This window comes from Panthera leo, chromosome B1 (assembly GCF_018350215.1).
Source record: "Panthera leo isolate Ple1 chromosome B1, P.leo_Ple1_pat1.1, whole genome shotgun sequence".
Taxonomy (NCBI): domain Eukaryota; kingdom Metazoa; phylum Chordata; class Mammalia; order Carnivora; family Felidae; genus Panthera; species Panthera leo.
This window is the reverse complement of record NC_056682.1, coordinates 163313698-163457876: the sequence shown is the minus strand read 5'-3', so window position 1 is coordinate 163457876 and position 144179 is coordinate 163313698. Positions and strand designations below refer to the sequence as shown.

At 42.4% G+C, this 144179-nt stretch overlaps 3 protein-coding genes across 9 annotated transcripts; 1 reads left to right on the top strand and 2 right to left on the bottom strand.

The window, feature by feature from the left end:
* Nucleotides 1–26510: 26510 nt before the first annotated feature.
* Nucleotides 26511–50466, bottom strand: LRRC66 (leucine rich repeat containing 66). The gene is made up of 6 exons (XM_042936408.1): nt 50342–50466; nt 48612–48670; nt 47843–48343; nt 36089–36258; nt 30148–30337; nt 26511–28944 (listed from the first exon to the last, which is right to left on the bottom strand). The coding sequence occupies exons 3-6, from the start codon at nt 48336–48338 to the stop codon at nt 26708–26710; spliced, it is 3093 nt and encodes a 1030-aa protein (XP_042792342.1). The 5' UTR covers nt 48339–48343; nt 48612–48670; nt 50342–50466; the 3' UTR covers nt 26511–26707.
* A 283-nt stretch (nt 50467–50749) lies between these two features.
* SGCB (sarcoglycan beta) lies at nt 50750–81173 on the bottom strand. 4 transcript variants are annotated; one of them, XM_042936406.1, is made up of 8 exons: nt 80938–81173; nt 80724–80835; nt 72654–72884; nt 62607–62816; nt 58484–58669; nt 57643–57834; nt 57203–57334; nt 50750–53894 (listed from the first exon to the last, which is right to left on the bottom strand). In XM_042936406.1, the coding sequence occupies exons 4-8, from the start codon at nt 62784–62786 to the stop codon at nt 53691–53693; spliced, it is 894 nt and encodes a 297-aa protein (XP_042792340.1). In that variant the 5' UTR covers nt 62787–62816; nt 72654–72884; nt 80724–80835; nt 80938–81173; the 3' UTR covers nt 50750–53690. The 4 variants fall into 4 exon arrangements, with proteins under 4 accessions (XP_042792340.1, XP_042792339.1, XP_042792338.1 ...); XM_042936405.1 differs by having other exon boundaries at nt 80724–80806; XM_042936404.1 differs by lacking the exon at nt 80724–80835.
* A 107-nt stretch (nt 81174–81280) lies between these two features.
* Nucleotides 81281–117494, top strand: SPATA18 (spermatogenesis associated 18). Of its 4 annotated transcripts, XM_042936400.1 has the most exons (13): nt 81282–81634; nt 95970–96075; nt 96185–96300; nt 98171–98274; nt 100683–100778; nt 103949–104200; nt 105989–106253; nt 107687–107845; nt 108670–108845; nt 111846–111969; nt 113680–113763; nt 116974–117019; nt 117332–117494. In XM_042936400.1, the coding sequence occupies exons 1-13, from the start codon at nt 81548–81550 to the stop codon at nt 117337–117339; spliced, it is 1623 nt and encodes a 540-aa protein (XP_042792334.1). In that variant the 5' UTR covers nt 81282–81547; the 3' UTR covers nt 117340–117494. The 4 variants fall into 4 exon arrangements, 3 of the variants coding, with proteins under 3 accessions (XP_042792334.1, XP_042792335.1, XP_042792336.1); XR_006201957.1 differs by lacking the exon at nt 117332–117494 and having other exon boundaries at nt 81281–81634; nt 111846–112019; nt 116974–117018; XM_042936401.1 differs by lacking the exon at nt 100683–100778.
* Nucleotides 117495–144179: the final 26685 nt, after the last annotated feature.

Genomic DNA, 144179 nt, shown 5'->3' with positions numbered 1-144179 from the left:
CAACCATACTGCAGACGTATTCTGAATTATAGATTCTGTGAATGCGGAGTGAGGAGGACAGAAGATAGAAGTGAACAGGAGGGAAATCTAGAGTAAATGTAGCTGTAAAAACCTGCTTCACTATGTCAGAGATTAGTCTTTATTCCCGGTTCTTCCGCTAATTCTTTGCTGTCCTGGAACTGTGACATTGTCTACATCTCTCTGTTTATGCATCAAAACATGAGCAGCAGCACCTGTGTGTGCTTGAACAGAGGTGCACATATATGAGTGTGCGAGTGCGCGCACACACACACACACACACGCACCGCCACCCAGCGTGGGGAGGATTCTCAAGTTTAAACCTGATGGTGGTCAAAGCTGCTCCAATGGGAGGTGCTGCCTGCCATTTAATTCTTCTGGGATGTTCTCCAGGCCCTTTGCTGTCTATTCTTTTTCCTGTTTGGCTTCCAGCTTTCTTGTCTGTCAATGTCATCACCTCCCGGTGAAAGAAGGGAAAGGAGGTTACACTGAGACTGTGCCCACAAGATGCCAAAACACCATGGAGCCCGAATGTGTACAAAAACTCACTTTTTCCTGAACTAACCGGTTCTTTATTTGGTTTGCTGGCTTTAGAACATCTGCGTTGTGATTTGCTGCAAGCTCCACAAGAGTGGAGGCAGAAAGCTGAAACTATTAACTGTCTTTACTTTTAAGGTTTACAAGGTTAATTATTTATGCCAGGGCTCCCCACACATCCTTGCAAAGAGGGAAGGGAGAGGTGTTTTTCCACGCACTCTCTCCAACTTCTTTTTGCCCACATCCTTACCACAGCTTACCTGGCTCTTCCCTGATTTTCCAGGGGGCCAGCTGCTGACTCCCTCCTCCTGACTCCCCCCTACACCCATAAACCTGATCGAGATCACTTGGTTTTTCCTAACCAACTTGCTCCAGATACAGACAAATCTCCTCCCTCCTCAGAGTTTGGAAGATTTCAGAAAGAGCTTCATTAGGAACTTAAAGGGCAAGCCAGTATTGAGTTGGTGTTCACCAGTATGATTCTACTTGTCATGAAGATATTAAAATATTGTGCATGACATCATCTTATATAGAGAAAAATTCTAAAGATCCCCCCCAAACCTGTTAGATGTATTAAAATTCAGTAAAGTTGCAAATTATAAAACCAACATGCAAAAACCAGTAGCATTTCTATACAGTGATATCAAAATATCCAAAAAATAAATTAAGAAAACAACCCTATTTATAATAGCAAAGCTATAAAATACTTAGGAATAAATTTCAGGAAGGAGATTAAATATCTGTACACTGAGAACTATAAAACATCATGAAAGAAATGAAAGAGGACACAAAACAATAGAAAGGTATCTATCCTGTGTTCATGGACTGGAAGTTAATATTATTAAACTGTCCTACTCAAAGTGATCTACAGATTCGGTGCAATTCCTTCCAAAATTCCAATGGAAGTTTTGCTAGAAATAGAAACAAACAATTCTAAAATTCAGTAGAACTTCAAAAGACCGCAAATAGCCAAATCAATCTTGTACAAAAAGAACAAAGCTGGAGGCATCACACTTCCTGATATCAAAATTTACTACAAAGCTATAGTAATCCAAACAGTATGATGTTAGCATCAAAACAGACATATGGATCAGAATAGAGCCTGGAAATAAATCCATGTATTTACAGTCAGTTGATCTTTGACAAAGGTGCCAAGAATACACAATGGAGAAAGGAGAGTCTCTTCAATAAATGTGTTGGAAAACTGGACACCCATGTGCAAAAGAATGAAGCCATACCCTATCTCACACCATATACAAAAATCAACTCAAAATGGAGTAAAGACTCAAACATAATACCTAAAACATAATACCTGAAAACTACTTGAAGAAAACATAGGAGAAAAGCTTCTTGACATTGGTCTGAGCAATGATTTTTTTGGGTATGACCCCAAAAGCACAGACAACAAAAGCAGAAAGAGACAAATGGGACTGCATCAAACCAAAAAGCTTCTGCACAGTAAAGGAAACAGTCAACAGAATAAAGCAACAATCCATAGAGCAGGAGAATATATTTGCAAACTATATATCTGATAAGGAGTTAATATTCAAGATATATAAGGATCTCAAAGAATGCTACAGCAAGAAAATAGGTAACTCTATTAAAAAATAGTCAATGTACCTAAATAGACATTTCTCAAAAGAAGGCATTAAAAAAATACATTTGTCTTCTTTGGAAGATAAATTTTAAAATGCTCAACATTGGGGTGCCTGGGTGGCTCAGCTGGTTAAGCATACAGCTCTTTTTAAAAAATTTTTTTATGTTTATTTATTATTGAAAAAGTCAGAGACAGAGCATGAGCAGGGGAGGGGCAGAGGGAGAGGGAGACACAGAATGCGAAGCAGGATCCAGGCTCCGAGCTGTCAGCACAGAGCCCGATGCGGGTCTCAAACTCACAAACCGCGAGATCATGACCTGAGCCGAAGACTGACGCTTAACCTACTGAGCCACCCAGGCACCCCAGGTGTCTAGCTCTTGACTTCAGCTTGGGTCATGATCTCACGGTTCGTGGGTTCAAGTCCTGCATTGGGCTCTGCCCTGACAGTGAGGAGCATGCTTGGGATTCTCTCTTTCTCCCTCTCTACCTTTCCTTCCCCCACTTGTGCTCTCTTTGTCTCTCAAAATAAATAAAGAAATAAATAAACTTAAATAAATAAATAAATAAAATGCTCAATATTACTAGTCATCAAGAAATACAAAACAAAAGCACAATAAGATATCACCCCACACCTGTTAGAATGGCTATTATCCTTGCCGATCCACCCCAGCTAATACGCCAGATCCTCAGCACCACAAGCCTGGCAGTGTGCAAGTAGCCCAGATGGGACACGCCACCCGACAGTGAATCCCGCCCTTAGGAGAGGGGAAGAGAAGGCACACACCAGTCTGACTGTGGCCCCAGGGGGGGCTGGGGACAGACATCAGGTCTGACTGCGGCCCTGCCCACCAATGCAAGTCATTCAAGACAGCACAGGGGAAGTGCCCCGAAGTCCCACACCACTCCAGGGATGATCCAAAATGAAGAAATGGAAGAATTCCCCTCAGAAAAACGTCCAGGAAATAACAACAGCTAACGAACTGATCAAAAATGATTTAAACAATATAACAGAAAGTGAATTTAGAATAATAGTCATAAAATTAATCACTGGGCTTGAAAACAGTATAAAGGACAGCAGAGAATCTCTTGCTACAGAGATCAAGGGACTAAGGAACAGCCAGGAGGAGCTAAAACATGCTATCAACGAGTTGCAAAATAAAATGGAGACAACTATGGCTCGGATTGAAGAGGCAGAGGAGAGAATAGGTGAACTAGAAGATAAAATTATGGAAAAAGAAGAAGCTGAGAAAAAGAAAAAAATCCAGGATTATGAGGGGAAAATGAGAGAACTCAGTGATGCACTAAAGAGAAATAATCTACGCATAATTGGCATTCCAGAGGAGGAAGAGAGAGGGAAAGATGCTGAAGGTGTACTTGAAGAAATAATAGCTGAGAATTTCCCGGATCTGGGGAAGGAAAAAGGCATTGAAATCTAAGAGGCACAGAGAACTCCCTTTAGACATAACTTGAATCGATCTGCACAACATATCATAGTGAAACTGGCAAAATACAAGGATAAAGAGAAAATTCGGAAAGCAGCTAGAGATAAACGTGCTCTAACATATAAAGGGAGACCTATAAGACTCATGACCGATCTCTACTGAAACTTGGCAGGCCAGAAAGGAATGGCAGGAAATCTTCAATGTGATGAACAGAAAAAATATGCAGCCGAGAATCCTTTATCCAGCAAGTCTGTCATTTAGAATAGAAGGAGAGATAAAGGTCTTCCCAAACAAACAAAAACTGAAGGAATTCGTCACCACTTATCCAGCCCTACAAGAGATCCTAAGGGGGATCCTGTGAGACAAAGTACCAGAGACATCGCTATAAGCATGAAACTTACGGACATCACAATGACTCTAAACCCATATCTTTCTATAATAACACTGAATGTAAATGGACTAAATGTGCCAACCAAAAGACATAGGGTATCAGAATGGATAAAAAAACAAGACCCATCTATTTGCTGTCTACAAGAGACTCATTTTAGACCTGAGGACACCTTCAGATTGAGAGTGAGGGGATAGAGAACTATTTATCATGCCACTGGAAGTCAAAAGAAAGCTGGAGTAGCCATACTTCTATCAGACAAACTAGACTTTAAATTAAAGGCTGTAACAAGAGATGAAGAAGGGCATTATATAATAATCACAGGGTCTATCCATCAGGAAGAGCTAACAATTATAAATCTCTATGCGCCGAATACAGGAGCCCCCAAATATATAAAACAATTACTCACATACATAAGCAAACTTATTGATAAGAATGTGGTAATTGCAGGGGACTTTAACACTCCACTTACAGAAATGGATAGATCATCTAGACACACGGTCAATAAAGAAACAAGGGCCCTGAATGATACATTGGATCAGATGGACTTGACAGATATATTTAGAACTCTGCATCCCAAAGCAACAGAATATACTTTCTTCTCAAGTGCACATTGAACATTCTCCAAGATAGATCATATACTGGGTCACAAAACAGCCCTTCATAAGTATACAAGAATTGAAATCATACCATGCATAGTTTCAGACCACAATACTATGGAGCTTGAAATCAACCACAGGAAAAAGTCTGGAAAACCTCCAAAAGCATGGAGGTTAAAGAACACCCTACTAAAGAATGAATGGGTCAACCAGGCAATTAGAGAAGAAATTAAAAAATATATGGAAACAAATGAAAATGAAAATACAACAATCCAAATGCTTTGGGATGCAGCGAAGGCAGTCCTGAGAGGAAAATACATTGCAATCCAGGCCTATCTCAAGAAACAAGAAAAATCCCAAATACAAAATCTAACAGCACACCTAAAGGAAATAGAAGCAGAACAGCAAAGACAGCCTAAATCCAGCAGAAGAAGAGAAATAATAAAGACCAGAGCAGAAATAAACAATATAGAATCTTAAAAAACTGTAGAGCAGATCAACGAAACCAAGAGTTGGTTTTTTGAAAAAATAAACAAAATTGATAAACCTCTAGCCAGGCTTCTCAAAAAGAAAAAGGGGATGACCCAAATAGATAAAATCATGAATGAAAATGGAATTATTACAACCAATCCCTCAGAGATACAAGCAATTATCAGGGAATACTATGAAAAATTATATGCCAACAAACTGGACAACCTGGAAGAAATGGACAAATTTCTAAACACCCACACTCTTCCAAAACTCAATCAGGAGGAAATAGAAAGCTTGAACAGACCCATAACCAGCGAAGAAATTGAATCAGTTATCAAAAATCTCCCAACAAATAAGAGTCCAGGACCAGATGGCTTCCCAGGGGAGTTCTACCAGACGTTTAAAGTAGAGATAATACCTATCCTTCTCAAGCTATTCCAAAAAATAGAAAGGGAAGGAAAACTTCCAGACTCATTCTATGAAGCCAGTATTACTTTGATTCCTAAACCAGACAGAGACCCAGTAAAAAAAGAGAACTACAGGCCAATATCCCTGATGAATATAGATGCAAAAATTCTCAATAAGATACTAGCAAATCGAATTCAACAGCATATAAAAAGAATTATTCACCATTATCAAGTGGGATTCATTCCTGGGATGCAGGGCTGGTTCAACATTTGCAAATCAATCAATGTGATACATCACATTAATAAATGAAAAGAGAAGAACCATATGATCCTGTCAATCGATGCAGAAAAGGCCTTTGACAAAATTCAGCATCCTTTCTTAATAAAAACCCTCGAGAAAGTCGGGATAGAAGGAACATACTTAAAGATCATAAAAGCCATTTATGAAAAGCCCACAGCTAACATCATCCTCAACGGGGAAAAACTGAGAGCTTTTTCCCTGAGATCAGGAACACGACAGGGATGTCCACTCTCACCACTGTTGTTTAACATAGTGTTGGAAGTTCTAGCATCAGCAATCAGACAACAAAAGGAAATCAAAGGCATCAAAATTGGCAAAGATGAAGTTAAGCTTTCGCTTTTTTCAGATGACATGATATTATACATGGAAAATCCGATAGACTCCACCAGAAGTCTGCTAGAACTGATACATGAATTCAGCAAAGTTGCAGGATACAAAATCAATGTACAGAAATCAGTTGCATTCTTATACACTAATAATGAAGCAACAGAGAGACAAATAAAGAAACTGATCCCATTCACAATTGCACCAAGAAGCATAAAATTCCTAGGAATAAATCTAACCAAAGATGTAAAAGATCTGTATGCTGAAAACTATAGAAAGCTTATGAAGGAAATTGAAGAAGACATAAAGAAATGGAAAAACATTCCATGCTCATGGATTGGAAGAATAAATATTGTCAAAATGTCAATACTACCCAAAGCTATCTACACATTCAATGCAATCCCAATCAAAATTGCACCAGCATTCTTCTCAAAACTAGAACAAGCAATCCTAAAATTCATATGGAACCACAAAAGGCCCAAATAGCCAAAGTAATTTTGAAGAAGAAGACCAAAGCAGGAGGCATCACAATCCCAGACTTTAGCCTCTACTACAAAGCTGTCATCATCAAGACAGCATGGTATTGGCACAAAAACAGACACATAGACCAATGGAATAGAATAGAAACCCCAGAACTAGACCCACAAATGTATGACCAACTAATCTTTGACAAAGCAGGAAAGAACATCCAATGGAAAAAAGACAGTCTCTTTAACAAATGGTGCTGGGAGAATTGGACAGCAACATGCAGAAGATTGAAACTAGACCACTTTCTCACACCATTCACAAAAATAAACTCAAAATGGATAAAGGACCTGAATGTGAGACAGGAAACCATCAAAACCCTAGAGGAGAAAGCAGGAAAAGACCTCTCTGACCTCAGCCGTAGCAATTTCTTACTTGACACATCCCCAAAGGCAAGGGAATTAAAAGCAAAAATGAACTACTGGGACCTTATGAAGATAAAAAGCTTCTGCACAGCAAAGGAAACAACCGACAAAACTAAAAGGCAACCAACGGAATGGGAAAAGATATTTGCAAATGACATGTCGGACAAAGGGCTAGTACCAAAATCTATAAAGAGCTCACTAAACTCCACACCCGAAAAACAAATAACCCAGTGAAGAAATGGGCAGAAAACATGAATGGACACTTCTCTAAAGAAGACATCCGGATGGCCAACAGGCACATGAAAAGATGCTCAATGTCGCTCTTCATCAGGGAAATACAAATCAAAACCATACTCAGATATCACCTCATGCCAGTCAGAGTGGCCAAAATGAACAAATCAGGAGACTATAGATGCTGGCGAGGATGTGGAGAAACGGGAACCCTCTTGCACTGTTGATGGGAATGCAAATTGGTGCAGCCACTCTGGAAAACAGTGTGGAGGTTCCTCAAAAAATTAAAAATAGACCTACCCTATGACCCAGCAATAGCACTGCTAGGAATTTACCCAAGGGATACAGGAGTACTGATGCATAGGGGCACTTGTACCCCAATGTTTATAGCAGCACTCTCAACAATAGCCAAATTATGGAAAGAGCCTAAATGTCCATCAACTGATGAATGGATAAAGAAATTGTGGTTTATATACACAATGGAGTACTACGTGGCAATGAGAAAGAATGAAATATGGCCCTTTGTAGCAACATGGATGGAATTGGAGAGTGTGATGCTAAGTGAAATAAGCCATACAGAGAAAGACAGATACCATATGGTTTCACTCTTATGTGGATCCTGAGAAACTAACAGAAACCCATGGGGGAGGGGAAGGGAAAAAAAAAAAAAGAGGTTAGAGTGGGAGAGAGCCAAAGCATAAGAGACTCTTAAAAACTGAGAACAAACTGAGGGTTGATGGGGGGTGGGAGGGAGGGGAGGGTGGGTGATGGGTATTGAGGAGGGCACCTTTTGGGATGAGCACTGGGTGTTGTATGGAAACCAATTTGACAATAAACTTCATATATTGAAAAAAAAAAAGCATGGCTATTATCAAAAGGACAACCGATGAGGGCTGAGGTGTGCAGAAAGGGGAACCTTTGTATGCTGTTGGTGGGAACATAAATTCGTACCTCCATTATGGCAAACAGTATGGAGGTTCCTCAAAAATTAAAAACAGAACCATATATTACGATCTTTCAATCCTCCTCCTGGGTATATACCCAAAGGAAAGGAAATCAGGATCTCAAAGACATATCTGCCCTCCCATGTTCACTGCAGCATTATTCACAATAGCTAAGATATGGAATCAACTTAAATGTCTATCAACAGATGAACAAATAAAGAAAATGTGGTATACACACACACACGAATATTATTCAACCTTGGAAAATTAGGAAATCCTATTATTTGAGACAACATCAATAAACTTGAAGGACATTACGCTGAGCGAAATAAAACCAAATACTGCATGATCTCACTTATATGTGGAATCTAAAACAGTCAAACAGAAACAAAGAGTCGAATGGTGGTTGCCAGGGGATGAGGGGGCAGGAGGAGGTGACGTTGGGCAAAGGGCCCAAAGTTGCAGTTACGCGGAATGAATACATTCTGGAGATCTGATACACAGCATGGCGACTATAGGTAACGATGCTGTTTGGTACACTTGGACATTTGCTTAGAGAATAAGTCTTAAATGTTCTCTGCACACACACACACACACGCACGCACAAGTTAATTGTGTGACATGATGAACATGTTAACTAAGTTGATGATGGTCATTTTGCCACATGTACATATATTGAAACATCATGTTGTATGCTGTAAATACATTTAATTTCCATTTGTCAGTTGTGCCTCAATAAAGGTGGTGAGGGGAGAGACGGGAACACTTGTGTGCCGGCTGGTATTCAGGACCCCCCCCAAGTGCCATGGAAGCCCCCCAGCAAAGGCAGAGCAAGTAGTGAAGCAGGAAGAGAGCTCCAGATCCCTGCCCCACACTCAGCAAGCATCCATTTGACTGATTAGTTCTTATCTTTAAAATAGTTGAATATTACCCCGCGCTGAGAGGAATAAATAAGATTACATGTTCCAGACCTCAGATTCCTCCTCTGAAGTCAAGAGTGGCCAGAGACTGGCAGGCTTCCATGGGCTGGGGGACACATCTGCGCTCTGCAACCCCCCCACCCCCGCCCCCTAGGAGCTGCCCTGTCCTGGGTAAACTCCCTTGGGTGCTGAGGCCAGAGCCACTCTACTTCTCCTTTTCCGTCTCTCGCTTAGAACCTGAGCCCCCTCCTAGAAGCATGAGATTCCTGGCCCAGCGGTTCCCAAACAGCCCTGCGGATCGGGGCCCATCCTTGAAGAGGGTCTTTCGAGCCTGCTGAGATGCGACACATGCAAGAGATATGCTCTTGTGGAGTGGCTTGTGTTGTGTTGTGTTGTGTTTTATAGAGGAGAATGGTGGCTTCCTTTACTGTTTTATTTTTTATTGTGGCGAAATACACATAACACCATTTTCCATCTTAACCATTTTTTCAGTGTATAGGTCAATAGTGTTCCGTAGGCTCGCATTGCTCTGCAACCTATCTCCGGAACTTTTTTGGTCATGCAAAACTGGAACTCTGTGTCCATTAAACAACTCCCATTCTCCACTTCCCTTAGCCTCTGGCAACCACTATTGTGCTTTCGGTGTCTATGAGTCTGACTACTCTAGGGACCGTTTATCTGTCAGTGGACCTTTAGATTCCTTCCACCTTTTAGCTACTGTGAATGATGCCGCTATGGACATGAGTGTACAAATACCTGTTTAAGACCTCGCTTTCAGTTCTTTGGGGTATATATACCGGGTAGCTGGATCAGATAGTAATCTTATCTTTAATTGTTTCATTGTAGACCATTCAAGTTTCTGTCCCTTGTTCATAATTTGTGGCACTGGGGCATGGAGGGAATGATTGATTTCACAAGGCAGAATTTACAAGAGATAATATCGCAGCATCACTCGCAAAATCCAGCCTAGGGTAACATAAAGGAGATGAAGCCGTATATCAGTGGCTGGTTTTGGAACCAATAAGAACGTGAGGAGATGAATTGGTGTGTCCTTTCAAATGTTGTTATCCTGAAGGCTGTAAACCTATTTTAATGATTTTGAGAACACATTCTTGCGAACAATTCCCTGGGCAGTCAGTCGCCATGCATTCAGAATGGATGTGATTTCTGGAAATAGCTGAAAGTGATTCAGAGCCACATCTGGTGAAGATGATTGGAACCACGCAGGGAAATGCTGGTTTCATCAAAAAAGAAGCTATGGCTACAAAATAAGATAGCTGACTTGTAAACCTTTCTGAAGGCAATTCCAAGAGAGGAATTCAGAAATATTTTGAGCAATGGAAGCATTACTGCTACAAGTGGGTAGGTGCACAACTTGACTACGCTGAAGGAAAAGCTGTAAGTTTTCACTCTGCTATGAATATATGGTGGGGGTGGGGGGAAGCAAAAAGAAAAACACAGCTTTCCAAGGATACCCCATAACTTACTCTCTTGGGACACCAAACACAAGCTGGCAACTCACAAGCCCTATCTTGGCCCACACTCTGGTTTTCTTTGGCTTGCAGAGTATTTTTTTTTTTTTTAACACTTGAGTATTTAAATTGGGAGATTAATATTTTTTGGTCTTAATTTCCGACTAATGAAAAAGTCAGCAGAATTATGCCATATTAGCAGGCATGTTCTGCAGCCAGACTGCCTGCGTCTGAATCCCAGCTCTGCCCCTTTTGACTCGTTTGACCTTGGAGTCACTTAACCTCCCTGTGCCTCAGGACTCTAACTCAGTAAGGAGTTGTGTTTTTTTTTTTTTCCCTCGTCTGAAAAATAGGGATAATAATAGTGCTCCTCATTGGGTTATTGTGGGCTTAAAATGAGGCTATCTTTCTGCCTGGGTAATGAAAACTACTATCTGGGAGCATTGCACTGTCTTTTCCGTAGGGGGCAACAGTGACTGGGCTGTGGCTTACAGGGCTGTGTCCCCTGGACGCAGTTCTCAGACAGTCCACTTGGCCCATTTCCATTACCCGTCTGGCTCCTGTGGGCCTGTGCGGTCTGCAGCCGTGCCTTGGGATTACGGAGCCAGCGGAACAGCCACATTTCAAGGTAAGGAAAGAATTAATCTCCCCTTCACAAGGTCCATTGAGGGTGGATTCCAGTGCTCCCGGACCTGTAATCCTGGCCCACCGCAAAGGCTCTCACCAGTGCTCCGGCAAATTCTAGCAGGGCCGCAAAACAGCTCACAAGCACGCAGACTTGCAGAGCAAGGAGAATTTCTTTCACCTTTTATGGATATTCTTTCTGGGATAGCAGGGACCACTTAGACTTAGCGATGAAAAATATTTCTATTTCTTACGATCTCAATTGTCTTCTTTTTGTTTAAAATTTGAATCTGTCGAAAAGCAATGGAACTCTCCATCAGGAATGGTTGAAGCAGTCTTCTGGGGTGACTTCTTCTCTCTGTTCATTGCTTCCAGTTGGTATCTGGGTATATGAGGGCCGTCCTTGATCTCTGAGGCTTTGGGGAGAAAGGATTCTCAAATTAGGCTTTGCAGGAGGTGGTCCTGGACCGCCCAGTGGCTGCCTGTCTTGTTGTCATTCCCTGTCACTTGACTGGGCCCAGGAGCACGTGGCCAGAGGAGTGTAGGGAGGCACACAAGTTAGGTCCAGCACACCCCCTTCTGGGTCCCTGCGGGACCGTCTGGGTCTGAGCCACACCGCAATGGTACAAAGAGCAGCTCTGGAAAGCTACCGTCCAGCCCCCCATCTCCTGACCATGCTGCCTGGCTGAGTCTGCTTCTTGGCCGTGGTGGCCCCAGGTCTGTGGGGGAAGGGGTGGTGTCTGAGGTGACCCCCACCCAGAGTCTTGACTGATGCCCTCAGCATTTCCCCGGTCTCCTCTCACCCGTCCCGAGGGACCCTGGTCTCGACACCCCCCATATGGAGGTGGCACGTCTCCCTTCTGCCCTCCTACTCCTCTCTCATCGCCTCCTCTGGTCCCTCAGAACAGAAGAGGCAGGTTCCCAGGTTTCACTTCCACTATGTCATACCCTCCCGTCCCAAACGGCAAGCCCATTGCCGAGGCGTAATGGGCAGAAGAAGGATCTTCCCCATTCAGTGGAAGAACTCCCCGTGCCGGGTCCTCTGAGACTGGCTCTCGACCTTGTTGGGAGAGGCGATCCGCCATGTGGGTGCCTGCAAGTTCCTACTGGGTGTGCCAAGAATGCGAGCGAGGCTCTCACGCCTCCTCCTGGCCACTTCTCAGGGTTGAGTGTGTAGGGAGCAGCCCGAGGGATGAGGTAGCCTCTTCCCCCAAAGAGCGGGCTTGCTCTGTAAGAGGTGCTTCCCTGAACTCAGTGTTCCTTGGTTATGGCACACACCAGCCTCACCACCGTGCCCCCAGCCTGTCTTGTGAGCACCAAGCAAGTCCCGGTGAAGAATTTGGAGTGGGAAGGGGTGGCTTTTTGTAGCGTTTTCCTCTTTTCTTATTGTAGGCAGCTTGAATCCATGGCTGCTGTGGAGCCTGAACATGGACAAAGCCAGGTGGCTGTTTCCAGAAACAAGCAGCTGCCTATTGCCTTTCTGGCTCCAGATAATCTAATTTCTGATTTGATATGAGCTTCAACAGAGCAGCGGGAGGAACGCGAAACTATTAGCTGTCCTTAGTTTTAAAGTTTTCAAGATTATTCATGTATGCCAGTGTTGTGTGCAAAGTCTGTAAAATATTTTTTATGGTAACGAGAGAGAACAGACATCACCTAATTAGATGCAGGGAGGCCCTCCGTGTGTTGACTATACTCACCCTCCCTCTCCTGTAGACTGAGGTTGTACTGAGAGAATTCTATAAACCTGGTCCTCGCCCTTGAAGAGTGTTAAATCTCAAGATACACTTGCTGATGAGAACACAAAGGATTATGATAAAAGACTTCCATTGGTGACTGTCACTTAGGCATGTGGGACATACGGAAATCAAGGTGGTGTCCAAGCATGGGTGGGAAGCCAGGCCCAGTACAGGACTTTGGCTAACGTGCTGAAAGAGGCCGAGGAAGACGTCAAACTCAAGAGACCAAAGACTAGTATAGATACCACCACGGACCTAGACGCCATAGGAATCCTTGCCTAGTGTCTTTAAAGATACACTTAGAAGTGGGTTTCCTTTCTCCAAACCTACAAAGGTGGGGTAAAAGCAGCCATCTTTCAATGATGAAAATTGTCAGAGAGGCAGGGGTTTGGTAGGCCTCACTATTGAAATTAAAAAGAAAATTTTTATAATGTTTGTTTTTGAGAGAGAGAGAGACAGAATGTGAGTGGGGGAGGGGCAGAGAGAGAGAGGGAGACACAGAATTGGAAGCAGGCTCCAGGCTCCGAGCTGTCAGCACAGAGCCCGATGCGGGGCTTGAACTCATGACCATGAGATCATGACCTGAGCCAAAGTCGGACGCTTAACCGACTGAGCCACCCAGGCGCCCCCGAAATGTTTTAAGTGAAGAAAAAGACTGAAAGTCAGGAAGAGTAAACATTCTTCCTTTAATTTTAAAATTTTCTAGAGCACAAGAATTCTTCCCAATAAATCATACACGGTTGTTATTAGCGGAAACTGGATGCATTTTCCTTTGGACATTTCTGAAAGTGAAAAGTCTGGGGCCTGGTTCCCATCGTGAATGTGCGTGTCCTTTCTAACGTAAGTGCAACTCTCGGGAGTTGGAATTTATTTGTTCAATCGACAAATGTTTGTCGAGCACCTATTTTGTGCCAAGTACTGTCCTTGGCCCAAGGGATGCTATTGTGGCCAAGACAAGATTTTTGCCCTTATTGGAAGACAGACATTGAAATGATAGTTTGGCAGATAATTCTAGGAAGTATGAAGACGACGGTAAAATGTGATAAAGAATGCTTTGTATGGGGTATGCTACCTCAGACAGGATGAGATGGGAAAGCCCAGCTGTGAGGCTGAGCTATGAGCTGAGACCTTTATTACAATGAGCAACCATGGCAAGAACCACAGACAGAACACTCCGTGCCCAGGAAACAGCAAACAGGAAGGCCTTGCAATGGGACCACACTGGGCGCGTTCTGGGATAAGAGAGAAAAGCCAGTGTGGCTGAAGAGGTGAAATGAGAGTGGCAGGTAGTCGGCTTGTGGGGGAGGCAGGCAGGGAAGGTGGCACGGGGGTGCTGTGGGCCAAGGGGGGAGCTGAGCTGGAAGGTTTTACAGGACAGTGATACCGCCTGGTGGCTACATGGAAACTATCCCTGTATTTTCGTTGGAAAATAACAAGACGGCAGTTTGTACATTCGCTTCTGGGTCGGGATTCAGATGTTTGAAAAAGAAATATTTCATGTTTTGCTTAGTAGCAATCTTCTTCGTAGGCAAAGAGGTGTACGTTAGCATTTCCTGCAGTGTTTTGAGTTGTGCTCACACAGTTCATGACATTATGTACTCAAAGACAAAATTTCCGCATGCTTCCGTCTTTAGATTTAGACCATCCTAAATGGCCGGGCCTTGGTAACTAAAATGTAAATCGAATCAATTTATACATTGAGTTTTCCTCTACTGACAGAAGTAAGGCTGTAGCCCATTACATTTTCGTACTTTTGAATTCAGTTTAACATTATTTATTTGGATATGTGCTTTAAAATGTTTATTTATTTTTGAGAGAGAGAGAGAGAGGCACAAGCAGGGGAGGCTCAGAGAGAGGGGAAAACACAGAATCCAAAGCAGGCTCCAAGCTCTGAGCTGTCAGCACAGAGCCGAGTGTGGGGCTTGAACCCACAAACTGCAAGATCATGACCTGAGCCAAAGTCGGATGCTTAACTGACCGAGCCATCCAGGCGCCCCGCACATGTGCTTTAGACAATACATTGAGATTCTTCCTGCATGCATGCATACATCACTTTATAAAGTGGACAAGAGTCCAGCATGCATGTTTCCTACCTCCCTGGCTTCGCATTCCTACCCCCTTGTCTTCACCTCTTCCTTCCCAAATGTGGAACTGATTTTTCTGGACAGCACATGTTTGTACTTCTGGTGCAGGAAGCACGTCTTTGGGAGTCTTTCGCTCTGGATTCTGAGGTCTCTGAGGACAGGACTGTGTTGGTCCTGTCCCACCCCGTCCTCCGTCACACCCCACATCCCATCCTCCCTCACTGGCTTGCACAGTATTTTGCACATCAGAGGCCTTCCATTGAATTGTAGGATAAATACAAGACTGTTTCTGCGCATGAGTCAAAGTAGTCCTTACGGTATTTTAAGCGAGCCGCAAAGTTGACTGGAAGCAATTCGTTCCAGACTGCTGAGTCAGCCAAAGTCAAAGCTGATGCATTTTGAAGCCGGGAGGTGGGGGAGTAGGTGGAGAATGTATGTGTGGGTGTGGGTGTGTGTGTGACCACAAGCCGCAGCACCTCCAACACGGAAGGATCCCAGGAAGACTCTCCATTTGGAGATGGCAAGCTGTTACATAATCCACTCTCCCTGTTATCAGCGCTCTGCTTCTGTGCAAGGAAACACTTTTGCAATGATTCGGTTTTGTCACAGTTTGTTTCTCTTTTTCCTTGGTAACTGCAGGCAGGACTTGATGTTCCCCGCCCTCCCCGCCCCCCGCCCCCCCCCACCCCCCGGCTGGATTTGGGGGTGAGTGAATTTCCATTTTTACTGCTTTGTAAATCATTGCCCAGGCTTTGAAGGAGGCACTTTGGTAGGCACGGGTGGCATGTGCTTAATGCCTAATGCAGAACATACCAGACGTCTAATCACCTCTTTGCTGCGGCAAATGCATCGCAGCTGTACTTGCTTTCCTCCACCCTGGCTGCAACTGCAGACCCTGTGTTGCACGGGAAAATTTTCAGTTCATTTTGATGGAATGTTAAAATGGGGTTGCCAGGTAAACTGCAGGTCACCCCGGTGAATCTGAATTTCAGCCACAGAATAATATTTTAGTATAAGTAGGCCCCCAGTACTGCATGGGACATAGTTGAATAGTAAAAAAAAAAAAAAAAAAAAAGTATTTGTTTACCTGAAAGGCAAACGCAACCGGGCGTCCTGTATTTGTATTTCCTAAATCCGGCCGCCCTGATGAAAATCACGGTGGCTTGCCGGCCGGCAGATAGTCACCCTCGGTTAACAGGGATGGAACATTTCTTGTCAGTTCAAGGTCTTCTGCTGTGCTCGGTCTTTCCACGGGAGGGTAGCGAGGCCCTCAGTGTCCAGCCGCCATGTGGTGCTGGAAGGAGGCAGGGAGGCCGGTCTCAGAGCAGATGGGCCTCTGCCAGCTGGGTCAGGGCTGCTGTGGCAGGAACAGCTCCAGCGTTACTTAAATTAAAAAAAAAAAGGGGGGGGGGATGGGGATCCACGCAGGCAGTTTTAGCAGTTAGCATTCTATGGCTATAGCGTCCCTGCTGCCCGGCCCACGGAGGGAAAAGGCATTGTGGGCATAGGGAGGATGGGGAGAGGAGAAATGCAGCCCCACCGCCCCCCATGCGGGGTGATGGTGAGTGCGAACGTGGAAGGGCCCTGGAAGATGGTGCGTGGAGCCCAGATGGCAAGAAGAAGTTTAGGCGGGAAGGGTGGAAAGCACAGGGCTATACCCACCTGCAGGGGAGCACCCCTGTCCCAGGGAGTGTAGCCCTGAGGACACAGGCAGGCATTTGCTGCAGCAGGCGGATGGTTTTCTGGGGCGGGAGTGTCTGGAGATGCTGTGCCATCCTGGGAAGAATGTTCTAAATCTCCTGGGGAGCAGGGCTTCCATACCCAGCAGGAACCGCAGACCGAAGGTGAGGACTGTCCGCATGGATGCGGGATGTCCGAAGTAAGTTCCGGTTGGAAACGCGAACTAGCTAAGTGACCTTGGGCACATAAATTTACTTATCTGCTCTTCAGTTTCCTCGACAGAATCAGGCTGGAGAACCTGGTGGGCTCTTACAGCTCTGATCTCATTATTCACCCGGAAACTGCTTGAAACTGCTTCGAATTGGAACAATGCTTCCCCAGAGGCAGTTCAGTTACCTATGTCATCTGTAAGAAAGAATAGAATAACAAATTTGGGGGAAGGGGGAATGGAGGGGAAGTGACTTGCTGTTTTCTGCATAATTATCAACATTATTTCTCACCAGCCACCTGAATCAACAGTCCCTCCTCCTTGCTGAAGGGTGTGAGATATCATTCTGGGAATGTGATCAGCATAAATAAACTGTAGCTAAGGCAAAACAGAAGTGTACCTATAGTAATTTTGGTATTTGCAGGGTCCAGAGAGTCTGGAAACAGATATTACCATTTTCCTTTTTTTCAGATTGAAGATATTTGTAACAACAGGGCCCTTCTGGGTAGAGCATTAAGTATATTCACTATGTTTCTGGAATACACACACACACACACACACACACACACACACATACACACACCCCTATACATATATATGTATATTGCAAATGCATTCGAGACAGAGAAAGCAAATATTGCTTAGTGAATCTAAAAATAGTCAATGAAGATGTATGTAACTCTAGATTTTTCACAGCTGTATTCAGGTAGCTGCTCTTTAAACAAAGCATTGCACTTGAATGGAAAATGAGCTTTCAAATCAATGAGATATAAGAAATGACTGTAATATTTGCACTAGTTATTAAAGGCATTAAGTACAGAGAAAGACTTAATTTTATATGCGTGCAAAGAATTGATAGGCAATATCTAGTATTAATAAAACAGTCTCTCTTCCAAAAACAGACAGCGAGGGGTGATTTTTCATTTTTGTTCCTTTTGGAACTTTACATTTGATTTGAAAAGCATTTCTGATTTCTGCACCAGATCCCAGGTAAGAATTACCAGAACCCGTGGGCTCATGCTTTCCAGCACAACTGGTTAAAGCTGTGCTAATTCTCCTTTTTTTTATTAGCTACACCTAACCACTTTTCATTAAAACTGGAGAGTCAGCTCTATGTTCATTTTATTTTTATGAAATAATTCACCAAATAATTATTTGAAATCTGACTTTACCTTTAAAGTTCCATTCAATATTTGATCCTGGAATGTCGGGGGTGGGAGTTATGTATCAAACATGATACTTCCTCGATGAGCTGATGGTCCAGATGCTACAGGGCACGGGTTACTTCAGGACTGACATTCTGGTTCTCGGCCTGGAATCGGAGGCGGGTTCTTTTTTCTCTAAAGGAGTGGATCTTTATGCAGCCCCACGAGGTATGAGTAGAACCCCAGTGAGCTTCATTGCCGTCTCCAGCCCTTCTGGGTAGAGCACAGAGCATTGTTAGAGAGGGGAAGGAAGAAGGAGTTGCTCTGATAGTCCAGAGTCTCTAAGCTATACCCCGTGCACCTCCCAGTGAACATCCTGTTGCCTTTGACGACCTACAGAAAAAGTCAGAGGGCCCTCTCTTTTTATGGGGTCAGTGGTGTTGTTCTGACCCATATCAAGGCAGGCCAACTTTAAGGGCCTGGACTGTGCAGGTACAATAGCCTACAAATCCCATAAAAATAGATGGCAAAAAGTGAGACCTTCATTTTAAGCACAATATTGGGGCCTGAATTTAAGCTGCTATTTCGCAATCAAGCTTCCTCAGCCGGTTTTTGTCTTAATAGTTGGGAGGACAGTCCGATGACTCAAGAAAGCATGGTGTTTTAAGGAAGGGATAAGCTCCCAAAGGAGACTATCCAGGGGCTTCTTCCTAGACACAACTCTGTCAGAAAAACAATGTGGTTCAAAGCAGAACGAGGTATGGCGCCCGGGTGGCTCAGTCGGTTAAGCTCCGACTCTTGAGTGCTGCTCAGGTCATGATCTCACGGTGGTGGCGTGGAGCCCTGAGTTAGATCGGGGCTGAGCATGGAATCTGCTTGGGATGCCCTCTGCCCCTCCCCCACTGAGGAATGGGCTGTCTCTCAAACTCCAATTCAAGGGAATACGTGTATCTTGATGTTTACAGCAGCATTAGCTACAATAGCCAAATTCTGGAGGCAGCCCAAGTGTCCCTGACTGTTGAATGGATAAACAAGGTGTGTCGTATATTATTTGATTTTGAGTTATAAATAATTCTGTGGCGGGGCAAATTTATGAAAGAAAATCAAAGTGTAGAATTTCAGTAGGTATGTCATAGAGAAAATCTAAAAGAAAGCCGGAGAATTAATGTGAACTCTTGTACACAAAGGAGATCACTTCTAGCTCTGCCCGTAAATAGCCCGCCTGCAGTTACCCCAAAGCTACACTTGTTACCCTCTTGGGCCTTGGACTCACTAAACAACAGAAATTTAGGGGCCAAACGGGAGTTCCTGGTAAGGCTTTTCACAGGGGGTTATGCTCTAGCACAAGGGAGCTGGTACAGAAAGCTAAGGGTCCTTCGGGCTAACTCCCCATACAAAAGGGGGAAAAGCTTTTAAAGGGGCAGAGGCGGGGAAAGGAGTGACCGCTAAGACCTTTGGGGCAGGGAGAGATACAGGAAGTTGGTGAGCAAGCGCAGTGCCCAGAACATGCACGCGTGTTGTGGCATGTGAAATCTCCACTTCTGGGCATCATTTTTCGTATCATGATGAGGGAGAAAGTCAGTGAAAGGTCAGCGCTGGGGTCCATCTTGGCGCAGACAGGTTTGGCCAGGTCTTCAGTCTTGTCGTTGAGTCCCTCCTTGAGGCAAGCACCCTGCTTCTGCATTTCTGCAAGAAATGCTACTCATGGGGCATAGGGTTTCAGCTCTCCAGGAATGCTAGATTTTGTGGTTCGGGTTGAGGGGACCGACACCAGTTCCTGCCTCACACTCCATAGAAATAATCTAGTCTGCATTCCCATGCCTAATTTTTACACGCCAGTACAATGTATTCCTGTATTCCTCTATGTTCAGATAACAGCATGCAAACAAACCACTTTAAGACATAGTGGCATAAAACAGCATTTTACTATCATCTCTCTCAGTTCTGGAGGGTGGTGAGTTCAGCTGAGTTGTCAGTGCTGTGGATCTTATAGGGTTGCAATCAGGTCGTGGCTGTTGCTGAAGTCACTGGCTTTATTCATAATGTCTGGCATCCAGGCTAGGAGGTCTGGAACATTTGGGAGCTGGTTGGGCATCTGTCTCTCCACGTGGCTTCTCCACATGGCTAGCTTGGGCTTTCTTAGGCTACAGTGGTCTTAAGGTGATTGGACTTCCTCTGAGGGAGCTGGCTTCATCCAGAGCAAGCTTCCCAAACACCGGCGGCGGAAACTGTAAAACTCCTTATGACAGTCTCCGAAGTCCTTCAGTGCACTTACACTGTCTCCATTGGTTAAAGCAGTCACAAATCAGCTCTGATTCGAGGAGGGGGAAGGACAGCCCCCACCCCGCGATGTGCCCTGCATGTGCACAGAGGGAAGAGTCGATGGCTTCACGAAGCAGGTTTCTACCATGTGAATTAGTTCACATGCGATTAAAAATGATGTCCGTGTAACCTAGAACTCAAGTTCGATCATACCAGATTTTTTTTCTGTGCAAGGGGAGCTGGCAGAGCAAGAGTAGAATTAGAACCTTCAGCAAGAAAGAAAAAAAAAAAAATCCCACAAACTAAGCAAAGCAGGATTTCTTTAGTTGTGTTTTATGAAAATTAAAAATGAGCACGTGCACCAGGCTCCCCGGGGATGCCCAGATTGGTGCATCCCGGTCTTGAGTCACTCTTGGCCGCTCTGCCTGGGAAGCCCCTGGCTCAGATTTCGTTCAGCCGGCATTGTCCCAGCACCCCCCAGCTCTAACTAAACTGTGGCCAGCATTTCCACTCAAGAGGCCCTGTGAATTTTTCACAACCACCATTGTTAGCCTCTAGCTGTGCCTCCCTGCCTGCCTGGGAAGTCCAAGGTGACTATCAGGTACCAATGACTGTTTTCCTTAGCACCCTAGTTACAAGGTTGCCTGACTTTTGAGTGGTCTCCCGAGTTTGATGTCTCAAAGTCCCATGGTTTTTAATGTGACTCTACAGAATGTGAGGTTTTTCAGATACACAAATTTCATATCATAGCAGAAAAACCTGAACTATTTATCCTCTGCTGAGAGAAAGCAGGAATCTTTGGAGAGAAGCTGATTCCATTCTTGGGGTAACGTTGTAGCCTGGTGTGGAACATTTATTGCCAGAAAGCAATGATGCTTTAGGAATTCTGGAGAAAGACACAGAAACCAGGTTAAGGGTGGAGCCATTGGCCAGGTTACCACAAATTGAGTATCAAAACAAAAAAAATTATGGTTGATTAAATATGTTGAGTCATGGGGCATCTGGGTGGCTTAGTTGGTTAAGCGTCTGACTCTTTTTTTTTTTTTATTTAATTATTCCAAGAGAAAGAGAGAGAGAGAGGGAAAACAGAGGGTGGTAGAGAGGGAGGGGGAGAGAGAATTGCAAGCAGGTTCCGTGCTGTCAGTGGAGAGCCTGATGTGGGGCTTGAACCCATGAACTGCAAGATCATGACCTGAGCTGAAACTAAGAGTCGGATGCATAACCGACTGAGCCCCATGGGTGCCCTCGACTCTCGATTTAGGCTCGGTTCATCATCTCACAGTTCGTGAGATTGAGCCCCAAGCCTGCACATCAGTGTGGAGCCTGCTTGGGGTGCTCTCCCTCTCCCTCCGCCTCTCCCCTGCTCATTCTCTCTCTCCCTCCTTCTTTCCCTCTCTCTCTCAAGAATAAATAAATTTTCTTTAAAAAAGCAATTCACTTATGGCACTGGTTGCTCTTCAAGAAGAATAAGATATTTCCCCCCAATTGTATTGGGATTTAATTGATGTATAGCACTATGTAAGTTTAAGGTCTGTAGCATAGTGATTTAAGAAGACTAAGATTTTAATGTTTCATGTTTTGGGTTTACAGTCACTGGTCCGAGTTTTATGTAATAGGTTTAGAAGCATGTAAAAGTAAATTATACAAGGGATTTTTCAAATGTTTCTTAGATGAAAACGTGCTATTATGGAATTGTTAGGCTGATAAAAATTTGAGCTACTCTGCTAGAAAAATGCAAAAACGTTTATGTTAATGAAAAGTAAGACAAGTTTTAAAGACCATTTATGTAATCATAGAACTGGAGACATCATAAAAATAAGTGAAACTAAAACAGAAGGAAAATGGAGGTAGGAAGACCTATGGGGGGTGCCTGGCTGGCTCATTTGTTGGAGCATGTGACTCTTGATCTCAGGCTTGTGAGTTCGAGGTGTAGAGATTGCTTAAAAATCAAATCTTAAAAAAAAAAAAAAAAAAAAGATCTATGGAACTTAGGTGGTTTCAAGTTTGAGGCAGTTTGTGGGCAGAGCCCAAAGGTGAGCCATTTTGGAAATCTGGAATTCACAGGCCTCAGATCTCACTCACATCAAGTAATGTTAACCACGCTTACAGCAGGCACATTGAGAGGGGTTTTAAAAATTTGTATAAGCACTTGCTGAGAAACAGAGCTACTTACATAGAATGCCTGTGATGTTAATGCCACATTACCAGAAGCCTTTTCTTTTTTTTTGGAAGCATGAAAAAAAACAAACAAAAAGAGTCAAAACCGTGTCTACCTTTGCTCTATGCTGCTGGAATACAAAGTAATTTTTCACTTCATAAAAGAACTGTCCACCCTGAGATGATTTGCAGCTTCATAGACTTGAGTCAGAACTGAATGTCACCTAACAACTGGAAGTTGGCCCACAGATGTCTAGAACTCAATCACACCATGTGAAGCTTTGTTTCTTCCACAATACACAGCCGTGCCGTGGGGGCCCCAGGGAAGAAGGCAGTGGTCCACTCTACTTGGGTGGAATTGGGTGAGACAGACTCATGGAGGAGGTGATCCTTAAACTGTATCATGAAAGAAGGGTAGATGAGGCTGAGTTTAGTGGAAAGCTCATAGGTGCAGCCTGGAAAGGGGGAACAGTGTGGACTAAGGTGTGGTGGGGCGATATAGCCCAGTGTGTTTGTAACTTTGAGGTCAGGAATGAGGTAGAGCACAATGAAATAAATACGGGATGGAAAACTGCCTGGAAAGCAGGGCCAGATCATGGACATCCCTGTACATTGTACTAAAGGGTTTGTTTCCACTCATTTATTTAATACATTGTTGTATGGAAAACCTAAATGACAGACCTGGGGAGGCAAGACACATTTTGTTATTGTTGTTCTCCTGGAGGTTATAATATACAAGGGGCAGACAGACGTTAAATCAATAATCACAGATATACCTATTTAATTTTGCTTGCAATAAGCTCTTGTCTGTGAAGGACGATGCTTATGTAATGAGAGTTTGTAATGGAAAAATCTAACTTGCTCAGGGGGTCCAAGAAGCCTTCCCTGAGGAAGTGAACATGAATGTGAGAACAGAATAGGGGTTACTGAGCCAGAGGAGGGCTGGTTTGGGTGTGGTCGTTGGGTGGGGTTGGGAAGTACATTGAGGACAGTTGTGACAGGGGCAAAGACCTGGGGACAGGGAGTTATCTGGGGCTGAAGTGAAGCAGAAAAGCCTATCGATGGACTCCAATCAGGGGAGCCTCATGCTCATATTTGCATTTTAGGGACTGCCCCCTGGCTGTACTGTGGGAAATAATAACAGCATATAGGACTGGAGGTAAAGAAACCTGTTGGTGTGCTATTATCTTAGATCCAGTGGGAAGGTCAATGTGAGAGCAAAAGCTGGCAGTGTGGACAGAGAGGAGGGGCTAGATTTGGTAGATGTTTAGGGGCTAGACTTGGCTGTTCCTGCTGACTAATGAATTAGATGTGGGAAGTGAGGAGGAAGTCAAAAGAATGACTCCTGGGTTTCTGGATGGAGCGACCGAGTAGATGGCGAAAAGGGGCACAGAGGATCAGATATGGTGGGTGGAGAGGATTAGGCGGAGCTAATGAGCTTCATTTTGGACACACTTGGTTGGAGGTGCCTATGGAAATATCCAAATGGCAGCTGGATGCAAGTGTGAAGTTCCAGGAAGATTTCAGAGCTGGAGTTACAGAAACAAAAAACATCAGCAGTTAAGGTGGTGGTGGAATGGACAGTTCACACAGGGAAAGTGGATTGAGTGAGAAGACAGAAGACAGGTCCTGGAAAGGACCACACCCTAGGAAACATAGGTATTTAACAGGAGAGTGTAGAAAGAAGAAGTAGAAAGGAGCCCAAGGAAGAATGACCAGAGAGGTAGAAGAACCAGAGGTAAGGACATGCTGGATATTCTCCATTTGCCCCTCCAGATCTACTTTCTTCTCTTCTTTATCCTGCTTTGTGGCCTGGAAGGCTGACCTCTGTGGACTGCAGCTACCAGCTCTCTTGCTCTCTGGCTTCCAGAGGTCAGCTGCTGGGAGGCACTGACAGGAGAAGGGAAGGCCAGAAGACAGGGAAGCTGGGTGATCTTTCCCGCCACATTGTGGATTGTCAGCGGGTGTGCTCCTCAACCAAAGTCCACACTCCCGTTGTGCACACACAGCTACAGTTCTTTCGCCTCAGCAGGCCTCGGGGTGGGAAAGGCGCCCTCTGTTGCTTGTCTGTAGGACCCTCACCTTCCTTTGCTAGTCGCTCTTAATCCCGTCTAGATCTTTTCAAGTGGTTCCTTCATTGGACTGTCTCCAGTCTCCCTGTTTCTTGCCATCTGTGTCTTGCTGGGATCCTTGCCCTTGAAGAGAGCTAGCACAGACCACAGGATGAGTTTCAAGGTGGGGGTGGTCTACAGTGTCCAATGCTGCAGAGACCTTGTTTGAGGAAGACTGAGGAGTCTCTGGTATGTAGCAGCTGGAGGTTGTCGTGACCTATACTGGCACAGGTCAAGAGCATGGTGAGCTGAAGCCTGATGGCAGTGCACTGAGGAGTCAATGGAGAGCCACTGAAAACTCCTCTGAGGAATCTAGCTATGGAAAGAGAAGAAGGTGGTATTTTGAGGGAGCCATAGGTAGGGTTTTGTTTTTTTTTTTTTTTTTTTTTTTTTACTTTTACTTTACTTGGGCATGCTTTAGCCAATGGGAAGAAGCCATTAGATAAGGAAAGCTTGGAAGTGAAAGAATGGGAAGTATGAATGGATCCATGCCCAGGACTGTAGCAAGAGCTAAACCTTGACCACAGAATGCTCACTTCTTCGACGGGCCAAGGAGTGAGTGTGAATGTGGATAGTAAATGTGTACTGCTATGGGGTAAGGAATGAGGAAGTTTCTTCCTGACAGCCTAAATTTTCTCAGTGAAAGTTCAAGGACAGGGAAATTTCAAAATAGCAATTGTGAACAACAGGGGATAAATTGATCCAGGACCAATGAAGACCTCAAAAGTTTGCTAAGATAAATGAGTAAATGATTGGTCTAAATGATGTAAACCTGAATGCAGGATGAAGTTATAATGTCATCAGATAAAGTTGGAAAGTTAGGAGGTGTCTATGGAATTTGGTGTTTATATAGGCAGAAGGGAGCATGAGAAGTTCTTTGTTTTGTTTTAGTAATCTCTACACCTAACGTGGGGCTTGAACTCACAGCTCTGAGATCAAGAGTCTCATGCTGTACTGACTGAGCCAGCTAGGTGCCTTCATCAAAGATTTTTGAGTAATGGAGAGATGAAGAGAACATAAGACTTTTGGGGGAGTAAGTGGGGGCATGGAGAAGTACCAATGGTCACAAAAAGGCCTTAAAATAATCTACGTGATAGATAGGGATGTGCCTTATTTTGAGGGTAGAGATTACAAAATTAAGAGTCGCTGAGGAGCTAGATCCTATAAGACTAGTGGTGATGCCAACAGGTGAATTAAGGGATGGTTAGTTCCTTTCCCCAAACTCACTCACTTCCCATCCTAATCACCCTAAATATACACTCTAAGTTAAAACAGGGTGCTTTCTATGCAAATACTGGTTTGACATAAACTGCCTTGCCCTATCCGGACTTAAAACGCCACACTTAAACGTCTCCTTGTATAGACATACGCTGCATACACTCCCACTGCATAGAGCTTAGAGGCTACTCAGATCTAGGAAATAAAAGACAGAGAGTCTGAGATAAGTCAGAAATTTTAACTGGCTTTACTGGGTGGATGTCGTGATGCTATTGACCAAGAAAGAGAATGTGAGAGACCATGTTTGTGAAGGAAAATGATGAATTTTAGGTCCCAGGATGATCTATGTGGATTTGGGCCATTGGGGTTGAGAATGTGAGTCTGAAGCTTGGGAGGTGGGGCTGGGCCTCATTGTACAGATGCAGGCGCCATCTGTATGGATCTGTTGTGAAACAGCGGGGTCCCAGGAGAGTGGTGTGTAAGAAAAACTGGGAAGAGATCCTTGAGGAACGCTCTTTGAGAGGGCATGCAGAGGTGGGAAGGAGTGTCGGAAAGGAAAAGGAGAAAATGCCAGAGAAGTGGAGAATGAACAGAAGACCACAGCTCCTGACAGCCCAGATTGGACAGTCACACTAAGGAAGAAATAGTTGAAGATAATGGCAGAGGATCTTTTCCTTGTGCAAAACATATCACGTCTCTTCTTGAAGACTGATTTTTAATTTACTGTTTGGTCTTCAAAATGGTCCCTCTTTTAACATAACTTATGGGAAAAAAAAAACCAATTTAGAGTTACTCTGAATCCCCCCCAACTTTGTAGTTTCATGATCGACCTCTCAAAAGCTGTGATGTCTTTTGTGCAGAATTTGTTAAAATGGGTTCAGCCGTTCTGTCCGGTGCTTCGGTCTATACTAAAATGCTATTTGAGTTCCGTTTGACTTTCAAATGTCCTGGTCTCTGTCGTAGTAGAGCTGGTCCTCACACAGGGAGCCAACTCCCAACAGGTTGTTCTGGGTCTGCATTTGAGTAGAGACGTTACAGTGCTCCTTTTCTGACTGCGACACATTCTCCTGTGAATATGTACCCCAGTCTCTATCACCAAAGGGCTCCTGTGCTCCTACTGAACTGGTTTCATTTGGAGGCTCTTGTAACAACGGCCCCTGGCTCCTGGAAATGTTTTCAGTATAATCCCTCTCTTCTCTTTCACACTGAAGAGCTGGCTCGTCACCACAGGATTGTAACAATCGAGTTTGGCTTATAACCTTCCTGGAATCATAGTCCTCAAGAGGACGTATCAACCCCTCATTTGCATCAGTGTCTATCGAGTGGGAATTCATGTTGACCCCTTCAGGATTTTGTGGTGAGGGTCTTAAGTTTTCACCTGTAGTGACCTTGAGAGGAGTATCATTTTGAGCTGTGTTTCTCCCCTGAATGCAAGGTTCGTATTTGTAAATATCTGAGTCTCTTTCATGACAGTCACTCTTATCAGAATCTGAGGGAGCTTCAGGAGAACATGATGGTCTTTGTGGTAAGACATCTACACTGAAAAATTCTAAGTCTCTAAGTGAGCACTGCCACTCTACTGCCTCAGATTGGAGAGCTGTGGCATAATCATAAGTGACCTTGCCTGCGATCTCGTCCCTGAGGGGACTATTGCCTGGTGATCCAGGCAAGGTCAAGGCATCCTCAACTGTACGAGTGTTAGAGGCACTTTCCAGATGAGTCTCATATAAACCAGAGTCTGGTCCAAAAATGAGAGGTTTTTCAAAACGATCCTCCTGATTCTCACATTTCCCCAGAATCTTCTGGAAAGTGCTGTAGGCCTCAGGATCCTCTAATGATGTAACATTGTCCTTCCTCACCCCTGAGTCCTTGTCCTCTGGGGGCCCGCTGGCCCTGTGGCTCTCTTCGCCATGTGCCTCTTCTTCGGTCACATTTCTTTCATCATCTGAACTTGAACTGAGGGTAAATAAAGACCCTTCATCAGAATCGCAGTTGCTGTCCAGCTCGCACTGAGGGTCACAAGGAGCATGTTTCTGCTCTGGTTCCGTGTTAGCGGGCGTGACACGCAGGTCACGGCCCCATCCCGGAGGAAGGACTGGTGGGGATGGGTTCATCTCTCCTGGGTCACTGAGTGTGACCTCGCTGGAGCAGGCGGGAAGCCCCTCCTCAGCACTGGCCCTCGTGAGCCTCTGCTGCTGTGTGTCCAGCAGATTTGTGTAAATGCTCACTTGCATTTCCTCCGAAAACTCCGAAGGTAACCATTCGGTGTCCCCTCTTTTCTCGTTCTCTGCAGTCCTCTGTGCTTTCGTACATGCTTGCATTTTAGAGAGAGAAGCTGTCATTCCTTGTGAGAGTGGTGCGTTGAATTCATCCGAATCACTATGAATTGATCCAGAGACAGTTAGCAATCTGCCAGCTGCCGCAGGGACACCCACTGAGTGCTCGCTGAGAGAATCTTCCTGGGCCACCGTCGCATAATTTATTTCTCCAAAAACATCTTTCTGGTAGATGTGATCCTGTCCTGCAGGAGTTGGTTCCTTATGATCGGCATTTGTCTGTCCTCGGAGAGTGGAGCAGGCCTCGCTGTCACTCAGAAGTACGTCATCCTTTCCACTCCCAGGGCCACTGTGGTACCTGCACGGTCCCCTGCTCTGCCGGCTGCCAGAAAGAATTCCGTCGGGGAGGGCAGCAGCATCGGGGCCTGCAGGGGTCTGCTTCTCACGGAGGGGCAGGTCTGTCCTCAGGCCCTGGGTGTTGCCTGCAGCTTCGATGTCCATACAGAAGCCCTCGTTGGAGTATGCGTTATCCGAACGGGGCCTTTTGTGTCCGCACCTCTGTTGCCACAGTCTGTCCAGGAAAGGCCTGGCAAAAGCCCCCAGGCAGAAAGCCACGAAGAATGTGATGAACACCGCCAGGCACACCGCCAGGGTGAGGTCCTGGGAAGCCTCCTCCTTTACGGGGCTCCTGACCCATCTCGGCAGCCGGCTCCGCTTCTCACTGGGGTGGGTGCCGGCAGGGTCCTTGCTCCCCGGGGTGGAAAAGTGCTCGGATGGTCCCTCCTGGGGCCGCTCGGCTCTGCCTGCTATGAGGCTTTTCATATGATTCATAGTAACGAGAGGAAGGCGGGTGTCCCTGGAAATTCTTTGGGGAGTCCACCGGTAGGCCTCCTCGTTCCCTGCAAGTGGGGTAGGGGAAACGCACAGTGAGTGGACACTGAAGGAGAGCTCTGGTGGCTTCAGAAGCTTGCGTGAGTCCTCCTCAGTGCCCTAACTACATCTGAAGCGTATAAGCAGCCTTACTGATGGATCAGGCAACTGTCTAATGCCAATAGGATGTCTGCGGCTCCCTGCGCTTGTGCACGTGGCTGTCTGGCTTAGGTCTGCTACTCGTAGGCCCAGGAGGCTGGGTGTTTCTTAGACTTCTTGCCCGACTGCTGCCCAGGGGAGGAAAGAAGCCAGACTGGAGGGGACAGCTGCGTCGCTCCTCCTTCCTCCGCATCCTCCCCTGCCGCACATTTCCGAGAACGTTCCATCAGGGCCCTGCAAGGCCCGCCCTGGCTCTGCCCACGTGCACCATTATCTTTCCCACGGCTAACGTTAAGACTTCTCTGTGGTCTTCGTGGATTTCTTCTAAACCTGGTAAGCACGGCCTTGCTTGTCCTTTAGTGCAGCCGTGAACAGAACAGAGCCCAGGGCTCACTGAAAAACACTTCCCATCCCACAACCAGGAGGGGTTTGGGATCTTTAGCCAAGATAGTTAATGGCAAAAAAAGGTTTTCAGAATGCTCAACTCTAGTAATGTGGTCTAGCATTTGGGGAAAGTGTCAGGGAACAAATCAAAGTATATTTTTGAAATATGTATGTTTTGTTTATCTATAGGAATATCTTTTCAGAGGGTTAGGAAGTATTTTATTTTATTTTATTTTATTTTATTTTATTTTATTTTATTTTATTTTAATTCCGGTATAGTTAACATACAGTGTTATTTTCAGGGGCAAGCACTTTAAATAATCATGTTTCACATTTTAAAAGTTCGTTCTTTGATCAAATATTTGTTAAGAATTGGGATAAAAATGCGACATTTTGGGGCTTTCTCTTCTGGTGAAATTTCTGTTTTTGACCAAATCTAATTGTTTCTGAGCTATTTAAACTAGGTTTCTTTGACCCTGTGAAGAAAATTATTCATGAAGTGAGAGAAATAGGTAGCAGTGATGATTCTGTGACACAGTGTGTGGCTGACTTAATGCCATAATCAACATTTTTGCTTTAGGGAGACTGTCACCGTTTCAAATGAGACTAAATTTTTCATGGACTTTTTTTTTTTTTTTTTTTTCAGTTCGGCTGGAACATTTCAGGAAAAAGAGGCACCACTGACTTACCTACAGACTGGCTGCAAATTATATTCCATGTTTTCCTCCAGGATTCAGAAATGAAATTTTGGAAGGCTGCCACACTATGGTCACACTGCCATCGATTATCAGCCAAGTCCACCTCCAGATGGGGAAATTCTAGAGCAATGAGCATCATTGGCAGGATGGTGGTGAGAACATTGTTGCTGAGGTCTACAACCTGCTTGAGAAGGAACAAATTTAGGACAGTCTGTGAATAAAAGACATTTGGAGACAAAATAAACAATACAGATATTGCGTACATTGGTATGGAGACAATATGAATTTTGCACTGATGTGAGAGTTAGAGAATACTGGGTTTAAATTTCTGTTCTGCCCCTAGCAACTCTATCAGCCTCAGCAAACTGTTCACTTTTTAGGAACCTACCCCCTAGGGTTGTTGTAAGGATTAAATGAATGTGAAAGCTTTAAGTATTGTGCCTACCTATATTAGATGCCTAATCATATTCCCTTTCTTCTCTCCTATGATTTGAACTATTAGATAAAACTTAGACTTCCTGTTGTTATCAAGGTCTAGAATTAGATACTAGGTCTAGAATTTCTAGAAGCACTGTGATCTTGAAAGTGACAGAAGATGCTGGATGATGAGTGCATAGAACATAGAACTGTGGTTGACCAGAAGTAGCAGAGAGATCTTTTGCATCAACTATTATCTCAAGGGTAGTAGTACATTTCCCTGCATCCATGGATACCTAGTATACACAAGATGACTAATTTTTCTAGTTTGATCAGAAATGAAGGGGAGAGACGCCGGGGTGGCTCAGTTGGTTAAGCGTCTGACTCTTGATTTTGGCTCAGGCCGTGATGTCACAGTTTGTGAGACGGAGCCCCATGTCGGGCTCTGCGCTGTGAGCACAGAGCCTGCTTGGGATCCTCTCTCCCAATCTCTCTGCCCCTCCCCTGCTCCCACGTGTTCTCTCTCAAAATAAATAAACATTAAAAAAAAAAAAAAAAAAGAAAAGAAATGAAGGGGAACCTGGGAAACAAAAAGGATTCGGTGGCTCTAGAAACACAGAGCCAGATCTGCTGAAGTTGGATATGGCCGTGACACGATATGGCAGGAAGAGCAGTTGGGTGTAGCTCTAGCTACTATTGGCCGAGTGCTGCTGGGTACCAGGCCTTCCATCAGGCGCTTCACATGCATTATCTCCAATCCTCCCCAAAGCTTCCTCAGAGGAGGAAACTGGGCTAGGTCACACAGTACTTACCACCTAGCCCCTGCTACTAGGGCCTGGTACATGGCAGGTACTCAGTAATGGAGAAAGCAATGAATGAATGAAATGGCAGAGTTGAGAGCTGATCTAGCCCCACAGCCGTGCGCCTTCCACTCTGGAACATGCTCTCTCAGAGCCTGATCTCCCACTGCACTGGAGTGCAGGGCTGGGTGGGTGGGGGGAGGCAGCGGGAGGCAGAGGTGGGGCTTGAGGAGGGGCAGGTAGTCATTAGAAGAACAGAAAATCGTAAAAGAGAAAATGCAAACCTTGCTGGAAGGAAAAAAAAAAAAAAAAAGGAAAGTGGGCCATGGATGAAAGCCAGAGAGACTGAATGTTATCCAGGTCAATTGTTTTCTAAACATCAGGGGAAAAAAACAGCACTGATATCTTGGGCTATATAAATTCCTAAGACCACTACAGGTAGAATCGGAATTCTCCCTGAACTTAGGTAGTGAGGGCAACCTTTCCAGTGTTGAGTAACCAAGCAGTCTTGACTCCCAAGGGAAGGTTGCCAAAAATAGGAAGTAGGAGACCAGGAGGGGGATAGGGAGAAAATTAAACCACTTTGCTTGGCCCGGCCTGGCCTGGGACCAATAGCTTTCTTCTGTACCCCTCCTCAGCAACAGAGTGAAATCCTCTGATGGTTTTCAGCTGGTTACTTTCTTTTTAGTGCATTATCTACATTTTTGTCACCCTAGCATCTTATTATATTACAAATCATGGGACTGAAAACAAAACTGAAGCAAGGACAGAAAACGAATCAAACGATTCAGGAGGAGTAATTTCTGAGAAAAGATGAAAGCAGAACAGTCCAATTTGGCTAAAGAAAGAAGCCATCCACCAACATCTGAAAGGGGTGTACGTTACAGAAAGATTGGGAGGCACCTAATATAGCTCCACAAATCACTGCATCTAGGAAGAACGGGAAAGATACAGAATGCTAATCTGAAATGTCAGTTTACATAGATCTCATTCTATCTAAACACGATGATGACTGTATGCTTTGAAAAATCTAACTGGCTTCTGGAAAGATGCCCTCACGGGAAAACACATAGCATAGTGCAAGTATTAAATACATCTCCTGAAAAAGAAGAAAACATCTATTTTAATATTCAGCTTTCTGGTACCAAATATATCCATCGAGTTCCAAAACCAGTTTTTAGAGTTCTTGCCAAACACGGAGAAGGGATAATGGAGAAGGAGAAATTGTATGATTCTGGGCAGGTCAGGTGAAGCAAGAATTACAGAGGATTGAAAACATTCCTGGGGCTGGTTTTTAGTTGGCCTGTAGCATCTGTTGCATGCGAGCTACGGAACACTAATGAAGCACAGCAAAAATGCACAGGAGATAAAAACAGACATAGGGCAATTACATACACAAATACACTTATAATCAGTATCCAGTGTGTTAAACGAGGTTCCCAGGCAATCTGGCAACCTATTTGTGGTGAATCGGGGAGCACTTTCTCATCTGCTCTGATCAATACTGTGGCAAAGATGGTCCCCAGCGATCCTGCCTCCTGGTATTCACACCCTTGAGTGGTCTCCTCCCCTAGAGCGTGGGCAGGGCCTGTAACTTGGTTCTAAAGCAACAGAATATGGCAAAAGCAATGTAATGTCACTCCCATAATCACATTGTATTAGATTGTAATGTTTTTCTTGCTGGCAGGCTCTGTCCTTCAGGCTCTAAAGCAAGTTGTCATGCTGTGAACTGCTCTATGGAGAGGCCCCCATGGCATGGAACTGAGGGCAGGCTTCGGCTGATAGCCGGTAAGGAATTGTTCAACAGCTCACAGGAACTGAGTCTTGTCGACAACCACATGAGCTTGGAAGTGAATTCATCTCCAGCTGGACCTTCAGGTGAGCTTCCAACCCTGGCCAACACCTTGACTGCAGCCTCTTGAAGTAGCCTTAGCAAAGGACAAGGGACCCTGCCTGGCTTCCTGACCCCGCAAGTTATGAGATAATGTGGGGTTTGGGACTGCTAAATTGGTAGTAATTGTTACACAGCAATAGGTAACTAATACACCTGTTCATGATCATCTACTTATTCATTGCTTTGCTCGACAAGTGTTTTAAAATATGTGTTGTGAATTAGACATATGCAAAGCACTAGAAAACAAAATAGATTATGGCATATGTCCTCAAGGAGCATAAGGATTATGGGGAGGTAGGCATTAACAACTAACCATCCCTAAAACTAAATGATGATTTCTGTTGTGATGAATGCAATAAGGAAAAAGCATAGCATATTATAAGTGTATATAAATGGGCAACTAATTCAATCTGGAGGCCCCGGGAAGGCTTCCTTGAGGAAGTGACATTGGAGGGATTCATAAGAGTTAGCTCTTCCAAAGGATCAGCAAGTGGGGAGGCCTTAGTGTGAAGACAGAAGGAGTGCAGTGAGCAAGGGGAGAGTGGTTTGCAATGAGGCTGGAGAGGCAGGCGGGGGCCAAGCTCTTGTTGCGAAAGCTTAGGAGGGGTTCTAACAAGAAGTGGCACAAGCAGATTTGTATGTTAAACTAGTGGGATACCGTGGCCACTTTAGAATTTCTATATGTAGTCTACGATTATAAAGAGCTTGGGGCGCCTGGATGGCTCAGTCGGCCAAGCATCTGACTCTTGATTTTGGCTCAGGTCGCTATCTCGTGGTTCGTGAGATCAAGCCCCGCATCAGGCTCTGCACTGACAGTGCAGAGCCTGCTTGGGGTTTTCCCTCTCTCTCTCTCAAAATAAATAAATAAACATTAAAAAAAAGAGCTTGCTATATTCCAAATACTGTTCAAAGCACTTTATGTGCATTCAAACATTTAATTCTGACAACATTCTATGAGAAAGGAATGAAGTCATCTCTGTTTTTTCAAATGAGAAAACTGAGGCACGGAGACATTGGGTCACTTGCCCAAGATTGTGGGGCTGCAAAGTGGCAGAGCTTCGGTTTCAACTCAGGCAGCTGACCCCAGGGTCCCCTCACCTCACCACCACTTTACTGGTCTCCCTTCAATAGCGGAGGGACTTGGGGGACCCTGGTTGAAAGGGGGCAGTTGGAAATTTGTCTTGCAGCAATATTTGAATAACACTTCTCATAAAATTGGGAAAAATCAGCTATGGTGCTGCTGTCTAATCTGACGGCCACTAACCACCCATGTGGCTTTAGAGCACTGACCTGTGACTAGTTAAATTGGGATATGGGTGTGAATAATATACACCAGGGTTTAACAATGTGAAATAGCTCATTAATAATTTTTATATTGATTACATAACTTTATATTTGTAAAAAATAATATTTGGGTATACCGGGTTAAAAAATATTTTACCAGGGGCACCTGGGTGGCTCAGTTGGTTGAGCATCCGGCTTCGGCTCAGGTCATGATCTCGCGGTTCGGGGGTTCGAGCCCCGCGTCGGGTGCTGTGCTGACAGCTCAGAGCCTGGAGCCTGTTTTGGATTTTGTGTCTCCCTCTCTCTGCTCCTCCCCCACTCACGCTCTGTCTCTCTCTCAAAAATAAACATTAAAAAAATTTTTTTTAAATAATAAAAACATGTATTACTAAACGAAATTCACCTACTTATTTTTACTTTCTGAATCTAGTGACTAGAGCCTCTAAAAATGCATACCTGGCTCACAGTGTGTTTCTCTCGAACGATGCTGGCCTACATGAAGAGTGAGGGTGACAGAGGATACGGGGCACTAAGTCTCTTCCTGAGACATCGCTAGATGTCACACTGGAGGCCCCTCGGCCTCTCTAAAGGAGTACTGTGGGAGGATTTTACAATATCCCTCAGAGAAGAGGGAGGTGGAGGACAGTGCTTGGGGAAGGGATGGAAGCTGCTGGGCCCAGAGCAGGGCTTTGGGATGCTTCCCCCTCCCAGCTGTCAGTTCTTCAGTGAGATTCATTGCAAAGTGCCTGAGAGACAGGTGTTCTGGCTCCAAAATGTGACGTAGAGACTCCAGGATGGATGGGTCTAACGTGCAGAACAGTATGTGGCATGTGGTAAGTAATGTACAAGCATGAGCTGTTGTTACTATCATTTTTGTATTTAGTGCCCAGCTTGGGTTTGGAAGCAACAGTGTCACAGGCCTTCAGGGCCCCATGTCATCCTGGGTTGCTGACATCTCAGCATTGACCAGCGTGGCTCAGGGGAACCTCCCCAAGTGCTCCAGATTGCACAAGACCCCAGTGACCTTTGACCCACCTTGCAGCTCAGGGAGGGGGCCTCGATTATAACTCCAATTTAATTTCTTGCCAGCTGGTAAGTGGTAACTTGGAACTGGGTTTAGTTTGATTTAGAAAAATAATGTGCCAATTCTTGGTGCTGGGTAATATGTTTGAATAACACTCATGTCCATGACTGAGGCATTTGATTTTTTAAAAAAATTTTTTTAAATTATTTTTTTAATCTTTATTTTTGAGAGAGAGAGAGACAGAGTGAGAGCAGAGGAGGAACAGAGAGAGGGAGATGCAGAATCCGAAACAGGCTCCAGGCTCCAAGCTGTCAGCACAGAGCCCAACGTGGGGTTCGAACCCACAAACCGTGAGATCATGATCTGAGCCGAAGTCAGATGCTTAAATAGACTTATCCTTTTTGACTAACAGCCAGTACTCCTGGGTATGGGGAATATTTCAATAGAAATATTCTTCTAATGTAATTGCCCATATGGCTACATATTGGAATACTCTAAAAGTCATTTTATAACCTGTAACTTCTTGAGGTCCTTGAAGGCTCCTGGATGAATTCTGAATATTTTGTTGCTCTTTAAGTTGAGGTTCTCCAGCCGTAGGCAGTTACGAAAGTCAGACAAACCTATCTGTGATATCCCATTGAACGACAGGTCCAAACTCTGTAATGACTTCAGTTTCCACAGTCCTGTTAAAAATAAAAAGCAAATTAAAATATAAATGGGTGATATTTACTGTCGCATTGTTTATCATGGTGAAAAAGTGGAGTCACCCTACGTGGTTCTCAGTGGAGAGGTGGCTGGACAAAGCACGGTACAGCTGTACCCCAACATATTGTTCCGTCTGAAAGAGAAGGGGGGACCGAGGGAGCAGGAGGGGAAACGTCAAGTTGCAGAACAGCAGAGAGTAGGATTCCAACGTTCTTGGGGAAAAAGCCACATGCAAACCAGATACATATGTTCTGAGCAAGCAGAGAAAAAGCCCAGGAAGGAGATGAACCAAACGATCAGTACTAGGAACACTCCAGAGGTATTGTTGATACTATGAACATTACTAGGCATTCATGTATGTTTCATAGGTAGTAAGTTGTAGCTAGATTTTGTTTTCTGACAAAATAATCTAACTGGGTTTTGGTCTCTGTCTTTGTATTTCACTTGACTCCAGAGAGTAACCAGGAGGCCCATTTGGTCCAGAAAATAAAGGCGGAGAAGGAGGTGCCTGTCCTCGCAGACTTCCAAATTCGATTACTCGTCTGAGTCTCATAAGGCAGCCCTTCATTTTTACGTTTCCTTCCACTCTGTTCTCACATGTACTTTGAGTCTTTAACCAACTACTACCTAATAGAGCAGGTTGGTTCAATTCCAGAAGGGTTTGTTCCTCTGTACTGTCTGCAAGGACCTCGTAATCAGACTGACCATGCAGAGAGAGGATGACCTACTTCAAATAGCTGTCCATCCATGTTATCGTATGTTCACATCAGCCATACAGGTGAAATAAGAGATCAGGAGGACAGCTCAATCAAAACATTAAGAGCAAGGCACATAGTGCTGAGGACAAATAGAGCATAGAGCCCTTGTGTCTGAGTGATAAGACATACAAGAAAAAGTTACCAGTTATACAGGCAGCTACATCCTCACCATCCTACTATAAAAGTAACTGTTATTTGTCCGTCAGCCTCTCCATTAGGTGACCAGTCCCTTCAGGGCAGAATTCACATCTTTGTGAACTCCTGCCATGCCTGGAATATAATATGTATTCAATAAGCCAGAGATTACGGTGTTTGACCTTCTCAGAGATTTAAAAATTATTGAACTAACAATAAAGATGCAATACAAAAATTTGCATTTCTAGCTTCTCTTGAAAAAGCTGAAGTTCCAACTGGCACAAGACAGTGTTTGGTGAGAGCCAAATGAGGGCTGCCTGCTTTAGATGGGGCAGACACTTACAGAAGATGATTTCTTTGTACTCACGCCTCTATTAAAACCGGGAAAACAAAGGATAGGCCAAGAAGCTGCCTGTTTAAAAAAAAAAAAAACAAATGGGAGAGAACCAAGGCTGATATTCAGCTGGCAGATGCTACTAAGAAGTGCTTCCATATTGGTTTGTAAATAATGATTGCGGAGCTCTCCTGTGATGCCACATGACCCTAGGCACCTCAGTGAGTCCCCTCCCCCACAATGTCCACCCCCCACCAAAGCAGGACTCTGCTCCATCACGATGGCCAGGAGGCATGCAACTGGAAAGCCCAGGCTACAGTCCAGTTGTTAAGTATTTTGAATATAACCCCTGGAAAAAAATATGTTTCTTCGTGGAGTGAAGAATATTCCTACACATTTTCATTTACAAACATATGGGTCTGCGAGAAAAAAAAATGCAGCATAAGACACCAATATGAAAGCAACTATAGTTTCCTTAACATTGTCATGACGCCTACCTGGCCTATATATGGATGTGAGCCCATAGTTCCCTATAGTAACTCACTGCTTAACTGAATTGAACGTGTACCCTAGGAGTCCAGTGGAGGGAAGAAATCGTTGTAAAACTCCTATGTAATTGTACACTCTCTTTATGCCCTAAGCATGTCACAAACATGTCCTTTTGAGCCTCATAAAGCCCTGGGAGCTGTTACCGTCTTGTAAATGACAAAACCTAGGCGCAGTGAAGTTAGGAACTTGCCTAATGTCATAGTAGGTGGAGCTGTGGAGCTCGGATTGAAACTCAGATCTTGTAACCATTACTGTTTAACCATGGACACTTCATAAAAAAAAAAAAAAAAAAAAAAAAAAAAAAAAGACACGGGCAGGCCCATGTTTAAAGAAAAAATAGTATAACATATGTAGTGGCAAAATGAATGGCAATACTAGCACAAAGATCAGGGGAAATTAAATGAAAGAATACTGTTGTAAGTTTCTTGTGTTATAGGCAAGTGGTATAATACCACATAAAAAACAGACTGTGATGTTAGGATGTATATCAAAAACCCCAAAGCAACCCCTAAAACAGCACAGCAACAGCAAAGAATTATGGCTAGAAAGCAGATAAAGAGGATTAATTTCAAAAATACACCATTAATGCAAAATAGGCAAAGGGAAAAGGGGGAACTAAGAATAGAAGGAACAAATGGAAAAAAATATAAATATGATAGACATAAATAATAGTCTAAAAACACCAATTAAAAGGCGGAGATACTCCGTTTGGATAAAAATTCAAGGGTCAACTGTATGATTCCTACAAGAAACCCACTTTAACTATGAAAACATGAATAGGATACATGTTAAAGGATGGAAAAAATAGTCTTTCCTGCAAATGGCACTGGAATAATTGCATATCTTTAAAACTTCTATATGCTATTCATACTATGTACAAAAATTAACCCAGACTATTTTAAAACTATCATAAACCTAGCTGTGAAACCTATATTTAAACCTACATGTAAATAGATCATAAACTTAAAATGTAAAAAAGTAAAGTTATAAAACTTCTAGAAGAAAATATAGGGGAAATATCTTTGTGACTTTGGATTAGGCAAAGATATCTTAGATATGACACCGAAACACAATTTATATGCTAACAGATGAACTGTACTTCCCCCAAATTAAAAATTCTGCTCTTTGAAAGACATTGTTAAAATAATAAATACTCAAGCCACAGACTGGGAGAAAATATTTCCAAATCACATATCTGTGAAAAGTCTTATATCCAGTATATATAAAGAACACTAAAAGCTTAATAGTTAATTAGTATGGCTGAAATTAAAAAGATTGACCATACTTCGTGTGGGTAAGGATGTAGGACAACTGAAATTCTTACATAATGCTAGTGGGAATTTAAAATGACACTGTGACTTCATACAACACTGGCAATTTCTTCAAAAGTTAAACATCTACTTAACATACAAATCAGCCATTCTATGCCTAGGTTATTTTCCCAAGAGAAATGAAAGCATATATTGGCCACAAAGACTTTGTTTCATTATTCTTTTAACATCAATAGAAACAGTAGTGATGATCCCTCTTTTACGTCTGAGACTGGCCATTTGTGTCTTATTTTTTTTCTTGGTTAGCTTGGCTAGAGGATTATCAATTTTATTTATCTTTTCAAAGAAACACATTTTGGTTTTGTGGATTTTAACTGTTTTAAATTTCATTGATTTCTGCTGCAATTTCTATTATTTCTTTTCTTCTGCTTGCTTTAGGTTTACATTGATCTCATTTCTTTAATTTCCCTAGGTGGAAAGTTACATTATTGATTTTAGACTTTTCTTCCAATGGGTGGTTTTAATGCTATAAATTTCCCTCTAGCCACTGCTTTTGCCACATCCCACATATTTTGATAAGTGCATTTTCATTTCACTTAGCTTAAAATATTTTCAAATCCTTCTTGAGACTTCTTCTGTGATACATGTCTTATCTAGAAATGTGTTGTTTAGTTTCCAGAGATTTGAGGGTTTTGCAGCTTTCTGTTACTGATTTCTAGTTTAATTCCATTGTAATCTGAGAGTATATTTTGCAAAGTATACACATACACAAACACACTCTATATAGAGTAACACTATACACACACACACACACACATACACAATGGACAATTATTCAGACATCAAAAAGAATGAAATCTTGCCATTTTCAATGACATGGATGGAACTAGAGTGTATTATGCTAAGCAAAATAAGTCAGTCAGAGAAAGACAAATACCATATGATTTCACTTATATGTGGAGTTTAGGAAGCATGATTTCTGTTTATTCAAGTTTGTTACGATGGGTTTTATGGACCAGAATATGGTCTGTCTTGGTAAATGTTTCATAGAAGCTTGAAAAAAATGTGTATTTTACTGTTGTTGGAGGGAGTATTGTATACATGTCAATTAGATCAAGTTGATTGGTGGTGATATTCAAGTCCACTGCATCCTCATTGATTACTTGCCTGCTTAATCTATCAATTGACAGGCGAGTGTTGGAAGTCTCCAGCTACAGAAGATTTGTCTATTTTTCTTTTCAGTTGTCAGTTTTTTCCTCACATATTTGATTCTCTGTTAGGTGCATTCATGTTTAAAGTTATTATGTCTTCTTCAAAAATTGGCCCCTTTATCCCCTTTATGTAGTGCTTGATCCCTGATAATTTTCCTTATGCTCAAGTCTCCTTTGTCTAAAATTAATGTACCTCCTCTACTTCTCTTTTGACTAGTGTTTATCTAATGCTTTATCTTTCTCCAATCCTTTAGCTAGCATCTTTATTTATAATAGCTAACAAAGATAGCCTAAGTGTCCACTGACCGGTAAACGCATATCCACACAATGGAATTCTGTCACTGAAAAGGAATGAACTTTTAATACATACAACACCATGGATGAATCTCAAAATAATTATGCTGAATGCAAGAAGCTATACCCAAAATAAAAGTACATATCATAGGATTGCATTAATATAAAATTCTAGAAAATGTAAACAAATCTATAGTGTGAGAAAGGGGATCAGTGGCTACTTGGGCAGAGGAGAAAGGATGAGTAGGAAAGATAGATTATGAAGAGACACGAGGAAACTTTTGGGTGTGATGGATAATTCCTTATCTTGATAGTGGTGATGGTCTCGCAGATCAGGGTGGTTCAGAAAGTCAGAAGACGGATCAAAAGAGTGCTCAGAACATGGAGAAGCAGGAGGCTCCAACAATGTCTAGACTTACAGAAGCCTGAGCAGCGGGGACAAGATTGTTGATGAGTGCTCTGAACTTCACATAAACTCTGAACTTTTGCAGAAAGAGAAGGGAAATCACCCTCAGTTACCCATTGTGCCTCAAATCACAGAAGTGACCATCATAGCAAAGACTGGGATGGGAAATAGAGCTTCAAGGTGATCAAAAGGCACTAGAGGGGTACTGCCATTTTTGAGCACCTATTGTGTCCCAGGGACTGAGAAATGTTTTACATACACCATCACTCTGTGTGTTCAAGTATTTACAAACACCATCTCTAACCCTCGCATCCTCCCTGTATATGCCATTATCTTCAGTTAAAAATAAGAACCAAGCAGTTTTTCATAGCTTAAGTGACTTGTTTAAGGTCAATTAACAGAAGTCTAATACTTATGTTAATTAATACAAGAAGTATAGAAGCATAGAAGAGTATAAGAGTAAATAAGAAGGGTGGGACCAGAACATCCTAAGCATAAGGGGGGGGGGGGTGTGTGGGGATTTTGAAGGCAGAGAGTTACGAGGATACCCCCTTATTTGATTCCCTTCATAATATCAAGCTAAGATCCCCAAGAGGAAGGAAAACTTCTGTAGATGGGAATTAAGACTGTTGAGTTCAGTTATGCCTCCTACGTGAAGAATTTCCACCTCTTCCAATTTTAGAGAATTAAGGTTTAATTTTATGGAAAGAACTAGTGCGGGTCCTATAAATGACTTTGTTTGTTTAGGGTCTCCCAAGACAGAGTTGGGAAATTTGAGTAAACTCCAAGATACTTGGCTGTGAAATTATGGAAAGAGCCTAAAATGTCCATCAACTGATGAATGGATAAAGGTGTGGCTTATATATACAATTAAATACTACTTGGCAACAAGAAAGAATGAAATCATGCCATTTGCAGCAACATGGATGGAACTGGAGGGTATTATGCTGAGTGAAATAAGTCAGTCAGCAAAAGATAGATATCATATGTTTTCACTCATATGTGGATCTTGAGAAACTTGACAAAAGACCATGGGGGAAGGGAAGGGGGAAAAATAGTTACAAACAGAGAGGGAGGCAAACCATAAGAGACTCTTAAATACAGAAAGCAAACTGAGGGTTGATGGGGGGTGGGGAAGAGGGGAAAGTAGGTGATGGGCATTGAGGAGGGCATTTGTTGGGATGAGCACTAGGTGTTGTATGTAAGCCAATTTGACAATAAATTATATTAAAAAAATAAGATACTTGTCTGTGTTTCTTGATGGGGGAAAATATGTTCTTTTAAAAATTTAGCATGTGAATCAATGTTGAGGGGATGCTCAGGTGAATGAAAGAGGCTGAGAAGTACATTCATGGCTGGGGCTTGGACATCAGAGGGTAGATTCCATGTTTCAGGAGGCTAGAGTCAAACACTGGGAAGAAAATATGGAGGCACTTTTGTGGGGATGGAATTATTTATTGAACTGCTTTCTGATGATCACATAAGCCATGGGAGCCAGGAATCTGATTAGCCTTTGCATTTAAGAAGCCAGGGGTGTTTTATTATTTCCAAGAAATTATTTCAGTGTCTATTAGAAGCAAGACCACAGAAGGTATGCCCAGACATTAAATTGCCTTAGAAACATTCCTTTGGACTATCAACTTCTTAAATGCTCTCCTAAGAGTGATAACTTGATAATGTAAAACAATGATATTCAGGGGTTATTGCTTTGAGTTCAAAGAGTATTAAGAATTGGAAGAGTCTGGAATGGTCCTAGACAGGTATTGATTTATAAGGTCAGCCCTCAATGTGGTCTATTTTATATACATGAGCCAAAGACCTTGCCCTCTTAGCTTAATGAGATACATTTCATTTTGTTATTTTAGAACCCGACTTGGTTTTGAGAATACAGCTTGTTGGTATTTCCATAATCCAATAACAATCAGCAGGCAATATTCAATTCCCTAAAAATTAAAAGAGTACTAGGGTTGCTTGGGTGGCTCAGTAGGTTAAGCATCTGACTTCAGCTCAGGTTACAATCTCACGATTCATGAGTTTGAGCCCCTTGTCAGGATCTGTGCTGACAGCTCAGAGTCTGGAGCCTGCTTCGGATTCTGTGTCTTCCTCTCTCTCTGCCCTTCTCCCAGTCAGGCTCTCTCTGTCTCTCAAAACTAAACAAACATTTAAAAAAATTTAAAAGAATACAACATACTTTTGTTTTTACCAAACAAATTTTTAGTGTGTTAATGTCAGGCTGTCAAATCTGGTCAACCTAATTGGAATCCCAGTAAAATGTTGGCCCTTAGACATTTCCAGGCACTCCAGTCACGTGATGAAGGTGGGATAGTATAACTGGAGATTGATTCCACTGTTGTAAATGTTTTAAAACTGATTTTTCTGTTATTAATGCTGCATTCCAAAAATATAGGAGGAAGGTGGCATCATTAGTAAGGTTAAAGTCACGGCTAGCTACTGTTTTGTAAATTGCATTGGCTGGCACCTCCTCTGGGTGTTTTTCCCAACATGAAGCTTGTGGGTGACATCACATGTGATTCTGAAGATAGGCGATCAGTTGACACTGGGTTAGTCAGTGTCCAAAGGTGGGCTTTCCTGAAAGCAACTTTTCATTGGTTCTATAAACTGTCACCATTTTAAGTCGTGAGGCATGATTTATAAAAGTACGCATGTGTTACAGGCCAGTTGCTTGATTGCTACTTTCTGAGAACCTCTAATTTATTATTCTTTTAGATGAGTGCAAGCACTTATATAAATAGTTAAACACAAATGATTCTCTGCTTGTGAATTATAGTGGGCTAGGGGTTCCATCTACTACAATAGTTATTTAACATTTCAAAAGATAGCTTGAGATTTAGACAAAACGGAATTTATAATTACAATTTGTTTCTAAATAGACTGCTATTCTCAACTTGTGCCAAGAGAGTAAAAATAACTAATATTTGCAAAGCACTTTACAAGTATACAAAGGACTTTTCACACACTTTAATAGCTACCATTTATTATGCCAAATACCATGTTAAGTTAGGTTCTGGAAATACATTTTTTCCTTTACTAATCCTCACAACAATTCTATGAGTAAATTACATTATCCAGATGTTACCTTTAAAAAAAGTTGTTGTTTTTTTTTTTTTTTTTTTTTTTTTTTTTTTTAACGTAGGGCTCAAACTTACAACCCCAGGATCAAGAGCAGCATGCTCTACTGAGTCAGCCAGGCACCCCCAAATGTTACCTTTAAATAGGGTTAAACAAAGGAATAAAAAAAAGGGGAGGTCAGAAATAGAATGGTACTCTAGGAAGCACCTCTCATTTACCAGCTTTTTCTCCCCAAGATAGGATTTCAAAATCAGAGTCAGTAAACCACAGTTACAGAATCCCAGAACAGCAAAAGGATGTTACAGGGGACTCAACTGAAATGTATGATGATTATGGGAAAATAATTCAAATCACACAATGCTATGGATAAAAGAACTCTGAATTATATCCAGTTAGATTCAGGGCTTACATTGGTCTTCCATCATCTATTGGTTTCATTAATCTCTCTATGGTTGCATTTGCTAGACTTCTAATAGAAACTCAGACACAGGATTTGCTCATTTCACATTTTTCCCTCCTTTGCAAGTTTAATATTTTTCCTGGTATTTTGGGAGGCAGAAATTGAACTTGGAAAACAAAGATGGGCTGTATGTGCATCTTACAGGGGTGTTGGGTCCTAAATGGAATTGTATTCCCTCCAACCTCTAATTAGCTCTGGGGAATTTGTCTGCCTTAAGGAGATATGTTCAGTGGTGGGGTAATATTTTGAGATATTAATCTTTTATCTCTATTTCTCTCTTTCCATTTCTCCCCATTCAAGCAGAAGGTAGGTTCTGACCCCAGGGAGTCACAGTGGGGGGCAGAAAGTAGAGGAGTCTACAAGTCTTTCTGGTTTTCGTTTTCTAAAGGCCTAAACCTTTAGAGGAAAAGAATTTCTAGATCTAGATAGAGGTTGTTGAGTGTGTGTGTTTTTTTAAGTCTATTTATTTATTTATTTTGAGAGAGAGTGAGAGCGGGGGAGGGGCAGAGAGAGGGACAGAGAATCCCAAGCAGGCTCCGTGCTGTCAGTACAGAGCCTGATGCAGGGCTTGAACTCACAAACTGTGAGGTCATGACCTGAACTGAAATCAAGAGTTGGACGTTCAACCGACTGAGCCACCCAGGTGCCCCTAGACAGAGGGTTTAAAAAAAATAAAAAGTGGGAAGAATCTTCTCCAAACTGAAAAATTTTAATGTTCTCTGCCTGACAGGAGTAAGGGATACACACATACACACACACACACATACACACTCATGTACACACACACACACATATGCACAAACACACACACAGATACTTTGATGCCTTGTCTGAGTAGAAGATTCTAGATAGAGCTGTGGTACAAATTTGGAGAAAGGCAGAGGAAAGCCCATGAAAGACTGATGTCAAGTGCAAGTATCTCTATATCCCACCCTCAACTGAATGGGGGCTCAGAATCAGAAATTATGTTGACTTATAGACAATAGAAGGTTAGTACAATTGAATTTGTGGGGTTGAAATTCACATATACCATACTAGCTAAAAAATATGCTATATCATATGGATATATGTAGCTATAATGATGATCAAAGAGTTATAGCAAGCAAAATGGAAATAGTCTAAATATTGTTTGATCGATCCAATTATAACATATGTACATATAAAAGCTATTCAGTTATTTAAAATATTATTTTTGAGATTCCTTAATTATATAAAGATGTTCAAAATATACTGTGATATGAAAATATGAATTATTAAATATTATGCAAAGTATGATCCAACTTTGAAAGCAAAATATCTATATACACATAAAGAAAGACCTTAATATATACAGTTGGCCCTTGAACTATACAGGATTTAGGGGTATTGACCCCCAGCACAGTAAAAAGTTTATATATAACTTTGACTCCCCCCAAACTACTAAAAGCCTGTCATTGACTGGAAGCCTTACCCATAAAAGAAAGTCAAATAGGGGTGCCTGGGTGGCTCGTCGGTTAAGCATCAGACTTCAGCTCAGGTCATGATCTCACAGTTCGTGGGTTCAAGCACCGCGTCGGGCTCTGTGTTGACAGCTCAGAGCCTGGAGCCTGCTTCGGATTCTGTGTCTCCCTCTCTCTCTGCCCCTCCCCACTCACACTCTGTCTCTCTCTCGGTCTCAAAAATAAAACATTAAAAAAATTTTTTTTTAAAGTCAAATAATATTTTGTATGTTATATGTATTATATACTATATTCCTACAATAAAGTAATATTGAGAAAACGTTATTAAGAAAGCCATAAAAAAGAAAAGATATACAGTACTCTACTGTATTTATATATTTAAAAAACCCATGTATAGGTGGGCCTGCATACTTCAAACTGCATTGTTCAAGGATCAACTGTGTTACACGAGGGTCTTCAGTTTAAAAAATTTTTAATTCCTAATGCTCTACAAATAATAGGTTTTTTAAAAATAATAATACAAAAAATTATAAAATAAGTTGCAATTAGTTTATACTTTACACTGAAAATCCTGCAAATTGCTTTTATGGAAAAGCTTAGGGAAAGGAGACTCCTCCCCCTTCTTACACAATTCTGTTGATATGGTGCCTGGGATAATCATTCCTTCACTTGCCAGGCTATTATTTTCAAAATGATGCTTAAAACAGACCAGAAGCTGGAGAAAGAGCAAATCAATGAAAATATGAAAGAATTGAAAATAAGAAAAATTAAATATGCATAATTTGGGATGGAGGAAAAAAATGACAATATCCTTACACTTTCTTTTTTAGTATAGTGTCTCATATAAAGTAAGTACTTAGCAAACAGTGACCAAGCCTAAAAACAAACAAGGAAAGGAAATTGTTTTAGCACTCTTGAATATAAAAAATGGCAAAGGAAGCTAGGGATTATGAATCTGACACATTTTCTTATTAAAACATTGGTGATTCCTTAAAGAGCTCCAACGTGTAGACTACTGAATGTCAGAATGGATGAAAATTTATTATAACAGCAGGATATGTGGAGTATCCTGTTAGAAACCAGGATGAAGAATTCTGATTTTGATCTGAATCAGAAACTGTACATATTGATTATATAACATCAGCATATTTCTAGTCTACATTTGGAGGGCAACTAGACAAGCAGAAAATGTATTCTAAGAAAAGAAAAATTATAAATATGGCAACATACTTAATTTGAATTGTGCTAAATATTGAAAGTATATGAACTAGTTATTCCTTAGTGCTTTTCTATATTAAGTAACATGTATATGATAAAGTAATTTAAAAACCTGATTATTTAGCACTTAAATAGTTCCTAGTATCTCTCGACAAATCTACATCACATTAATGTAAGTTATAATAATGGGAGATTAAATTGCATTGACTATGAATTCCACATATTATAACTTGAAATTCCACTAAGGAACTCATTTATTTGTTCTGATAAAATTGGTTTACTGTCAGCTATTTCCTCAAATCTGAAAACCACCATGGAATTCCAATGGGCATAAAACATGAACTCTCCACATACTCATTGTTTCTTGGGCTAGTCCATCTTTTAAAATTGTACTTACCCTTGGGAATGTCACGGAGTTTGTTTCTTTGAAGAATTAACAGCTGTAGAAATGCAAGCCCACGTCTCAAGCTGCGTCTGCGGCGTTTCTGCCGTGGTGACTTAGGACTGGGTAGATCCAACCAGACGGAGCAGAGGGAACTGTTGCTGAGGTTTAGTATTTCCAAAGCATGGAAGTGTGCAAGGGGGCTTACGGTTATTTTTGAAAAGAGATTGTTACTGAGGTCCAGATGTTTTATATTGCAGTCTCCTTTTTTCATGGGGGACTGTAAGAGAGCCCTAAAGAAACGGGGACTTGTATCCCCTGTGGCTGCTGTCTGTGGTCTGTCCACAGGTGTATCATGCACTCCAGTAAAAGAACAATTTGTCAGAATATATCCCTTCCGTTGGCACTCAGAATTGAATGAAATACTGCTTTTCCTTGATGGGTTTGCCATTGTTCCAGTAAAATAAAGACCTATTAGCATTGTTATGGCTCTGAAATGCAGGTTTTTCATAATGCCTAGAGAAGGGAAAATGAATTGACTTATTCAAAATAACGTATGTAAAAATTAACAGTGAATAAACAGAAAATTCAATTTTCAATTTAAGATTTAGGAAAATTATCTTGCCTTGATTGCCAATTTAAGTGAAGGATTTCTTAGAAATTGGGGCATTAAAAAGACAGCTAAAAACATGTTATAGTTATAGTCTACAATTACATTTATGTGACATCTTAAAGTAAGAACTCCCCTGATTTTTCAGAAAATACATATTCACTTGGGCCTCACCTCTGTGTCTGCTTTTCCAGGAACATTCAGCCTGCGGTTTTCTTCGGAGTGAGGGAAACCTACCAAGATTAAAGACTTCTGTTTTCTTGTTGGTCATTAGTACTGAGCAAAGTCTATTACCTTATCTACAACCTGTAATCAGCTATGTGGTTTATTATGTGAGTAACAAGCCATCCGGTTACACTAAACTGTGAACTGTATGGATGGAAAGTTCAACTCACAAAGGAGACTCTTGATTTTTTATTTTTTTGATATGAAATTTATTGTCAAGCTGGTTTCCATACAACACCCAGTGTTCATCCCAACAGGTGCCTTCCTCAATACCCATCACCCACTTTCCCCTCCCTCCCACCTATCAACCCTCAGTTTATTCTCAGTTTTTAAGAGTCTCTTATGGTTTGCTTCCCTCCCCTTTTTTCCCCCTTCCCCTCCCCATGGTCTTCTGTTAAGTTTCTCAGGATCCACATAGACTCTTGATTTTTTAGCATTAAATTTTTTATAACTTTTCAAATTCTTTTGAAATTATTTAGATGCAACATAAACAAAATGGGTTATAAAAAGGATGTTCTGCATCAGAACCACGAAGATGTAATAAGATATAGAAACATACGTATCTTTTTCACCAAAGATTGAGAAGAAACTGAAAATTTCAAAATAAGCCTCTACAAATTACAATGGCCAAATGTATGCACAAAAATATTTTAAAGAAAATGGGATAGTAAACTCCTCAAAAGACTGTATGCTCCCAGAAGGGCCATGTTTCTTTCTCTCTCTCTCCCTCTCTCAATTCACAAAAGAAACTCTTGCTTGATTTTTTTAAGGACTAGAAGAACTACATATATAAATCTCTCCCTGCTGTCCCCCAAGTTTTATATTTTCAATAGTCTGTCATCTGTCACTATGTTGTTTGGATGAGTAAGTGCATGGAGTGAAATTTAACATGTAACTTTTAAACTTTAGTTTTATACAAGGTCAATTCTCCTACTTTTGAAGGGCACCTATATCCAGGTACACATGGCCACGAAGCGTAAAGGTGCCCTACAGCATGGAGGAGTGATTTATTTTTATAACGTGCCTCTCAGACAATACCAGAACTTGAATTAATCTGTACAGCCAGAAAGATATTTGTTTCTGTATTCAAAGCTGCAGTCATTGTAAATACAATTGTATACCAAGTTAATGTAACAATATGAACAATAAAAAAAATTTAGTCATTATTCACAGGCACATTACTTGAGAAACATGTGATTGAAAAATACTTATGGGGGCGTAAGTTAGATTTTCATTGACCTGGTTCCTTCAAAGTTGAAGAGATTTATATACTAATAGATTTGAATTCAAAAAAAAGCTAGATAAGGATAATTTTAGGTCTTAAAGTGAAAGATGCTAATTTATAAAGAAAAATTATATATACTACAAACTTCTATGTATTAGGTAAGGAACCACAGTGAACTCCAGAAAAACTTTCCCACGAAACTGGACACAATTAGGTAAAATGTCAGTCTTTAAATGGACACATTCAAGGCTAAGTATGAGGAAGCAGTTAGAGATACCGGGTGTGTCAGAGGGTGAGAGAGGGAGAAGACAGTAGAAGAAACAAAGTACAACAGAAACCAAAGAGGCAATTCTTAAAAAAAGAAGTGAAAACAATTAAAAGACAAAAGCAGAAGGTAGTTGTAGGAGGAAGGTGTAGGAGGAAGGCAACAACGGTAACAGTTTCTAAGGCATACCTTATGGTTCTTAGGTAGTGTGCCAACAGTCTTCTTTCTGGATCTAGCCAGGTGGGGATTTAGACCTGAGCCTTTGAGGCTCCACCCATCTGCCTTTGGAGCCTGTCTGCCCACCCCGTGGCAAACCTTCGCCCTTTCATCCTTCAGGCTCTGGCCTCTTGCCACAGTGACAGGGCACATATTCCCCTGGAACACTGAGGGAGGAGCCACTCGAGAGACATTCTGCAATGCACAGAGGGTAGGACTGTCCAGACAGGAACTGGACAGCTTCGAACTGTAAGCTCCGGGATTCCAGAGAGATTATACAAATACCAATGTATTTAAGTATTATCAAGCTATAATTAAATCCATCATGTTTGAACGATTAAGTAGGAACCTTAATTTAAACCATTAAAAAAATCAACAGCAAACAATTTAGAGTCTTTATTGTAAACAGAGATCATTAATAGTTATTACAAACTGAATTGACTGAAACTCAGGTTAGCAATCCAAAACAGAGTTACAGGGTTATCTTTGTATGGCATAATTTGTCTTTGCCCCCTCAACACTTCTTAAAAGACTACTAAAATTATCAGCATTTCAATGGTTTCTTTTCTGTCAAGTTTAGCACTGTAACATTCTCATCCTTTAAAAAAAAAATTCACTCAAAACTAGGCAGAACTTCCACCTTTCATCAAAACTATCGCACAAAATTTGTTTTCTCATAATGCAAAAACAATACAAATATTTTTAAATCTTGCAGCCCATAAATAGGCAGTCCCTCCTTGTGTTGTTTTACATTTTCCTAACTGCCCTTTGGACGGTTTCTGAAGTACTCTGCTTTCGTTTCATCTGTCCCTGTTGTCACTGTAACCTACCTCCGGTTAGGTTAAACAAGCATGTATCCACGCCCCTTCTCCTGGGGTCCTGTCTCCGTCTACCTTGCCGGAGTCTGCTGCTTGTCATGTCCGTGCTCAATGCAGGGGAGGTACAACCAGCAGAAATAGGCAAAGCTAACGTTTCAGTTTATAGGAAAATACCATCTGGTGGTGAGAATGCGTAGCTAAAGCTTTGCCATTGTGCAAAACAGATCACAGGTAAAATGGACGGTTTGTTCTTAATCTCCTTTCCGGTGAATTTTCCAGGACTACATCTCAAGGAAAAGGCAAGGGTTACCTGCAAAATGTCCTAAAAAATATGTTACCTGTTACCTTAACAATCACTTCTATAAAAACATCAAAATATCCTCTCATTAAAAGCACTTAATGGAGATGTATCAAAAACACAAGTATTTCTCAAAGAGGAATAAAAATAGATTGTTTCATGAATTATATTCAATAAATAATACTCTGTAACATAGTGTTTTGCAGTTTTTGTAAAAATATTTAAAGAAACCTTCAAAACCTAAATAAAGCAGACAAATAAAGAATGTAAAATTAAAAATATACTGAGCATCTGAATGAAAATTCCAATGGATTTTTCTGAGTATCACTCAAATATTAAATGACACTGAATATATTCAAATAGGATTTGAATATCGTAACACTCAGAGGTCACAAAGTTCAATTTTTTCCCCTTCCTTTAAAAACTGCACTCAGTATTACATAGTAAGTCAATCTATTTTAAATACTTTAATGACTGTTCATAATCTCTAAGGCATTTGGTTGTCCTATCAGAGGGAACTGTGATTGTAGTGAATGCAAATTGCTTTTTGTATTGATTTTCTTATCTGCATAGTTCAAAGACCATGACAGAATACTGTTGTACTTGAATGCAGAGTGGGGCTTACAATTCATCTCTACTGCTTATTTTACAGTAAACTGTTTTTGAAAACTCCATCCCTGGTGTTGTGTGCATGATGAATACCAGAGAGTCCCTTTTAAGTCAAATATAAAACACCTTAAAAATCAACTGGCTTGAGGGTTGATCATTATGATGGGATTGTAATATGAGGAGCAGAGATCAAGTCTCATACTTACTCAAAAATTACTTAAAAATTATTTCCTGTATCAACACCCTTAACTCCAGCGCTTCCCAACTTTGTTCAAGGCATGGCGCACACTGCAAAGGGGACTATTTGTAGGGCTTGTGGCTGTGGCAACCTTCCCAGCCATCCCCAGCCACCAGGACTTGCCTGGGGCCACGTCCTCTCCCTTCTCACTGAGCTCCCCTGAGGGCTGAGTGTATAAGTTAGCAATCCTTTTAGCCAATTCAGGTTCTCCAAAGTGCCAAGGCCCATCAGTTAGGAAACTGGGGTAACCCACCCCTACACTAATTTGACTTCTCTAAATTATAATTTTGGAATTGGCTTAAGCTAGTTTAAAACCTGATAGCTGTTGGCCATTTTATTTATTTATTTTTAAACCTGAGTAAGCATAACTGTTTTGTTTGATTCTTATCTACTTAGGTAAGTTTGAGTTACTCTTCATTCATTTTTCTGGAGTTTTAAATAAGTAAGACTTCAGTGCAGATAGTGAACAGAACATGGGAGTTGGAAGCAGGTACATTTTCATTTGAATCCCATGTGAATTCCAATCTCAACCCTGCTCTTTTCCATGTGACATCAGGCAAGCTTCTTAACTGTTCTGATCCTCAGTTTCCTAATGGGTAAAACTGGAATAGTAACACCTACACGCAGAGCTGTGGTGAGAATTAGAGATTGCACACACAAGATGCCTGGGACAGTGCCTCGGGTGTGTAAGATGCACAGATGACCGCTATCATCGTTTGCTATTTAAAGCTGAGATGGTGTTTCAATTTCTACCACACTGTGAACACGACTTATCAGTATTTAACAAGTAAACATTCTATTACAGAGTATTTTCATCCTGGTGCAAAACTAAGGAACCATAGTTTCATGCCAGCTCACATATGTGAAGTTCTTTAATGACTTCACTTGCATTGAGAATATAGCTGAAAATTAATGCATCAAAAATCTGTCTTTTCTCTCGGAAGCCAAAAGACAGAGCATGTGACATTTATTAATGGTGGCCCTTTCAACCATCTTAAGTGGGTATATCCCCGTTAGTTACCAAAAGCTTTCTTATAGTGAGTGGCCTAAAGAGTTATCCTTTAGACCAGGAAGAGTGGAGTTTTAAAAACACTTCTTTAGAGATTAATTTTGCTTCTATTCACTTCTGGTAATTATTTTAGAGAATTGCCATTTGAAGATCAGTGCAACTTAATGAAATGTGCTAAAATTTAGGCTCTCTGAGAATCTTTTCAATATGGAGGTCATATAATAGATACAATAGTGCTCTGTGGATAAAATAAGAGTTATTGCAAACTCTCTAAAAACATGATTTGCATGCACACTCTTAAAAAAAGGTCAAGTCAAGATATGAACATATTGGTGGCCTCGCGGGTTCTTCTAATGAGTGTTTCCACAGGGATTGTCTGAGATCTGGCAGCCCATGTTCTGGCCTGTTACTTGTACTTTGAAGAGAGTTCCATCTGCACACATACAGAGCTTGTAGCGTACCCAGTCACCGGTACCAAACTGGTCCCCACTGGAGGAACTAGGTAGGCGAGTTGTGCTAACCATCACGGTTCCATTTAGGATGATGCTGTTCTCCTAGGAGAAGAATAGTAATACAATTTGTTTACCTCCACAAGTGGTGACAGAACAAAGCTAATAAACAAAACTTAGAATATTAACAAGAAAAATATGTAGTAAGAAACAGTAAAGTCATGACCAAATCAACAACAAAGAAAAAAAAACCAATGTCAAGATTCAACTAGTGACCTCTTAGTAATAGTTCACAATGTAGATCAAATACAGTTATAACACTCTTAAAATTATATCAAAATTCCTAAGTATATGGGACTGATACTGATAAAGTCTCAGATCATTTTCATTTGTTACTTCCTAAGAGAGTTTTTACAAAGTTACTAATGATTGGTAAGTTTCTGATGATAAGAAAAAAGGCTTGTTTTTCTCTCACAGAAAATTAATTTTGATTTCTAATATTTATGCAATGCCACAAATGAAGTTTCAAACCAAATAATTCTGAAGACCAGGCATTCAAAGAAAACTGCCTGGAGGTTCTCCAGGCTGTTTCAGGAACGTTTAGGTCTTTTCTTTTTGGGAACTCCTAAGCCTCTCCCTTCTTTCTTTCTTCTTTTCATTCATCCAGCACATAATTATTAAATGTCTACCATGTGTTAGACACCATTCTAGGTGCTGTCTACACCAGTCAAGAGACAGGTGAGCCCAAGTTCTCACACAGTTGACATTTTAATGGGGGAGGGGCAGACAATAAATACATGAACAGGTAAAACAAATAAAACATCAGTGGAGAAAAATAACTCAAGGTAAGCAGAGAGAGAGAGTGACCAGTCAGGAGCTGTGTTTACACAGGATGGTCAGGAAAGGCCTCTCTGATAAGGTCACAGTGCAGTGCAAACTGGGTGATATGAAGGAGAAAGCCATATGGGAAACTGGGGAAGGGCACTGCAGGCAGAGGAAACAACCCATGCAAAGGCCCCGATGTGAAGATGTGCTTGGTGTTCTAGAGCAGGTGGAAGCCAGTGGGGCTAAAGCAGAGAGCAGGCGGGAGTCGACTGGTAGGAGATGAGTCAAAGAAATAACTAGGGGCCAGACATGTTAGGAAAGGGAATGGACTTTTGGGTTTTATCCTGAATTCTATGGGAAGCTGCTTGGAGGGATCTGAATATGGAAGTGACGTGATCTCTGAGAAAGGGTCATTCTGGCTGCCATACAGGGAACGGACTATAGGGGCGAAAGTGGAAGCAGCCAACAGTGCAGCAGGAAGCGGTGGGTTTATACCATGAGGGGTGTTGTTGCTGGTGGTGGTGGAGGCAGTGAGAAGCGGCCAGACTCTATCTTTCGAAGGCAGAGCCAGGAGGCTTTGCTGATGGGCTGACGGGCGCCATTTCACAAGAGGGGGACACCGAAAAAAGAAAGGCATGTTTGGGGAAGGAGGGAGGATACGAAGATTTTAGACTTGTTGAATCTGAGATGTGTATTATGTCCTCGAGTGGAGAGGTAAGAAGGCAGCTGGTGGGTGTGCGAATCTTAGTTCAGAGGAGAGATTAGAGTAGGAGTTCCAAATGTGAGAGTTATCAGGTTACAGAAGGTATTTAAAGCAATAAGACAAAGTTGGTTATGAAGTCACGGAAGCGGCTATGGACTAGTGATAGTTATGCACAGGATATAAATACAATCCATATGTGATGAATTTTGAAATTTTGTTCCAATGTTGCCATCTTGTGGTCATTTAATTTTCCTTTCTTCTAACTGCTAAAGCAGTTACTTCTTTAAAAGCAGTTTGATATTCTTTTTTTTTGATAAAATTTTTTCTTTTTTATAATTAGCTATACACTTAAAAACTAACCACTGATGTTAACTGAATTATAAAGCTAATTATCTTTTTAATACTGGATTTTTTTTTCTAACTGTGGAGAAACTGGTATGTGTTTATGTGCATTTCAAAGTATTTTAATATTTCTCATACTAACAACAGTTAGAATTTTCAGATAGGAAACAAGGAGTTAGCTGGCTTGCTAATGGTTATATACATATCTCTCACACCTCTTGCTTCTTTGAGTTTCATAGCCCCCTGTGACCATTCTTCACCATTACTCTCTTAGAGGAATAGCTTCTTACTACAATATGTGCAAAAAATACTCAGTATTGCTATTGAGTTTCTAGCAAGAAACACATTTTATGTTCATCTTTCTTTCTTTTTTTTTTTTTTTTTTAGAAATTGGAATATGTGCTTTCAGGGAGAAAAGCTATTTATGAAAATGGAAGAACTTAATTTTTCAAAGCTTATTTTTTCTAGAACTATGAAATTAAACTTAAATAAAAGGAAAGAATTATTTTATAAGTCCTGGGGTTCAAGCTCACTTTTGCCATATTTTATGCTTGGTAAAATAAATTTAATTAGTTTCAGTTAAGTTGCATATAGCAGGTGGCCAAAGACATTTTGAAGAAATACGCTTTGATCAGAACTATAAGCAGGTAAGCCATTTTTTTTTAATGTTTATTTATTTTTGAGACAGAGAGAGAGCATGAACAGGGGAGGGTCAGAGAGAGGGAGACACAGAATCCGAAACAGGCTCCAGGCTCTGAGCTGTCAGCACAGAGCCCGACGTGGGGCTCGAACTCACAGACTGTGAGATCACGACCTGAGCCGAAGTCAGCCGCTTAATTGACTGAGCCACCCAGGCGCCCCAGCAGGTAAGCCATTTTTGGACTTCTGGCTCCCTTATATGAGATTTGTTACTTACTGAAGTTCAGATATAATCTGTGAAGTACAAAATTTCACTTTTCAATAGCTATAATAAAGGCAAAATCTTTTTCCTTTCTAGTTAATAATAGATGGGTGAATAAAATACATTTTGTACACTTGCTAATTGATTTTCACATCATTAGATACAAAACTCATGAAAGGATATGAACAACCTTTAACTAAAAAGTAAAACCCCAACAACTTCAGAGAACGGATACTTCGAGAATTCCCACTTGGAGAATTCTTTCAGAATTTTAAAAGATTACTTTTGTCTTTTAAAATAATAGAGGAATCATTATGTAAAAATTTTTTTTTTTTAGAAAACAGCAGGTAGGCAGAAAGATAAATAAAATTAAAATTAGCTGTTAGCCTGCTACCCATAGCCAGCCACTGTTGACATTCTGGCATAGTTTTCCAGGTTTTTATAAATGCATATATGTTTTGCAAAATAAAAATGAGATATTTCACAAACTGTAACTTTCTTTCACCTCAAAGTCCATTTTGAACATCTTTCCATATCAAAAAATATACAACTACATTATTGTTTTTAATAATGGTATACTGTTCCACATATGGATTTATGTACCCAAGAATCTAATAATTCTCTAAAACTCTTAATACTCACTGCCTTTAACTCCATATTACCACCCATGTGAAATTCAATGGTTTTGCCCATAATGAATACACCTTCATTTCCACGCACAATAGCACGCCCGTCAACTTTTATGTTTAAATCACTAGTAGCATTGCTGGTAATCTGAAAATTAAAAAAAGAAAGCAATAAACAGCGTTTCTAAATTAAAGTGAGAATTATTATCAGAGACAGAGGAACAGGAGTTTCAACCATGGAATATGAAAGGCAAGTATTTTTGGTCACGTTTTATAGGTGTTGAGATAGACGTGACTTGATAATGATCAGGTGACAAATCTAGAACAAATCAACCCTTCCCATTGTTCCAGAATTTATCCTTTCACATCACTATAAAACAGCAAAACTCCCCTCCCGCTTTGTAAATTCAGACAGTAATTCTCTTCCATTAAGAAAGCAAACAAAATAAATCATACCCTTTCAGTAGATGCTTTTTGAACATTCAAACTTTTCACTCCACTTGGCAAATGAAACTCATGAGTTTCATAGTCTGTGCTGAATAAGATATTCTGAGTCCTCGGGTCAAAAAACTGCATACCAATGTCACTTGTAATAGAAGTTTTGTTCTTTTCTACACTGAGCTTTGTTGTCCCTTGCTGAAAAACAATCTTCAGAAAAACACTTTATCATAAATATGTTTTCAAAGGAGACTGCATCCAAAACTCATCAAGAACATTATCAAAAACACTTTATCATAACAGCCTAACTTCAAGTAATTTTAACTGCATCTGTCTGTCCCCTCTCTATCCACTTGGGAAAAGAGGGCTTTAGAATGAGGGCTTATGTGCTTGTTTGCTTACGCTGCTCTGCACAAATCCATGGGTCACAGGGCATATAGACCTAGGCCTAAGATGGGCGGGGGGTGGTAAGAATACCTCCTTGAGGTTCTATTCCATCAAAAACCTATGTTATAGCAGCCACTTGGCATGGGCTGCCACAGACTAGACTGGCATATTCTCTTCCAGCCTCCAGAAAGTAGAGGGTATTCCAACCTGGGAAGGTGCTTCGTGTGCTGGTTACCTCGTGTGGAGGAGAGAGAGTACGTTCTGTATTCTCCTAGTAATTAATCTACCACAAAAAAGGATACCACATTCAGATATTAAGAAAGCATGTTACATTAATAGATTGTAAGACCAACAATATTATTAAATAGGCTTATGGACAGTCTCTCAAGGAAAATACCCATTTCCAAAAATCAACACTGGGTTTTTACTAAGAATTTTTCTCTAATGTCCCTCAACCAATGTGGTAACTTACAGGCTGGTTGTTGCCCGTGATGACCAAGTTTTCATTCCGCCTTCCTCCTACTGTGCTCTTATAAAGAGGATGTATGACTCCCATGTCAGATACTTGCTTAAACCGAAGCAGGCCACTTTCGTGGAACTCCATGCTGTCACAGCCGTTTGGTCCGATGCGGATCACAGCCCAGATAACAAGTGTTATCTAAAAAAGGAAACAAGCCCCTTGTTGATAGGTCACGTACATTTAACATAACTGGAAGAAAACAGAAAAGATCATTGCCAAAATGTCTCATCAGTGGTACGAACACATCAATTGGTTTTCCACCTATCAACGAAACCAACTTCATTTTTATCAAGGCAAATAGCCAAGAGTCAAAAAAAAAAATGTGCTAAAAGAACAGTTTCTTATTTCTTCTGCTCCCTCCACATCTCGTCCAGGGACAACCACTTTCAGCAATTTTAGGTATTTCATCTAGAATTTATTTCGTATTTTTAAGTAATATGAGTATATTATTTCTTCACTCATCATTTTTAGGTTTTATCTATTCATTTCCTACTTTACCAGATGAGAATTTATCTCATTTTTTCTCCCCCAATCTCAAGTCTTGGCTGGATCCATGTTCAGAATTGTCAGTATTACGAACATGTAAGTATTTTTCAATCCTAAACCAAATACTGTAACTAAGAGAGCAGTTCGTTTCTTGTACTCTGTGTCTCCTGGAGTTTCATATTTCTCTTTCTTTAGCATCAGACCAAGGTTGGTGAGTTTCTTTGGAAGCCTGACTGAATCTTTTCAAAACCTCTGATGTTTCTGTAAAATGTCACTCAGTAAAATGTTCTGAAAGCCCAAACCTCTCAGATAGTTTATTCTACTGGCTCTAGTTTTCTGTCTCAGGAAATCTTGCCGGAACTCTTATATTCTTGGTCCAGTCTGTTAGCCCTGGGTCTGTTACACAACTGTAACCATGAATTTTTCCTTCACTTTCATGCTGGAACTTCCTTGTCTTTCTCCAGTGCTAGATACCCAGTTTGCTGTGTCCTTTCCTTCAGCTTTCTGGGAGTTAATGACTTCTTTTGGTGAGCACCTCCTCCAGTGGCCTCCTTAGAAAGAATCTATGTGAAGGAAATTTTGAGAGTGTGCATGGTTAAAAAATGTCTCTGTAAGCCCTCAACATTTGGTGGATAGTCTAGCTTGATATATACATTCCTAGGTTTGGTGTTATTTTCTCTCTAAATTTTGAAGGCCCCTGCTTTCTGGTTTCCAGGGCTGCATTTGAGGGGTCCGATGCCTGTGATTTTGTATTCTTCATGCATAACCTGTTTTTACTTTTCCTGTGGAATATTTTAGGATCTTCTCTTTATCCCTGTTTTCTTAAATTTTACAGTAATTGCCTTGGTGTGCATCTTTTTTATGCATGACACTGCACCCAGAATGGTAGTTTTCGATCTGTTTTAGGAAATTTTCTTGATTTGTTTGGTAACATTCTCCCCAGTGTTCTTTCTTCTCTCTTTCTGAAACTCCTATTAACAGAATGTTACACTTCCTCGATTGATTCTTTAATTTTGTTGAACTTTCTGGAAGGGTTCCTTTTATCTTCCAATCTTTCTCTCTCTCCATCCACCCATCCATCCATCCCTGTGTATTTCTACAAGTTCTTCCTTATTCTTTAATCACTCCTTTTTAATGGCATGCTATTCTTGTTCCATGGATGTAATATACTCTTATTTCTCTGAAGATACTGATTTTAATTTTTTGTTTTCTGCCATTCATCACATTTTCTCTCTCTGAATTCTATTTCCCTACGGCTTGGGTGTTTTTGGTCTCCATCATTTTCTCAGTTCTGGGAGCTTTCCAAAAAATCTATTGATCCCTGGTGGCTCAGTGTTCATATTTAACACTGAGGCTTAAAAAAGCGCATAGAAAGTTCTCTGTGTGGGGTGGGCTTGTGGTAGACAGGCTTCAGAGTACGAGATTAGGTGGCTTTTTCACTGCGACCTGCCAAGCGTCAATATCTACAGGTCTTTCCTCCACAGAAGGCTATTTCATGTCTTGCCTGGGGTACATGTGCCTGGTGCCGGGGAGCTGGAGACAGAGGACAGAGACAGCAGACAGATGGAGCTGGAAACAGTCTCAGCGCTTCCAGGATTCAGACTTCCCTGCTTCCGGAATGGAAAACCATCCCTACCCTCTTCTGCACAACAGTATCCTCAGGCAGGAAGAATCCCCTCCCTTCTGTAACACACTGTGTGGGGTTAGGAGGCATAGTGGCCTCACTGCTGGCTGGAAGGGTGAGGAAGGCTAGGGATCTCATGGCTCCTCCTATAGGTTTTTCAAACAAGCTGTTTTCAGTTCCTGCCTCACTCCTGCTTTTCAAAATACTTGTATTTCCAATTCCTGAGGCAATCCCGATGATTCTGCAAGGCACTTTCATGAACACACCCTGCAGCCCCCTCCTCAACACACACAAGCAGTTTCTCTTCTCTGATAAGTTATTTGCCGTTTCTCACCCTGCTTTTTGGTCTTCATGTATTATGGTTTAGGATTTCAGTTGCCTCTTGCTCTCTTTCCAGATATTTCTGTTTGTTGACATTGCCATCTTAGGATGAGCTTTTTAAACGGGATGGGAATAAAAAAAGTCTTCATTCTGCCATCTTAACCAGGAGTTTCCAATAAAATAAATTTCTAAAATAAGATAATTTCAGAATATGTGCTCCCAGTATTTATAATACCAGCTCTTTTCAATGTAAGGGAAGAATTCGACACAAATGTTTTGGATGTATATAACGGGCTGGCTTGAAAGTACTGGAAGTCAAAAATAAAGTAAACGGAGTGACTTTAGAACTGCTGCAGCCCATGCTCACGACCAGTCTTAGTTATACCAAAAACTACCCTCTGAAAATGTCATCTACACACATGCCAGAGGGTTTCAAGTTTAACCCTCAGAGAGTTACAACCTTGGATTAAGTCTTCTTTCAAAAAGCAAGTATCTTAGGAAAAGGCAACATAGTAGGTCCTCAGCACCTTAGTGTAAACTGGCCTGCCACATCCTTTCATTCTTTGACAACAGAGACTTAAGACTATAAAATATAACCCTTTGCTGTCAAACAAGGGTTTACAATTTTAAAACCTAGTTGAGGAGGTAAGACTTCATGTAGGAAAAGCTGAATGAAAACAGAAAGGATTATTATTTTTTAGGACAGATGAAGGCAGTAAAGTCATGGTGCAAAGGTCTCTTCTGCTGAGTTGACTTTACCCTTGCAAAATTTAAGCCATTTAAAATACTCCATGAACATTTTCTTCTACATAAAATTAATACATGGCAATATGAGCGTACTAGGTAACATTTACGACAACTCAATAAGAGGTGCAAACTTACTGTTATAAAATAAGTCACAGAGATGAAAAGTACAGCACAAGGAATACAGTCGATAACACTGTAATAATGTTGTAATGTGACAGATGGTGACCACACTTACGGTGAGCACTGAGTGCTATACAGAACTGTCGACTCCCCATGTTATACATCTGATACTAATAAAATACTGTATGTTAACTACACTTCCATAATAAATAAAAAAAGAAAAGGCTAGTGGGTCTTTCCTAAAAGTATTTAAAAGATGGAATCTCCTGTTGTCTTTCAAAGTATATATCAGAAGAAGGAACATCTGATAAAACGCACTCTTGGTTGTGAAATTAGGAAGACAGGATTCTGTCATATAATATTTTGGAGAGTAAGCAAATCAGGGGCTCTTTATACAAACTGTAAAGGGTAACTGTGCATCTAAAAAAAAACCTTAAGAGATAAAACACGTATAGAAAAGCAGAAAGAGGGCTTCAACAAGAAATTATAGAAAGTCCATGATTTCACTGAAAAATTCCCCATGGTAATTAAAACAAGAAAATTCTGGGGCGCCTGGGTGGCTCAGTCAGTTAAGTGTCTGACCTCAGTTCAAGTCATGATCTCACGGTCAGTGAGTTCAAGCTCCACATTGGGCTCTGTGCTGACAGCTCAGAGCCTGTCTCCCTCTCTCTCTCTGCCCCTTCCCTGCTCATGCTCTGTCTCTGTCTCTCAAAAATGAATAAACATTAAAAAAAAATTAAAAAAAAAAAACAAGAAAATTCTGTGGCAGATACTTACGATTAAATTGATGACAGCCAGGATAAACAAGAGGATAATCACACAGATGGCTAAATTGCCCTTTCTCCCTCTCAACCCCGTTTTATGGAGGCGATCTTCATCAATTGGAATATATCCGGCTTTAAAATTACTATTGTGCTCCTTATTGACATTCCTCCTCTCGACAGCCTTCTCACGCATGGACTTCTTTACGGGACCATTGGAACTTTGCTGAAAACAAAATACAGCACAATGGAACAGCCATACCCACTCCTTTCGACGCATTTATTTATGAAGTGCAAATTCCTACCTAAAGAAAGCTGAACTGGTTAGTGATATATTTGCCATAAATAAACTTTAAGGTGTTGAGTTGCAAGCTCCAACTCAAGACATTATTTTGCTTGGAGGAATAGTAGAGAAGAACCGTTAGTGAGACTATTTGATAACATATCTCCACTCTCTGCTCTGAATAGTCCCATTGTCACTAAAGTGCACAGCTAGCTCATTTGGGTTAAGAGTTGACACAGACATTCCACAGTCGGTAATCTTTTTTTTTTTTTTTTAAGTTAATGACTTACAATGATTTGTTTCATTATATATATTTTTTCATTTATAGGAAAAGAATTTGGAAATTCTGACACACTTTGCTGTTTATGACCCCAATTGGCTAAAGATAATATTATCTTAGATCAGTAGTTTTCAAAGTATGGGCAGGGGGGCCCCGGAGGAGCCCTTTGAACTCTTTCAGGAGACTGGAGGGTAAAAACTATCTTCAAAACAACACCAAGATGTTATTTACTTTTTTTACTCTCCTTCTTTCGTGAATGTTCAGTGATTTCCAGAGGCTAAATATGTGATGACATCACTGCTCTAACAACTAATGGAATGTGTGCTTGTGTATTCCTGTGTTTCAAATTTTCACAGGTTTAATTTCTAATATAATAGGCATCAATGGATATAGCCCACATAAACAAAAGTTCTTTGGGATCCTCAGTAACTTTTAAGGGCATAAAAGTAACCTGAGACCAGAAAGTTTGAGAGCCTCTAACTTAGACTATGGTTGAATGATATTTTTGGTAATACATCAGAAACACAAAATGGGTAGAAATGGATACTGCCCAACTTACATATATGTTAGAGCTCTGAGACAATTTATTTTTTGAATAGGCATTTATTAAACACTTTATGCTTAAACACTAGTAGGAATACAAAAATAATATAGGACAGGATCCTTATCCTCTAGATGTTACACGTTATTAAAACAGTTAGCGATGCAATAAATTATTCTGTATGTTCAGGTGCCAAAATCAATAGTCTGGGCAACACATGCTGTGGAGTCCAATGAGAGGAGAAACAGGATGGCTTGGAGTATTTTTTCAAGGAAACAGGAAGTAGGTGGTCAGAGCCGGCAATGTAGGGAGAAGAAAGCTGCAAAGTAGGGCTGGTTGGGAAAATTCCTGGCCTGCTGGGTACAAATTCCAGTCTTCCTCTCTGTTTAACTTGGAGTCACTGGAGGTTTATGAACATAAATGACATATATTTCAGGATCCTAAACATGCGGGTGTTTGTAGGAGAGATCGGAACAGGAATACCAGTTAAGTAGGTTGTTGGGCGACGTTGTCATAATGGAGGTTAGAGGTAATGAGGTAATGAGGGCCTGAACTAAGGTGGGATGGAAAAAGACAGATTGAAAAGATACAAAAAAATAAAAATAAAATAAAAAATAAAAACATACTTCAAGAGAAGAGTTAACTGAATCTGCAGCCAGCTTCAAACAATCCCGTGTTTACTGAATGGTGACTAGTGAAGTATGGAGAATGAAGGAGGGAGAAGATTCTACATATGCTGCACTTAAACTGAATGAGAAATAACCTCGTGACTCAAAGGCAAGGGGAAGGCAGGGATGGGGTATTAGGTCAGTCTGGGCTAGAGACAGAGATTTGAGATCCTTAGCCTTGAGGTAAATTAAATCCACGAGTGCATCTTCTTACTGTGCAAAACAGTATACAGGAAAGAGAACAAAGAGCCAAGGACATGGTCTGGGGAAAATTTAAATGTGCAGCTATAGTGGGAAATGAGGACTACAATGAATGGTAAGAGAACCAAGCATGTGCATTGTTGTTGAACTTGCTTTGTTAAGAAGTGCTTCTGTGACTTTCAAAGACGAACTCTAAGTAGCAAATGGGTAAGCAGGAAACAGCCTGAAAAGATGCCACATGTGTGTATCTATTTTTGAGTCCAGAAAGAGAAAAGAGGAAAGAGAGGACTGTAGCTAGAGAATTACGTACACTCAGAAGAAAACTGTGTTTTCAGTTTTGCTGTGTCTTCCTCTCCTCTCCGTGCAATTTGGGGGAAGACTCGCCTATTTGACCGCAGAGGGAAAGATGCCAAGCGGGGCAAAGGCCAAAGGTCTCAGAGCGGGGCAGGATAATGGAGGAAATGAGATCCTTCAGGAGGCAGGAAAGAAGCTGACACAGAGTACATGAGAAAAGATAATCTTTAAGGATAGGCTTCGCTGAAACAGTTCACACCCAGAAGAGAAAACATCTTCTTCTGGGATGGAAAAGGCAAGGTCATCTGCCAAGGAAGAGTGGAGACGGCTACTGGAATCTTATCACGGCGGCCGAGGCAGCAGGCTGGTTAAGGGATTGTGGAAAATGGAAAAGGACAGGAATAATCATTGTGAGTAATGCAGCAGGTAAAAATTTTTTTTTAATTCCACAAAGTGGTAAGGAAGGCAATATAGAAGACGCCTCAATCTACTACCAGATTTTTTTTCACAAGACAGGTTGCTGAGTATCATGTAAGTTGTGTGTCTGCATGAGGTGCAACATCTAGGAGGGTACACTGACATTGCAGACCTCTTAGAGCTGAATGTTCATTTTGAAAGTATTTGGGCTGAAGGTATTGAATACCTTAAGGAAGGTGTGCTTTCTTCTAATTTTCACAGACACAGTAGGGGCAACTTAAAAGTCAGGGCTTGAATACAGGTCTACATAGGAGAGGGGGCAAAACTGATCCCTCCTGGGAGGCATTCTTTACTCTTCTCTGCCAATTCATGTACATCATTATATTCAATTTGATGCATTTATAATTCACTGAAGAGTTACTATATGCCAGAGGCTCCAGATCACCAAGACAAGCAAGCCATAGCACTGCTCTCAGTGAACTTCCTCACAGGCCAGGACAGTAGACAGACAGGTCACTAACAATGCCAGTTCAACATGGCAAGTGCAGGAGTAGCAAATACACTACTGACACGGTACAAAAGAGGAACGTAACTCTACTTAGCAAGCAGGGGCATCAGGTGAAGGTTTTTAAGAAAGGCTGAGATCTCACTCGAATTTTGGGAGGATAAATGGGAGTTAGCCAGGCAAAAGTGCAGAGAAAGGTATTCCAGGCAAAGGGAACAGCATAGAAACTGTGACTACAAGTCACATCAGTATGAATTGATTTTGGTAGTTTCTGTGGACCGTGAAAAGGAGGAGTACAGAAATGGGGCAAAGAATAAGGTGCGAGATGTGGGTAGGTGCCAGTAAATGAATGGACGTAAGTTACCATGTCAAGAACAACGGACTTTATCCTGAAGGTTATGGGGAACCACTGAAGATTTAAAATAGGTTAGTGATACAATCAGATCTGCGTCACAGCAAAATCAAATTCATGTGCCAAAAAGAGATCAAGTGCAACAGAAGAGTTCAGAGATGAAGATGTCAACAGCAGGTTTATCTAACAGTCCAAAGAAGAGCTTGACTGAGCTTTAGATGAAGAGATGACGGGGAGAGGCATTAAGAGGAAGATTCTCTCTCTCTGTCTCTCTCTGCCCTTCCCCACTCATGATCTTCGTCTGTCAAAATAAATAAGAAACATTAAAAAAAGATGATGAACTACAGAACCTGGTGACTGACTGGCTGTATGTGACACAGACGATCTAAGGCGACTCCCAGGTAGGGCCTGCTACATAATGTGTGGAATCCAGGGACAGCAGAGCGTTAAACCAAGTGTGGGTCCTTTCTGAGCTCCCTTAAACTGGCCCTGCTCTCAAGTTTCTAGCTCGGTTAACCAAGTGAATGGATGGTTGTAGCCCTTTTTTAAAATTATTATTTACTTTTTTTTGAAAGAGACACTATGAGCGGGGAAGGGACAGAGACAAAGCAGAAAATCCCAAGCAGGCTCTACACTGTCAGCACAGAGCCCGATGCAGGGGCTCAAACTCATGAACCGTGAGATCATGACCTGAGCTGAAACCAAGAGTTGGATGCTTAACCAACTGAGCCACCCAGGCGCCCCTGGAGCCCTTTTAATGGTAAATATGATGAGATCCAATTTTGTACATTTTTCAGTTTGGGGTGCATGTGGAAAATTCAGTTCACGGTGGAGACATAAATGCTTTACTCTGAAGTGACACTAAGGAATGGGCCGCTCTGCCCAGTTTCTGTGTAAAGCGAGAATAGAACCTTGGTGGAAACTCCAGAGCATTCATAAGTGATGTGGATGAAAAAAAAGAACAGGCTGAAACAAGAGCTGATAAATCAGGAGGGAAATGTGGAAAGCCAAGGAACAATTTTAGTCTCAACAACTCCCAGAAGCTGTGTCTCTGTTCACTTTCACTCATTCCTTTAGGTTTTATACTGTTAGATCTGTAGCTTGCCCCTGTGGCTGACTTTTCTGCACTTAATCTGACTTGAAGCTCCTTGAAGGCAGATTTCATGTCTTCTGCTTTCTATGTCCCTTGGAATGACTGTTCCGGTTATATATCTCTATTAGGTCCCTAAAAGCAGTCAATTAGTTAAGAAGGTCTTTTCTGGGAACAGAATGCTGGCAACTTGACTCCAATTTATTCTTCCAACGATGTTGAAGAATGAGACTTTTTCAAAGGAAACTACCATATCATAGTTTTGTAAAGGGAATAACAGTTAAGGAGAAAGTGACTATGAAAACTATTTTTATTTTAACAAAGACCCTAGCAACGACAGGTATGTATATGTAACAGATGCATGCATATATGCGTATACATACGTAGAGCTCGCTTTGGGGAGGAATAACAGCCTTTTAAACTACTCTACGTTACAAGTTTACCATGCAGATCAGGAAATACTTGATAAAGATTTAGTAAATAATTTTAAACCAACTGGACAGGAGGCAGTTTTAAACTGGTGACTAAATCTCTAAAACCAAAACGGGAGGAGAAACCTGATGTCTGCATATCGGGGATGGCAGACACAAGAAGTGGCCGCAAGCTGGCACCCAGGCAACAGCTGACTGTTTCTTGGCGGGTGTCAGGGAAGCCTCCCCGCTCACAGGCTGAGGCTATTTTTACCCGAATCTTCGCTGGCCACCGTGCCGGGCACGTCTCCGGCACGTCCTGGCGCAGGCTCCCGCCTGCCACGGCCGCCTCCCCGCCCCTCAGGCGGCGACCCCTCCTCAGCCCGGCCGGGGGGCAGCGGGCCTGGCCGAGGGCCGCGGCTTGCTCCCCCTCCTCCGCCCGGAGCCCCGGCCCGCGGTCCCAGGCGGCCCTCGCCAGCATCCCGGGCTGCGGACAGCTCCTCCCGCCCGCTCCGCCCCCCTGGAGCCCGGCCCCCGGCCCCGGCGCGCCCTCGCGTCCTGGCTGCCTCCCCCGGCAGCCAGCCCCGCGGAGGGCCCCACCGGCAGGACCCGGGCCTCCCCTGTCTCTCCTGCCCCCGGCCGCGGCGGGGCTCCCAGACCTGCTCGGCCGCCGCCGCCGCCGCCGCTGCCGCCATCTTCCCGCGCCTGGCGCCGCCGCTCTCAGCGCCGCGGCCGCACCCCTCGCGCCTGCGCCTGCGCCTTGGCGTGGGGTGGGGGTTGGGGGGAGCGCCGCTCGCCGGCTTCGAGCCCCGCCCCTCGGGGGGAGGTTTGGAGTCCCGGGCGCCCCTGCATCCAGGGCTGTGGCTTCGGGGCGCGTCTTCCGGGGCACAGGTATTCACGCCACCTCGGGCCGCTTCTGGGTTCTACCCAAGAGGCGCTTCAAAAGAGGAGGGCGCCGCTCCCTTCCCCCTACGTTGCCGTCACGGAGAGCTGGTGCCGTCCTCCTTGGTTGATGGGCCGGGGTCTCCCTGGCCAGGGTGGGAAGGGGCGTCTTGGAAAGGACCCGGGGACGGGCGGTAGTGACAATATACACGGACGTTGACAAGTTGCCAATTAGCTAAAATCTTGGAAACTGAGCGTCTTCAAGGAGGACAGAAAATCGCTTTAGGGATGCTTCTTAACTTCAGAGGGCCTATGAAGTCTGGCGCTTTCTTCTGTGGTACTGGGGGTGGATTTTCCATGTAGTAATGGAGACACTGTTGTCCGGGGCGCTACGTCTGGGGAACCTAATTTAACAGATATTCTCTGCACACCCGGAACGTGCCATCCAAAATGCACAAGTACTTTGAGTTTACATTCCTTGTTCCTTGTCAGTGTAATCCAACACTCCTCTTAGTTTGCTGTTACTTGTTTTTTTGTTTGGTTGCCTTTTTAAAATGCAGTGAGGGCAGTAGCAACCAAGGTTGCTGTTCCTCAGGTAGCTGAAACAGACTTCTAGAAAGCATCTTTGGGCCCCAGGGCTGTCTAAGTCAGCAGGAAACACAAAGAGACCAGCTGGCAATAGCTTTCTTTCTCTAGGAACTAGGTCAGTTTTGCTTTTTGATGACTGGAGCTGTTATTTCGCTGCTCTGCTTGCTATACATCAGAAATTGCTGTGAAGTTTAAATTAGGTAATCTGTCGCATAATAAATCCCTCACAAACTTTTCCCGTCTCTCCTGATTTTGGCTGATGCCAGTAGCACACTGGTCATCAATCTCTGTGCATCTTCTTTCCTGAATGCTAGAACCACTGACTCACATCTCTCTGCTCAGTCCTGCTGGGATCTCTAGGATAAACCTGCATCTTAACCAGGACTGTAAATTACAGCCCAAAGCTCTTGGAGTCAGCAGTAAGTCTTCAACACTCTGGCTCTGGTCCCAGAGCTGAGTTATCAACTCAGATAACTGGGCTTTTGACTGATCCTCAGCTCCTGTCTCCAGCTCTGGTACCACAGTCCTTACATCCTATATGTTTTGCCCCTTTTTCCTCTGCTTGGAGAGAGCTTCTCTTTCTCTCTCTGGCAAGCGCACTCTTATTCATCCTCCAAGAATCCGTTCAAATGTCACATTCCCTCTAAAGCCTCCCCAGGCTTCCACAGGCAGTTTTTAGCTGGTCCATCCCCTAATTAACTGTGCTGTCTTTTGTAGCACTTTATGTGACATTGTATTTTATCTTGTTTACCTGTCTGATGTCACCTGAAAGATGGGGAGCTCTATCTGGAAGGCTCATGTCTTACATATCCTTTTACTTGCAATGCCCAGCATAGCGAAGAAACTTCGTAAATGTTTTAGAAATCTGCCTGACACCCCACTTTCTAAGACCAGAAGCCCTGCCTTTATTTTGCCAACTTCTCTTCCACTTAGGTGGTGAAATACCTGACAACTAATTTTCTTGATGCCAAATGCCCCCTGACTCTCTGAAAAATCACCTTTTCTTGGAGTCCTTATTGCTGATCTCCAGCTGACAGGACACTTCACAATTCTTCTTGATGTCAATTGCTGTAGTCTTTAAAGAGATTCAGTATACTCACATGACCCCATAGTTAATGTGGGTCATTCCCAAATGTGTTATCTTCAAGCTTTTTTGGATCTTGTTTTGTAAATAACATGTAGAGTCTACACATACCTGGGAATGTCTCTCTAATTACCCTGACAATCTCATGTTTAGGTCATGTTATCCCCATTTTACAAATGAAGAAATCAAGACTCATAGAGGTTAAAAGCCTACCAAGTTTTCAACCAATACAGAGCCTGGATTGAATTTAGGTCTATCTGACCTACAGCCTTTGCTCTTTCTGCCACATAACACAGTCTTTAATTTTGCATTTCCTTTTGCCTGTGGGCATGCAAACCAAGGCTAGAGTTCTGGTCAGATTATGAAGACAGTTATCCCTTCATTCACTTTATAATGCGTTGAATAGTGTCCCCCTATGAAGATATCCAAGTCTTAATCCCCAGTACCTGCAATTGTGATGTTATTTGGAAATAGGATCTTTACAGATATAATTAATTTAAGGATCACCCTGGATTTAGGTTGGGTTTTAAGTCTCATGACCGGTGTCCTTAAAAGAAGAGGAGAGGACAAAGACACAGAGGAGAAGATGATGTGAAGACAGAGGCAGAAATTGGAGGGGTAATGTTTCTACAAAGCAGGTCATGCAAAGACTTGTCACCAGAAGCTAGGAGAGAGGCCATGAAACAGATTCTTTCAGAAGGAACCAACCCTGCTGATTTTCTGAATTCTAGCCTTCAGAACGGTGAGGAGATAAAGTTCTATTGTTTGAAGCCATCAAATTTGTGCTAATTTGTTACAGTAGCCCTTCAACACATCCAAAAACTGAACTGAAAATCTTTCCCCTCAATCTGCTCTTTGTGTATTCCTTAGTGAATGGCACTGGCACCTGGTCAGAAACCTTCAAAGTCATTCTACACTATTTGTAGTGTGATCTTCCTTCCTTCCTTCCTTCCTTCCTTCCTTCCTTCCTTCCTCCTTTCCTTTCCTTTCCTTTCCTTTCCTTTCCTTTCCTTTCCTTTCCCCTTCCTTCCTTCCCTCCTTCCTTTTTCCTTCCTTCCTTCCTTTCCCCCTCCCTCCTTCCTTCCTTTCCCCTTCCTTCTTCCTTCCTTCCTTCCTTCCTTCCTTCCTTCCTTCCTTCCTTTTCATTCCTTCTTTCCTTTCCTTTCTTTTCTTTCTTTCTTTCTTTCTTTCTTTCTTTCTTTCTTTCTTTCTCTTTCTAGAGTGTGCAAGTTGGGAAGAGGGGCAGGAGAGAGAGAGAGAAAGAGAGAGAATTTTAGGCAAGCTCATGCTCAGTGTGGAGCCAATGTGTGGCTTGATCCCATGACCCTGGGATCATGACCTGAGCCAAAATCAAGAGAAGGACACTGAACCGATTGAGCCACCAAGGTGCCCCTGATCTTTCTAAAATCATGACGCTCTTCATCCCAAACTTTAAAATCCTCCAATAACTTTCACAATGAAAATTAAATTCCTTTTATTAGCACATAAGGTTTCGTACTTCCTGGTCCCCGTCTACCTTTTTTTAGCCTCATTTCCCGCCTCTTCCACAAACTCATCCTCACTCCAGCCTTGTGCGGTATTTGCAGTTCCCATCTATTTGCCTGAATGCATCAAGTTCTTAGTATCTCTATGCTTTTGCATATGTGGATATTTCCCTATTTTATCTAGCTATTCTCCTACTTGTCCACCAAAACTCAGCTTAAGAGATACCTCTTCTGGGAAGCCCTTCTTAATCTTTCTCCTCATCACAAAACTCTGATTTTTGTGGCCCTCTGTGTGATCCTCAGCAGGCCTCTGTGATCACATTTATCCTTGTACAAGGGAATTTTTTTAGTTGCCCATCTGTCTTATTTATGAATGCATACCTCCCTAAATTCTAACCCTCTTTAAAAGACCAGCCTCAGTCCCACTTCCTCCTGAAAATTACAGCTAATCATTATTGCTTTCTCTTTGTAATTGTTATGGCACCAATTTGCTATGATGCCCCCTTGATACTTAATAATACACTGTTTTGTGTTATTTTACTTTTCGTGCATGTATGGTTCACTCCCAAGTAGATTATAAATTCATTACAAAGCAGGGGCAATGGGGTACCACTTTTGTGCTCCAAATCTTGAACACACTGGGAACCAAGTACGTGATATGTACTTAATAACTCTGATGAGTGAATATGAGATTAATTTGTCCTACTGGGTAAAAAATATTACTAGCATCTAAGTGTCTTTGACGTATGTTCATGCTGATGCTCACTGTGCATTACTCCAGAGAAGAACGTCATTAACCCTCAAATCTGTGTCTCCTAAGCATTTTTCTGGGTCCAGCACGGCCCCAAACTTCACTTCTAGGAGCTCCAACATGATATAAAAAAGAGACTCAAACATATCATTTTTCTGTTTACAGCTGTTTGCTGCTTCCCCATTGCCTACAAAATAATGATCAATTTCTTTAGCCTCATATACAGGACTTACCACAGCTGAATCCAGGACTGTCTTCCCAGTCTTGTCTCTGATTCCCTGAATACCCTACAGTCACGCTGGATGAGCATTCATCATTCCCTGCCTCTCCAGGGAATTTCATGCCTCTTTGCTACTGTCCATTCTGTTCCACCTTCTCTTCTCGGTGAACTTCTCTCCATCCTTCCAGAGCTGGCTCTAAATGTCACTCTCTTCCATAACTTCCTCTGAGCCTTTCTTTAGGGGCTGGAGGAGGAAGTAAGGGAAGAGTCAGTATTTCCACGGAGTATTTTATATATTATTGTAACGTGTCACATTGACCTATAGTTGCGTATCTGTCTTCTGAAAAGATTGTGAGATGCTCAGGAGCAGGAACCGAGTCTAATCCTACCTTATGATTAAGGCAGATGTTTGGTTGCATGAGAAATTCAGTAAATTCTGATCAAATGTGATGAAAAAAGGCTATTTCCACATTCTTCATTTTAGGGACTGCCTTCGTGCTGTCCCAGATCCTCTCTTGTGATGCTTAAGGACATCTTACAGTGTAGACCATACCCATAATGCACATTTGCAACAGCTTAACATATCTTAAGTACACCCCTTCAATGGCCATTTTCACAGAGCCAAGTATTTGCCATGGCATTTAGCTGGCAGAGCTGAAAAGGTTGAAAGCAAGGATGCCTCAATATTCCATTATAATAATGGAAACCTGGGTTAGATATGAGGGGTATATTGTGGCTCTCAAAAATCACACCAAATCAGCTTTCTTTTTTTATTTTTTTTATTTTTAATGTTTATTTATTTTTGAGAGAGAGTATGTGTGCGGGACGGGCAGAGATGGAGACAGAGGATCCTAAGCGGGCTCTGCGCTAACAGCAGAGAGCTCAATGCGGGGCGCGAGCCCATGAACCCGTGAGGTCATGATCTGAGCCAAAATCAAGAGTCAGACGCTGAACCGAGGGAGCCACCCAGGTGCCCCTTTCCCCTGCTCCTAATCTGTATTTGCTACAAATGCTCTGAGTTATTTAGGTGCTAAGGTGATACAGTTGTGATATATTAAAATTCTCCTCTTGACCTCAGCCGTAGCAATCTCTTACTCAACACATCCCCAAAGGCAAGGGAATTAAAAGCAAAAGTGAATTACTGGGACCTTATGAAGATAAAAAGCTTCTGCACAGCAAAGGAAACAACCAACAAAACTTAAAGGCAACCAACGGAATGGGAAAAGATATTTGCAAATGACATATCGGACAAAGGGCTAGTATCCAAAATCATGAAAGAGCTCACCGAACTCCACATCCGAAAAACAAATAACCCAGTGGAGAAATGGGCAGAAAACATAAATAGACACTTCTCTAAAGAAGACATCCGGATGGCCAACAGGCACATGAAAAGATGTTCAACGTCGCTCCTTATCAGGGAAATACAAATCAAAACCACACTCAGATATCACCTCACGCCAGTCAGAGTGGCCAAAATGAACAAATCAGGAGACTATAGATGCTGGAGAGGATGTGGAGAAACGGGAACCCTCTTGCACTGTTGGTGGGAATGCAAATTGGTGCAGCCGCTCTGGAAAGCAGTGTGGAGGTTCCTCAGAAAATTAAAAATAGACCTACCCTATGACCCAGCAATAGCACTGCTAGGTATTATCCAAGGGATATAGGAGTACTGATGCATAGGGGCACTTGTACCCCAATGTTTATAGCAGCACTCTCAACAATAGCCAAATTATGGAAAGAGCCTAAATGTCCATCAACTGATGAATGGATAAAGAAATTGTGGTTTATATACACAATGGAACACTACGTGGCAATGAGAAAAAGTGAAATATGGCCTTTTGTAGCAACGTGGATGGAACTGGAGAGTGTGATGCTAAGTGAAATAAGCCATACAGAGAAAGACAGATACCATATGGTTTCACTCTTATGTGGATCCTGAGAAATGTAACAGAAACCCATGGGGGAAGGGAAGGAAAAAAAAAAAAAAAGAGGTTAGAGTGGGAGAGAGCCAAAGCATAAGAGACTGTTAAAAACTGAGAACAAACTGAGGGTTGATGGGGGGTGGGAGGGAGGGTAGGGTGGGTGATGGGTACTGAGGAGGGCACCTTTTGGGATGAGCACTGGGTGTTGTATGGAAACCAATTTGACAGTAAATTTCATACATTAAATAAAAAAGAAAAGAAAAAAAAATAAATAAAATAAAATATTCTCCTGATATACAAAAAAAATAAAAATAAAAAATAAAATAAAATAAAATAAAATAAAATTTTCCTCTTGTTTTTCTGATTTAACCAATAATGGACATGGAATAATTTTACGGAAAATTCCCGAACTGTGGCTGTGAGCAGGGAATGCTTACTGGTACGACGCAAGAAATATCCCTGCGTCTGTCCAGTGGTGGAAGCTGCCCTCAATTCGGATCCCAACCAATTAGTTCTTTCTCCAATGGGTGGTGGGTTTTCTTCTCCTTTTTAAATCCTTTTCCTTTTTTTTTTTTTTTTTTTTAAGTTTATTTACTTATTTAGAGAGAGCACATATGCATGCATGTGAGCGGGGGAGGGGGCAGAGAGAAGGAGAGAGAGAATCCCAATATCCCAACGTCTGTGCTGACAGGGCAGAACCCAATGGTGGGCTCGATCCCATGAACCCCAAGATCATGACCTGAGCCGAAAGAAAGAGTCGGACACTCAACAGATAGAGCCACCCAGCCACCCCTGAATCTTTTTTCTTTTTAAATCTTTCCTGCTACGTAGCAGAGAGCAAAAAGGACCAAGTGAAGCTGATAAAATGAGTACGGGGAGCGCTCAGATTAGAGAGCAATGAGTAAACTGGCAAATGAGCGTCTTGCTACCTGTGAGTAGAGACAGTGCTTCGGCAATGCCACCAGTAAAAAAAAAAAACTGCAGTTAAAGGAAATTTCTTGCAAGTTGGTGAGAAAAGTTTAAAAGACTCTCTTCAGGTGGTAATAGGTCCCAACCTAAAGAATCGAGGTCCTTGGGGCGCCCGGGTGGCTCAACTGGTTAAGAGTCCAACTTCGGTTCAGGTCATGACCTCACGGTTCGCGGGTTCCAGTCCCGCATTGGGCTCTGTGCTGACAGCTCAGAGCCTGGAGCCTGCTTCGGATTCTGTGTGTCCCTGGCTCTCTGCCCCTCCCCCACTCGTGCTCTGTCCCTTTCTCTCTCTCTCTCTCTCTCAAAAATAATAATAAACATTAAAAAAAAAAAAGAGAAGCGAGGTCCTAATACAGACAGCTGTAGGGCAAGAAGAGCACAGAGCACAGAAGGGGAGCAGGGGCGCCTGTGAAAGCATCCAGGCTAGAGCAGAAAAGAGTATTCTTTTAGGCACACTAAGGGTGCACAACTGTCCTCAGTGAGGAAGAACTGGAAATTATGATGAGGATCCCACTGTATATCCTTGTAGTTTATTGCGTATATTTATATTTAGTGTAGCATGGAACCACATATACGCCCCTCACTACGCTGAATGGCTTCAGTTAACCTTGTTGGCTTCTTAAAATCCCAAATTTAAAATCTGCTCGGCTGATCGATGCAGGTAAAATTCAGAGTGGACAAAATGAAGGACTTTCAGAAAGTCTGTTCCATCCAGACATTTATTATTTGACTCTTCTCTAGAACCAATGGCCCCTGGCTGGGTGGTAGAATTATGATGCCATAAAAACAACCAACTGGCTATTAAATTTGCTTTCTTTTGTCTCAACAGGATTATGACATCAGGTAAAAAGCAGCCAATCATCTCCTCCCTCCCTCTCTCTTTTTTTCTCTCTCTCCCTTTCTTTCTCCCTCTCTTTCTTTTTTCTCTTTTCTTTTCTTTCTTTTTCTTTCTTTCACTTTTTATGAACAAGTCAGCTCAGCAGACTTTTACAGAGGGCCTAGACTGTGTCTGTTAATGTGCTGAGGAAAAGCTAAACAAGCCTCTGTCCCATTTCTTCAAGAAGCTCACAAACTTAATGGTTGAACATCCGACTTCGGTTCGGGTCATGATCTCGCGGCCCATGGGTTCGAGCCCCGCATCCGGCTCTGTGCATCAGCCAGCTCAGAGCCTGGAGTCTGCTTCAGATTCTGTGTGTGTCTCTCTCTCTGCCCCTGCCCCACTCATGCTCTGTCTCTCTCTCTCCAAAAAAAAAAAAAAAAAGAAAGAAAGAAAAGAAAAGCTCACAATCTTATCCAGGAGGCAGACAAGCAAGTTTAGAACAGTGTGATAATTGCAACAATATTAACATGTCCACAAGTAAAAGAAAGAAAGCATGAAGAAGAGCTGGATGAGCTCTGAGAGACTGGGGGTGGTGGGGGGGGGGGAGTTTGGAAGAATTTGTCAGTTTCAGTTGGGTTTAAATTTATTAAAAGTGCAACTATAGAGAACCCCCTTGTCTATTTCCTGGAGGTTAGGTATATTAGTTATTCCAGCAAGCCTGCAGAATAAACTGTACTCAAGAAAAATGCTCCGCTTTTGGTGACTGACTAAATGCTCTCTGAATCAAGGCCTGGCCCAAACTGAACTTGTGAACGAAAAATTGGAATAAAGGGTGAGATTTGCCCAGTCTGAACCTAACCAGTATGTTAAAAGAAACAAACAGAGAACAACCAGCGCTAAAGGATGTCAGAACTGCAACAGATCTTAAAGCTGATCTAGTCCACGTTTTTCAGTATGTAGATGGGGAAAAAATGGGGTTCAGAGTGATTAAAGACTTATGTAAAGTCAATGGGGCGCCTAGGTGGCTCAGTCGGTTAAGCGTCTGACTTCGGCTCAGGTCATGACCTTGCGGTTGGTGGGTTCGAGTCCTGTGTCAGGCTCTGTGCTGACAGCTCGGAGCCTGCTTCGGATTCTGTGTCTCCCTCTCTCTCTGTCCCTCCCCTGGATGTCTGGATGGAACAGCCTTTCTAAAAGTCCTTCATTTTGTCCACTCTGAATTTTACCTGCATCGATCAGCTGAGCAGATTTTAAGAGACAGTCATGCTCTGTCTCTCTCTGTCTCAAAAATAAATAAAAACATTAAAAAAAAAGACTTATGTAAAGTCACAAGAAACCTGACTACTTGGCAGAGGGTGACATAAAGCAAGAATGTCCATTATGATCCAAGTTTATTGTTCTTTCAACTTCTTCAAAGTACCGGATAGTGTACGACAAAAGAAAAACTTGTTTCCTTTTTCTTTCCAAATAATCGCCTCGTTGATAATATCCTAAAATAATCAAACTGAGACAAAAGTAGAGCATCAAAGTAGCGTCTAAATAGAGCTTTGACTAATCTGATAGTTCTTCCATGTATAAAAAAGTAGGTTTTAAAAATAGAATTTCTACATAATTGTCTGCATAGTTGTAATCTGAAGCATATGGATTCTTCTTTCATTAGCAACACAGACTGTTTACACTCCAGGCTCTAGTTCTCTCTTAGATTGCTAGCCAGCACCCATCAAAAGCTCTCTGGAGGGGATCATTATTAAGGGCACTTATGAGGATGTCCACTTGTTCTTATTCTGGTATGGAAGTTCCAAGTTTGTATCAAGTAACATCACCGGAGAGCTAAGAAATGGGATGTCAATTGCTCGGCCCTCTCTTTGATGACAGGTGTTCTAGCATTACCCCCTTGGCATTGATCAAAGAAAGGTGACTGCAAGAGACAATCATATCAAGACTGCTTCTGTATTTTCTAGAAAAAGTGGGGGAGGTATCAGAGACACCATCATCTGTATTGGTCTAGGCTCTTTGGAAAAGGGTAAGCATTATTGTGGAATCGGTACCAGGCACAGGTGTTTCCATTCAAAGAAGTGGTATGTGTGTGTACTTTTAAACTCAAATAATAATCATTATAAAAGTCATTTTCCTTTCCGTGTTGGCTTCCACGAGGTACAGATTAAATGTTAAATGAAGCTCGATCTTAGTACACAGGTTTACATTGGGGGCATGTTTGCTTTTTCCACTAAAAAAATATTTCTATAAGTCTTTTACTGTAAGTTATCTCAGGTCCTCTTTTAGATGTAGTGGGGAGTAAATAATGAATAAATACATAACACATTTCCTCTGTTTTGGGTCATTGATGACTATGCAGCTTTGTTATCGATAAACATGAAGTTCCTACTACACATAAGCACATGCTCCAGAGTTCTGGGGAAACCAAGAGGTACACGAAATGACTGCAGGCCTTAAGGGTCTTGAATCCACCTGTAGGGCTAGAGCATATGGAGAGATAAATAATATCAGGTAGCAAATTCTAAACAGATTTCAAAGATCCATTCTATCTGAACACCCTATAAGACTACTAAATTAGTCATTTGGATATTTGGTCAAAAAGCATTCCGTTTTGAATCAGCTTAAATATTGATATTTTGGCTAACATTTTTCTGAAGGTGGCAAAATTCTCGGGTAACTTTGCTTCTGAATAAGTTTTCACAGAAGTAATTAGTGTTAATGGTAGAAGTTCAGAAAACCAGAAAAGTACAAAGGAGCAAATTAAAATAATCTACAATAATGCTTTGGGTGCTTATTGTATAATATAACACATATACAATACATATAATTCCGTGTCCTGCTTTTTTCACTTTATACAGTGAGAATTCCCGGGTACTAGATGTTCTTCATTAACAAGATTTCTTTTTCTTTTTAATGTTTATTTTGAGAGACAGAGAGCACAAGCAGGTGAGGGGCAGAGAGAGAATCCCAAGTAGGCTTCATGCTGTCAGTGCAGAGCCCAATGCAGGGCTTGAACTCATGAAACATGAGGTTACAGCCTGAGCTGAAACCAAAAGTCCCAGGCCTAACTGTTGGAGCCCCCAGGCGCCCCTCTTCAGTAATAAGATTTCTATTGTGCAACGTTTCATTGAAGGATTTACCCAACAATTACCCTATTGTTTCCAACCTAGTTTTCTTTATTAAATATAACACTGTGATCTACATTGTAGTAATAATGATCATGCTTTTATGAAGCACTTACTATTGTATATGCCAAACACTATTAAACACTTCATACAAATCATTTTGGTCTCTTAATAATCCTGTGGATTAAGAACTATTATCCCTTGTTTGTAGATAATGTAACCAAGGAGTAGCAGTTAAAGAGCCCACAGCAAGGAAGAGAATTCAACCCCTAATCTGACATAAGTAAATATTCCAAATTGTTTTTTATGAATAAGTAAATAGGACTATTCAAAGATTCCCACTGCCTACTGAAACATGCAGTTATTGGCTCCAAATTAAGAAATTTGTGGGATTTTTCTCCATTCTCTTCCTCCTTCTTTTTATTTTTTTAAAGGAAGAAAGTTTCTAATGAATATTTAGTGGGTTTTTCTTTTACTTTAGTAATAAATAATCTACTATGATAAAGTATGTTACATACCCTTAGAGCCCTTATTTTTTCTTTTGTTTTTACTGAGAAATAAAGGACATATAACATTCTACTAGTTTCGGGGGTACAACATAATGATTCAATATTTGCATATATTCTGAAATGACCCACACAATAAATTTAGTTAAAATTCATCGCTATGCATACTCACAATTTTTTCCTTGTGATGAGAACTTTTAAAGTTCTGATTTTGTTGGCTACAGAAAATAGTAGGAACACAGGCTCCAAAAACGAGCCTCTCAATTTTATTTATTTATTTATTTATTTATTTATTTATTTATTTATTTATTTATTTTACCAGCCTCTCGTTTTTATTGGAGGACAGTAAAACTACTGTAATTAAGAGACATAAGAAAAAAAAGAGGTGGTAAAATTCTGAGTATTACTGTCCTGGGACATGAGCAATGTTCATGTATTTTCAAGTACCTACAGAAAGAGAACTGAACCAAACTAGCTAGCTGAGGCCCGGCTCCACTCCTGCTGTTGTAATGACTAGAAAAGGATGGTTTACACTCAGCTCATCATTTGATGCATATAAAAGAAGGGTTTCTAAAGTGCTTTAAGGATGGGTGAAACGGTTTCATTTCTGAAGTAGTTGAAACTATCCTTGTGGCCAACACACCCTTTTGACCTAGTGCCAAATTGGTTTGATTTTTCAAAAAGTTTCAGTTAGAGAAGGAGAATTAAATGAAACTTTGGAGTGCTCGACGATTCTAAAAATATTACCAAATCTTTCCTAAACTCGAGGGATGAACTTTAGTTGGTGAACATCTTGGAGCTTGAGATCTGCCGACTTGACCCACCGAATCCTAAGTGTTACAAAGGAACCACTGAAGGTCTGAGAAGTTAAATAAAGGAAGGGGTGAAACAGGTGCTTGCCTAACCACAATGTCAATGGACAAACAACCTTTGCCTTCCTAAGTAAGAGGCCTGCGGTTACCTCCAGCCCACCCTGCGGGTGCGTCTTAGTCCATCGAGGGACGGAGGACGCGGCCTCTGTAGTCTTAGCCTCTCCAGCCCCAGAGCCCACCCAGAGTCTCAGGGGCCTCGCGTGGCCTCGCCCTCGGCTAGCAGTAGTAGCAGCAGCAGCAGGAGGAGGAGCTGCGCCAGGGCGGGTGCCAGGACCCAGGAGCTGCCGGGAGGGCGGCTGGGTGGGCCCTGGGCGGGAGCTGTTGTCCCTGCAGCTCGCAGAGGCTGGCGTTGCCAAGGCGCTCGGGGCGCGCGTCCCTAGCAGCCGCCCGCCCACGTCAAAGTTTGTTTAATAATCGCCCAGGTATTTATGCCTGCGGCTCCGGGCAGCCGCCCGGGAGCCAGGACACCTCAGGGCAGCGGATAAGGCGCGGCGGCTGTGGCCTAGGGCACCTCCCCCCCGGCTTCCCGAACCCTGCCCGGTCCGACCCGAGGGGGAGGATGGAAGAACCAGCCGCGCTCTGAGCCCCTCAGGAAAATAACACCCTTCCGGCCACATCACCCCCGGTCGTGCGGAGGCCACCGCCTCGTCCCCTCCACGTCTCCATCTCCCAAAACAGGGCCGAGTGAAAAAGGGAGCGATGGCAGAAAATCTGAGAAAACTGGTCTCGAGCGAAACTTTACAATCGATGCACGACAAGCTAGAGTCCTGGCTGAGGGACTACAACGTGAGTCGGGGTGGGAGAGCCCCGGGAGGCTTTGATTCCTTTGCAGAACCTTCGGCCGGGGTTTCTTAGGGCTGGCTGGGGGAGGCCGCTTAGCAATGGCCAGGAGGTTGTGATTCCTAACCGTGACCCAGTCTCGGACCCGGATCGCGGGAAGGAAGGAAGGAAGGAAGGGCACCGGTCTGCTGGTGCCCTTTTCTCCCGTCGGCGCCAGGCGGCGCAGGGCTGGCATGGCCTGCGGAGAGCAATCTGGAGTCCCCTCGCGGATCGCACTCTGGAGTCCCCTCCCGGAGCGCTCATTCCGCCCAGCGGTAACCAAGGACGCTGGCGGCCCTAGCAACGGGAAAGATCCGCGGTCCGCCAGAGATCTGCCCCAGCCTACCACTTTCCTTTCCATCCCCTCCGCCAGCAATCCACCTCCCTACCCCCAACTCGAATTAGTTTTTTACTACACCCCTTGTCCTGCCTTTCCGCAAGTCCCAGAGGATACTCAGGGGTTGTATCACAATGTATTTTTTTTATAAAAATACTCCCAGGAGTTGTTAGCCAGAAGTCAGTGAAATGGACACTTGTCAACGTTGCTGGTTTCGTTTGTGTACTGATCTGCATGGCAGGTAGGGCACAGTTTTGACACCAAGGCAGACGTCCGGAGGCCTGTTGCCAAGGCATTTGTAGGAAGCAAATATTCTGTCGTCGAACCCATAAGCGCTCTTCAAGTCTCATTAAGCCTTACCCCCACTGTGGTTCGCGTTAACCGTCCCTGCACATTAAGTACAACTCAGCGTTGCACTTGGTGGATTTGATCCGTCCGTCTTAAATAGGACAGTCCCACTCGTGTGGCGAGTGCAGCGGTCAGGAAGACAGAGCTGGGCACTCGTGGACCCGGAATCAGCCCCCACCCCCACCCCACTCGAGTTCTAGGTCTGGCTCTAGATAGAACTAGCTGAACGACCTGGGGCAATTTATTTCACCTCTCTGGGTCTCCGTATCTCATCTGTTAAATAGAAGGGACTCAACCAGATGATATGTAGAATTCTTTTTCAGATCTCAGTTTTTAAATTTATTTTTATTAAAAAATTTTTTAATGTTTATTCATTTTTGAGAGAGAGGGACAAAGCATGAGCGAGGGAGGGGGAGAGAGAGAGGGAAACACAGAATTCAAAGCAGCTCCAGGCTCTGAGCTGTCAGCACAGAGCCCGACGTGGGCCCGAACCCACGAATCTGGAAATCATGACCACAGATGAGGAAGGCTGCTCAACTGACTGAGCCATCCAGACGTCCCAATCTCAATTTTTAAACAATTTAAATTGGTTTGTTTCTGAAGTCCCACCAGGAAATTCAACTAGATGCTGTGTGAGTCTCTGGGCTATCCCATTCACCCTTTGACCAGGGCTCCTATGGTAGACGGGAGCTCAAAGAACACCAACAACTTCCCCCTTGCCCCCTTACTAGGGTTCAGGGTTTACCACCTTTACCCACTTCTAAAGAACGAGCTCTGTGACTATTTTCTCCCCATCAAGATTGCAGGAAAATTAAAATTTACTCTTATTACATCTTACAGCATTTTCTTTTTTTCTTTTTCTTTTTCTCTTGTTATTACCCTGTGGCTTAAATAAAGGTTTATGTTTAACATTCAATAAATGTTAAGTGTTTAACAAAGATAACACTAGCGTTTGCGTCAAATTAAGTGATTGTTTTAGAAACTGCTCAGAAGTACTGAGAAATGCCAACGTTTATCACACTTAACTTTCTCAGTAACAGTGGTCCATCCCACTTGTCTGTTGTCACCGAAAGCATTTCAGTTAGAATCTCTCCCCTGTGCCAAGTCCCTCCCTCCACCTTTATAAAGACTGCACTCTTCGAGACCAATGCCTTTCCAAAAATTCTACGGCCATTTCCCCAGGCGATCGTTTCTCTCTGGCTCTCTAGTGTCTCTGTTGCATTTGACTGAGGACACTGCCATTCTTCTAAGGCTCTAATAATTTCTCTCCTTGCCTTACCCGCTTCCCTCCTCTGGCAGTTCGTCAAGACTTTAGGAATCTTCTCTTGGGCCTCCATTATTGCTTCTCTCTTACACATATGGCCATGAACCTCATGTCTGTATTTTCAGTTGTGCTATTGTCATCTCAAAACCAAATCAATCTAAAACCTACCTTAGTCTTGCCCATGGCTGGAACAGCGGCCTCTTTCCTGACTTCACGGTCTTCATCATGTCATACCCCACAAACTTTTCACCAGCTTAATTGGTTGGCATCTACTTTGAAATTCTCACAGAACCCTTTTACCACCTCTGCTGTAACCACCTTTGTCTACCTTCCATCATCGTTCATCTAGATTATTACAAAACTATCTCAAGGTGATTCTTCTAAATGTCAAGTCAGATCAAGTTACTTCTCTGATAAAACCCCCAGACTTTCTGGCCTACTCAGAATAAGACCCAAAATTCCTGCAATGGCCATCGAAATCCTACACAACTGTGCTCCTTTAGACTCTGACCTCATCTGTTGCTCCCTTAATCTATTCCAACAATACTGGTCTTGTTGCTCTAGAGTAAAGCTGTCCAATAGAACTTTCTATTATGGACACATTCTATACAGGCACTGTCCAATATGGTGGCCTATTTTCGTACTTGAATTGTGGCAAGTAGAAACCGAGGAACTGAATTTTAAATTTCATTTAAGTTTAGTTTAATTCCAAATAGTCACATATGGCTAGTGGCTACCCGATTGGACAGAAGAGTCTAGAGCCTGCCAGCCAGGCTCCTGCTTCAAGGCGTTTTGTACTCACTGTTCCCTTCTGCCTGGAAAGCTTTCACCTGTGCACATTTCAGTAGGAGAATAATGTCTTCACCTTATCTCCCCCTTCAAGTCTTTGCTTAAATGTCACCTCAGAAGAGACCACCCTCTTCACAATTGCAGTCTCCTAGCCCCGTCCCTGGCACTCGCTGTGTGCCTTCTCTGCTTTATTTCTTCTGTAATAGCTACATCTAATTTTTACTTGTTCTTTTATGTTACTGTCAATTTTTCTCCCTCCTCTTCCCACTAAAATGTAAGCTCCAGAGGGCAGAGATTTCTCCCTTTTCTGCTCATCACTGTATTCTCAGCACTTAGAATAATGCTTGGCTCCCAGCAGTTGCTTCATAAATAATGACTGACTGAATGCCACAACCATTCTCCCAGACACCTGGGTTCTTGGACTCATTTCTCTTCTTGAAACCTCATATCCAGTGTAGAGTTGAAAGTGATCCCCAGATATCTTTAATTCAGCCTTTATTAAAACTGAGTTGATGGGGCACCTGGGTGGCTCAGTCGGTTAAGTGTCCGACTTCAGCTCAGGTCACGATCTCGCGATCTCACGGTCCATGAGTTCGAGCCCCTCGTCGGGCTCTGGGCTGATGGCTCAGAGCCTGGAGCCTGCTTCCGATTCTGTGTCTCCCTCTCTCTCTGCTCCTCCCCTGTTCATGGTCTGTCTCTCTCTCTGTCACAAAAATAAATAAACGTTAAAAAAAAAATAAAAAAAAATAAAAAAATATTAAAAAAAAAACTGAGTTGAGGGCAAAAGACATGATTTCCAATTAGGGGCATAATTCAGAGGGTGCAAGTGTTTTTAACAGTTTTTCCTTGCATGTGTATCACTAAAGAGAGAGGGTAAGAAAATGTCTATATACTACTTTACTAAAATTTAGGTTACATCTAGACTTATTCCGTGTCTTGTCACCTACAGTGTGGGTTTGGGTCAACTGCTAAGAGCTTTCCTGTAAGGCTGCAAGTTTGTTTTACTAGTTCCAAGGACTTTTGCCTTGAAACCTTAAGGTGAAGAGTATTCATTGTAGCAAAGCTATATTTGTTAAAATGTTGGTGGTAGAGGTTTGTTCACTAAAAGTTTTAAGTTATGTTTGCTGTGGAAAGTTGATTTTGCTGACTGTGACCACATTGATTTAGTTCTAATTAACTCAAGCAAAATAAAAGGCCATAAATACTAGTCTAGAATTAGGGATGTGATCCAAGTTACCCCTTGGGAACCTGTTATTATTCAGTGAACAAGATCAATGATTTGAGCAGATGAGTTCTAAAACACACTGCAGATCGTTTTATTTTTCTTCAAACTAGCTAGTATTTGGATTAACAGTTGGATCCTGGCTAGGTTTTCTTCTAACTTTCCCTCATCTAATTTCCTTCATATGGATTCCTATCCCTTCTCCCTTAATCTGTCCATCACCGCTATCTTCTCACTCTGTCCTAAGTATATTGCCAGACACAGTAAATTCTTTAAAAATGTAATTTTCTGCCCCAAAGCCTTTGGTTTTTATTTGTTGGCTGGTTTTTTTTGGTAATTGTTTTAATGTTTATTTATTTTTGAGAGAGAGAGAGAGAGAGAGAGCACAAGTGGGTCAAGGGCAGAGAGAGAGGGAGACACAGAACGTCAGGCTTGAACTCACGAACCCTGAGATCATGATCTGAGCCTAAGTCGGCAGCTTAACCTACTGAGCTACCCAGGCGCCCCTGTTGACTGGTTTTTAATCTTACAACATCCAGCAATCTTCTGGGGCCTTGGCAAAACCACTGTTTGCTTGATTTTTTAAAAAACTTTATTTATTTAAAATTTATTTATTGAAAAAAATTTCAAGAAGGAATAGTTTTCAAAACCCCACTAGAGAAACATAATAAAAACAACAGCAAACATTGCCAATTCACTTTCTTTCAGTTATCAAAGAGAAGCTGATTATTGTATTGCTTGGCCTTTAAAACTTGGGTTCCATCGGCTGTTCAGGGACAGCTTGGTGCAAACATGTAACTCTCAGGATTGTTTTTTCCTCCTTTGTGGCTATTGAGAATGTTGGTGAGAGCCATCGATAATCCCTTCTTGTTGAACCAAAACCTGAGCTAGTTATTAAGAGCTTAAGAATTCACTCAACAAATGGTTATTTAGTTTCTGCTACCTGTGAACCTTTGGCCTAGACACTCTGTATTTACAGCTTTGGCGGTGTACTTTTATTGATTAGTTTATTCAACAAAATATTTTTTCAGAGTTTATGATATGTCTATCTGTGCTGGATGCTAGGAATAGAAACGTCAGTTGCATCTTAATGATGAGGTTCCAGTTGGAGCGGAGGATGAGGGGTAGAGGACGCAGCTTGTGCAAAAAGCAGGGAGGCATGAAGAAGCCGGCCTATGTAGGGGGCCTGTGAATAGTTCACGGCAAGGAGTGGAAGTGAGATGAGGCTGGGGACGTGGGGTGGTTGCGGCCAGAAGGTAGAGGCCTTGGACAGTGTGTTAAGGAGTTTGGACTTTACCCTGGGGGCAATGGAGGGAAACTAAAAGCACCATGCGGTGAAGACACATGTTTGGATGTTTGGAAAGGTTGCTCTAGCTGCAGCCTGATGGGGAAATTGGAAATTCTAGGGAGGACGGACAGAGCTGGGAAATATTTTAGGCAAGAATCAGCCCCTTGTAAACTATGCTGGCACATTCAGTAAACAAGGTCCGACTCTGAGAATGGTTCTGCAGATTCAAGTAAGAGTATGTGGCCCCAAATGCCCACAATTGATCATGCAACATCTGTATGGTCTTCTTGGTCAACTTTGTGAAAGGGTCAAACACCCACCTATGCAGAACTGGGTTCTGATTATTAATGACTCTATAGAGATATTAAGATGAGAAATTAACCTCTGTCCAATGTCAGCAGTACCTGGAGAAGGTCAGCTCTGGGCTGAAACTCTCCTCCTCCTTAGGTGCTTTTCTTTCCACGCAGAGTCTTGTGAACTAGGGAGCTACCTTTGGTCAGATGCTCTGAGATTTATTACTTTTTAAAATGTACTGTATGTAATTATAGGGGGCAAATGGTAAGTTCTTACTACACCCTTGATAACCCCATCCTTATGATAGGACAAGATTCCATTTCTTGAAGTAAATTAATAGACACCAAGACATTACATTCTGGGAACTTTTGATTATTTGATATGTGAATGGGGATAATAGGGAGAGCTGATAATGCTTCCTCTTGAATTACTTTCTTGTTGTTATAGAAATCTGCCCTCTTAAGCAACAACAGCATATCAACTACCAGTACATAAAAAGGAGATTGCAGGGGTGCCTGGGTGGCTCAGTCAGTTGAGCATCCAACTCTTGATTTCTGGCTCAGGTCATGATCCCAGGGTCATGGGATTGAGCCCTGTGTCAAGCACCGTTGGGCTCTGCGCTGAGCGTGGAGCCTGCTTAAGATCCTTTCTCTCTCCCTCTGCCCCTCTCCACAGCTCTCTCTCTCTCTGTCTCTCTCTCTCTCAAATAAAAAACAAAAACAAAAAGGAGATCTCAAAGAGGCATCTCCTCGGTTTTCAGATAATCTTTGTGGTTGAAATAGATGTCTCCATGCCAAAATATCCCTGATTCTCAGTACAAAAGGTTGTTGTGGTTACTATGGTGTCACCAAACAGACTCCCTGGCTGCCTTTGCCCTTCCCCGTAGTGAACATACCTCTACATTCTTGGGGATTCTCTCTAATTAGTAAATTTATAGAAAACATTTCTTTCCCTTTATCTCTTTCCTCCTATGCTGCAGTGATTAATAAAACCCCAAATCTTAGTGTCTGAACTTCGGTAAAAGAGGTTTTTCATTCCTGCATAATATGATGGCAACTCTTCTCCACCATTGGCTCCGTGTCAGGTGCCCTCCATCTGGCGGAGCAGCCATCACATCACGGGACCTCAAAGATCTGTAGGGAGAAAGAGAGAGCGCACTGAAATTATACACACCTCTTTCACTCATCTTCCCTTGACCAGAAGAATTGTTATGTGGCTCCAGCCTCATTGTAAAGGAGCCTGACAAATGGAGAGCAGATGGAATATTTATTTGGGGCCACGGTTTCTGCCACAGCAACTCATGATGAATCCATGGTTGTGAAAGAACTTGACAAGCGATTGAGGCAGATTATTTCAACAGAGGGCCAGATTATTTTATTTTTAACAGGGGGCTGTTGACAGTCCTTTCTTTTTTTTTTTTTTTCAACGTTTTTTATTTTATTTTTGGGACAGAGAGAGACAGAGCATGAACGGGGGAGGGGCAGAGAGAGAGGGAGACACAGAATCGGAAACAGGCTCCAGGCTCTGAGCCATCAGCCCAGAGCCTGACGCGGGGCTCGAACTCACGGACCGCGAGATCGTGACCTGGCTGAAGTCGGATGCTTAACCGACTGCGCCACCCAGGCGCCCCGACAGTCCTTTCTTATTTTCATCTTGGACAAACTTGTTAATGGCAACATCATCACTGTTTAATATTTAAGGATAATAATGAAAGAAATCCAACAGACATATTAACCGCAAGTCAAGACATTAAAATCCCAGTGGTGAGGTCTAAATAGAAGCTTTTGCTAAATTGTTGGGGTATAAATAAGCCTACTCCTCTTGTACCCGAAATTCAGTATTCTGGTTTTAAAACATTGTTGTGGAGCTGGTGCGTTCATGGCAAAGTCAGCCATGCTGTAACATTGAAGGTTGATTTTGGAAACAGAGCTATTTGAAAGGCTGCCTGCGTACGGGACAGCCACTTCCCTGGAGGACTAGTTGTAGCCTGTTATAACCCGCATCATCAAGGCTTTCAAAGACTTGAAAGCTTTCAAAGCACTCTTCATGCATTATTGCCTTTAAACTTTATAAGAACTTATGAAATAGCATGTTTTATTTTCTACATTTTACAGATGAGGAAACCAAACCTCAGGAGGGCAGCTAACCTGCTTGAGGTCACTGCAGTAGAAAGGGTTGAACTTGGATTTGAAACTAGGTCTTTTGCTTGCCAAATTCATTCTCTTCTCTCCTCCAGGGGGAGGGAAGGTGTAATAAGGAAATTTCACTCACTTGCAGTGCCCATTTCCTGCCATCTTTCTGTGCCTCTCCCCTCTCGTACACATGTGCTGGACAGAAGGAAAAAAGGAGGTAGAGATTAAGGCTTTTGTTTCCCATGTGTGAATTTCCATGACTGGCTGCAAGCAGCTACATAATGCTTATCCCTCAGGCTAGTCTCTACACGCTTACTGTCATCGTTTCTTTTCCTTGCTCATCTACTAATTCTCTAACTGGCAAGTTTGGAATGGCATTCTTGTATGTAAAATTAGTTTTCTTAACGTTTATTTATTTTTGAGAGAGAGAGAGAGAGCAAGTGGGGGAGGAGCAGAGAGAGAGGGAGACACAGAATCCGAAGCAGGCTCCAGGCTCTGAGCTGTCAGCACAGAGCCTGATGTGGGGCTCGAACTCATGAACGGTGAGATCATGACCTGAGCCGACACTTAACCAACTGAGCCAGCCAGGCTCCCCTTAAAATTCTTTTTTCTTTTTTTTTAAATAAAAGTTTAAAAAATAAAGTCAGGTAAATAATGTAATGTTGCAATAGGATTCATTTTTTTTTTTAAATATGAAATTTATTGTCAAATTGGTTTCCATACAACACCCAGTGCTCATCCCAACAGGTGCCCTCCTCGAAGCCCATCACCCACTTTCCCCTCCCTCCCACCCCCCATCAACCCTCAGTTTGTTCTCAGTTTTTAAGAGTCTCTTATGTTTTGGCTTCCCCTCCACCAACCTTTTTTTTTTTTTTTTTCCCTTCCTCTCCCCCATGGTCTTCTGTTAAGTTTCTCAGGATCCACATAAGAGTGAAAACATATGGTATCTGTCTTTCTCTGTATGACTTATTTCACTTAGCATAACACTCTCCAGTTCCAACCACGTTGCTACAAAAGGCCATATGTCATTCTTTCTCACTGCCACGTAGTATTCCATTGTATATATAAACCACAACTTCTTTATCCATTCATCAATTGATGGACATTTAGGCTCTTTGCATAATTTGGCTACTGTTGAAAGTGCTGCTATAAACATTGGGGTACAAGTGCCCCTATTCATGTTTTAAAGGAATGTTGGGATGAATCCTTTGTACTGTTAATTTTTACCTAATATATATGAAGTGTATTTTGTGTGTGTGAGACTGAGGTTTATTTTTTCTTTTTAAAGTTTATTTTGAGAGAGAAAGTGAGCGCGATTAGGGGAGGGGCAGAGGAAGAGGAAGACAGAATCCCAAGCAGGCCCTGCACTGTCAGCACAGACTCCGATGTGGGGTTTGAACTCATGAACCACCAGATCATGACCTGAGCCGACGTCGGATGCTTAACCAACTGAGCCGCGCAGGCGCCCTGAGACTGAGGTTTCTTAGAAGGGAAATCAGTGTATTTTGTGCTCTTCGAACTTCAGTTTGAAAGTTGATTAAAGATATGCAGCGATATATTTTATTAACTCAGTGATGGAAAGCTTTTTCTTTTTCATGTTGTGGAGGTGCTTCAGGGTCAGGAGTAGAACCAAGGGCGGGAGAGAACCACTGGTAAAGGCATGGGTGATCAGGCTGAAATGTTAACAAGTCAAGGCTGCTCGGTAAAAGGCGTGTAAGGACGGGAAAGGGTGGGTGGTGGTTCTGCAACATGCGTCACGTGTGCAAAGGCAAGGCTGGGGCGGAGAGAGTTGCTGGAGGGAAGCGCAGGGGAGTACGGCCCGACAAGTCACGCGGAGGCATGTTATGAAGGATTTGGGAAATCAGGCAATATTTAGGCTTGATATTATCAGGAGCTTCTGTTTGGGCAAGAGAGCAAGGACCTCGAAGGGATCGGAGCAAAGCCACTGTCCTGCTGCTCTCCTTCTTGCACCTGGGAACTTCTTGAAAGAGTCACGTGTCCTCATTGTCTTTGCTTCTTCTCTGCTCCCATTTGTCCCTCAACCCCGTGCAATCTGGAAATGCAGCAAATATCCCCACGCCATTCTGCTGTCACTACTCTCATCGTGGTCACCAGAGGCCACTGGATGGCCAAGTCCTACTTCTTTTTCCCAGTCCTTATCTCCTTGATTTCTCTGCAGCAATTGATGCACTGAGTTCTATGGCTTTAGCTACTTCCCAGATGCCGGTGACCCCCAAATCTATCTCTAGCTTGAGGCTTTCTTCAGAGCTCCCGACCTGAGTAACCACCAGCTTTCCAGCCAGGACCCTGTGGACACTCTACATCCTCCAACCCGACAGGAACCCAGCAGACTAGTTTTCCCCTCTCCAGCCTTGCTGCTTCTCCCACTTGGGTCCTCTGGTTGGGCAATGGCACCGCATTCTCCGCTGTGGTCCAAGTCAGAAACTTGGGGCCCCTTTCTCCATCATGCCTCCCAAATGGGTTCATCACACTCCCAGGATTCTACCTTTAAATACCCACCGAATATGTCCCATATTTTCCCCTCTTGCTACCACTGCCCTTATTCAAGGGCCCGTCATTTCTTACACGGGCGGGAAAATCTAGGGTAAGTTAGGGCACGCCGCAAGCAAACTTCGTTGCGGAAATATCTGTGCCTGCAGGGAGTAGACTCACAGACCCAGGAGATGCATGCTGTCCAGAGAACTCTGCCCTTGACCGAACTCACGGTATGTGAGTTCCACTCTCACATACCTTCTCCTTCCACTCTCTCTGTCTGCTGAAGGCTTCCAGAGCCGCACCTCCAACCCCCACCGCTCGGCTGAGATCCAGATGCCTTTCCTGCTGCTCTTGATACAGTGCCATGGATGCGAGCTTGGCTCTGTGTCAAAGGCTGCAGGAACGGGCTTAATTTCCAGCTCGACCACATTTTCTCCAAATTACTTAAGATCTCGTTTTGTTTTGTTTTTTTTCTCCTTGGTGGATTTGGGATCACAGATGGTACCCATTTTGTAGGGTTGCTTTGAGGATTAAATGAAACTGTATTTAGAGCACTTTGCACAGGGCTTGGCTGGCACGAAGTAAGCGCTCAATAATTGTTGGGTACAATTACTAGACAGCTCTCTCTGAAGGTCCTGCGGGTCCCCTACACTGTCTGAAAATCCCTCTGACACCTATCTGTTTCCCACCCATCTGTTCCCACCTATCTGTTTCCCATCAGAGCTGTCTGCTTCTGCCAGAGTGATTTTCGTAAAACGCAGAATAAATGGGACCATGTCACCACCCTCCTCTACCCACCCCTTCAATCTTTCAGTGATGGGCTGGAGCCCACAGCCCTTCGTGGGGCGTATAAAGTTTATCATTATCTGGTCTCCAGACCCTGTACTCCACTTTGCTACCTTGCTGCTCCTTGTCTTGGTACCTGCTGTTCCTCCTTTTGAAATATCTTGATTTCTTACCCCTCACTGCTCACTAGGGTGCGCTTTGCTCCTTCTACAGCTCACCATCCCCCTAGAGCACTTGGCACACTCTAAGGTGACCATTAGTCCTCTCTGGGCGTCTCCCATTTTCCATCTCGTGTCCCCAGCTGGTGCTGTCATTGACAGCAGGCAACTTTTAATTTTTTCAAGGTAGCTTTGTTTCCTGAGCTAGCAGCCCAACGCCTTATGAATGATAGGAACTCAATGATTTATGAAGGGATGAGCTTTGGAATTAGGAGACAGCACAATTAGTTCATATCTTTGCTCTATTCATTTTGCGGGAGTGATTGTTAGAATAACGTGACTCTATTGTGTCTGGCGTGGTGCTTTGTGTTAGAAGCATGTTGTGAGAGGTCTTGGGATCAGAAGCTCTCTCCCACTGTGTATTCTCTTCTGTTATTTAAGTTGTGTGAACAAGCCCCCTTAAGAAACATTCCTGTGGGCACCTCCTTTGTACCGGGCACTGGGCAAGGGATAGGAGCATATGGTAATAATACTACAGCAATACTTTGAATTATTATGCACCTAAGTTAGCTCGGGAGATCGGCCACCTCCTAAGTATGAGTAAACAGGGGTTCCTATTTAAAATATCTTTTCTAAGAGAATATAGTGAATAAGTGTAAAACTATATTTGAATCGAGGCTTACCTTATCCTCTACCATTGCCCCCTTCAGTACCACACTCTACCTCATCGGTACAGATTGTTGAGTGCCTTCTGTCTCTGAGACGCTAGAGAGGCATTGTTGGGATTTAATTCTCCTAACACACTCTGCAAGGTGTCATCCCCATTTTCCTGGAGAGGAAACGGACTCAGACAGATTAACTAACCTGTGCAGGATCGCACAGCATGGTGGCAGGTGATAGAGGAGAGAAAATCGCTCAGGTCTGCTGGACCCCCGGGCCCCATTCTCTGTCCACTTAGCAAATGGCATGACCCAGCCAGAGGGCGAAAGGCTGTTCAAAAGCAACAGGTTCACTGTGATGAGTGCAGGAATGAAACAGCAAGGTCAAGGAGCAGCTGGTTCAACAAGGGAGGGACAGACACAGCTGTTCAGCTGTAGGTTCCAAGTGTTCTGATTATGTCAATATTTACGCCATTAAGTTATTCATTCCTTCATTCATTCATTTGTCAAATATTTTGGGGCCCTTCCATTTGTTATGCATGCTAGCGGCAACTGATACAAACAGGCAAAAGACCAAGTAATTTTTTAAAAGAGCTCCTAGTCTCTTTAGGAGAGGGGGATAGAAGGATGAGACAGAAACAAATGGCTGCGTCCGAAATAGGCGCCACAACAGAGCTTGTCCCCGGGTGCTATCCACCGGGCATGGACGTAAACCAGAGGCGGCACCCAGGTTGCTGTGAGTCCGTGCCATCCAAACTCCTCCCTGGCCCTCTAGGGTCTGTCCTGCCAACCCCTCTCACCTTCGGTGTTTCTGTCACACGCGCTTACTTTTGGTTCCCAAGGTGGCTTAAGTTGTTCCTGCCTCTGCCGCGGGGCCTTTGCCCCTGCCGTTTCCACAGCGTGGCACAGCCTTCCTTCAGGAATCCGCGGCCAGACTTGGCTCTGTGTCTCCCCCTCAGGGAGGCCTTTCCTGCTGGCCCTCCCCATTCACTCTTGTCACATCAGCCTGTCCTCCCTCTGCTCCCGGCACTTCTCATGATCTTAGGAGCATGGGCTTTGCAACAGGCTGCCTGGGCTCCAGTCTCAGGTCTGCCATTTTCCTGGCTAGGTAACCTCAGACAAGTTATTTAGCCCCTCTGCACGTCAGTTTTCTCATCTGAAAATGGGGATGCTAACAGTGGTACTCCTACCTCACAGTGTAGTGTTGAGGGGGGTAACCGAGCTTATGTATGCAAAGCATTGACCCTGCCCGGTGTGTGGGAGGTATGCAATAAACACAGAGGGCGTGAGTCTTCTTGTCATTTTTCCGTCCAGTACTTACTGGGTTTGACCACAGAGACCATAGAATACAGGGCTGGAGTGCCATAAGTGACCAGGCCAGCACAGCCTCTGTCCACAAGGAGCTTACTGCCCGTCTGAACCACTTCTCTTGTTGACACACGTATGCATTTGACCTGTAGCCTTTTGCCTGCAGGTTATCTAAACTTTTCCTCTTTGTTCTAGTTTTTGTTTTTTTTTAATATGTATTCATTTTTAGAGACAGAGAGAGAGAGAGAGAGCGCATGAGCAGGGGAGGGGCAGAGAGGGAGGGAGACACAGAATCCAAAGCAGGCTCCAGGTTCCGAGCTGTCAGCACAGAGCCCGACGCGGGGCTCGAACCCACCAACTGTGAGGTCATGACCTGAGCCGAAGAGGGCCGCTTAACTGACTGAGCCACCCAGGCGCCCCTTTGTTCTGGTTTCTAATCGTCTTCACACCCTGCTTCCCGTCTTGGGATTTGTGGCGCCCAGGAGGGACCCACGGCTCGTGCCTTACCGTGGCTGGAGATAACACATAAATCTATGCCTCTTTACACCCACGTGATTTGTTTGCTCCTTGTAGCTGTGTTCCTTCCTTTAGTGTTAGAATCAATGAGAGGTTTGTCTCGTGAGGAAATGGTAAAAACCCACCAAGGAGATGAAAACAGCAGAATAATAGTTAAAAGCCCACCTCTTGGCTTCTTCATGTTCTGTTGTTTCACAACCATTGGAACTGCCCTTTTCCGCATGTCTGCCCACCGTCTCCTGGGCTAGATTTCACTTCCTCTCAGAAGTCTTCCCCGATCTTCTGAGACCATGGGCTCTGGAGTAGACCTGGGGCTCACCGGTCTGGTGAGACTTACTATTCCACTGTGTGTAACTGTCTACACTCTTCCCTCCCCTACTAGTCTGCATGTGCCATATGGCCTGGGCCATCTCTTTCGCCATCTCTTCTGGGTCACACCTTGAAGTGGCATAAATCACTTCCTGTCCCCTTGACCGGAACTCAGTTACATGGCTGCACAGACTGCTAGGGAAGCTGGGGAAAGCCATCTAGCTGTGCGCCCAGGAGGAAAGGGAAACAGGTTTTGCTCAACACATGGCGGTCTCTGCACGTGGGAGCCCACCAGAGAGAGGCAGCCCCTGCGTAAAGTCAGGGTAGCCCCTGTCTACCTGCGGTGGGTCCCGGAAGGGGAAGGAATTGCACTGATCTTCTGTTTTGGCTTTGTAGACAAACACATGTGATCAAAATCTCAATCGTTGCCTTGAGTTCATTGAACAAATTTCCAAAGTGCAAGGACAACTCTTCAGGATCCTCACCACAGCTGCCCAAGAAGGTGAGAATGGCCTGTGCTTCCCCGTCTCCCTTCTTTTGTTTCTCTTCTCTGTACTCTCTCCCTGTGTGGCTAAACTTCTCTCGCTGACCTGATTTGTGCACTCTTTTAGGAGGACACAATGATGGTGTGGAAATAATCAAATCGCGCCTTTTGCCTTGGCTGGAGGCCTCCTTTACTGCTGCTTCCCTGGGAAACACTGTTGACAGCAAGGTCCCCTCTCTACAGGTAGGCACGCTAAAGGATCACCCTTGACTTTCAGCACCCAGATCAGGCTCTGGGAACTCAGACATGTAGAAGATACAGCTTTTACCCAGTGGGGGACTCAGCTCTAGTTAGGGGATTAGGACACAGGTACCAAAGGTGAGTTTCTGTTTATAGTCGTGTGCGGCATAAAGGGTTGAGGTGTCTCTTCAAACAGACCTGCATTCAAATCTCAGCGTTGCCTACTTACCAGTGGGGTGACCGCAGACAAATGAATGAGCCTCTGCTTCCTCAGCTGTAAAAAGGGACTGGTGATGTCCTACATGTAGGACATTGCCCACACTTGGCATTAAATAGGAACTTTTGGATGACAAAGTAGTCACACCGACACTTGGGGTACCATGGGGCCTCAGAAGAGAAAGAGACCACCAGATGGGGAAAGCTCCCTGTTCTGAAAGAGTGAAATAACACTGATGGAAAACTTCCAACATGAAAAGAAAACTTAGTTCTCAGAGGCTGACAAAGGGCATCATAATTTGCAATCGATGCTGGTGATTTCTGTGGGAAAAGTGTCAGCTTTGGAACAGTTGAAGCCCCACACTGGAAAGAGAATACATAACTCGTTTAAGGCATTGGCATCATTAAATATTAGTCAACTTGATTTTATTTATTTATTTATTTTATTTTTATTTTTTAAAAAATTTTTTAACATTTATTTATTTTTGAGACAGAGAGAGACAGAGCATGAACGGGGGAGGGCCAGAGAGAGGGAGACACAGAATCTGAAACAAGCTCCAGGCTCTGAGCTGTCAGCACAGAGCCCGATGCGGGGCTCGAACTCACAGATCATGACCTGAGCCGAAGTCGGCCGCTTAACCGACTGAGCCACCCAGGCGCCCCGTGATTTTAAATATTTATATGCATTTACATAAGTTCTTTTCTAAAATGAAAGCATTTAGAGCAGGTTTTTCTTGGCAGCCTTAAGAGGCCGTGGTGGAAAGTTTCCTGCCTGGAGGTCACTGGGTAGAATTCTGGTTGCTCTTCTATGGTCGTGGGTGGGTTATCTAACCTTCCATGTCTTAGTTTCCTCATTTGCTGAATGGGGACAATGCTTTTGCTGACCCGCTAGGGCCATTTTGAAAATTCAATGCGATAAACATGCAGCAACCACTGACCTAGGGTAAGTACTCCATAGACGTCAGTTGTTATTAAGCAAGTTTTTCACCCCTGAGGATTTTCCTGTGCCGCTTAGATTTTTACCCCATGGGTGTTATTCTGAGTATAAAGACATGGGATGATATTTCAATGTCTTTTTAAAAAATTGAAGTGTAATAAAATATGGTGGTATAGTTTATCTGCAATGAAATCCATAGCTTGCTAAGTGCATATATCCATGTAACCCACACCCTATTAATTTATAAAACATTTCCATCTCTCCGGAGCATTCCCTGTGTCACTTCCCAGTCATCTCCCTCCTCCCCCATGGCAACCACTCTTCTGATTTTTATCATTCTAAAATTTTTTTTTAACATTTATTTATTTTTGAGAGACAGAGCACAAGCAGGGGAGGGGCAGAGAGAGAGAGAGGGAGACACAGAATCCAAAGCAGGCTCCAGGCTCTGAGCTGTCAGCACAGAGCCGGACGTGGGGCTCGGACCCACGAACTGTGAGATCATGACCTGAGCTGAAGCCGGACACCCAACCGACTGAGCCGCGCAGGCGCCCCATGATTTTTATCATTCTAAATTAATTTTGCCTGCAGTAGAACTGCATATAAATGGACCTATCCACGCGTGTTCTTTGCTGGTTGATTTCTTTGGCTCAGCATAATGTGTTGCAACCCATCATGCTGTTTCCTGTATTCAAGCCTATTTTGATTTGTGTATCATTCCAGGACACGTTTGATAAGGAGAGACATAAAGATCGAGATCGGGACATGCAGCAATTAGACTCTGAGTTGAATTCAACTCGTAATCAACTCAACCAGGTTCAAGACGAGTAAGAGGAATGCAAGTTATCTTTTTTCCAAGAAGAATTGTTCTTAATTTTTAAGTTTAAAGGGAAAATAATGGCTCTTGTAAAATGTAGACATGTGCAAATAACTAGTGTGTGTGTGTATGTGTGTGTGTGTGTGTGAGAGAGAGAGAGAGAGAGAGAGAGAGAGAGACAGAGAGAAAGAGAGAGAAGGAGAAAGAGAGAGAGAGAGGAGGGGGCCCCACCTCTCTCTCCACCCTCATCTCTTGCCAAGGTCTCCTCCCCTAGTCTGTTGTCTACTCCTCACCCTGAAGCCTTTGCCTGCGCTCCTTCATGAACATGGAAGCCTTCCTTTGGTTCTTTGCATAGCTCGATCTTTCAGGTCTCAGCTGAAAGGAGATTTTTCTCAGAGTCTGTCTGTGACCATGTATATCGAAAGGTCTTCGTTTCCCCCCTGTAGTTCTCTTTCACAATGATCTGAGACTAGCACTTCCCACCATTTGGAACGTTAAAACATTTCTTTGCACGTTTATGATCCACTTGGCTGGAAGGTCCAAAGGGGTGCTGTCTTGTATTTGCTCTTCTGATATTTGCTATCCGCTATTCTTGTTGTATCTTCATCACTCAACATCATGCCTGCCACGTGGTACATTCTCAATGAATGAATAAATCCCTAATTAAAAAAAAAAAATATGTTAACTTGCTTAAAGTAATGCTTGGCTCATGGATGTATCTCCTTTTCTTCTCTCTGTATATCATTCAAGCTGACAAATTACCATGTATACTTGCTTGTATGTACACGTATGGGTGTTCACACCCGTGTGCCGTGTCTTAAGAGAAAAAAAATCACTACTTTATTCATTTTTCATATTCTCCTTCCTTTCTTGGTATTTTTGCTTCTTTTAATTTTCTGCCATCTTCTTTGGACAAAAATGTTCACTTTTCTCTCCACGTATACTTTAAAAAAACCTGTAACATATTCACCTGTGAATGAAATCACAGCAATTTCCTTTCAATCTCCAGTAGCCTTATTGTGAAGTTACTGCTACTTTGGCTTTTTTTTTTTTTAAAGATTTTAGACATTTTGCTCATTCATTCATTTTTCATCTTGAAAAATATCTACTCTGTTACAGGCATTGTTTTAGGTGCTGGGGATAAAAAGGTGAATAAAAAAAAGTTCTTGCCCTTATGTAGTTCATGGTATGTTTGTAATGAGACTGTGTAAACCAAGTGTTGGAGGTGTCAGGAGAAAAGGAGACACACTTTGCTCGAGAGAGTCAAGGGTGGCATTTGCATGGGCATTCATAGGATGAGTGGGTTCTTGTTAGGAGAGGAGTAGGAGGAGGAGACCCAAAGGAATGTTGGGTAATCACACTACCTCCTGTTAATGCCTGATTGGCTGGGAACTGTGGGGATTTGGTAGCAATCCCACTAGCTCATTATTTCTCAATCTGCTTCACTGTCTAGGGGAGAATCCCAGTGTTGGACCCTTCTTCTTCCATCTAAAGGGAAGGAAGAAGACAGGTGTGAGTGTAGATAGCAATTGCACTCTCTTAGCCCCAGGGCGACTATGAAGAAAGAGCCTGGATATTACAGGGAAGTAGGGTCAGAGAAGTCAAGAGACCTTTGCCAACCTATGATCTCTCGCTGGACTAGGGCAACTTAATTGAGAACCACTGGTCTCCATCCAATGTCATCCGCACACTCCCATTTCTTTTTTAATTTTAGATAGACCTAAAGACATAATATGATTTATTATGATTTGCCTACAATGGAGAGAGTCCTTGAAACTAACAGTGACCTAGCTATGTTGAAAACTCAGGAGACTCGTGCTCAATATGTGGCGCGAGTCAGAGGCAGATGACATGGAATGCTCGGTAGTTAAGTGTGATTGTGGAAGACTTTCTTTGTAGGTGGGCAAATAATGTTTTCTTCATATTTAGGAAGTCAGGGACAATTAAGTCAAACGCAACTCTACGGTGCAAAGTAATGAGCACACTGCAGAAAATGGTATTCGTATATTGCAAATTAGCATGAGTCTATTGCAGGAAATGGAGATCTTATGGGGAGACACAGCCTGAGGATTTGGTGTAATTAGAGCAGATGAATCAGGAGGGTGAGAAGGAGGAGGTGAACAACTTTCTTTGTCCTTTACAGTCTAATGTTAATAATTATTACCTAGTCTTTTAGTGGTAGTAGCTCTGTAATGTCTTTGTGTCTGACATTCAAAAGAAGACTAGCATGTTTGTGCATACACGTACATCATAATATTTGCAATAGCATCTGATTGAATGCAGATGTCTCACAATTTGATCTTGTTTATGTTCAATTTATATCATATGCCAAAAGTTCCCGGGAGAACCTGTATCTTGATTCAGAAAGTCTGCCGATTTTGGAAAATCTGTCTTTAGTTATACTGATTTCTCTTACAGTCTGGCTGAAACTGAAAAGACTCTTGAAGAAACCAAGAACAGATCGGCCATATCCCTTCTGGCTGCAGAGGAGGAAATAAATCAGCTAAGAAAGCAGTAAGGGAAAAAAAAAAGACAGGATTATGGCAGCCTCTGATTGATCATTGAGTTTAGCTTTTTGGTGCTTCGTTACAATATGAAAGAAGCTATTCACAAAGAAAAGGCAGCAATATTTTTATTAATGTTTTACATACTTTCGCTTACCACAAAAACATTACCTATCTACTATAGAACATTTTCTTTCTTTTTTAAATTTAGTTTTTCAAATTTACATCCCAGTTAATTAGCACATAGTGCAATAATGATTTCAGGAGTCCAACCCAGTGATTCATCCCCTACGTATAATACCCAGTGCTCATCCCAACAAGTGTCTTCCTTAAAGCCCCTTGCCCATTTAGCCCACGTCCCCCACCCTCAACTCCTCCAGCAACCCTCAGTTTGCTCTCTGTATTTAAGAGTTTCTTCTGTTTTGTCCCCCTCCCTGTTTTTATATTATTTTTGCTTCCCTTCCCTTATGTTCATCTGTTTTGTCTCTTAAATTCCACATGAGTGAAGTGATATGATACTTGTCTTTCTCTGACTGATTTTACTTAGCATAACATACTCTAGTTTCATCCACGTAGCTGCAAATGGCAAGATTTCATCCTTTTTGATTGCTGAGTAATACTCCATTGTATGTATATACCACATCTTCTTTATCCATTCATCCATTGATGGACATTTGGGCTCTTTCCATACTTTGGCCATTGCTGATAGTGCTGCTATAAACATGGGGGTGCATGTGCCCCTTCCAAACAGCACACTTCTATCCCTTGGATAAATACCTAGTAGTGCAATTGCTGGGTCGGAGGGTCGTTCTATTTTGCCCTTTGCTCATTGCCCCACCCTTCTCGCCTTTGACAACCACCAGTGTGTTCTCTGTATTTATGGTCTGTTACTGTTTTTTGTTTGTTACTCATTTGTTTGTTTTAAAATTCCACATATAAGTTAAATCTTCTGGTATTTGTCTTTCTCTGTCTTATTTCACTTAGAATGATACTCTCTAGGCCCATCCATGTTGTCACAAACAGCAAGATCTAGTTCTTTTTTTGTGGCTGAGTAGTAATATTCCATTATATATATATATATATATATGTGTGTGTGTGTGTGTGTGTATATACATACATATGTATATATATATACACATATATAAATATAAATATATATGTGTATATACATAATATATATATGTGTATATATATACGTATATATAATATATATATGTGTGTGTATATATATATACATATATATATAAAAATATATATAAATATATATGTGTATATACATATATATGTATATATATACACACATATATATATATACATATATATGTGTGTGTGTGTGTATATATATATATATATATATATCACATCTTTATCCATTCATCTATCAGTGGACACTCTGGTTGCTTCCATATCTTGGCTATTATACATAATGCTGCAATAAACATAGGGTTACATGTATCTTTTCAAATTAATGTTTAGTTTTCTTTGGGTAAATACCCCCTAGTGGAATTTACTAGATCATAAGTTATTGCAAGTTTTAATTTTTTGAGGAATCCTCATATTGTTTTCCACACTGGCTGCACCAGTTTACATTCTCACCAATAATGCACAAGGCTTCCTTTTTCCACACATCGTTGTCAACACTTGTTCGTTCTTGTCTTTTTGATTCTAGCCATTCTGACAGGTGTAAGGTGATATAGCTTCCTTGATATTATTTTTGATTTTTCCCCCCCAGAAAGGAAGTGGGAGTTGTATTAAAACACACACACACACACACACACACACACACACACACACACACACAAATACCTTTCTGTTGCCTTCAAACATGTTCCATTGTTCTGATTTCTTCAGGAACACCTCCACACTATAGCTGGGAGTAGTGGTCAGTTTTCCACTTCTATCTCCCCTCTTGCCTTGGTTTTCATCTCTTATTTCCTATTTGAAAGACCTTCTCAAATTCTGTGATCATATAACTCAGTGATTTCCAGTAGCAGCGATTCTGTTCTTTACTGTTGCCAGTGCAGCTTTTAATTCTGCTATTACATTTCTAGCTTCTCTGTGTACTTCTCTCGTTTTTCTGGCATTATTTTTTATTTTTTCAATTACTTGTTTACAGCATAGTCTTGGCTTCGGGAGTAGAACCCAGTGATTGATCTCTTATATATGACGCCCAGTGCTCTTCCTGAAAAGTTCCCTCCTTAATGCCCATCACCCATTTAGCCCATCCCCCTACTCCCCTGCCCTCCAGTAACCCTCAGCTTGTTCTCTGTATTTAAGAGTCTCTTACGGTTTGCCTCCCTCTTAATCTTAGCCCTTGTCTTTTGACCTTCTATCACTGTCCTTTTCATCACAGCACATACTCTTTGTGTGGCTTTGCTACTGTTTTAGTCACACCTGTTTTTATCTTTATAAGAATGCCAATTGTATTTCTGAAGCTTTGTTTCTAGAATACATTATTTTTACAAGTTCACTGTTCCACCTAGTATTGTGGGTCTTGTTCAATCTCTATTGTTATTTCCACCCCCCCCCCCCCCCCCATATTCCATCTGTTCAGAGAGTCAAAGAGCTAATGAAGATAAGACCAGCTCCTGGCCCTAGGTTTGGAAGGTCAAGTGCTTCCAGAGTTCTGTGTGGGACCAGCCAAATGTAGAACAGGAGGACTATAGGCACACTCTGCTTTTGTTGGAGGATCTGTGTGCATATTCTTTTTTTCAGCAATCTCTTTTCATGCAAGTGGCAGAGGGGGGTGGCATTCTGACCCTGGCAATTCTGCTCTTTTCTGATTTGTGTTTGTGCCTGTGTATTTCCATCGGAGTTGTGCAATGCGGTAACGGGCATACTAAGCAGAGCAGCCTCGTCATTAGGTATGCCAGTTGTTATTACCTTTCCTCATCCCTGCCTCCCTCTCTTTTCTTTCCTCCTTTATTTTTTTTATTAAAAAAAATTTTTTTTAACATTTATTTATTTTTGAGAGACACAGTGCGAGCAGGGAAGCAGTAGACAGGGAGAGAGACACAGAATCTGAAGCAGGTTCCAGACTCTGAGCTGTCAGCAAAGAGCCTATTGTGGGGGCTCGAACCTGCGAACTGTGAGAATTGTGAGATCATGACCTGAGCTGAAGTGGGACGCTTAACCGACCGAGCCACCCAGGCGTCCCTCCACCTTGATTTTTGTTTGCAGGCTTAAATCTCTTCAGGCCCAGGAGGAAAGCCGCCACAAAAACTTAGAACACAGAAGCCCAGAGCACTGGAGTGTGGACTCCAGAAGCTCGGAGCCCAGGACCTCAGAGCAGAGGAAGTTGGAGCAGCGGGTCCTGGACAAGAGGAGTACAGAACACCGGCCCGAAGTGATATCCGATTATGAGAAACAGCTCCAGACGCTGAAGGACGAGATAGCGGTTTTGTCCGCTGAAAAAGCTGTACTCCAAGGAAGGTCGGACAAATTCTTATAGATCTTTTCATTTAAGCTCCTTTCGGTAGTGGTCCAAGGGTGGCTGGGAAAAAACGTGAAATGACAGCCTGAACCCAAACCCCTCCAATCCGGGAAACTTTGAATTGTGAAGGATTGTGTGCTCGAACTGCACCCTTCCAGAGAGAGGAAATGCCTCCTGGATTGCCAGAGCTCGAGCACCAGTTAATTTGGGGCTGACATTGAAGCCCAAGGAATGAAACTGAGACATATGTGAGGGGAAAGTTCTTTGGCTTGAAAGCCGATTTGGGTGGGGCTGTAATGTATGGGTGGTGCCCTGGCTGAAAGAATGTTCCCTGATATGAGGGTCCTGTTCTCTGAGACCTGGGAGTCCTCTCTCTGGGATGACGACCTGTCACTTTACTTGCTGTATCTCACTCTGTTTCATGGAGCGTGTAGGTAAGTGTTCTTGTGACATCCCTTTCTACTGACAGAATGCTAAGACCCGTCATTCAGAGTTAACTGAGGACAAAGCAGGATGTTTGTCTTGGAGCGTTTTTCCTTGTTCTTTTTTTTTTTTTTAAGTTTATTAATTTATTTTGGGGGGGGGGGTAGAGAGAGAGAGAGAGAGAGAGAGAGAGAGAGAGAGAGAATCCCAAGCAGGCTCTGCACTGACAGCAGAAAGTCCAATGTAGGGCTCGAACTCATAAACCATGAGATTATGACCTGAACCGAAGTCAGATGCTTGACCCACTGAGCCACCCAGATGCCCCTGGTTGTTCTTTTTAACACCTGCGACCTCCCTCAGCCCCACGGAGTGGCCTGACTCAGGCTAGCAAACCACTCCCACACCTGGTCCCCATTCCCCTAAATGCCACCTTAGTTCTCCAGTTTTGAGCGTCACTCTGTTATGTTGTGGTGGCACCAGCTTGTACTGGCCCCCAGGAACTGATTCTGTGCATTTCTGCCTAATAACTCCCAGTTCGGGGTGATGTCACATTAACAGCTTGAAACTGGCCACCATGGGAATATTTCTTGCACCATGGAAATCGTCAGACAGACTGCCATTGACAGAAGGAAGCAACAGCTTCCTTCTCCACCTTCAGAGAGGGCTTTGTATTACCGTTTGCTTCACAGTTTCTTCTGTAACACTTCTCTCTCTGGGGCCCCCTTTCCTTTGACAATTTATACTTGATAGCAATACGTTTCACTGATAACAGGGCTCTACCATTCACCAAGTACGTCCGCCTGTTTTAGCTCACTGCCTCTTTCAGCCCCCCACTCCCGCCCAGAAATAGGGCGAACATGCTGTAGGTGAAAACTTTAGGCTTTGGAGAGACGAGATGAGTGCAAACGGTCCCACTGCTATGGAAAGAGAACTCAGATCTTTCTCTCTGTTCAGTGTTCATCCCGTTTTATACCATAAGGCCTCTGCGGATATGCTAGTGCCCCAAGATTGGGGTAAGAAACACTGACAAGCTGATCTCTTTAACTCCGGCTCTCACTAGCGGTGTTACTTTACTTTGGGACCCTATTAACTTTTCGGAGCCTCGAGTTCCTCAGCTGCAAAATGGCCCACAATCAATGTTGACCTCCCGGGGCTGCTTAAAGGATAACATGAGGTGCGAGCTCACCACGCAGATACAGAGCGTCCGAGCGCGTATTTGACGCCTTGCGGAGAGGTCGCCGAGACAGCGGCTCTCCCGGGCCCGCAGCCGGGCGCCGGCCTCCCAGTATCTTGCAGCGCCTGCGGCAGGACCGAGGGAGGCGTGCGTCAGACTGCTTCTCTGGCTGCTTCTTGCTTGTGCACAGGTCGGTCCGGAGCCGCACTCCCAGCCCTGCCCCGCGCAGCCGCAGCCGCAGCCGCAGCCGCTCCGCCAGCCCCTCCACCGCAGTGGCCAAGGTCAGGAGCCCGTCGCCGAACCGCGCCAAAGCGTCCAGCGTGGCGCGCAAGGCTGCCCTCCTGTCCCGGTTCAGCGACGCCTACTCCCAGGCCCGCCTGGATGCACAGTGCTTGCTTCGACGCTGCATCGACAAAGCTGAGACGGTGCAGCGGATCATCTATGTCGCCACCGTGGTAGGTGACGCTGCGGCGGCTGCGCGCAGAGGCCCTGGGGCGCAGCGGGGAGACAGCTGTGAACAGGACGGCCTAGGAGGGCTGGTTGAACCTGGGGTCGCGGGAGGAGGGCGGCATGTCCATCTGCTGGCTGGCTGGCTTCCTGCCTTCCTTTCTTCCTTGGCAGATACTGGGGATGCATAGGTTTTCACAATCACGAACTATTCAGATATACTGATATTTCTATCGACCAGATACTTGTTGAAGAAATATCCATAAGTACAGGATTATCTCAAATGAGTATATGCTGCGCTGATTTGCACTGAAATTTCCAATGTGTGCCTACGTGCACCAGTGGGGAGATGTTACTGCTGATGGCTATCACGTGGTTGATCTTTTGTTCTCAGAACAATCAGAAGGCTGTGCTTGTGCTAACTCTTCTGTTTACTTAACTGAGAGTAGTTACTGAACCTGCTGGAGTATCAGCTACTTGAATACGGCGGATTAAGAGTGCTCGTATATAATCCTTAATTCCCAAAGCAAACATATTCGTTCTAAGAGCCCGTTAGGAGAAATGAGTCCAGTAGGAGTCCATTCTGACAAATGAGAACAGTCAATATTTAAAAACAAAACAAAACGCTGGTGGGACAGCAGCATTATCAGGGTCCACTGAACTTTATTCTATGTTAATTTATTTCAGAGGTCAGCAAACTATGACTTGTGGCCCAGATCTTGTCCAGGCCCATATTTCTAAGAAAAATCCCACTAGACAGCTAAGAATACAAGAATGGTTTTACATTTTTTAACAGTTGCCAAAAAAAAAAAAAAAAAAAAAAGTGACAAGACATCGTATGTATTTTAGGGAGAGTCTGAAATATTTACTCTCTGGCTTTTTACAGAAAAACGTTTGCCAGCCCTGGCTTATTTCATTAAGAAGTTAGGGTTCTAGGGCGTTTCACGAATAACTGAATTTTCCCAGTGCCTACTACATAACATGCATTTACTAAACATTTGTTGAATTAACGTATGCCAGGAAACATACCACAGACACTTGATATGTAAACACTAGATTGGTAATTTCATTTCTTGACCAGTAATATGATACTGCTGTGGGATCATAGACTCCATTGGCACTTTTTAAGTGTTTATGCAACCCCAGGCCATCTCTTTCCTTAAACCTCTGCACTGTCCTGCCTCCTGCACTCAGGATTCCCGGAACAGTGATCACCTGTCTGGGAATTAGTGAAGGTGCATAGTCATATATGTATTTGTGTACTTTTCAAAATTGAGGTCTGTGTTTTCTCCCAGATTAAAATTAGTTTTGATCAACTGTGTTTAGTTATCGGAGGACCCATTTGCTGTTGAATCTTTGGTGGGTATTCTTTATTCCTTACCTTGGCCCTCCTTACTTCCCTTCTTCTATCTAATAAATCTGCTGCATTTTTTATGTGTAGGAGGCATTCCACGTAGCTAAAATGGCATTCAGACACTTCAAGATCCGTGTGAGGAAATCGCTGACACCATCTTACGCAGGGTGCAGTAACTTTGAGGATGCCGTCTCGGATTATATCATTTGTCATCTTGATCTCTATGATTCCCAAAGCAGTGTTAACGTAAGTGGTGGGTCTCTTAGTGGGACTGGTTTTCTGTTGCTGCTCTTTACATGGAATACTAATAACTCAGAAATCCATCCAGTGCTTAGTACTGCTTTTATGTAACAGAATAGCGTCCGATTTACTTTGTAGAACCCGGCATGCTTGGCGGTGTCTTAGACATTTTACGGGGGAAAAATAGTCCGACCTTTATAGTTCTCTTCTTTAGACAAGCCCTTAAGATTGGGGATAGAATACCATGGTGCTTAAGAGCCATGACCTTGGGGAAGACAGGTGTAGATTTGCACTCCTAGTTCTGCCACTTGCTGGCTGTGTGACCTTGCACGTTTACTTAAAAACCTCTTTGTGCTTCAGTTTTCCAGTCTCTATAGCAACAATGGTCATCACCCTCATAGAGTTCTTGAGAGGATTAAATGAAAAAAAGCAAGTAATTTGCTTAGCACAAGACTTGACACATGGTAAACGCTCAATAAGGGCAAGCTTATTGTTATTGCTGTTATTATAGATTATGAGCAAGTTGGCACATCTTCTACCTACCCAGAATAGAAACATAAGGAAATAATAAATAAAAGCCTCAAAGGGTGTTTTCTTTTGTTTTTGTTTTTGTTTTTTTTTGGGAGGGAGGGGATTCTCTTGGCCCTTTTGTAGGTCCTCTGCATCATCTTTCCTCCTTCTCTAGCAGTGAGCCTTTCTCCTTTAACACATGTACAGCTTTTGTAGTTTACGAGCTCTTTCCCACCCCCCACCAGTCATAACCTCTTTCGGATGATGGAGCTTCTTGTCACAGGTTGGTAACAAGGCAATGCCATCTCTTTGTTTTTCAGGACGTGATCCGAGCCATGAATGTCAATCCCAAGATTTCATTTCCTCCTGAAGTTGACTTTTGCCTCCTCAGTGACTTCATCCAGGAGATATGTTGCATTGCTTTTGCAATGCAGACTTTAGACCCACCCCTAGATATTGCATTTGGGGCTGATGGAGAAATTTTTAATGATTGCAAGTAAGAGACATAAGAAACAGAAGCTAAGGGATTTAAAAAAAAAAAATCAATCTGTATTTCCTGGAAACAATTTAGGGCAAAGAACTCTGGGTGGGGAACTCAACAGATGTGACCTGACTTCCAGGTCCTGCCGTATACTTCTCTGTACTACAGGGCAGAGCCTTCTCCTGGGGTTTATTTTCTTTCTCAGTCAAACATGATTCAAAGGTGATATTATGATTTCCATTGAAGGTATTGGTCTTGGGCAGAACTAATGAGAACCCGAAGCCTGTCTGGAACACTTTTAAAAAGGGTGCTATATAAATACAAGTGTGTATTACTTTTTATTTGTTTCTACTGAATTATTTAGGCCAGGTTTCTCAAAGTATGGCCTATGGATCACTCGTGTCAGAATTACTCAGATCTTGTTAAAAAGGCAGATTCCTGGATTATACTTCATGGTATTTTATGCAGTACGTCTGGGATGGGGCTCAGGAATCTGACATTTAACAAACACCTATATGTGCTCCTTATGCACACTAGCATTTGAGAATGACTACTGTAGACTTTCTGGGACCATTAGATTTCTTTTTTTTTTTTAATGTTTATTTATTTTTGAGAGAGAGACAAAGTGTGAGTAGGGGAGAAGCAGAGAGATCCAAAGCAGACTCCGGGCTCTGAGCTGTCAGCAGAGAGCCCGACGTGGGGCTTGAACTCATGAACTGTGAGATCATGACCTGAGCCGAAGTCGGATGCTTAACCGACAGAGCCACCCAGGCGCCCCAGGACCATTAGGTTTCTATCAACTTTCACATGATAAGTATTTTTTATAAATCAGAAGAAATTAAATGAACTTAACACATTTTACTGAAATTTTCTGGGATCCAGTGATATGGCTGGGGACTATTGGGAGGAGGCCAAGCTTGTGGTTAAGAACACTCTGAGGCTTGAGGTCTGAGGCTCTGACATCAAGCTGCCTGGGTTCAAATCCCATTTCTGCCACCAATTAGCTATATAATCCGGGGCATGGTACTTAATTTTTCTGTTCCTTAGTGCCTTCTCTGTCAAATGGGAGAAGTAATAATACCTGTTTCCTAGGGCTGGAGAAGGTTAGTTGAGCTCATTCAGATAAAGTACTTAGGACACTGCTTCGTCTGTAGTCAGCACACAGGAAATGTTAGCTCTTGGGTCTTTGTTCAGCCCGTAGAGTCATAGGGTGGTGGTGGCCCAATATCCCTACGAGCTTGTTAACGACAGAGACTGCATACCTTTCCGTCATCCCTCTTTCGTCATCCCTCTTTCTTTCTTCTTTTCTCCTTTGGAGAATGTGTTGAACCACGCAGAAATATTCATCCACTTTACCTTGTGCAGTCTGCACACTTCACAGACCTTGGGGGCCTCCGGCTTCTATGCTTTTCATCAGCGGGAACATGTTGCCCCTTGGGGCACTCTGTAGCTGATACCTCTGGAAAGCTCTAAAGCTAGAACTGGAGTTCCTAACAATGCCTGAGGATTTGGTTCTACTTCACGTACTTCAGAGAACAAGTGTAATCTTTTTTTTTTTTTTTCTTTTTTAAACACTGGCAGCCTTTCACATATTCGAAAGCAATTGCTCAAGTCTTCCTTCTTCTGGTCTCATGGCTTTGGGTTTTTCCATATAAAGGGGGTTTGAGACTTCTTGACAAATAGATGGGTGTCTTTGGCCTATGCTCCATGCTCTTCTGAATATTCCTTGTCACGTGTCCACACTAAAAGTAGTCCCCTGTTTTGAGCTGAGCAGCCTGGAGGGACCAGTACCCTTATTCTCTATTAATTCCGCTAATTTGTACTTGTTTTTTTCTTTTCTGTTTTTTTTTTAAGTTTATTTATTTTGAGAGAGACAGAGATAGTATGAGTGGGGGAAGGGCAGAGAGAGGGAGAGAGAGAAATCCCAAGAGACTTTGTGCTGCCAGCGCAGAACATTGGTGTAAATTTTTATTTTTTATTACGCTTAGTCGAGGTAAATATGGATACCGATTCTGTTATTGAAGAGATGGTTGCGGGCTTTCAGAATAGGAACCGGTGATAACAAGCACCCGACCATGGACTCACATTGAACAAGTCATGTCAGACTGAACTTATTCCTTCCCTTCTCAGGATTGTAAGAGTTACAGTACAGGAAAATTCTAGAGATGGAGAGCCTACAACATTGAGCTGAGCAGAGGTGGGGCTCGAACTCATGAAACTGCGAGATCGTGAGCTGAGCTGAAACCAAGAGCCAGACGCTTAACTGACTGAGCCACCCAGGAGCCCCCCCAGAAACATGTTATTTTTACTTATACTGTGGTTAAGTCTTTCGTTTCTCCTATCTGTGCAATGATACACTTCTTAGACTCAATTCAGGACCTCATACGTATCCACATTACATGGTATCTTATGAGATTCAGCTTATTGTTCCTGCCTGTTGAGCTAATTTTTTATACTGTCATTTGTTTCTTCTTTCCTACCCATCCTTAACCTTTGAGTGATTTTTCTATACTTCGTGCAATCATTGATGGAACATGTTATTTATCAAGGGATTGAGAGAGAGCACCTTCATTCAAGTTCTCATTGATTCATTAAGTATCTTACTTTGGATATGGGCCACTTTGTAATTCACCTACTTAAGTCAGTCATCCACCTATATTTCTCTTATTTTGCCCACGAAGACACCATGAGAAATGTTGTAGGATGCCTACCGGATTTCAGATGGTCTCCATCTCTAGCATTTTCCTGTACTGTAACTCTTATAATCCTGAGAAGGGAAGGAATAAGTTCAGTCTGACATGGCTTGTTCTATGTGAGTCCATGTCGGGTGCTTGTTATCACCGGTTCCTATTCTGAAAGCCCGCAACCATCTCTTCAATAACAGAATCATATTTATCCATATTTACCTCGACTAAGCGTGATAAAAAATAAAAATTTACACCAATGTTCATTTCTCCAGTGATGCTACATCATTGCTTAACTTCTCTTTCTTGTTCTTTTGTGTGTTTAAAATAGGTACCGTCGCAGCTATGACTCCGATTTCACTGCTCCCTTGGTCTTCTATCACGTGTGGCCTGCTCTCATGGAGAATGACTGTGTCATTATGAAGGGAGAAGCTGTCACCAAGAGAGGGGCCTTTGTACGGTGGCCTTGCATAGTGACAATTCATCCCAAGTGTTTGATTCACAAGTTCGAGAACATTTATAAACCCAGAGATTCTATAGAAGCAGTTCATAAAGAGTTGCTTGATAAGGTTTCATACAAAGGAGAGGAAAGGGACTGGCTAGGAAAGAAGAGATACTTCTCTTTGTTTCTTCCGTGATTCCTCATAATTTTCTGGCAGCAATTTCTTTGTTGCTTTCTTTATAAGATGCAACTCATCATATTTGCCTCCTCCTTAGAAATATTATGCTGTTATAAGGGCAAAGCTCTTTGAGCTCATCTTATTGGAGGCCTTCTCTCATTCTAAGCATTTGGAAGTGATCAATGAACTTTCAGGAAACAGTTGGCCAAAGTTTCACTGACAGAGAACCATTTTGGGAAATGACGAATGTACTCTGTTTTCTCTCCTTGGTATGATGTGTAGGGAAGGGGGAGGGATGGAAAAAAGAAGGCAGAGGAGATGGGGAGAGAGCAGGCAATCAGTTTTGGAGGGTTGCTTCCTATATACATTGGTTGTAAAATGTTTTTAACATGGTAAATAATTGGGCAGCCTTCAAAATGGAGTAGTAGGTGTGCAAGTGTGTGAGTGTGTGTTGTGGTGAGTGTTGGGTGGCCACAGGGGCTTGGGTATTCTGTATAGTTCCCATGTGGAGTTTTAACCCTGCCCTTCCTAGAGAGAGTTAAGTGGATTGTGAAGAGAAGCTCCTTAGTCCAGTGCAAAGCCACCGTCTGGGTGGTCTCAGTTCCTGTTCTCTTTGAACAAGAGAATAGGGAAGGGCTTCATAGCAGCTTTTCACACATACACTGGTGAACAAGAGTGGAGTATTTTAAGAGAACTTAAGGGTGTTTGCAGCTTAAACATTCTACTATAGTGAATGGTATCTCAACAAAATATTTTGTGCTATGAAATGGGGGGGTGTTGATCTGACAACAACCACACGGGGTCTGTGACGAACGACCTCACAGAACGTGCTCCTTGCTCCTACAACAATCACCGTTTGTTAATAAATTCCAACTGGAGATTCTCTCCAGTGATTCCAACTGGAGATTCCTCCTTAGAAAAGGAGGGAGAGGAAATAGCCGCTATTCATATATTCTGCATCAAACAGGCATTTCAACTTCCTTCCTTTCCCAGCTTAAACTCCTAAAACAAAATATGAAGATCCTAAAAGGAAGGACTTGGATTAAAGGAAAAGGATTTAGTTAATAGATGGGCAGCAGTGGTGGTTCATTCCTTCCATACCTTCCTCCCTCATTCATGAATTCATCTCATTCAACAATATTTATTTTTTCAATAGTTATTTATGACCCAAGCACGGTGTTCAGGTACTGGGGATTCAGCAGTGAACAAAAGAGGCCCAAATCCTTGCCCACGTGGGGTTTACATTCTCCCAACACTTGCAAGCTTGAATGTAGGTCTAACAATTTACTCATCAAAACAAAGTTCTAGCACCAAGAATTTGAATATTGCAAAGTTCATTGTAATGGAATTTATCTGAGAAATACTCTTAAGTTATTGTCAAATATTGGGTAGCTGTAAGAAATGAAGAGTGTATCCCATGCTGATTGGTGCCCAGTAATGGGCAAGTGTAATCATAACAGCAGAACCTCTCATTCTGTGGGGTAGACATTCGTTTTAGGCCATGTAAGTTTTCACAAACTATTGACTATTTCTCTCTTTTTTTAGTGGAATTCAGTGCGACCTGTAAGTCGATGTCGAAGCAGGAGTTTAAGTCCCATCTGCCCCCGTAGCCATATTGGTTTAAGCACGGTGCGTATCTAACCATTTTTACACAAAGCATCTTAATGGTTGACACTTTTTTTTCCTCAAAAGTCACCAATGCCAGAGGTGATTGTATGTCTATAGGTAGAAAGAGAACTCATTGCGATAATCCCAAACTAATTTTTATGCTACCTTGGGCTAAGGCGTTTATCATTCTAGAAAGAAGGAAGTAGAGGCAGTTTTTTTCTTAATTACTTCAAAGAATAATAGTCTTCCCTTATTTCATAGTTTTATTTTTGCTTTGGAATGAAAGTGAGCTAATAGATAAAGTCTTCTGAACAGAAGATGGGAGTGATCTGGGCACAGGTCCTTGATTTCTCTTAAACAGATTGCATGAGTTTGGAGAAATTGCTCAAATGGTCTAGATTTCAAAACTGTATGAAGGGCACTGCAGGTATTAATTTTCCACCAAACTTCAAAGTAGGAAGAATAACATTAGTCTCCTTGAGTATTAGTTCTTGGGGGGGATTACTAGTACCTCTTTTTAAGAAAAAGAACAGCAGGGGTGCCTGGGTGGCTCAGTCGGTTAAGCGTCTGACTTCAGCTCAGGTCTGATCTCACTGTTTGTGAGTTCAAGCCTCGCATCGAGCTCTGTACTGATAGCTTAGAGCCTGGAGCCCACTACAGATTCTGTGTCTCCCTCTCTCTCTGACCCTCTCCTGCTCTCACTTTGTGTCTCTCTCTCTTAAAAATAAATAAACATTAAAAAAATTTTTAAAAAATAACAGGAAAAACATTTCTGAAAACCAAAAACATTGTTGTGATGTATCACTGTTAATTTATTCAACAAATAATATTTAGTCAATGCCTTTTGAATATAGGGCTGGACCATGTCATATGAACACCAGATAGGCTAACAATTTGCTGTTTCTTCAAATAGAAATTCTTTAAGTATTTGTTCAGTCTTGTTTTAGGGAGAGTGGTGGAGAAGGAGAACCAGATCTGGCAGGACTCCACTTCTCCGAAATCTCTGGCAATGCATCTCTAGCTATAAACTTCTACAACTCCCTCCGTAAAACAAAACCCAAAATAACTGCCATCCCGCTCCATTAATAAGATCTACTTTTCTGAGTTTAGTGAGCATCTGTTACTTCAGCATGCTCTTTATCAAATACTCCTCTGTTTCTGATGGATGCTAGATTTGGAGGGGGACAGAAAAATGATGAAAACATGGTCTCTTCCCTGAATGGGTTTCAATATAGGAAGATTGATATGATTTAAACAGAGTGACTGAGTGTGGTTTATGCCACAGGCCATGCAAGAGGCACGAAGAACTAGAGCTATGAGAGGAGGTAGGAAGTCTTTCTGTCCTTGATAGTGAGGAAGGGGATCATGGGGATCTGACTGGTTAAAATGGTTGGAATTTTAATGTGCTGGGACATTGAGGAGAGATATCCAGAAAAGGGAAATGGCCTGAGAATGGAAAAGGCATGTATCTGATACAGATCTTCTGCTTTTGGAGATTTTATTTTATTTTATTTTTTTACTCTTTTTTTTTCTTTTTCAACGTTTTTTATTTATTTTTGGGACAGAGAGAGACAGAGCATGAACGGGGGAGGCAGAGAGAGAGGGAGACACAGAATCGGAAACAGTCTCCAGGCTCCGAACCATCAGCCCAGAGCCTGACGCGGGGCTCGAACTCACGGACCGCGAGATCGTGACCTGGCTGAAGTCGGCCGCTTAACCGACTGCGCCACCCAGGCGCCCCTGCTTTTGGAGATTTTAATATCACTTACTTATCCATATTCATGAATAAGTATTTATAGTAGGTAAAAGCAAAAGGATAGTGCATTTAGTGGACTGATAAATGAAAAGGAAATCTTGAGAGTTTTATCCTGGAAGAATCACAATCCCCTTATTCTAAGAGGGCATGGCTTATCCAAAAAAAGCAATATTAGACACCTATAGTGCTTATAGCCATGGCAGATTTTTCCTCTGGATTCTCACTAGAAGACTTATTGGTGGGCAATGTCCCTCTAATAAAGCCCTTTTACATGTTTCACACACCTTCTTTCTCTTTCCTGCTTTGTGCCCAAGGAGAACCAAGTAATTTAAACTTTAGATGAGAATAAAATATATTCTTCTTCTTTTATTTTTTTTAAATAGGCTCCATGCCCAATGTGGTGCTTGAACTCATGACCCTGAGATCAAGAGTTGCATGCTCTACTGACTACGCCAGCCAGGCATCCCTAAAATATATTCTTTTCTTTTTTAATTTTTAAAAATGCTTCTATTATTTTTGAGAGAGAGAGAGAGAGACAGAGCATGACCTGGGGAGGGCCAGAGAGAGAGGGAGACACAGAATCCAAAGCAGGCTCCAGGCTCCGAGCTGTCAGCACAGAGCCCGACGCGGGGTTTGAACCCACAAACTGTGAGATCATGACCTGAGCTGAAGTCAGACGCTTAACCGACTGAGCCACTCAGAAGCCCCTGAAATATATTCTTAATGGTGGAACTGCTGCCCCCTTTCTGTCTCTGCACCCTCCTCTTCTTACAATGACTGGATACACCTGCAAAATATAATACAAATGTTTAGAGTGGTCTAGTTTTTGGCTTATTCGAGGTCTTGATGCATCCAGAACAGCTGTCATCTTTGTTAGTGTTTATTTATCTAAAGTTTGTGAAAGTTCAGAGCAAGAATGTTGCTTGTAGTCTGTTATCTCTGAGCCATAACAGGTTTGTAGGTAGAGGTGTTGGCTTTTGCTTAGTGAAAGCAAAGGTGAGTGTTGGAGAAATGATTCTTTTCTGGCTCCCCAGGGATCTTCCTTAATGGGGCAGGGTTTTGGACACATGACACGATTCATATAAAGATCTGTCAGAGAGTATTCTGTCATTTTAATTTTAATTAATTATAATGCCATTAATTATTATTTTCTGGAAAGCGCTGAATTCAGCATGGCCATTCAGTGGCCACTGAGCATCCAATCTCCCAGTCTTCCACAGCCATTAAAACAACAAACAAACAGACTAGGCAACTGAGTCCAGATTTCAATCAGTGACACAGTTTAAGCCAAATCGAGCGCCCGTTACTTCAGGAAATATAAGAGGAATCGTATTGCTCAACCTTAGGGGTGACATCATCGTTCTAAAGTACCTCAGAACAACTACCTAGCTGGTTTTAGGAAGAAAATGTGAAAAAGATTCATTCTTTGAGCTCTGTCTACCGTGTAATTAACATTACTCTTTTGTATTTTCCAGGTATCTCGAAGCCGGAGTCCTTCTCCAATAAGATGTGGATTGCCAAGTAAGTGGGATGGTTTAGACGGCACAAGTTTTGTGCTTTTCAATGCTCTTTTTGGTACTCAGCGTTGTGCTGCAAAATGAATGTTTTGCCTCCTAAGGAACATCTTTGAACCCCCCCACCTCGTCCTTTTCATTTCTGGGCCCTCTCGTTGATGGTGCCCGAGCAGGTCCCACGGGTGACACAGAAGGAACTCCCAATCGAGAGGTTTTATTGATGTAAACCCAGATTGACCACCCCAGTTTCATTTAGATCCTTCCAAGAGATATTCTGAGAAAGTGTCCATAATCACAAACTGTTTGTTTTTCTCCCTAGGGTTTTAAAACCACCAGACATGTTACCTTGCCACAGGACGTCTGCAACAGCCAACTTCCCCCGTGCCTCTGTCTCCTGTGTCTGCCTCAGAACTCACTTAAGATAATGTGAAAAGGCAATTCTGTGTATCACTCCACACAGAGAGTTAAATGTTTTGGCTTAGCGTGTTTGTAACTTTCTGATATATTGCATAATTATTTTATAGACACAAATTCCATTAATTTGATAAAAACCATTGCATAGGTGTTTAGGATCATATTCATTTGAAGCAAAGGCCATTGCAGAGGTTTAGAGATTGCCTCCTGAAATGCTAGGATCTTTTGCAGCAACTATACAAACGCTGAGCCTGACCTGAGCTGACAGAGTCAGTTTAGCTTATAAACAGATCGTAAATATTATAGTGGCTGGTATAGCTTTGAATCGAAAACACTACTGGGTGTTCTAATGACCTTTTGTTTGAAAGATAGCCCTCATCTAGGCTGGGGAACTTGGAGTAGGTAGCAGGGGCTCCAGGCTACATGTAGATGGTGATGATTTCGGAGAATAGAATTCCCCGGCTTGCTTCTCTATGCTATCCGACTTCCTGCTATGAGGATGCCTGGTTTGGGTTAGCTGGGTGCCAGCATCAAAGCTACTTACCTGAGAGAATGTTCTTGCTTCATAAATGTGGAGCAATGATTGGGCCAGAAGCCAGTTTTGAGATAAGTGGCAATGACCTCATGTTTATTTCGCAGGAATGCTTTATACAGTTTAATGTACATGTTAAGTACAGAAGCTCGCTGGGACGTGTGTTCTACCTAATTCACCTGGTTGGGTGCAAATTCAGACCCCCTAGGAACTGCAGCTGACTAAACATACCTAAACTCAAGGCTTAAAACTAGGGGTACCATTTATTGATTTTGAATGGAGCAAACATACCTTGCTTTCCTCCCTGTGAAGGACTGTTGAAAAATTCGAGTTCAATGTACTACTGGAATGTAGCTTTCCCAAGATAAGTGATGTTCTTTCTGCTTCTCCCTGCTGCCCCACTTGCCTGTGGCCTTAAACACGGGCTTCACAAATGACTGCTTTTACTCTGTGCCTTTTAGAGAGAAACTATGAATTGGCCACAGCTCAGTCTCTGCATAAACCCAGTGCCTAAACCGGCACCCAATGCTTTTTAGGTGAAAAAACCTAAAACAAAACAAAACAAAACAAAACAAAACAAAAACCAAAAACCAAAACCAACAAAAACAAAGCAAAAAAACCTTCTCTGAAGCATCTTGTCCCTTTTGCTGGTAGCTAGAGATGATGGGAGAGACCTTCTCTACCTCTGTCTCTTGAGTCCAAAGATCACCCACTCATTCAGAACTGTGAGGTTAATTTTTCTCCCTCTGTGTATTTTTATGTAGTCACCATGTTGAGGCAAGGCAGCATGCTGCAAGGAGAAGTTGGTATCCAGGTAGTTCCAGTTCTGACTTGGTTATCAGTTTGCCTTTGTGACCTTGAGCAAGTTACTTCACCTCTCTGAGCCTCAGTTTGATTGTAGAGCGAGGAGGTTGAACGAGATCAATGGTTCTCAACCCTCCTAGATTCAGTGCCCCTTTACGACAAATATTCTGATCATTCTGAGATAAAATTCAAAGTTGTTATGATCCAAATGCATACAGACTTTTAAACAATGAGTACAGTGTCCTAACTAATACAAAGCAAAACAAAGGGAAAGCAGTTTTTAATGATAAGTATTTCAGTAAACAGGCATTGCCATTGCCATTCTAGAAGATAAGTCATCAGATGCCTACACCTGTGTAGAGTCATGAGTTACAAATTCTAGGTCAGTGTGTGCTCACACCACAGCAGTGTTGGATATGATATTCTAAGATGGTGGACAACTCTTGGTAAAGTTTTAGACGAGAAACTTAGTTATAGACGAGAAACTTAGTTATACCTTGATCCACATCGTAAGTGCATTCCTGGAAAAGTTGGTTACATTGAAACCACGCAACTATTACTTTGTGTTGTATGTTAAAGATCATTTCTAAAATCTCACTGAGTAATGAGAATGCATTTTTAGGTGTTGAATGGGGGAGCGCATACGCTGATTTGCAAAATGTTCACATGTGGCTTAGTTGATTTGCTCTGTACCCTGTCTGGCCACTTGTCATCTCTCAAGCCTCTGATGTGAACTGTAACCACACAGGGAGTAGTGAAGAGTCAGGACTAACTTTTGGGAAGGATCTACAAAGCCAGAGGAGGCCGACCTATACTCATCTCATCTGGGCATTCACCTTAACCTTAGTAACTTTGAAATGTGAGAAAAGCTCTTACTTTGTAGCTGGTAAATGTCCATGTCTATCCTATTGGTTTAGCATCTAAATAATAAAATCAAGAAAAAGAGTGCTTCTGTATCTGTAAATGCTTTCTTTCCAGATCCCCATGTTCAGCGATATCCTTTGCCCATCTCCATTCTGTAAGGTCGGAACCAGGGTCACAGATTCATTTAGTAGATAATGGACTCCGCTCCTGCTCTGGGGTTGACCCTGTGAAAGCTGCAATTTTACGTTGTAGCTTAATTGCCAGTTTTAGTTAATACGATTCACAATCCCGTGTCATCATAGTCAAGATTCTGTCTCTGAGTAGTGCTTGACCATTTTAATGGAGCTTGCACTTGTTTGATTTGCCCCTGCAGCAAATTCAGTCATGTGTTCAACTTACAGGTAAGGAAGCTGTGCCCCGATACGCCATGCTGCCTTCTTCCAATGCCTTTTCTTTCAGAATAACATTCTATCCTGTCTTGTTTTGTTCTGCCATGGCTATTACATCAGTTCTTTCGTTTATTGGTTCGTTCACTCACACACTCATGAATATTCAGTACCTATTACTAGGGACATAGTGGTGGACAGGGTTCTGGCCCTTGTGGAGTTCAATGTCGTGTGCGTTGCACTCTTTGGTGATTTTCTTGTCACAGAGAGCAGATACTGATGGAAGACAGAGAAGAAAATGGGATCAGTACAACGTATCCATTGAAGAATTCAAATACGTCAATTGCAAATGCCCATATATAAGAAAGTTATGCAAGGAAGTAGGAGAAAAGTGGTGAACTGCGTAAGAGGATATAACTTGGCGTAATTCAGTTATGTCATTCACAGGTAAAGTACTCAATCTTTCAACAAATATCTACTAAGCCTATGACCCCCAGGATCATTAATAATAAAATGAGTATGGGGGGGAGTAACTCACTTATGAGTTAATTCTAACACTTCCCATGACCACAGCCGTGTGTTCCACCTGCTATATTCCTAAGCAACAGGGCAGTTTGCAGACCATTCTAATTCATTTCTAGGCACCTCACGTCCTTCATGAGCTAGATTGCGGCCAACAGTGTTCTATAAAGTTTGAGTTGAGTAAGAGATTTCTTAGTGGTATGACTTTGGATAATATCACACCTATAATTAAGGGCAAAGCGTTATGGAGCTTTTAAGAAAACTAGTATTACAAACTGCATTAGGTCACTGAAATGTGAGCCCAGGAACCATATGGGTAAGTGACATTCGGGGTTTGCCATTGAAATACCAAAGCAGTGAAGTGTGTTGGCTTTAATACAGTGAGTGAACAGGGGCCTTGAAAATAAAGCAGGAACTAATTTTCTGACTTCAAAATGAAATGTAACGGGACATTTTATGCTTGAAACGTTGCCCGCTGGGTGCCAGCATGAATATTATACTTTCCATAGTATCACTGGCAATTAGTATATCAAAATTGGGCAGCTAACTTAATTTTCTATTGGGTGGGCAACAAAAGAATATGACACATAGGTGTGTTATAGCTTTATTTCAGTAGAGTTTAAGCCAAACTTGTAGTGATGCAAACAAAATAATGTATTGAAATGTGATGTGAAATATATTTTAGAAGAGATCTTTAGTAATTGGACAGTTATCAGAAGATCTTGAGTGTCATTTGATGAATCAGAACCTTTAGCAATTGATATCTGCCCTTGGAATACTGGGGCTGGAGCATTACATTTCCCTTCTACTGAGTTCCATCTTCTTAGACAAGGGAACAAGTTTCGGAGCTATGTCCTCAGAATAACACAGTGTAGGATTGGCTCAGCTGGGTGAGTCACAAGTTGAAGCAAGCAAGAATGGAAACGTCATTCATTTAAGAAGACTTTGCTGATGTTGGTTAAATGATGTTCCAGGCACTGTGTTAGGCCCTGCGAATACAATGGTGAACAAGACGTTTGGTTGTGAAGAGAATGTGCTCAGCCCTCGTTGGCAGCGTGTACCTATGGGATGGGTCTGTGGTCCCTCTCAAAGATGGGCAGTGGCTGGTAATGATCTTTTGCTTGGGAGATAATCTTAAGTGCATGATGGTGATGGTGGGTTGCATCAGTTTTCTTTGGGAGGTCATCTTGAGTCCATTGTGGTGATGGTGGGTTGCATCAGTCTTCTTTGGGAGGTCATCTTGAGTCCATTGTGGTGATGGTGGGTTGCATCAGTCTTCTTTGGGAGGTCATCTTGAGTCCACTGTGGTGATGGTGGGTTGCATCAGTCTTCTTTGGGAGGTCATCTTGAGTCCATTGTGGTGATGGTGGGTTGCATCAGTCTTCCATGGCACTGTCACCTAGAAGCCTAGACTTGGTACCCACTGATAGTTCATTAAGGGAGGTTTCCCCAGCATAATGTAACATATGAGGAGAATGCTCTGAGAAAATACATGTGCAGCTTACATCATGTGGCAAGTAGGGCACAAAGGACTTTTTACTCATGTTTAGAAAGGAAGCATGAATGAGAACCAGACAAGATACATTGTCAAGATTGAAGAATCTATTTTCCACAGAAGTCATTTCCAGAACCCTCTCAGGAAGGCCTCCCTACTCACTTGCACTTTCTTGGCACATTCTTGACATTTACATTTTAGAGCTTTCCTCAGACTTAGGTCTTTGAAGGAGGCTAGAACGCCAATGACTGGGAGCAGTAACCCAAGAGCACAAATGAGGTGCTTGATTCTTTCTTGACAGTCATGTGGATAGAGGGAGAGACAAGGGATGATGAGGGCACTGAGTCTGTGACTGGTTTTGGGAGGTTATGGAATGAGAGGGGTTTTCCCTTTGTATGGGGTGGTCGAAGGCATGGAAACCAGGTTTCACCTACTCTACTACTGTATTTGGTGTGAGTCTTACTGGCCAGTGAGGGTTCTGTCTTTCCAAAGGCAGCTTCATCTTAGAAATGGTTGCTACAGACTGGATATTTGTATCCCCCCAAGTTCATATGTTGAAACCTAATCCCCAAAATGATGGTATTTGGAGGTGGGGCCTTTGGGAGGTGATAGGTCATTTGGATGAAGCCCTCATGAATAGGATTGGTGCCCTTATAAAAGAGATCCCAGAGAGTTCCCTCACCCCTTCTGCCATGTAAGGACACAGCAAGAAGATGGCTATCGATGAAGGATGAAGTGGGTCCTCACCGGGGACCAAATCTGCTGGCACCTTAATCATGGATTTGCCAGCCTCCAGAACTGCAAGAGATACGTGTTTGTTGTCTAAGGTACCCACCGTGTGGTATTTTTGTTATTGCATCATAAATGGACTAAGACAATGGTTACCTTTGATCTAAGACCCATTTGCATCCATACACTAGCCTTTTGCTGCAAATCACTTGCCTTGATGTGATATCACTGACCTCTGATTTTTTCTTGGTTTGATTTGAAATCGCCTAACTGAAAATAAAAAGAGGGGAGGGGAGGAAAAATAAAAAAAAAAAAAACTTTCTGGTTTTCTTTGAATGGAAAAATAAATTTTTTCTGGATGTTTTAAGAGTGATGGTGTAATTTAATATTTATACTTTATATCAATAATTCGACAGAGAGCTAAAGGAGGCCTTTGTTTTCCCAGAAAATCCTCTGGAATACTAATAACAATACTTCATCTGACATTTACTATTAGCCAGACGTTGTGCTAAGCACTTGGTGTTATTAAGCCTATTTTACAGATGGAGAAGCTAAGGTCCTAGGTCATTAAGTAACCTAATCCCAGTGAATGTTGGAGAAGAGTTCAAACCCAGGTTTTCTCAAGTGGAACCCACCCTCTTTGCACTGAGTCTGTGGGATACTAATAAGATGTGGGGTGGAAAAAAGTATCCTGTGGCCCTATCAGTTTGGAAAAATGAGTTAAAAGGTGAGTTGAACAAATCTTTTCTGCCAGACCCTGAAGAGCCCTTCGTTGTCTGCTGCTTGTGGGACACTTCAGGGAGAATGTCACGTGCAGCACTCTCCACATTTATTTCACCATGGGACCTTTCTTTCATGGAGCTCTTGTAATTTTTTCTTTTTAGTGTTTATTATTGACAGAGAGAGACAGAGCATGAGTGGGGGAGGGTCAGAGAGAGAGGGAGACACAGAATCTGAAACTGGCTCCAGGCTCTGAGCTGTCAGCACAGAGCCTGATGAGGCTCTTGAACTCACGGACAGCAAGATCATGACCTGAGCCGAAGTCGGCTGCTTAACCGACTGAGCCACCCAGGCGCCCCTCATGGAGCTCTTATAAAGGTATTGTTCTACAAGACCCATTTCAGGAAATGCCTCCTTAGGACCTATTTATTCTTTTTGAATTACAGATGCCACTGACCATTGGAGGTTAGGCTTTATCAACTTCTACAATAAGAGGAAGAATCTTGGTTTTATCACCTGTTATGACTTTCCCCCCAATAAATTAGTTCCCAAATAAGAGGCCTGAAATGAAAATCTCTATCCATTATACCTCTGTTTATCCTTTCTCTTAGTCTTATTTTCTTCACCCTTCTATGAATTGTATCCTAAAATAGAATTCCCTTGAACCCAACATCTATATCAGAGTGGTTTTTCTAGCATTCGTGATTTTCCTTAAACCCTGACCACATTAGACCTTTGCTTCTTCATTTGTGTTTTGTCTCTTATTCTCTCCTACTTTCACTCTTTTTCAGGGTTTCAGTTTTCCTAGCTAACATCCCTAATGCACATTCATTTACGCTTCTTAAAAACAGGCAGTTAAACTTTAATGCCATTATGAATCAGTGAAAGAGACAAATGAATATTCTTCAAAATTAAAACACTGAACAGCATTCCAAAGAAAGATGCATATAATGCATTCATATAATGCATTAATTCTATGAAAATGTCAAGTAATTATTTTCTAAAATTTTGAATATTTGGGATGACAGTTCTTAAAATTATACTTAAACTTCCCATAAGCCTGAGCTGTGGACATACTTGTGTCTTAGGTCACTTCAATAAAAATGTTGACTAGTATTTACCAAATTTGTCCGATGAAGAAAACCACTGGGCATGTTCACCAGGAGACAGATTATTGGGCTCCACTCCAATCGTACTGAATCAGAATATCAGGTGCATCTGTATTTCTAATATCAGCAGACAAGTAGTCTATATCTGGCTTTAATGATCCATAAGCAAAATATTGCAGAAATAATTTATTGCATATATTATGCTGCCCGTAACTTTTTAAATGGAAAATAATGTATTAATTTAAAAGCCTCTGAGAATTTTAAGTTATTTGTTATATTCTAGTAATAGGTAATTATGGAAATTTAGCATAGTCATTCTTTAAAAAATTTTTTTTAATGTTTATTTTTGAGACACAGAGAGAGAGACAGAGTGGGAGCAGGGGAGGAGCAAGGGGTGGGGGGACACAGAATCTGAAGCAGGCTCCAGGCTCTGAGCTGTCAGCACAGAGCCCTGATGCAGGGCTCGAACCCACGAACTGTGAGATCATGACCTGAGCCGAAGTCGGACACTTAAACGACTGAGCCAACCAGCCGCCCCTAGCATATTCATTCTTTATCTGCATATATACATATAAAATATGGTCAATTGTGGGCTATACAATTAGATTTTCAATAAAAGAAAAGAATGCAAAACAATAGAAATTTTATTTTTCTTCCCTAGAGGTTAAATCATTCTCCCTTGTGTTTCCTGTTTGGATAGCTTCTTTGTTGACCTGTCAGAATATGTATTTCTTCCTAAACTCATAAGTTACTCCCTTCAACCCCGCAGATCCATGTTCTCTGTGTTTAACTGAGAGAGTCATGGTTAGAATAATGAGTCCCCACCGGCCATAGTTTGCCTAGTCATGGTTGTCTGCCAAATGGAGCTAGTCACCTGGATGATTCAGACTTAGGAACATCTTTATGATTGTTCATATGAGTCTCTAGTGAAAAATCTAAAACGGAGTGAAACTGACTTCCAAGTGTTAGACCTCACAGGTGGCCTACCTCCTCTGGGATTTTCCCAAACATTGACTAGAGGAGAGAAATTTGGCTCTTTCTGTTTACTTTGCAAGGTACCAAATGACCCCAGAAGAAGATTGGGAGTAAACCTGTTTCAACTTCCATTCATGGAAACTAAAGCATGTTTTCTTCTTTTCTTTTTAGAGCCCGGTGGAATCTCTCATGGAGGCAGGGTCTAAGTTGAAAAGCAAGTTCTAAATTAGCTCCAGAAAAGATATATGGATACAGAAGGGCCAAATGTAACCCCAGGTTGAATGTGCCAGGATTTGAAACACGTGGGCTAATAGTTCTAATAGAGATGCTTTGGTGGAAACGATAGATTTTTTTCTTAATGTTTTTATTGTCTGATTTCAGCTTTTCTTCGTTGAGTAGCCAAAGGTGGTAATGTAAGACAAAACAACATTGATTATTGGACACTAAAGTTGTAGAATTTCTTGAGATGATTTCTCCCTTCCTAACCAAGTTGATCCACTGTTGGAGGAAATTCTGGGGACATAAATCAATTCTAGGCTTTGGTGCTTTCTGGGTCTCTTTGGTTTATTTAGGCTTGGTGTTTTTCCCTGGGAAATGTTCTGGATTTAGCCACGAGATGGCAATGTTGCTTAAGAAGTGAGATGAGACCTGACCTGGCAAATTCCTTAGATAAAATATATAACTTAATTACTAGTTTTACTGCTCTCCACAAATTTGGAGAATAACTTAAATTAATGGAGGATGGCCAGGCATTAAATACAGGGTGTGATAGAAAATGTGAGTGTTAAATAACTATATCATTATACCTAATAAAGGATTTTGCATTTAATACCCAAGTCTCGGGAAGCAATTCCTCTGACAGAACAAAATTTTTGTGTGTATTAATTTTAAAATCCTCTTACGCAATCTAACACCATCATCTTGTCAACTTAGAGTTCTTACTGAGACATAATTCAGTTTGTTAATAAATGTTTTGAACAAAGGTCTTTGCCCTTAAACTGGGAAGAGGAGAACTTGATGGCTTTTTTAATGATCTTCTAAGATTTCCAAGATTTTTCAAATTATTAGCATTTCCCATGGTTCCAAATCCCCAGGTCTTGGGTATGGAGCTCAGTTTCAGAAACCCTTAGGGTTATTCCAAGAAAATATTTTAGTTTTCACCTGGAAGATGGAATAATATGGCTAAGAAACCCTTTTAAGAAATGTCAGGGATAATATTGCCAGGATGCTTGAGAAAGCCACAATTCTGTACAAAAGCAAGAAAAATTTATAACATTAATAACTATTTTCTTTTCTTTAAAATCACCTCTCAGAAGCAGAAATGTTTCCTGTCAAAAATGAAGATTCCCAGGCACCAGGGTGGCTCAGTTGGTTAAGTGTCCCAACTTCAGCTCAGGTCGTGATCTCACGGTTCGTGGGTTTGAGCCCCACATTGGGCTCTGTGCTGACAGCTCAAAGCCTGGAGCCTGCTTCCATTCTGTGCTTCCCTCTCTCTCTGTACCTCCCCTGCTCATGCTCCCTGTCTCTCAAAAATAAATAAACATTAAAATAAAAAATGTAAAAAAAAATGAAGATTTCCATTTTGGCTCCTCTAAGCCTGATTGAACTATATTTTTTCTATGTTACTTTTTAACAAGATAATTTTTCAGAAACATCAATCTTTAAATTTATGTCTTTATAGTCAGTGAATTGATAGTTAAATGTCCCTCCTGCCAAGGACCACACACCTAAGTTTAAGTTAAAATATTAGTCTCCAAGCAAAAATTTACAAAACACTTCCTACTGCCCCCTTCGCACTGAGGCTTTAAACCCACCTCTTAAGGGGATTGAGACTTTTGGGAAAGGGCCTCAGTCCCCAGTTTTTCTGGCATCCTCAGAGATATAACAGTCATAAGATAGTGTCACTGGGTGGCTGAGGGAGAAAGGAAACTCTTCCTGGGTGTGGTAGAGCATCCACATTATTTGTATTTAATTTTAACAAATAGATATTGTGTGGGACTATCAGGATTGCAGAAGTCCTCCTGGGGAAGGTACCTTTCTCTCTTAAAAAAATTTTTTTTTTTAATGTTTTTATTTATTTTTGAGGCAGAGAGAGACAGAGCATGAGCAGAGAAGGGGCAGAGAGACCACGGGAGACACAGAATCTGAAGCAGGCTCCAGGCTCTGAGGGGTCAGCCCGACGCGGGGCTCGAACTCACACACTACGAGAACATGACCTGAGCCGAAGTCGGAAGCTCAACCGACTGAGCCACCCAGGCGCCCCAACCTTTCTCTCTTAACACGAACAGTGTCATAGAGCCTTTATCTCATGGCCAATCCAGAAAAGGGAAAGGAAATCTTTCAGGTGTTGAAGATGTAAGGAAAAGGGGGTGAGGATTAAAGGGGAGGTTGAAGAGATCTTTCTGCTAGTTTTGCTGGTGGAGACACGTCTCTCAGGAAGGCAGGAGAGGTGAAGACAGACGGTCCATATTCGGTGCTACAGATTCTGCTTCTCACAATCCGAAGGAGCCCCTCATTAGGATCGCTGCTACTTCAAGTGTCCCTCTTCAAAGAACTTGGACCAGAATGTAAATCAACGCGCTGATTCCTTCATTGACAAAGTCTTGCGATTAAAAAAAAAAAAAATTGCCTTAACTAGTGTGCTTAGGGACACAGCTGATTAAATTCTGATGCAAGCTCTGTATTTCATGGTGGACCTACGATCAACAGCTTATGGACTGGCAGTCGCACTGAGGGGCCCTGATTAGACTATAGTGAGAACAGCGTTCCCTGGAATTGTGCATTAAACGAAACAGATCATTTCTTTTGAGAGGGACAGAGCATGTGCGTGCACAGGAGGAGGGGCAGAGAGAGAAGATGAGAGAGAGAATCCCAAGCAGGCTCCTCACTGTCGGCGCAGAGCCCGGGGCGGGGCTCGAACTCCCAAACCGTGAGGTCACGACCTGAGCCCAAATCAAGAGCTGGATGCTTACCCCACTGAGCTACCGGCACCCCGAGACTCTTTTTTGATGGGTAAAATGGGATGCTTATATGAGAACTAAATTTGAAGCAATGTAGAGCAGGGTGCTAAGTAAGTGTGTGGAGAACCCAAATTTCCATAGAACATCAGATGTGCAGCTGTAAAAGTTAAGCTTTCTCTTGCTGAAGATGCTGGGCATCTCACCTCTCTGCATGTCTCCCTCCAGCCCTATTCCTTCCTCCCAGAGGGATGGGGCTCCTTTCCCTGGTTCCCAGGCTTTCAGTTTTCTGGCCTTCGGTCCCCAGGCATGTGTCATTGTGGACACTTCTAGGAATCCTGGGATTTTATGTGAAAAGCCGCCAGTGAGGGTAGGACACTGTTAGCCAAGGAAAACCCGCTGTAGAGCATACGGGTTACCAGGTCAAACCTGGTTCTCCTCTGGGCTGTGGTGAAAACACATCACTGCTGTTTCTTTAGGAAGAATTAACATTTTTGAAAAGTAGTGGTTATAAATTATGCATAGGAAAGAGGACTGAATAGCACGTTGTTTTAACAGGAAAGGAAGCAGACATCTTAAAAACAGGAGTTCCCTGCTGCAATACTATCCTTCTGGTTTGAAGTATTCTACGCTATTATAATAAAAAAGCGAAACATTTATGATGCAGAGGAACTTTACCTCTAAATCTTTTCCCCTACCGCCTAAAGAGCTCCTCAGCATTAAGGACAAAACCCATGGACCTATTCCTTCTGTAATGAGATCTCTCTGCAAAAATTCACCCCATGCTATGTCTATAGAAGTGACCAGTGTGTGGGGCGCCTGGCTGGCTCAGTCGGTTAAGCGTCCCACTTTGGCTCAGGTCATGATCTCGCGGTTCGTGGATTCGAGTCCCGCGTTGGGCTCTGTGCTGACAGCTCAGAGCCTGGAGCCTGCTTCGGATTCTGTGTCTCCCTCACTCTCTGCCCCTCTCCCGCTCATGCTCTCTCTCTCTCTCTCTCTCAAAAATAAACATTAAAAAAATAAAAAATAAAATAAAAAAAGAAGTGACCAGTGTAATTTCTGGTCTGGTCTGATCTGGCCTGGAGCTTTGATGATGGGAAGAGAGACTCCATTTTCCTCTTTGTATAGCCGGTTCTTGCAGCAAATGGAAGTGTTTGCGAGAAGTGTTTTGTCTGGTCCTAACAGAATTCAAAAGCTAAAGGCATTATCCCTTCCACTCTGCAGATGCAAAAGCTTAGTGAAATTCGAATGGTCTCAGCTCCACCCCTCCTTTCCTGTTAAAATATATGACAGCAAAGAGTCTCCAAACTTACTGTGTTAGGGGAACCTTGGAGAACATTTGCCTCAATGATGTGTTATTTTAATACCTGGTTCACGAAATCCCTTGCCTGGCTGGAATCACTTTTAATAATTAAGAACTCAATTAACTCAAATATATAAACACAGGGAATGTGCAAGCTCGTGTTTCATTGGAAGCCCAACCTCAGTGCACGGCGGACGGTTTATGGGCTCTTACCTTCTCCAGCATGAACCTGCAGGGGCTTATTACGCAGCCTCTGCATGTCTGACGGCCATATGCTTTCCTCGCTGCAACTTTAATCAAGACCAGACTTAGCTTGATGTGAAATAAAATCCGAAGGCCCTGAGAAGTCATCCTCATGAAACTTGAGCAGCTGGAACCCACAGAGTGAGAGAATGTGATTTAGAAACATCATTTCAATGCTAGATTTCCAGTGCCTCTTAAAGGAAACACAGCTCAAATCTTTGGGCCCTGGAAAAGTTGCATGGATCTTGGAGCTTCCTGTGAACCTGAACCTGGCTATATAACTAGGGTAGGAAGTGAGAGATGGATTTTTGGATGATCGTATGGTTGAGTCTTCAGTCAGTGGGTTCAGTGGGCTTATGGATGGTTTTCCAGTAAATTAGCATGAACGTTATTATAAGTCAAGCCCGTTATAGAACAATGAACGTTATTATAAGTCAAGCCCTGTGTGTGAGCTTTTTCAAGATTTGATTTTAATTAGATCAGATCAACAGAGGTACAGTGAGGTCTCACGAGAGCTGGGGAAGCTGCAAATAATTGTTCTTGGCACAACATGAAGTGAGGAACAGGGTCTGGAGCTTTAACAGAGTTTGTGGATGCCTGGGGAGAATAGAACACTGAGACAGAGGGCAGCTGGTTGTTTCTCCCAGGCCTTGGTGTGTGCGACCTTCTCTGTCCAAATTCGTACTCCTCATCTGGAGTGAGGAACTTCAGTATATCTAGAGAGCAGTGCCCATGATTTGTCCATTGCCCCTGAAAAAATGTTGTTGTTTTTTTCCCTTTCTGTCTTTGGTGGCAAAGCTGGAGCCTCACATTCATTTGCCCAGTGGAAAGAGAAGCAGCTGGAGACATTGGGTCCTTTCCTCAGTCCTGCTACTTCCTATTTGATGACCCATATCCTTTGTCTTTCATTATTTGTCAATGGAGGTAACATTGTCTCCAGACCTACCTCAAGTGAGACTCACACGAGCCAACAGATATGGAAGGAAGCAGAGCATGTTGACCCTCAGATTATGAAAGAATTTTAAAGTTATGATGAAGTCATCCATGGCCTCTCCTTAATCTGACATGCAGAGAAAGTTTATGTTGTTGAATATAACTGGTAAGTTCTGACTCAGGAACTCCTCTTATCTCTAATTCCTTTGGGGAATGGGAGTTGATCTGGCCCAATCTAATTTAAAACTTGGTCTGATTCCACGATTTAAAGTGATTCATGTTCAATCCGGTGTCTCAGGGAATAGCCTCCTGGTATTTCAGATCTCTCCCTTCTTTCCTCTACTGTTCTCCAAGATGGCACCCAAGTGTATGGAAGATAAGCTTCCACAAACATATGGTCTTGTAGGAAAGGAATCTTGTGATCTTGTGCTAGACTTTTGGCATGTGTGGCTTATGTCTAACCCTGAGGTATGGCCTAGCCCTGTCCTTTAATGTTCTGCTGGCATCTCTGCTGATGTTTGTGGGTTCTACATATGTAGCCTAGTCTTTCTCAGATAGGTCAGGGTCTAGAGGATCTTCCCTGTCTTCCCTCATCCCTATCATCTTTTGAGGAGTCCTTCCCATGGGTCCATCTCGTTCTTGGCCCAGGTTGTCTAGCCTGTAGTAGGGGCAGTGGGTGTATCTGTTTCCCCCAAGAAGGTGGGCATGATGGCAGACCAGCTGGTCAACCTAGCATTCATGAAACACAGAAAACAAGGGTAGCTCAGAATGGCAAAGCGAATGCCCCCTCTGCCTGAGCATTCTACATGTTGTCTCTGGGGCCATCAGAGGTGTAGGGTTGCCTTACAGAGCAGTCTCTAGTTAGGTCTAAATGGCCTGCAAAACAAGAGGTCCTCCTGACTTACCTACTATGCCTTCTCTCCCATTGGAAGGAGGGGGATGGGCACATTTCTGACCTTCTGTCTCCCCAATCACTGTCTCACCTGCCTCACCTTGTAATCCTTCTGGGCTGACGGAGCACGCTTTTCTTTTACTCACTCTTCCTGTCTGCTTGGGCTTCCTTGTGTCAAACTCCTTCTGCGGGTCTCTCCTGCAGTCTTCTCTTCACTTTGCTCATGTTCTTTTTTACCAAATTAGTCTCTATTTTCTCCCAGATTAGCTAAGAAATAAATATCATATCCATTTAGCTTTTTGTGGAAGGATGCACAAGAAATGTTTAATAGTGGTTACCTTTGAGGAAAATGATAGGGGTGAAAATTAAATAAAATTAAATAATTTTAGTAATATGAAAAATGGAAAAAAAATAGAAGTTTTGAATTGCGCAGAATAGAAAGTTAATCAAAAAATTAAACTGCTGTGGTTGTATTAAATGTGGCCTTCCATATCCGTTCTCCCCACTTTCTCAGGGGAAGTCTGAGTGAGGTACTCTGCTGAAAAACTACATTTCCTAGTTTTCCTTGCTGCTAGTGTAGCCCTATGTCTGTGATCTGCCCAATGATGTATAAGCAGAGCTGGTGGGTGGGATTTCTGAAAAGACTCATTAAGAGGAGGTAACTAGACCTTCCTCTTCCTTTTTTCTTCCTGTCACTGTAGGATTTCCAGCAGCCTTCTCTGGAATGGGTCCTTAAAGATGGAAGTCACAGGCTGAGGACGGGGGAGTAGGACAGTGGGAGAGGCAGGGATCTTGATGACTTCATGGAGTCACAATATTGTGCTGGAGAACCTATCTCCAGACTTCTTTTACATGGGAGAATAAAGTCTCATGTGATCAATATACTTTTTTTTTTCAGGTCTCAGTTTACTCACAACTGAACATAATTCCTAACTAACATGGTGGCTTAATTCTATTTGCTCTGAAAAATGATTTATGAAAATTCATCGATATTGGCATCATTCTAATTAAAATGTTTCTTGACATAGTGTCAAGAGCTTGAGATAAAAATTTCTACCAGGTCTGGGGCACTTGGGTGGCTCAGTCAGTTAAGCATCTGAATTCGGCTCAGGTTATGATCTCACAGTTTGTGGGTTCAGACCCCACGTTGGGCTCTGTGCTAACAGCCCAGAGCTTGGAGCCTGCTTTGAATTCTGTGTCTCCCTCTCACTCTGCCCCTCCCCTGCTCACTGCCACACACACACACACTCTCTCTCAAAAATAAATAAACATTAAAAAAAAAAACAACTAAAAAAATTTCCACCAGGTCAAGATGACACAATGTCTTGTACTCCAAAGATATAATTTTAAAAGTAAAGCTCAGTAAAAGTTCAATGCAAGTTAAAGATTGTTGTTATTTATACCTCATTGGGAAACCTCAGACAGATTCCTTTTTCTGTCATAAAACTACTTATGCAAATCTTGAATCACGAAGTTCTTTAATTGCAGAGACTGCTGGGAAAATACACACATCATGGCTTACACATTCATGCTGTCTGGACACCCTGTCCCTCATTTAGGGTCAAATACCTGTGGTTTGCATTTGCCTGGGGCAGGCAAATGGAACCAGATGGGAGATTTCAGCGGGAAATTCTTGATTAAACACAAAGGTTTGGATATCATCTGGGGTCTCCTGGACCCTTATAATCTTGGTGACAGTGGCCTAGGCCTCCAAAGAAAGACCTCAAATAAAGTTCAATATCTACCCAAGATTCTGCAATTCACTGTCATCTCTGGCTCTGATTTCCTGTATCTTCCCCATTATCAACATCAGTCACCAGAATTATAGCTTCAAGGATGAAGCTATAATGAAACACCACAATCACCTGAAGTCCATACTTTTCCTTAGGGTTCATTCTTGGTTGTACATTCTGTAGGTTTGGACAAATGTGTAATGACCTATATCCATCATTATGTCATACAGCGTATTTTCATTGCCCTAAAACTCTTCTGTGCTCTGCCCATTCATCTCTCCATCTCCTACCCTTGGCCAATATTGGTCTTTTTATTGTCTCCACTGTGTTGTCTTTTCCAGAATGTCATATGGTTGGAATCACATGGCAGGTGAAGCCTTTTCATATTGGCTTCTTTCACTTAGTAATATGCATTTATTTTAAAAGTAAAGCTCAGTAAAAGTTCAATGGCTTCCAAAAGGCCAATGGCTTCCATGGCTTTTCATGGCTTGATGGCTCATTTCTTTTTAGCACTGAATAATATTCCATGCCTGTATGTACTATAGTTTATCCATTCACCTTGAGGACTGGACTTTGGCTGATAGGTGGTATCCCATTGTTGTTTTAATTTGCGTTTTCTCTGATGATGTGATGAGGAACATCTTTTTGTGTGCTTATTTGCCACCTATATGTTTTCTTTGGTGAGGTGTCTGTTAAGATCTTTGCCCCATTTTAAAAATCAGGTGGTTTGTTTTCTTCTTGTTGAGTGGTAAGAGGTTAGTTGTATATTTTGGATAGTAGTCCTTTACCAGATGTGTCTTTTGCAAATGTTTTCTCTTAGTCTGTGGCTGGCTTGTCTTCTCATTCTCTTGATGGGTCTTTTGCAGAGCAGAAATTTCAAATTTTGTTTTTTATTTTTCTTAAGATTTTTTTTTTTTATTTTAAAGAGAGAGAGCGTGAGCAGGGGAGAGGGGCAGAGGGGGGGAGAGAGAGAGAGAGAGAGAGAATCTCAAGTGGACTTCATGCTCAGGGTGGAGCCTCATGTGGGGCTCAATCACACGACCCTGGAATCATGACCTGAGGTGAAATCAAGTCGGACGGATGCTCAACCAAGTGAACCATTCAGGCACCCCTAGTTTTTTATTTTAATGAAGTCCAACATATCTGCTTAAAATTCTTCATACTCTACCTCAGGACTTCCCAGGTGTTCAGCACTGTCCTGACGCAGCAAGATATGTTACTTACCATTTTATTCCAAGGCCCAAGACCCTGCAAGATTCCCAGCCAGAGTCAATACTATCTCTTGGGGAGAGTAGAGTGAAAACTTAAATAGTAGTGGGGTCAGACCGGTAATGTAAATAAGCGAATACGACAAGGTCCAATACAATAGGGAGAGGTGAATACTCTAGAGAAGTACAATTTCATGCCCTAACGAGGCAGCTGCTATTCAGTTTTAGCCAATTATTGCTGTTATTGACTAACTGTGCCCCACCCCCCTCATTCATATGTTGAAGCTTTAACCTCCAATGTGACGGTATTTGGAGTTGGGGCTTTTAGAAGGTGATGAGGATTAGGTAAGGACAGGACAGTGACGTCCCCACGGTGTGCTCAGTGGTGTCCTTATAAGAGGTGGAAGGAGATCAAAGGTCCCTTGTTCTCCCATGTGAGGACACTGGGAGAAGGTGGCTGCCATCTGCAAGCCGGGAAGAGAGTTCTCACTAAGAACTAAGCCCGCTGGAACCTTGATCTCAGACTTCCAGCCTTTAGAATGTGAGAAGTAGTCTGTTGTTTAAACCACCCAGTCGATGGTACATCATTACAGCAGCCCAGTTGCTCTGTGACTAACACAACTGTCTAAGACACTTGCTGTGTGAGAAGGCAGGCCTACAATTGCCACACCCTACAATTTTTAAAAGAAAAGCTAAAATTTTCTGGTACCCCAGTGGCTCAGCTGGTTAAGTATCTGGCTCTTGATTTCCACCCAAGGCCATGATCTCATAGTTCGTGAGATGGAGACCTGAGTGGCGCTCAAGAACCCACTTGGGATTCTCTCTCCCTCTCTCTCTGCCTCTTCCCCTTGCTCTCTTTTCCTGTCTCAAAATAAATAAACATTAAAAAAAAATAAAACAAAAATACAACAGTAGGTGAGCCCCAAATGAAGCAAAGCTGTAGACTGAATGCGTCCTCTGGGTCGCGACTTGCAACTTTTCCTGTGGTAGTTCAGCATTCTTCCTCTTCACGCCTGAGTTTCCCAGACTCTAGCGCTTATTAGCTGTGTGTCCTTGGACCAATTAACTTAGTGTGTATGAGTGCAGTTCTTTCAGCTATACAATCAGCAAAAAACAGCACCCTGCAGCGTTAAATGATTTAATTTAGAAAAAGTAGCACGGTACGAGACACACAGAAAATGTTAAAATAAGCCAATTGGAAAAGGATGCATGCTTACGACTCCAACTACATGACATGCTCGAAAAGACAAAACTATGGAGATGGCAAAAAGGTGAGTGGTTTCCGGGGGTTCAGGAGGAGGGAAGGAGGGACAAATAGGTAGAGTCAAAGGGATTGTTAGGGCAGTGAAACCATTCAGTATGACACTGCGTTGGTAGACGCCTAACATCATACATTTGTCAAACAGGTAGAATGTGCACCACAGTGAACAGTCATGTAACAATGGACTTTAGCGGATGACAATCTGCCTATATTAGCTCATTGATTGTAACAAGATAGCACACTAATGCAAAATGTTAATAATGGCAGAGACTGGGGGTAGGATGTGAGATCATGTGGAAGAAAATGTTAAGATGGTTTATGATTTCTGACCATGAAGAGACTATGCTAATTACGCTTGCACCAGTGAATTCCTGCCGTGTACCAAGTCACTCCAAACCTTAGTGGTTGAAGTCCGTAACTAACTCGACTGCTCACGAGTTGATGGGGTAGCCGGAGGTTCTGATGATTTGGGCCAGGGCTGGCTGATCTCAGCGGGGCTCGCTCATGCATGTACAGTCAGCCTCAGATGAATAAGCTCCTCTTGGCTAGACTTGGTCACAAGGGGCCCTTGAACCAAGTACCACAGGTACCAGCTGGGTCACAGCCGGTACAACTGGGCTGACTGACCACAAGCCACTTGTTTTCTCATCCTCCAGCAGGCCAACTCAGGCTTGTACACATGGTGAAGTCAGGGTCAAAGTGAAGGGAAGTATGCAAGGACTTGCACACCGACGTTTCTTCTACGTGCTACTGGCCGGAGCAAGTTACGAGGCCAAGCCCAGATCCAAGGCCTGGGGAAACGGACTGCACCCCTTGATGGCAGGTGCTGCAATCTGGCAATGCAATCCCATCGCAAAGGGCATGGATACAGGGAGAAGAATAATTGGAACCATTTCCCGCCCCCCCCCCCCGACAATCTATCAAACTCAAGATAATGGACGTTTTCTTCTTACCCACCCCTTTGTGGTCGCTCCTCATCCATGCCCCTTAGGATCTTTTCCCAGATTTCATTGACCAGATCACTGGCACATTTTCTTTCGTTTCCTTGGAGGTTTGAATCGGAAAGTTAACTTGACCAGAGCCCATGCTTTTCATCCAGAGGGACCAAGGAATGCAAGAGGCACTCAGGTTGGCAACCAAATCTGCGCTGGAGAAACACGGGCCCGAAAATATGGAAGATTTTGGGAAAGGGACCCATAAACCTGTCACATGCCCTGTGAGCATGTCAACAGGCTCTAATTTTTTGTTATCAGGAGCAGTGATTTTTGTTGCTCAATTACATCGGAAAAAGAAAATTTGACTCAATTTACCACAATTTACGAAGCCCCAAGACACCCACACATGACTCATAACCTTTGCAGGCGGAAGTAAGAGTGGCGGCTGCCCTGGGAGTAAATACGGGACACACGGCGTGCTGCACTGGGCTGCAGACATGCAGGGACATTTGAGGAGAAATGTTCATACAAGTCATGCGCCGAGGGCTTCGGGCTACTGTTTACTTTTGTGGATAAGCAGTGCATAATTTACCGGGAAAGCATTTTTAACAATCCCAAACACCCACACTGTGGAGAAATAGGTTTGAAGAGTTTCCAGTTTTGTAGCTGAATTTACAGTCTTAGCCCTATGAAAATATTTAGAATCCTCTTCATTGACTCAGTATTTCAAATATTCCAAGGGAAGAACCCCCAAACACCATTAGCTGTTGAAGGCAAGTATGGAGTCCGCCCCTGCCCCAGGGTGTAACTGACATCCAAATGTCTGTCTTCTCTTGACCCCAGGTGTGGGAGACTCCTCTGGGTGAGGTGGACCTCTTTTTATCTTCTGGGGTTGGGGGTGCTGCATAATCCAGCCTTTCTCCCCTTATCCCACTTCTTAAGTTCTGCCAGGGAGGTGTGAACTCTCAACGAAGTTCCATTTCTCCAGTACTGCTTCAGGATGTTGCCAGAATAATACTGTCCAAAGTGTATTCCATGGAACACAAGCCCCATGACATGATTCTCAGCGAGGTGTTCCATGGTCAGGTAATTATTGAGAAACGGTGTAAACCATATCCCTCTCTCAGAAAGCTGTAATGCGTATTAGTGAGTAAAAGCTCTGAGGAGTTTCCCAGTAAAGAAATCTATTTATTTTTTTTTAGTAATCCAGTGTTTCCCACTTGTTTACCCAGGGAATCATTTTAAGAATAATTATAATGTGGGGCGCCTGGCTGGCTCTGTTGGCTAAGCATCCGACTTCGACTCGGGTCGTGATCTCGTGGTTCGTGGGTTCGAGCCCTGCGTCGGGCTCTATGTGGACAGCTCAGAGCCTGGAGCCTGCTTCGGATTCTGTGTCTCTCTCTCTGCCCCTTCCCTGCTTGCACTCTGAATGTCTCTCTCTCTCTCAAAAATAAATAAACATTAAAAAAAATTTTTTTAAAGAATAATTATAATGATATAATAGGTGTTATCACTTAAATAACAAACATTCATTTCTCACAGATGTCCAAGATCAAGATGCCAGAAGATTCCGTGTTTGGTGGGGCCACTTTCCTGGTTCATGGATGGCCATGTTTTTCTCACTGTAACCTCACATAGATGGGTGAGGGAGCTCTCTGGGTCTCTTTTAACATACTTACTATTACTACTATTATTATTTTAATTTATTTTTTTTAATGTTCATTTTTGAGACAGAGAGAGAAAGTGTGAGCAGGGGAGGGGCAGAGAGAGAGAGAGAGAGAGAGAATCTGAAGCAGGCTCCAGGCTCTGTGCTGTCAGCACAGAGCCCAATGTGGGGCTCGAACCCATAAACCGTGATGTCATGACCTGAGCCGAAGTCGGGACACTTAACCAACTGAGCCACCCAGGTGCTCCTAACGTAATTTTTAAAGTTTTAATTTATGTATTTTGAGAAAGACAGAGAGAGCACAAGTGGGGGAGGGGCAGAGAGAGAGAGAGAGAGAGAGAGAGAGAGAATCCTAAGCAGCCTCCACACTGTTCAGCTCGGATCCCAATGCGAGGCTCAAACTCATGAAACTGGGAGATCACCTCCCCAGTCAAAATCAAGAGTCCGATGCTTAAAGGACTGAGCCACCCAGGTGCCCCTGTGGTCTCTTTTATAAGGACGCTAATTCCATTCATAGGACCCATTCATCTCCCAGAGGCCCTACCTCCTAATACCTTCCTATTTGGGGTTATGGTTTCAATTTATGAATTTGGGCTGGACACAAGCATTCAGTCCATAACAACCACTTACGTCCTCGACTCATGGAGGTTTGGCCTTTCCCTTTCTTCACAAAAGTGCTTTCAGGGCGTGCCGTCCCTTCTCATTTCAGACAGGAGTCTCCACTGCCAATGTCTCTTTGCTGTGAGTAATGGTAACGTGCCTGGGTCAAAACCAAACAAAAACCCTGAATGACAACACATCCACAGCATTGAAATTGGTTCTCCTAAAGGCACATGTTTTCATTGAGCAATCAAATGGGGACAAAGAAACTCTTTTAGGCACCTGGACCTTCGTATCATTTATAGCACCTTAGCAGAAAAAAACACACTGGCCGTAGCCTCTCACTAAATTTTGTACACCTAACCCCTGCACGCTGCCTTCAGAGAACAAGCGACTCTTCAGTGACTCTGCTGATGGACCGAACTCTATCCGTGTTTTCCAAAACATGTCCCACGAGATGATTTGGCCCTGAAAATTGACAAAGCTTATTTATTTTAAGGTGTAATAGTAAAAAGGCACATTCTTTTTTTCATGATTTGATGGATATTATTGCTTAGGACATGGCTAACATTAAGACATACACTGATTTAAAGAAAACTTTATGTCAGTGAAAGAGCAATGGAGATGTAGATATAATGAAAATCATAAAAATGTTACATGAATGTTTGGAGTTTAGGAAAACACTCAGTTTATCATATCCATTGTGAGTCGAGGCTCTGAAGCGGGGCGGAGCCTGGGAGAGAACAGAAGGGTGATGGCTGTTCCCTAAAGGAAGGAAGTGCCTACTTTTTCCCGATGATGGAAAATCATACACTAATCGAAACAAATGAACTGGAAACAACACTCTCTTAAATTCATTCAGTTTGCCAATTGGCCATAATGCTTTGTCAAAGAATCCTGGTGATAGCAATATAAATGAAACTGAAGATTCTTGCCTCGCCCTGAAACAGGATGCTTACTGCCTTCAGGTTGGGATGGGCAGGACTGAGTTGGGCATAATGTGGCTTTAGTAATATTAAAAAATAAACAAAATTTAGGAACAGATCAGCTACTTTTAACTCAGTTTTTCTTAGAAGCTTTCCCTTAAGTAAAATCTTATTAGTAAAAAAATCTTATTAGTAAAATAAAATTCTAGACAAAAATCAGATCAAAGTGGAGTCTGTCGATGTGATTGATGGAGGAAAGGGGCACCGGCAGAAGGGTTGAGCTGGGGGAGGATGAGTTGTTCCCTCTTGGCCTCATCTCATCCCCTGCTGTGGCCCCTAAGTACAGTTAGAAGAACCCCTAGATGAGATAGTTTCTAAGGTTTCCTGTAAGTGGAAAATTCTAGTTTTTAACTTCTTTGGTGTTGTGGGAATCAAGAATACCCACAGTGCATAAGGATAACCCAAATGAGTGTTTTTCTCATATTTTTCATGGAAACATCTAGTAACATAAGAAAGAATTAACATGCAATCCTATGATATCATGCCTGCCAAGTCTGAAAAGGTAGCCGAAAGCATCTTTTATAAACATGAAACTTACAGAGCTCCAAATTTATCTTTGGAGCCCCTAACCAATTCCTAATTGTCCTGCTGGTCAGTGGATGAGTGAGATATCATATTAAGTCTATAAATTCGCGGAACTGGATTGAGAGGATGAGAATCAACTCTGCATGTCAGGGCAGCATTTGGTGGTTTCTCTACACTCTTGATGTAATATTTTGGTAATTTGGTTATATATATACATGTATATATACATATATATGAATATATATATGTATATATACATGTATATATACATATATATGAATATATATATGTATATATACATGTATATATACATATATATGTATATATATGTATATATATATGAATATGAATATATATGAATATATTTATATATATGAATATAAAAATGCCAAATGTAGTTTCCCTCCTAGATCTTCGAGTGGATTGATGCTTCAGGCAGATAGCTTCCTGAGGCTTCATGTGTTCACAGAACACCTTAAATTTCTTGGAAATATAAGTCTGCCTGGTAGTGAATATCAAATATAAGGAGCAGTGTGTATATCTGGGGGGGATGTTTGCTGACATTAGCCGGAAGTGATGCATGTTTTCACAAGGCAACATTGTTTTCAGCTTAGACTTCTAGTGAAAAGTGACTCTTGTCAACAAAAGTGTTAACTACACCTTCCCATTTCTACAGGTGGCTGAATTGCTCCCTGCACAGTGAGCCCAGACACAATAACGTTCAGGTTAGAGGCACAATGAGGTCCGGCATCGTAAAGCCATAGTAAAGATCTCCCAGAGCATATTGGAAAGAAACAAAGACTCCCTTCCTGAGAAGTGCCCAAGGGAAGAGTGAGCTCTCTCTGTCATTGGGAGTAAGGTCTCAGAAACCAGAATGGACATCCCAGTGCAGACCACTGTGTGGTTAGAGCCAGGATTTAAAGCCAGGTCCTGGGGCTACAGAGCTCATAGCCGCCAGGCTAAACTCTTCTCACTGTCCTCCCTGGGTATACGTTGGCAATCCTTTCTATCATCTTCAGTCATGTTCCTTCCAGTGAGGTATTTATGCCACACTTTTTTTCCTTTGTTTAAAAATACTTCAGAATAAATCATCTATCGCACAGACATCTTGGTTGTGAATTATTACCATGTCTCACAAAATGGGAATTCCTTTCTGCTTTCTTTGTTTTTATTCATAGATGCTGACTGCCAGATTTTATGACCTTCTCTGCCTGAAAAATATTAGTGTCCAGAAGCTGGTTTCCCCATTGCTGACAGAAGGCAAACTAATTAGAAGTCTGTTGAGGCAAGTTTAATGGGGCAAAATGCATTTTTTTTAGTTCAGCCAAGGAACTGAGCCCATCTTAAGTAAAAAGTAAGAGTGTCTCCTGGGATAACAAATACATGAATTAGGAAATCAACCTTAAACCTCCCAGATGCATTGAAGGATGCATCAATGCATCTGGATGCATCATGGATGCTCCCAGAAGAATTAAAATGTGATCCTTTGGTGCATGGCTATACCACAGATGGAATATTTCATGGGTCAAAGAAATGGGGGCATCCTATCAATTCTGCTAAATAAAATGTCCACATTATACCCAGATAAAGTCTGAAACTGGTTGGGGAGCAAGGGTAATAGAAGCACAAAATAAGATTGGATTTACAAGTTTCTGGGGTAGAGGCTGTGTTATGGAAGCCAGGTGATTCTGAAATTTTCTTTAACGACTCTCGCTCCTTTTAATATAGCAGACTCTGGAGTCAGGCTGTCTGGGGTCTGATTCTGGTCCCTCAATTAACTGAGTGACTAATTTCATTAACCTGTGTTTCAATTTCCCCATCTGCAAAATGAGGCCAATGATAATATTTACCTTGTAGTGGTTTTCTCAAGGCTCAAATGAGTTAATATCCATAAAGTTCTTAGAACAGCAGATAATCTTCAAATTATAGAAACTAGAAAGTTTGAGGAAGAACCCGCATACGGATAATATTCTCTATTATTTTTTTAAGTTTATTTACTTATATTGAGAGAGAGAGAGAGAGAGAGAGAGATAGAGAGAAAGAAAATGCATGGGAAGAGCAGAAAGAGAGAGGGAGAGAGAATCCCAAGCAGGTTGTGTGCTGCCACTGCAGATCCCAATGTGGGGCTCGTTCTCACGAACCATGAGATCATGTCCTAGGCCAAAATCAAGAGTTGGACACTTAACCAAATGTGCCACCCAGGCACCCCTCTATTATTATTATTATACTCTATAACCCCCATGTTACTTTTCCACTTGAATTGAGCAGGACCCTGTTACATAATTTGGAGGTCCAGTACAAATTGAAAATGTGGGTTCCCTTGATCAGTAATTATTAAAAATTTCAAGATGCTGACAGTAGAGTATTAAGCCAAGCAGTAGGCTCCTTAGAGTTGGGGGTAGGGCTGTGCCATTGCTGAGATCACATACCCATGAAGTATGTGATCTCTGGAACCAAATTATAGAAACTAGAATGTTTGAGGAAGAACCCACATACAAAACAAATTCATATAGTTTCTTACCTCTGGAAAAGTCAGTGACATTTGTTTTCTTAAAAAGGGGATTATTTATGAAGAATAAATCCATTTGGGAACCTCAGAATTGTCCCTTCACAAAGCTGTGTACGGGCATCTCAGCTGAAATGTTGCAGCCTCCACTAGATTCACAGAGAAAGTGAAACATAAGTGTCATAGGAGATGATGCTTCCAGGCTCCATTTTTAAATTTTTTGCCAATGAAATAAGACAAAGAAATGCTCTTTTCCCCAAATGCTCTTTAAGCATCAACAATCTTTGTTAGTGTTCACTTTTGGTTGTTGATTGCTGGAAGATAATCCTGGCTTAAATTTCTCCACATCATACGTGTGTTTCCAATAAAACATTTTGAGCCACATGAAGAAAGAAACAAACAAATAGCAAATAATAACCTTGATGAGTGGATGAATAGCAAATCAAAGTTCTATTTATTTCTTGCCAAATTTGTTCAGTTTGGGGCTATGGTGAAGGTCACAATTACTTAAAACTTATTAGACAAGGGGCGCCTGGGTGGCTCAGTCGGTTAAGCATCTGACTTCGGCTCAGGTCATGATCTCGCAGTTCATGAGGTTGAGCCCTGCATCAGACTCTGTGCTGATGGCTCAGAGCCTGGAGCCTCCTTCGGATTCTGTGTCTCCCTCTCTCTCTCTGCCCCTCCCCCGCTCACACTCTGTCTCTCTCTCTCAAAAATAAATAAACGTTTAAAAAAATTTAAAACTTATTAGACAGATCGAGGCAATCAAGAGGAAATTGAATCCCAGAAAAAAAAATGGATCTATGTCACTGGACCATTGGGTAACATATAAATAGAAATATAAAGCAAATATATATATATATATATAT

Coding starts and splice junctions, on each gene's coding strand:
- LRRC66 (XM_042936408.1), bottom strand. CDS start 48,338: ATGAAAAACCTGCATTTCAGAGCCATAACAATGCTAATAGGTCTTTAT. Junction 36,259..47,842: donor ACTCCGTGACATTCCCAAGG/GTAAGTACAATT, acceptor TATTTTTAACAG/GACTGTGGAAACTGAAGTCA. Junction 28,945..30,147: donor AATTTGCAGCCAGTCTGTAG/GTAAGTCAGTGG, acceptor CCCCACTTGCAG/GGAACGAGGAGGCCTACCGG.
- SGCB (XM_042936403.1), bottom strand. CDS start 68,326: ATGGCGGCAGCGGCGGCGGCGGCGGCGGCCGAGCAG. Junction 57,835..58,483: donor TCACGGGCAACAACCAGCCT/GTAAGTTACCAC, acceptor GTTTTTCTGAAG/ATTGTTTTTCAGCAAGGGAC. Junction 57,335..57,642: donor AAAAAGCATCTACTGAAAGG/GTATGATTTATT, acceptor TTTAATTTTCAG/ATTACCAGCAATGCTACTAG.
- SPATA18 (XM_042936400.1), top strand. CDS start 81,548: ATGGCAGAAAATCTGAGAAAACTGGTCTCGAGCGAAACTTTACAATCG. Junction 81,635..95,969: donor CCTGGCTGAGGGACTACAAC/GTGAGTCGGGGT, acceptor TTGGCTTTGTAG/ACAAACACATGTGATCAAAA. Junction 107,846..108,669: donor ATTCCCAAAGCAGTGTTAAC/GTAAGTGGTGGG, acceptor TTTGTTTTTCAG/GACGTGATCCGAGCCATGAA.